Source organism: Syzygium oleosum, unplaced genomic scaffold (assembly GCF_021117445.2).
Source record: "Syzygium oleosum isolate NSW1041296 unplaced genomic scaffold, Sole_v2.1 Sole_v2.05, whole genome shotgun sequence".
Taxonomy (NCBI): Eukaryota; Viridiplantae; Streptophyta; class Magnoliopsida; order Myrtales; family Myrtaceae; genus Syzygium; species Syzygium oleosum.
In genome coordinates, this window is record NW_026607489.1 from 2,940,701 (window position 1) to 3,078,230 (window position 137,530).

The 137,530-nt window shown below is 41.2% G+C and overlaps 8 protein-coding genes across 8 annotated transcripts; 2 read left to right on the forward strand and 6 right to left on the reverse strand.

The window, feature by feature from the left end:
- Positions 1–44,440: 44,440 nt before the first annotated feature.
- On the reverse strand, positions 44,441–53,938 carry LOC115680893 (phosphatidate phosphatase PAH2-like). Its single transcript, XM_030604734.2, has 13 exons — positions 52,393–53,938; positions 51,967–52,139; positions 51,138–51,632; positions 50,950–51,023; positions 49,976–50,060; positions 49,568–49,654; positions 49,343–49,415; positions 48,359–48,402; positions 47,702–47,830; positions 47,519–47,626; positions 45,178–45,335; positions 44,945–45,098; positions 44,441–44,808 (listed from the first exon to the last, which is right to left on the reverse strand). Exons 1-11 carry the CDS (start codon positions 53,252–53,254, stop codon positions 45,279–45,281), a joined length of 2,187 nt encoding a protein of 728 aa, XP_030460594.1. The 5' UTR covers positions 53,255–53,938; the 3' UTR covers positions 44,441–44,808; positions 44,945–45,098; positions 45,178–45,278.
- Positions 53,939–58,471: 4,533 nt separating this feature from the next.
- On the reverse strand, positions 58,472–59,895 carry LOC115680797 (cytosolic sulfotransferase 15-like). The gene has a single exon (XM_030604633.2). It carries the CDS (start codon positions 59,803–59,805, stop codon positions 58,795–58,797), a length of 1,011 nt encoding a protein of 336 aa, XP_030460493.1. The 5' UTR covers positions 59,806–59,895; the 3' UTR covers positions 58,472–58,794.
- Positions 59,896–63,308: 3,413 nt separating this feature from the next.
- LOC115680867 (alpha-amylase-like) lies at positions 63,309–65,569 on the reverse strand. Its single transcript, XM_030604711.2, has 4 exons — positions 65,322–65,569; positions 65,066–65,198; positions 63,951–64,756; positions 63,309–63,693 (listed from the first exon to the last, which is right to left on the reverse strand). Exons 1-4 carry the CDS (start codon positions 65,409–65,411, stop codon positions 63,442–63,444), a joined length of 1,281 nt encoding a protein of 426 aa, XP_030460571.1. The 5' UTR covers positions 65,412–65,569; the 3' UTR covers positions 63,309–63,441.
- A 3,811-nt stretch (positions 65,570–69,380) lies between these two features.
- Positions 69,381–71,714, reverse strand: LOC115680866 (alpha-amylase-like). The gene is made up of 4 exons (XM_030604710.2): positions 71,431–71,714; positions 71,175–71,307; positions 70,060–70,865; positions 69,381–69,804 (listed from the first exon to the last, which is right to left on the reverse strand). The coding sequence occupies exons 1-4, from the start codon at positions 71,518–71,520 to the stop codon at positions 69,553–69,555; spliced, it is 1,281 nt and encodes a 426-aa protein (XP_030460570.1). The 5' UTR covers positions 71,521–71,714; the 3' UTR covers positions 69,381–69,552.
- Positions 71,715–72,988: 1,274 nt separating this feature from the next.
- LOC115680869 (sterol carrier protein 2) lies at positions 72,989–74,838 on the reverse strand. Its single transcript, XM_030604712.2, has 4 exons — positions 74,577–74,838; positions 74,368–74,428; positions 73,402–73,504; positions 72,989–73,304 (listed from the first exon to the last, which is right to left on the reverse strand). The coding sequence occupies exons 1-4, from the start codon at positions 74,712–74,714 to the stop codon at positions 73,223–73,225; spliced, it is 384 nt and encodes a 127-aa protein (XP_030460572.1). The 5' UTR covers positions 74,715–74,838; the 3' UTR covers positions 72,989–73,222.
- Positions 74,839–79,058: 4,220 nt separating this feature from the next.
- Positions 79,059–81,883, reverse strand: LOC115680863 (pentatricopeptide repeat-containing protein At2g37230). The gene has a single exon (XM_030604708.2). The coding sequence runs from the start codon at positions 81,874–81,876 to the stop codon at positions 79,420–79,422; it is 2,457 nt and encodes an 818-aa protein (XP_030460568.2). The 5' UTR covers positions 81,877–81,883; the 3' UTR covers positions 79,059–79,419.
- Positions 81,884–91,617: 9,734 nt separating this feature from the next.
- On the forward strand, positions 91,618–94,642 carry LOC115680864 (probable LRR receptor-like serine/threonine-protein kinase At3g47570). Its single transcript, XM_030604709.2, has 2 exons — positions 91,618–94,123; positions 94,224–94,642. The coding sequence occupies exons 1-2, from the start codon at positions 91,618–91,620 to the stop codon at positions 94,640–94,642; spliced, it is 2,925 nt and encodes a 974-aa protein (XP_030460569.2).
- A 24,333-nt stretch (positions 94,643–118,975) lies between these two features.
- LOC115680862 (probable LRR receptor-like serine/threonine-protein kinase At3g47570) lies at positions 118,976–122,186 on the forward strand. Its single transcript, XM_030604707.2, has 2 exons — positions 118,976–121,667; positions 121,768–122,186. Exons 1-2 carry the CDS (start codon positions 118,976–118,978, stop codon positions 122,184–122,186), a joined length of 3,111 nt encoding a protein of 1,036 aa, XP_030460567.2.
- Positions 122,187–137,530: the final 15,344 nt, after the last annotated feature.

Here is a 137,530-nt window from a genome sequence, read left to right on the forward strand (position 1 = left end):
CTTTTGACTGAGCCGAGGTTAAAAGGACCTGACACCAATGGGAGATTGCGACGGTCAGATATCCTTTTAACTTCACTTTGCTAAAGCCGTCTAGATAGAAATCGAACTTCACGTTTCATGTGGATGTTTTTGTGATTGTCATGGTTCCTGGCCGGTCCATGATTAGTCTAGGTTATTTGTGGGTTTAACACCATGGTCATTTTGGAAGAAATAGTCACTAAAACTTTTTCAAAATATTTACTTCTAATTCATGCACTTAATTTTATAAGCACATTATAAATCATTATTTTCTCAAGGGATTTCCCATTGTTTTTGAAAATGTGAAAAGTGGTGAATAAATAAAAAAAATTACGTGCCACATTGACACTACCAACGCCTCGGCGTGGTGGTATGGAGAATGAATCGGTCCGGGAACGACCGGGGTTCGAACCTTGAAGACAGCAACCAAGTTGCCGTTATAAAAAAATAATATAAAAATTTTTTGCGTCTTTTATTTTTGCAAGAAGAGGAAAGTACTTGACCAAACGGAGTATGAAAACACAGGGTTAGACTAAGTCATGGACTGATCCTTTATAAGGTCTTATACTCATTCATTGCCACTTCTCGACTGGTAGTTACGAAGTATACCAATTCGCCAAGCAAAAATGGCTGAAGAGGATATGACAACCTATGTGGCGGACATAGAGAACGAGATGAAGCAAGTTTTCACCTTTCTTCGACAACTCTTGAAACAAGTGGAACATCTGTCAGTCCGCTTGGACCAACTCACCATGACTCTGCTTCTTCATCCAAGACCAGGGGTGATGATTCAAATGGAGCCATCCAGTGTTAACGCGAAAGATAAAGCCGTCATATCTGGCAATATTCTCAAATCTCCTGACCCTAAGGAATTGAGCACCCTACGCTCAAAGTTCATGCAACGTGAACAATGCAGACCCGGTATAACCATTCGGGCGTCGCCATCACAAAAGTGAAGCAACAGGAGATAGTTCACTCCACTCCCTGGATCCCCGTCTTAGGTGCTGGCAATCCTCTGAAGCCTTAATGCCTGTGCCCAATGTCCAGGCACCCGAGCTTGGGTCCATAAATGTTGTGCATGGGTCCCCGATGCTCAAGCTTTAATCCCCAGCACTCAAGCCTGGGCTCACAAATGCCGAGCGCAGCCCGAGTGCGCGGGTCCTCAGCACTCTGGCTATGCTCAAGCTCGAGTCCTTAGTTAATGAAACATTTGTTCTTATGAAAATATTTTTTTACTAAATCGAATTTTTAATTATATTATATTTTTATTTTTGATATTTTTTTTAAATCCAATTTTTAATTATTTTTAATCTTTTCTTTTCTTTCCTTTTCTTTTTCCTTCTTCCTCGCCTGCTACAGTGACGGTCGGCAACCGGCCACAGGCGAGGGACGAGCCTTGCCCAAGGCTAGCGAGCTCGAGGCCTCACTAGAGGTCGGCAAGGTTGAGCTCGTCACGACGAGCTTGAGCCTCACCAGATCGGCGAGCTTGAGGCCTCGCCAAAGGTTAGCAAGTCGTGGCGAGCTTTCGAGAAGCTCGACCTTGCCTGAGGCTAGCGAGGCTCGTCCTTGGCCTATGGCCAATCACCAGCCAAAGCAGAAGGAAAAGAAAAAAGAAAAGAAAAAATAAAATAATTAAAAAGTGATTTTTTTTAAAAAAAGAAAAAGAAAAATAATTTTTTTTTGAAAGGAGTTCATGAAGGAAAATCAATTTCATATCAAATGGCGGAAAATATTTTCCAATTTATTTTCAGGTTTCATCCAAATACCGGAAAATATTATTATTTTCCTGGAAAATGATTTCCTGGATAATTTTTCCAGAAATGTCGCATTTTCCACAAAATAAACGTAGCCTGAGTGAGGAATCCTTAGTATGAATAAGGTTAAGCATTGGCGAGTTATTGCAACTAAATGATGAAATAATAAGGATCATGGAAAGATTATAATAGTATGGGGCCATCATCGGACCTGTTGATGAGGTGCTATCAATCTTAATTGCGTGTTGTTATCCTGAACTTATATTTAAATAATCATGTTTAGCAAGAATGTTTGAATGGATGTATGATACAACATCGATACGTTGCAAGACATATGAATGATACACAAAATGCTTTTCCACGGAGCACACAATGAATATCTATCGTTAAAGAATCTCCAAAATAACAAGCATATCCATCTCATAGCCATCCCAAGAGCCAAAAGATGCTGGCCTTGCTAGAAGGGGTGGCTGTGAAGGGATTCCAACACTATCAGAGGCCCTCTCGAACCATCAACTTTTAACTAAAAGTTAAAGCAAAACTCTTTAAGATTGCGTAGTTGGTTGGGTGTCGGGGAATTTTCAGCTCAAGAACTAGAGGTCACCTGTCTAAAACCCACCAATTTCATGCCAAATGCTCTGTGTTAAAACCACATGTATCAAAAGCCTATAATTAATCAGCGTTTGGGGCTTGTAAGGTGTTTCATGGGCCTATAAATAGTTGGATCTCTGCGTTTGCACCCATGTATTCTCAAGAAAAGAAAAGGCTAAAGCAAGAAGTTAGGCAAATAGCTATAGTTAATTAACAGAGGTACATCAGGTGTATTATATATAAGCCTAGTCTCCTTTTTGTGCACCACCACAAGCCATTACTTCACAACCATACTCACATAATAATAATGGGTCGTCCGGCATTTATGCCATGGATGAAGAAGATGAGCGTATTGGCGGGCACTGTCACGGAGCTGAAAGATTTCTTCCGGAGCTTGGACGCCAATGGTGATGGCTGGCTCAACCACGCCGAGCTCAAGAATGCCTTCGAGAAGCTCAGCTCGACGGCTCCCGCATTGCGGGCACTTCAAGCGCTACTTCACACGGATGAGAACGGAGACGGGTGCATCAGTGAGCACAAACTCGATAAGCTTCTTGAATTTGCCGTGAAACATGGTTATGTGCTTATCTTATCCAAGAAGCAGAGCTAACTCTTTTTAGTTGGCCTCATTTCGCACGGACATGTATTGGTTATACGTGTTGTCAGTGATGATCCTTTGCGTTTCAAGACTTCTGCAGCTTTCTTATGTGTTGTGGAGTAAGCAAATCTTTATCGATCACATTAAGCTTTCCATCATGAGAAGCTGCACAAAATGAACCCTAGTACGTAAACTGACGATTTGATGCACTCTAAGCTTAACATGATTTCAAGACATGGAAGGAATCCACTCATAATTCATTAACTACCAAAAAATAAAAAGAAAATGAAAGTTAGACATTGAAATCGAAGTTTCGTGAGTTCATCACAAAATGCCCCAGAATACACACAGTGACCACAAGTGAGATTTATTCCTTAGTCATGAAATCCAGCGACGTTGTGCGATTAAATCAAATCGGATCAAGTTACTTCGACCTGTTCAGGGATACTTCTGTTGCCTCACTTCCAAAAGAAATATTTTAATACTGTCACAAGTGTACCACTTTGGGACAAAGAGCCAAAAGTCATTTCCATCGAGATAAAAGTATTATTCTGATAGAGACATAAGATTGGAGATAATAACTGATTCGTTGTTAAGGGGCCAAAAGAAAAAAATAGTGACGAAAAATATTCCCAAATGTATTCGAGTCTATCTTTGAATATTGTTTTCTTGGACCAAGTGACTGACATCTACCCTTTGTGCGTCCAAATATCGTCTTCGTCGCTTAACCATGAAGGCAAGACAATGTTCTTGTTTTCTTATGGATGGAATCAATTGCTGACAGTATTAAAATATTTCTTTTGGAAGTGAGGCAACAGAAGTATCCCTGAACAGGTCGAAGGAACTTGATCTGATTCGATTTAATCGCACAACGTGGCTGGATTTCATGACTAAGGAATAAATCTTACTTATGGTCACTGTCCGTATTCTGGGGCATTTTGTAATGGACTCACGAAACTTTGATTTCAATGTCTAACTTTCATTTTCTTTTTATTTTTTTGTCGTTAATGAATCATGAGTGGATTCCTTCCATGTCTTGAAATCATGTTAAGCTGTGTAGAACTTTAGAGTGCATCAAATCGTCAGTTTAGGCATTAGGGTTTAATTTTGCACAGCTTCCTAATGATGGAAAGCTTAATATGATCTATCACGATTTGCTTACTCCACAACACTCATGAAAGCTGCAGAAGTCTTGAAACGCAAAGGATCATCACTGGCAACACGTATAACCAATACATGTCCATGCGAATTGAGGCCAACTAAAAAGAGCTAGCTCTGCTTCTTGCATAAGATAAGCACATAACCGTGTTTTACAGCGAATTCAAGAAGCTTGTCGAGTTCGTGCTCGCTGATGCACCCGTCTCTGTTCTCATCCGCGTGAAGTAGTGCTTGAAGTGCCCACAATGCGGGAGCCGTCGAGCCGAGCTTCTCGAAGGCATTCTTGAGCTCAGTGCGGCTGAGCCGGCCATCACCATTGGCGTCTAAGCTCCGGAAGAAATCTTTCAGCTCCGTGAGGCAACAGAGCCAAAAGTCAAAGAGCCAAAAGTTATTTCCATCAAGGGTTTTACACTCCATTTCCAAGTCCATTGCAACCATGGGAAGATGTGAGTAAGGACTTTATTGTCGCTCTTCCAAGAACTCAAAGGGTAAAGATGCCATCATGGTGGTCGTTGATCGGTTTTAAAAAATGGCTCATTTCGTTCCATGTCACAAGACGGATGATGCATCTCATGTTGCTGAACTATATTTCAAAGAGATCATTTACCTTCATGGAGTACCGAAGACCATTGTGTCGAATCGCAATTCTAAGTTCTTGAGCTATTTCTGAAAGACATTATGGAGAATGCTTTGTACGCAACTCTTATTCAGCACCACTTGTTATCTTCAAACCGATGGCCAAACGGAGATAACCAATCATACCCTCACTACTCTTCTTCGAGGGATGGTTAGTAAAACTTTGAAAGATTGTGATTTGAAACTTGCACATGCTGAGTTTGCTTATAATCGATCATAGAGTTACACCACTGGTCAATCACCTTTTGAAGTTGTCTATGGAATTAATCCTCTCACATAGATCGATTAGATTCCAATTCCATCCAACTCGCAAGTAAACTTTGATGGCAAAGAAAGTGCTGAATCGATGAAGAAGGTCCATGAGTAGATTCGATCCAAAATCGAGAAGGCTAATGAGTCATACAAGAAGAAAGCTAATCAGCATTGGAAAAAGGCTCGTTTTCAACCTGGTGATCTTGTGGGGTTGCATTTGAGAAAAGAAAGATTTTCACCTCGACGAAAGAACAAACTCATGCCTAGAGCTGATAATCCATTTAAAGTTCTTGAGAGAATCGGTGACAGCGCATACAAGATTAATCTTCCTCGAGAGTTTGGTGTTTTGGCAACTTTCAATGTGGGAGACCTTTCTCCTTGTTTGGAAGATGAAGATTTATTAGATTTAAGGACAAATCTCAAACAACCCAGGGAGAATAATGCGGGAGCATTCGATTCTATGGAACATTCTGATTCAGTTACGCTGATGAGCCTAGTATGATCGACGATCATTCAAGCCAAAACTGAGGGATAAGAACAGCGCAAATGCCATAACTTTCGTACGGCGTACAAGTGACTGCCATAATTTTTTTTTCGCTCACTTAAATGCTACATTGGAGCAAAATCAATCATTTGAGTGCCATTTCCGGCAAATCATCCTACGTGGATTTTTTAATTAATTTTCCATCAGACATAAATTTTTTTAATGTTTTTTTGTTTATTTTTTTGAATTTTTTTGAAATTTTCTTTTTTATTTTTCCTTTGTTTTTCAAGGCTAGGAAGGGTCGCTGGTAGGGGTGTGCAAAAAACCCAGGACCGCCCAAGACTGCCCGGGACCGGACCGGAACCGGTGGTTCCCAAGGGGACCGGTCCGGTTCCCAGTTCCAATTTTTTGGAACCGGTGGGTATCGGTCCGGTTCCCGGTTCCCGGTGTGGAACCGCCCACCCGGACCGGACTGGTAATATAATAATAATATATTTATTTTTTAAAATTTTAATTAAAAAAATCTGACAAAAAAAAAATTTTTAAAAAAAAGAAAAACGTAACTAGACACTCATAATTCTCTGCTCTCTTATCTCTGGACACTCATTTGATGGGTACCCACTTGATTTATGGATGATGTGATTAATAGAACCGATCATAATATATGAATTGTATGGAAAGTTATGTTCTTTTCTTTTTGTTCCGTTGATCCGATATTGGTCCACATATTTTTTTTTATTTGTTCAGAAAAACTTGGTGGGACTGGTTCCATGGACCCGCCCGGGAACCGGACCGCCGGTCCGGTCCGGTTCCCGGGCGGGTCCATGGAACCGACGGGCGGTCCTCGGTCCCAAAATTGAGGACCAACACTGTGCGGGTTGGTCCTAGGGTTAAGGGGTGGACCGGCCCAACCCGGACCATGCTCACCCCTAGTCGCTGGTGACCCTCGCCGGAGGCCTCGCCCTTAGCCAAACTGGGCAAGGGTTGCCTCGCCATCGGCCGGTACGGCCGCGAAGGCCCTTGGTGAGACCATCACGGCCTTGCAGGCCGTGAAGGCTCTCGCTAGATCTAGTGAGACTGCCTCACCCGTGGCCGCGAAAGCCCTTGGTGAGGCCATTGTGGCCTCACCGGTCGTGGGTGAGGCGGCGAAGGCTCTCGCTAGATCCGGCGAGGCTGCCTCGCTCGTAGCCGCAAAGGCTCGTCGGCCGCGGGTGAGGCGACGAAGACTCTCGCTAGATATGGTGAGGCCGCCTTGCCCGCGGCCACCCAAATCTGGCGATGGCCTTGCCCAGGGCCTTCGCGGCCAAGGGCAAGGCGACCCTTGCCCAAACTAGGTGAGGCCTTCGCAGCCGGCAAGGGTAGCCGGTGACCCTCGCCGGCATTGAAAAAGAAATTTGCAAAAAAAGAAAATTTAAAATTTAAAATAAAAAAATTCAAAAAAAATTAAAAAATTATCCACATCAGCTCCGGCGAAGCCATGTAGGACGACCGACATCCACGTCAGATTTTCCGACGAGGCAAATTGCCAATGGCACTCAAGTGATCAATTTTTCAAATTTGTGACACTCAAGTGAGCGAAAAAAAAGTAGTGAGCGCCATACAAAAGTTATGGCGCTCAAGTGAGCGCCGTACAAAAGTTATGTCACTCTTATTGTTCTTATCCTCCAAAACTGACTTTAGTTATAATTTGCTTCAAATGGACAAAGAATAAAGTTGTCAATGAGGAGACTATCGACAAAGTTATCAATAAAAGGAGTTGTCGATTCTTGACTTAGCCGATTCAGTATCGTTTCGCTAAGATTATTACTGATTTCAATATGGATTGATAGCATATCGATGGGAGGTTGTTCCGACCAATTTCTTATGATAAATGATGATTTCCTAAGGTGATTATCCTTTGGTCAAAGATGGAGTACGAATTTTGGGAGAAGAACCGCAAGGCTGAAGAATCAAGATTTCAAGTCTCCATGTCTTTATTGCACTTCTAGTTTCTAAGTGTCATCAATGCATTTCTGAATTCCTAGGTTTTTATGAGTGCAAGTCTCAAGAGCCAAAATACTAAGTTCATAGGACTTTAATTGCTTTCTAGTTTCTAAGTCTATTAATGTTTATCTATTTCCAAAGTCTTAGTCTCTCTTTAAATAGATGATTGTTTTCCATTGTAATGAAGAAGACTTTGATTAATGATAATACATGAGATTTTCCTCTGTCTGAGTGATTATCTTTGGAGAGTAGCTAACTCCTATATCGGTTTTTTTATCCCTGGAAATTGGATTACTCCTCAGTGGTTAGCCAAGAAGCACTGTATGCTCAACTGGTGGTTTTCTTTAGGCCCTGGTGGTGAGCTTCTTCTATCATGAAGTCCTTTAACCTTGGCAGATGGGTTGTCCTTTAAGCCTTTGTGGTGAACTTCGCCGATCCCGATCTTCATCCTCGGTTGGTGGCACGTCCTTTATACCTTGGTTGTGATTGAATCTATCCTTCGATTCTATTTTACCCATCAACATACATCCCACAAATACACACCCATCCATACATATAACCCAAAAAACCCCATTTTTGGAATCACTCGCCCACGCACACATCATCAGGCGACCCTCGCTAGCTCAGGCGAGGACTGCCCTCGCTAGACCCGGGTGTCCTTCATCTAAGGCCGGCAGTTGTCGGCCATCGACGAGATTGACAAGGCCCGGTGGTGGCAAGCGGAGGGAAAAAGGGAAAATGAAAGAAGAAAAAGAAAAGAAGAGAAAAGGAAAAAATAAAAAAAGAAAAGAAAAGAAAAGAAAAGAAAAGAAGGAAAATAGAAAAAAGAAAAAAAAAGAAAAATCAAAAAAATATTAAAATATTATTAAAAATTATTCACGTTACTGTCAGCCGGCGTCCACATTGGATGCCCTGTGTCCACATCAATAATTTTTTTAATTGGCAAAAGTGTAATATGTTTATAACTTTTTGGACAATTTTCCCCATATGAATTATACACAAAATGCTTTTCCTTGGAGCACACAACTGATAGCTATCGTTGAAGAATCTCTAAAATAACAAGCATATCCATCTTATAGCCATCCCAAGAGCCAAAAAGATGCTAGCCTAGCTAGAAGGGGTGGCTGCTAAGGGATTCCAACACTATCTGAGGCCCTTTTGAATAGGGTTGAGCATGATTCCATGGTAAAAACTTGGAACCTGAGAACTATTCAGGTTTTAAGGTATGTATGGTAGGTTCCAGGTTCCAAAAATTGAGAAACCTGTTTCGACGGGTAAGTTTCAAATTCTAGGTAGGTGGAACCTGGAACCTGAAACCTTAAACAAGTTTTTTGTGTTCTTCGCATGATCCTGCGGTGTTCCATGGCGTTAAATGATGAGTGTATAATCTGAAACTACTAATTTGAGCTTCATTTTATGATTTGTTAATGTTTCATATTTTTCGTATGTCTAAATATAAGTTGTAGTCAGTAGATCGTAGTAGCAAGTGGTAGTCATCAAAGGTAGTGATTCACTGTAATTATTTAATTAATAATACATGTAGAATCTGGATAGACCATGGAACCGATTATGGAACTTGTGACATGATAGGTTTCAGGTTATAAGATATGTAGGGTAAGTTCCAGGTTCCAAAAAATGAAGAACCTATTCCCATGAGTAGCTTTTAAGTTTTAGGTGGAACATGTATGAAACTTGGAACTGTTCACCCCTATTCTTAAACCATCAACTTTTAACTAAAAGTTAAGCAAAACTCTTTAAGATTGTTGTAGTGGGCTGGGCATCGAGGGATTTCCAGCTCAAGAACTAGAGGTCACATGTTTAAATCTTACCAACTACGTGTCAAATGCTGTGTTAAAACCACATGTACAGGTCAAAAACTTGGACTTGATCAACTTGTGGGGCTTGTAAGGTGTTTCATGAACTTACAAATAGCTGGATCTCTGCATTTGCACCCTGTATTGTCAAGTATAAAGGCTAAAGCAAGAAGTTAGGCAAATAGCTATAGTTTTTAACACATACATCAGGGGTATTATATATAAGCTTAGTCTCTTTTGTGTGCACCACCACAAGCCAATACTTCGCAACCACGCTCACATAATAATGAGTCGTCCGGCATTTATGCCATGGATGAAGAAGATGAGCATATTGGCGGGCACTGTCACGGAGCTGAAAGATTTCTTCCGGAGCTTAGACGCCAATGGCGATGGCTGGCTCAACCACGCCGAGCTCAAGAATGCCTTCGAGAAGCTCGGCTCGACGGCCCCCGCATTGCGGGCACTTCAAGCGCTACTTCTTGCGGATGAGAATGGAGACGGGTGCGTTAGTGAACACGAACTCGACAAGCTTCTTGAATTCGCCGTGAAACATGGTTATGTGCTTATCTTATCCAAGAAGCAGAGCTAACTCTTTTTAGTTGGCCTCAACTCGCATGGACATGTATTGGTTATACGTGCTGTCAGTGATGATCGTTTGCGTTTCAAGACTTCTGCAGCTTTCTTATGTGTTGTGGAGTAAGCAGATCATTAATGATCATATTAAGCTTTCGATCATGAGAAGCTGCGCAAAATGAACCCTAATGCGTAAACTAACGATTTGATGCCCTCTCAAGTTCTATACAGCTTAACATGATTTCAAGACATGGAAGGAATCCGGTCATAATTCATTAACTACAAGAAAATAAAAAGAAAATGAAAGTTATATGATTGAGACATTGAAATCAAAGTTTCGTGACTCCATTACAAAATGCCCCAGAAGACAGTGACCACAAGTGAGATTTATTCCTTAGTCATGAAATCCAGCCACGTGCGATTAAATCGAATCAGATCAAGTTACTTCGACCTGTTCAGGAATACTTCTGTTGCCTCACTTCCAAAAGAAATATTTTAATACTGTCAGCAATTGATCCCATCCATAAAAATAAGAACAAGAACATTGTCCTGCCTTCATGGTTAAGCGACGAAGACGATATTTGGACGCATAAAGGGTAGATGTCAGTGACTTGGTCCAAGAAAACGATACTCAAAGATAGACTCGAATACATTTGGGAATATTTTTTGTCTCTATTTTTTTCTTTTGGCCCCTTAGCATCGAATAAGTTATTATCTCCAATCTTATGTCTCCATCGGAATAATACTTTTATCTTGATGGAACCCTTCTCAAGAAGCCCATAAAAAAAGGGTTAATAGCACGAAAAATCACAAACCGGTACATTTGTGACAAATTTACCCCAAATCAATTTTTTGATCACAAAAAATCCCAAACTAGTACACATGTGACAAATTTACCCCAAACTAATTTTTAAACCACAAAAAACCCAAAACTGGTACACTTGTGACAAATTTACCCTCCGTTAAATTGGATTAATACCACGAAAAATCACAAATTAGTGAACCTGTGACAAACGGAGGGATAAAACCCCAAACTGATACACCAGTCAATTGTCACATGTAATTCAACTTAGCAATTTGATGGTAAAATTTAATGGAAACTAATAGAGGGTAAATTTATCACGGGTATACAAGTTTGGGGTTTTTCGTTGTATGAACCCTAAAAAAAAAACATCATTGCCGTGGCACATACCATGATAAGTTTAAAAGAGATTTGTAAGTGGTTTCCTCTTCTTATTAGTTAAAGTTTTTAGGTCGGACATTCTAATATTATGACCTAGATTATTTCGTGTGTGTATCTGTCCATAAGTCAAATTCCACCTATAGTTTTCAATATGGCTTGCACGTGAAATGGATGTTAAAATATTTCAAATTGCTTGTCAATTGAGTTATATGTTTTTTTATATATACGCGGGACGACACATCCCAACTTGTCCAGAAATCTTTACTGCCAAAAGATTGAACTCCTTAGGACTTTCCCCTTGAAAATTGCCCATTTTCTTCTTTACAATAATTAAAATTCATAAGCTGTATTAACTAGATTTGGAGACAAATACAGTTAAGTTAATCAGCAAACGTACCGTGAGTACGGGCACCACTCTTTTGTCCATATAACAGGCCATTTAGCATAAGAACTATAACATCTGCAATTCTGGCCCCTTAATCAATTGTGGGAAACGACCAGGGAATCAGTGTACTGATAGTGGGGATCGGCCATGGACCGATCCAAGAATCAGTCATGAACCAATCGGCCAGGTCAGAAAGGGCAGAAAGGGCGATCGAGGACCAACCATGGTCCGATCAAAGGATCAGCCATGAGTCGGCCAAAGGATCGGCAGTGAATCGATCCACTAATCACGCAAGTTGACTAGAGCTATTCGGTTGTGGATTGGCTACTCGACAGTGAGCGTCGGTCATGGGACGATCACGCACCGTCACGGATCAATCGACGGACGGTCACAGATCGATTCCGCACAGTCATACACCGGCCGCGGGTGATTCCGCTCGATCATGCATCGGTTGCAGGAGACCATGGATCGATTCCGTGCGTTGATTGCGGATTGATCGATTCCACGCGATTACAAGATAACCGAGGGTTGATTACGGATTAGCTATGCTCGACCATGGTTCGGTCACGAACTAGGCCTTGGATCGTTTGCGAGAGATCATAGACTGGCCACAGATCCAATTTTGTGCCCGGTCAGTTCCGGCCACGGATCCAACCCTGCGCCTGTCCAGTTCCGACCACTGAACCCAGCCATGCCGATTAGGCTCGGCTACATCCAACTATGGCCGGTTGCGAATTAGCCACAAACCTCGGTCCGAATAGGGTAGCCGATCGTGGATGAACACGAGAAACTCTCGCCCGATGATGTAGGCACTTACATCAACTTTTCTCTCATGCTCACATAATATTCTTTGGATATTAGTCATTAAATGAAGATGGTCACTCACCAACTTATGTGACAAAAAACTTGGATGACAAGGAATTAGGTGGCAAGTTACCTTAGGCAATCAATGTGGGTATTTAATAAAAAAGATGAATCACCCTTTTAGGTGGCCAAGAAGAGATTTGGTAATCATTTTAATGAGATTTGGCTTGGAGAACAAGTTAAGCTAAGTAATTATTATATAGTGACTCATTAGCCAAGTGGACCAACAGGAAAAACACACTAAAGATCCTTAATTATTTCCTAGGACCTTAGGGCGCCACATAACCAAGATAGCTGTGACATTCCGGATTTTGGCCTATTTTTGGGATTTATAAAACGTGTAACCAAGACTTGTTTTGGATTTCACCCTAAACAAGTCTAAAAATACCCAAAGTACTAGGTAAGGTTTAGGAAGTCACTTACCTAAGTTTGGCCCGGGAAAAATCGGCTCGGGCCCAAAATGGCCCGGGTGAACAGTACCGGACTGGGCGCGGGCGTGGGCCAACAGCGCGGTGGCCGGCCAATGCGGGCACAATGGCCGATCGGCGTGCCTGGTGCGCGGGCGCGATGACCGTGCGGCGTGCCAAGGGGCGCACGGGCGAACGGACGGGCGACGCGCTTGGTCGAACGGGCACGGCGCCGGGCGAGCTCGGCCACGGCGCTCGGCCATGGGCACGAGCACGGGCACGGGCACGGGCGCGGGAACGGGCACGGCGACGGGCGCGCGGCTTGGTCGCGTGGGCGGGACGAGCCGGCTACGGCTGGGGCTGGCTGGTCGGGGTTGGTGGTTTGGCCGGGGCGATCGGCGGCGACGGCGACGAGGCGAGCGAGGGGAGAAAGAGAGTGAGCCGGGGGGTGAGGTGAGGGTGAGGAGAGAGAGGGATCGGGGCGAGGGGAGAGATGGCGGGCCGGCGGTGAGTTGGCCGGCGAGGCGCGATGGAGGAGCCGGCCGGCGAGCGGCAACAGCGGGGGCGAGGCTGGGCGGCGTGGCGGCGACTCGCAGCAGCGGCGGTGGACGGCACGGGACGGTCGAGCTCAGATCGGCGAGCTCCCGGGTGCACGAACAAACGAGCGGCAAAGGTGACATGCCGAGCTCCCGCGGCGGCGAGAGCCGGCTGTCAAATAGAAGGAGCAAGAGGCGGCGAGCCACAGGCGTACCCGGGCCGAGACAGGCGAGTACTGGCGAGCCGAGCTCGCGCGCTTGGGAAGGAAGGAGGACCGGCGTCGGGGCGGGGCTATCGGGCGACACGGCGGCGCGAAGAAGACGGCGGCGGCGCTCGGCGGTCAGGCGGGCTCGGGCGGCGATCGGCTGGGCAAGCAGGAGGGGGGCGAAGCAGAACCAGACGCCGGCAAAGAACAAGGAAAAGAAAGAAGAAGGAAGGAGAAGAAGGAAGAGAGAAGGGAGGAGAGAGAAGAAGTGTGTCAGGGGGGGTTGGTCTGCATGGGGAAGACGTGCGCACAGAGGAGGAAAGAGAGAGGGAAAGAAGGAGAGAGAGAGAGAACAGACGTGATGATGGAGGGGGGTGAACGTGCGCGGAGGGGACGTGCTCAGCGCGGCAGAGGGAGGAGGGAGAGAGAGAAAGAGAGAGAGAGAGAGAGAGAGAGAGAGAGAGAGAGAGAGAGAGAGAGAGAGAGAGACGTGCGCAGGAGGGGACGTTGCACGGGGGTGGGTGGCGCGGCGCAGAGGAGAAAGGAGAGAGAGAGAAAGAAAAAGCTAATATTTATCCTCGAGCGCGAACCAACGGACACGGTTCAAACTAAATATTATTCTAACTGTCGCGATTCAAACCCGGAAAAAGATCTAACTGTCCCCGAAAAATCCCAAACAATAATATAAGACAACGGGCCAAAATAAAATAACTCGAAACACACTACGAGGGAGGTCTACCAGTCCAAATTCGCACCCGGTCCAAAATTTCACTTTTCCACTATTCCTGGCAATCTCGAGGCTGGCCACAATAATATCGACACTATCCAGTTAAATTCTTCCCGAAACTCCCGAAAATCGACTGCCAAGTTTGGGGTCTAAATAACGGCCAAATTCGATCGAGTGCGATTCTAGCGAAATCTCTAATTTTAAAAACAATAACCCAGGAGTGATCAGTTCCGGGCGAGATTTTATTATGGATAAAATTTTTATTCGTCCAAGTGCGTCTCCATGGGGAGCGCTAGTGTTGTTCGTGAGGAAAAAGGACGGGTCCTTGAGGTTGTGCATTGACTACAGACAATTGAACCAGGTGACCATTAAGAATAAGTATCCGTTGCCAAGGATTGATGACCTATTTGATCAGTTGCAAGGGGCGTCGGTGTTTTCAAAAATCGATCTGAGGACTGGCTATCACCAATTAAGGATCAAGAAGGAGGACGTGCCGAAGTCGGCATTTAGGACGAGGTACGGACACTATGAGTTTACGGTAATGCCGTTTGGACTGACGAACGCCCCTGCAGCCTTTATGGATTTAATGAATCGGGTATTCAAGGAATTTTTAGATCAGTTTGTGATCGTGTTCATAGATGATATTCTGGTGTATTCAAAGAGTTCCGCCGAGCACGAGGTACATTTGGAAAAGGTTCTACGGACCTTAAGGGAATACGCACTCTACGCTAAGTTCAGTAAGTGCGAATTCTGGCTTCACCAAGTGGCGTTCTTAGGACATGTGATATCCGGAGAAGGAATTACGGTGGACCCGACAAAGATTGAAGCCGTCACGAATTGGCCGAGACCGACAACAGTAATCGAGGTTCGGAGCTTCCTCGGACTAGCAGGTTATTATAGATGCTTCGTGGAGAAGTTTTCGGCATTAGCGACGCCGTTGACGCGGTTACTAAAGAAGGAGATGAGGTTTGAATGGACAGATAAGTGCGAAAGGAGCTTCCAAGAATTAAAACAAAGATTGACGACCGCGCCAGTGTTAACGATCCCGTCAGGCCCGGGAGGATATGAGATTTACAGTGATGCGTCGTTAAGAGGATTGGGATGCGTGCTAATGCAACACGGGAAAGTAGTGGCATACGCATCGCGACAGTTGAGGCCACACGAGCAGAACTATCCGACGCATGACTTGGAATTGGCCGCGATTATTTTCGCTCTTAAGATTTGGAGACACTACCTGTGTGGGGAGAAATTTCAGATTTATACGGACCATCAAAGTTTAAGGTACTTGCTCTCCCAAAAGGAATTAAATATGAGACAGCGCCGTTGGATGGAACTCCTTAAGGATTACGACTGCGAGATTATGTATCACCCTGGAAAAGCTAATAAGGTAGCGGATGCACTGAGTCGGAAATCGAGCATCGCGCATATGATGGTCAAGGAGTGGACTCTGTTGGAGGGAGTTCGGGATTCAGAATTTAAGTTTGAAGTGAGTCATGTCTCGAGTCTACTTGCACTGCTGAGGATTGAACCAGAAATACAGACTAAGATTAAGGCTTTACAATCGACGGACCCGGAGACTCAGAAGATTTTGAGTATGGATGCCACAAAAAGGAAATCAGATTTTCAGGTATCCGAGGATGGAATTCTAAAGTTCCGTGGACGGTTATGTGTACCCAGTGATACAGAACTGAAGGAAGAGATTTTGTCTGAAGCACACCGTAGCAATTACAGTATTCACCCGGGTAGTACGAAAATGTATCAGAACTTGCGACAGCATTATTGGTGGAACGGCATGAAAGTGGACGTAGCCAAGCACGTGGCCAAGTGTTTAACATGTCAGCAAGTGAAGGCACAACATTGTAAGCCGGGTGGAATGTTGCAGCCATTGGAAATTCCCGAGTGGAAATGGGAACACATCACGATGGACTTTGTAATGGGATTACCGAGAAATCAAAGGGGTCATGATTCGATTTGGGTGGTAGTCGACCGATTGACAAAGTCAGCGCATTTTCTACCTGTACGAAAGGACTTCGCCTTGGAAAGGTATGCCGAGATTTACGTGCGACAAATAGTTCGTCTGCACGGAGTGCCAGTGACAATCACTTCAGACCGGGATCCTAAATTTACTGCCGCCTTTTGGAAAAGCTTTCATGCGGCATTAGGAACGAGATTCTGATTTAGCACGGCCTATCATCCCGGACGGATGGCCGGTCGAAAGGACAATTCAGACCTTGGAAGACATGCTACGAGCATGTGTTTTGGATTTTAAGGGTGGTTGGGAGGAACAGCTACATTTGGTGGAATTCGCCTACAACAATAGCTACCAACAAAGTATCAGAATGGCACCATTCGAGGCACTTTATGGCAGGGCTTGCAGAACACCGGTTTGTTGGGATGAAGTTGGTGAGAGGAGCATCACAGGTCCTGAGTTGGTTCAGCAATCAGTCGAAACAGTCAAGGTAATTCGGGATAGGCTTAAGACCGCTCAGAGCCGCCAAAAGAATTATGCGGACCGGAGACGTAGGCCTTTGGAATTTCAAGTGGGGGACCACGTTTTCCTCAAGGTATCGCCTATGAGAGGATTATCTCGGTTTGGTAAGAAAGGGAAGTTGAGCCCGAGGTACGTGGGCCCATTCGAGATCTTAGAGAGAATTGGTACCTTGGCTTATCGTCTCGCGCTACCACCAAATTTGTCTCAAGTGCACAACGTATTCCACGTGTCAATGTTAAGAAAGTATGAACCGGACCCGACCCACGTGCTGAACTACGAAGAGATAGACATGGACGACAGAGTGTCGTATGTGGAAAAGCCAGTTCGGATCGAGGACAGAATAGAAAGAGTGCTGCGGAACAAGAAAATTCCGATGGTCAAGGTGATTTGGGAGCACCATGGAACTGAAGGTGCGACGTGGGAAAGTGAAGAGTTGATGCGACACCAATACCCCCACTTGTTTGTGTAGTTGAGTTGGATTGTAAATTTCGAGGACGAAATTTTTGTAAGGGGGGAAGAGTTGTGACATTCCGGATTTTGGCCCATTTTTGGGATTTATAAAACGTGTAATTCGTCAGTACGCTTATAATAAAATCTCGCCCGGAACTGATCACTCCTGGGTTATTGTTTTTAAAATTAGAGATTTCGCTAGAATCGCACTCGATCGAATTTGGCCGTTATTTAGACCCCAAACTTGGCAGTCGATTTTCGGGAGTTTCGGGAAGAATTTAACTGGATAGTGTCGATATTATTGTGGCCAGCCTCGAGATTGCCAGGAATAGTGGAAAAGTGAAATTTTGGACCGGGTGCGAATTTGGACTGGTAGACCTCCCTCGTAGTGTGTTTCGAGTTATTTTATTTTGGCCCGTTGTCTTATATTATTGTTTGGGATTTTTCGGGGACAGTTAGATCTTTTTCCGGGTTTGAATCGCGACAGTTAGAATAATATTTGGTTTGAACCGTGTCCGTTGGTTCGCGCTCGAGGATAAATATTAGCTTTTTCTTTCTCTCTCTCTCCTTTCTCCTCTGCGCCGCGCCACCCCCCCCCCGTGCAACGTCCCCTCCTGCGCACGTCTCTCTCTCTCTCTCTCTCTTTCTCTCTCTCCCTCCTCCTCCTCTGCGCCGCGCCGAGCACGTCCCCTCCGCGCACGTTCACCCCCTCCATCATCACGTCCTGTTCTCTCTCTCTCTCCTTCTTTCCCTCTCTCTTTCCTCCTCTCGTGCGCACGTCTTCCCCATGCGAGACCAACCCCCCGACACACTTCTTCTCTCTCCTCCCTTCTCTCTTCCTTCTTCTCCTTCCTTCTTCTTTCTTTTCCTTGTTCTTCGCCGGCGTGCAGTTCCGCTTCGCCCGCTCCTCGCTCGCCCGCCCGACCGCCGCCCGAGCCCGCTCGACCGCCGAGCGCGCCGCCGTCTTCTTCGCGCCGCCGTGTCGCCCGATAGCCCCGCCCCGACGCCGCCTCCCTTCCTTCCCAAGCGCGCGAGCTCGGCTCGCCGCCATCGCTACTGTCTCGGCCCGGCCGCCGGCCCGGCCGCCTTGCTCCGCTTGCTATCCAGCTCGCCGCGGAGCTCGGCCCGTCGCCTTCGCCGCTCGTTTGTTCGTGCACACGGGAGCTCGCCGATCGAGCTCGGCGGTCCCGTGCCGTCCACCGCGGCTAGCTGCGAGTCGCCGCCACGTCGCCCGGCCCGTCCCCAGCCGTTCTTTGCTCGCCGGCCGGCTCCTCCATCGCCCGGCTCGCCGGCCGGCACTGCCGGTCTCGCCATCTCTCCCCCTCAACCCCGATCCCTCTCTCCCTCACCCTCACCCTCACCCCCCCGCCCCGGCTCACTCTCTTTCTCCCCTGTTCGGCTCGTCGCCGTCGCCGCTGGATCGCCGCCCGGCCGGCCCGGCCCGGCCCCCGATCGGCCCGGCCAGTCAGCCGTAGCCGGCTCGTCGCCCATGCGACCAAGCCGCGCGCCCATCGCCAATGCCCGTTCCCGCGCCCGTGCCCGTGCCCGTGCCCATGGCCGAGCCGCCGTGGCCGAGCTCGCCGGCCGTGCCCGTCCGACCGGGCGCGTCGCCCGTCCGACTAGGCGCGTCGCCCGTCCGTTCGCCCGTGCGCCCCTTGGCACGCCGCACGGTCATCGCGCCGCGCACCAGGCACGCCGATCGGCCATTGTGCCCGCATTGGCCGGCCACCGCGCCTGTTGGCCCACGCCCGCGCCTTGATCCGTCTTGTTCACTGGGCCATTTTGGGCCCGAGCCGATTTTTCCCGGGCCAAACTTAGGTAAGTGACTTCCTAAACCTTACCTAGTACTTTGGGTATTTTTAGACTTGTTTAGGGTGAAATTTAGTACCGGCTTAGGAATTTAATTAGGTGTGGGCTAATTAGACTGATTGTGCTTAATTGGTGAATTATTGTGGCGATAATTGTGCGGCTGATTTAGTGATTGACTGAGATAAATATGCCTGACTGAATTGTCGTGGCGCTTGTGGGTGAATTGGATTAGTTGAATGTGCCGACATGAATGTCGGGTCGGTGGACCGATGTGGGGAGTGTGAATTAAATTGGTTGTTAGAGTGTGTCAGATTGACATTGGTGTGAGCTTGGTAATTTGATTGTGAAATGTACGACGTGTTAGATGACAGATTGTGTGGTGGTGCATGTGCATGAGAGAAATGTCCTGAGGCGTGGTTACGCGGGACCGAGCCCGAGCTTGATCGGGGCCAACCCGAGGCGTGGTTACGCGGGTGTGGCTAGAAAGGCAAGTAATGACTGAGGCGTGGTTACGCGGGTCGAGAGAAATGTCCTGAGGCGTGGTTACGCGGGACTGAGCCCGGCTTGATCTGAGGGCTGCCAACCTGAGGCGTGGTTACGCGGGTGTGGCTAGAAAGGCAAGTAATGACCTGAGGCGTGGTTACGCGGGTCGAGAGAAATGTCCTGAGGCGTGGTTACGCGGGACTGAGCCCGGCTTGATCTGAGGGCTGGCCTGAGGCGTGTTGACGCAGGCCGTGTGAAAGGACCTGGGAGGTCGTGAGAAAGTTGCTCGGCCACGCATGCGAATTGAGTGTGATTGAATTGACTGGTTGAATTAGTTGGAGTGATTGAGTGAAAGCGTGGTTGGTGTTTGAGCGATTTGTGATGTGTTATTTAATTACTATTATTGCCTTATCACGTGACGACTAACGTGTAGAGTTGGCATGGACTTGATGGCGAGGTAAGTACAATGATGCGAATTTTATATGTTATGGGGTAGATTGCATGTCTGACTTGTCTGGGTACGCATTGGCCTACGTGGGGTTTAGGGGGTTGCTTATTGAGACTCGTTCTCACGGTTATTATATAACCATTTCAGATCCGCGACCGTAATCGATTCGGAGACGCCGCCAGAGCACCACAGGGATTGAAGAATAGATCATTTACCCTGTCTTTTGAGTACCTTTTGTAGAGGAGATAAGTTTGTCATCCACCGCCCCCTTTTGAAAACTGTGGTTCTAAATTGGTAGCCCGAGTTATCGTTTTGTATAGTAACTACTTTATGATGGTATGCAATTATTGTTTCGTACTATCCCTTTGTCATTGTTTATTGTCTGGGTTAATTAGTTTCGCTTCCGCTTGCTTTTATTGTTGGGTGTTTCGTTTGGGTCGGCGACGCGTCCTGGGACGTCGCGTTCAATGATCGACCATCGAGGGATGACCGCGCGCTCGTAGGGTGCGGGGCGTGACAATAGCCAAGCCAGTCTAAGAAAGCTCATTATACCACTTGTTAGGGCATTTAATGAGGGAAATGCTTATAAATAAGGTATCACCCCCTTCATTCTCACCACTCTTGGCTCACTTCTTCTTCTCCTTTCCTCTTGCGCCCTCTCTCCTTCTCGACTTTGCTTGCCGTTCGCCTTCACCGTTTGGCCACCACTCAGCTGTTTGTTGCCATTCCGTCAAATTATAAGTGAAATTACTAACCCTTAGTTCGGACGATATGCTGCGTTGTTGAATTTGGACGTGTGCTCACCCCGTACTTTGTCGTGTGTATGATGAGGAATGCTTTTGCATGGTTTGCTCATGTCTTGCATTCATGAGGATGAACACGCCCCGGGTCACGAGCAAGTCTCGCTCGGTTATGGGAATCGGCATTGGGGCGTGATGGTTTAGGCCTCACTTGGCATTGGATCGATATTGAGGCGTGTCAATTCAAGCCTCGTTCGACTTCGGACCGACGTCAATGCGTGTCGGCTCAAGCCACAAGTCACATGTCATGCTCGGTTCATCAGTTTAGCTATGATATTATAGACCTTGACACACATACACACCTGTATGAGCACGCCTTTGGGCTTTGTTTGCATTGGCTAAGAAACAAAGACAAGAATCCGGCTTGCGTGAATGCTTGTTGTGTGGTCACATAAAGAAAATAGCTATCGCCAATGGATTTTGGTGACGTTGCCCGGTGGATTCCAGATGCCCAGCTTGAAGCTAGAAGCCCCTGGGAATATGGGATACCCAGTGGATTTCGAATGCTCAACCTGAGGCTGGAAGCCCCTGAAAGTATGAGAAGAACTGTGTGAAATGGTTAATGAACCTTTGATACTTGTTGATGTGTGTTGTTAAATTTATTGATATGCCCAAGGTAAATCATGCCTTAACGGTAAGCCGGAATTGATCACATGCATATAGTCAAGGTACAACAATAGTATTGCTATTGATCTACTATCGATGTTGTGGTGCGAGTGATGTTCGCATGCTTGGTTCGACGACGAGACGTCTTCCTAACTCAGGATTAGTGATTTTATTGAGTCTTCGACTCACTATGTTGTCTTTTCAGAATTGTAGGTATGGACGTCTCACCTCCTCTTCGTCATGGTGTAATGACTTTGGAGTTGCAGCCTTGCTAGAGAAGATAGGAATCCCTCGACCTACGTTTTTGGATAGGAGGATAATGTAAACAAGAAGTGCTCGTAGAAAAAGGGGCTTGTAAATGTACTGAGGTAATATGAAAATAGTGTGTTCAGTATGGTGTTTTCTTGGCTGCTTGTTTGTTGTGTTGTTTGGGTGTTTGTTGTTGTACACGCTTCTGCCTGATCTTAACAAAAAGATAAAAAGAATTGGGTCGGTGACACGCTTGGGACGTCACACCAATAACTCCTGAAGTGAGGACGTTACATTTTTGATATCAAAGCGGGGTTATTACCTGGAGCGATAAGGTGCGGCGGAAGTCATGGGATAGCTAGTTAGGAAAACAGCATGTGCTTGTTTGATTGAATTCTTGTGTAACTGTAGCTTTTGACTACTAACCTTTGATTGTGATGTAGAAAAGCTACTTGTAGAATTCCTGTAGTTGTCAAGCCAGCCTATAGGACAGCATGGATACTCAGGGCCAGTCGACTTCAAAAGGGAAGTCGAAATAGGACCCTCAACTGGACGGAATTCTACAAGCTCTCATGATCATTAGGAGTCTAATGGAGCAGCAGGCTCAGCGACAAATGGCCTCTGCTTCTGGAAATGCCTCTGCGACAGGAAACGGAAATAGAAATGGCAAACATCCCATGCAGGGACTGGTTGAGCAGTTTCTGAAGTTGCAACCCCCAAGATTTGTCGAGATGGGAGATCCCGAAGAAGTTGAATCGTGGATCGAAGAGTTACAAAAGTCATTTGCACTTCTAAGGTGCTCTGATGAAGATAAGGTGACATTGGCAGTGTAGTAGCTATAGGGTAACGCCAGTAACTGGTGGAAGACGACGAAGGGAATAGTATTTCCTAATGATATTGCTGTAACCCGAAATGCCTTTGTCGAGGCATTCAACGGAAAGTATTTTTCCGAATGTGTTTGAGACAAGAAGATGGCGGAATTTCTGCAATTCCAACAAAAGAACATGACAGTTGATTAGTACGAGGCAAAATTTGCCAAACTGTTGAGGTACGCCCCCAAATTGATTGAAGATCCGGTGGATAGGGCGAAGAGGTTTCGAGATGGACCGAAGCCCGACATCTGGAACCAACTAGTGCCGCTGTACCTCAAGAACTACAACGAACTGTACAAACGAGCCCATCTAGTAGAGAAAGACTCATTGGACCAAGCCACCATAGCAACTTACTAAGGAGGGACTTATCATCAGCCCCTCCACTCAGCCAGCATCATGGCCAGAGGCCAATACACGGAGAAAAACGCTCCTTTACTCCCAACAAGAAGAATAATAATTAGAGGCCAACCTTCGCTCGGGATGACATATGCCGCATTTACAGAAGACGACACGGCAACGTTTCGTGCCGGATTCAAATAGGAGCTTGTTTTGGCTGTGGTCGGCAAGGCCAACTACCGAAGAATTGTTCGCAACGACGACTAGTAATGTCGCTACAGCATCCGCAAATGACGCCACAAAGTGGAGTACCGCAGCACGATGATTTCAGGCGCCCACTGCCTCTAGGAAGAGTATACGCAGTTACTTAGGTGAAAGCAGAAAACTCCAAGATTGTTATTACAAAGACTTAATAAATTGGGTATTTGAACTATACTTGTACCATTTTGTCATAGTATTTGTGGACGACATTTTGATGTACTCAAAAGGTTCAATTGAGCATGAGAATTATTTAAGGATGGTGATGCAAACACTCCAAGCACAAGCACCGTATGCCAAATTCAGCAAGTGGGAATTTTGGTTAGACCACGTGGTATTTTTAGGCCACGTAGTGATCGGCGAAGAATAATAATCCGAGTGGCGCAGCGGAAGTGCGGTGGATCCAGCCAAAGTGGAAGTAGTGATAAATTGGTGAAGGCCAACAACAGTGACAGATGGTCAGGCAGAGAAGACCATCCAGACGTTAGAAGACATGCTACAAGCTTGTGTCGTTGACTTTAGAGGACGATGGGACGAGCACCTGCATCCCGTCGAATTCGCCTACAATAACAAGTTACCAACAGAATATTGGCATGACTCCATTCGAGGCATTATATGGTCGAGCTTGTAGAACTCCAGTCTTTAGAACGAGATTGGGGAAAGGAAGATCACTGGTCCAGAGCTAATCTAGCTTACGGCTGATATCGTGTAGATAATTAGAAATAGGCTTAGGATTGCCCAAAGCAGACAGAAAAGTTATGCGTATAGACGACGGAAGCCTTTAGAATTCCAAGTAGACGACCATGTCTTTCGTAAGGTATTAACCATGAAGGGTGTATCACGCTTTGGAGAAAAAAGAAAGCTAAGACCTAGGTATGTGGACCATTTGAGATCCTGGAACGGATCAGGAGTTTGGCCTATCGATTGGCATTGCCACTGAAATTTGCTCAGATACATGATGTGTTCCATGTATTGATGTTGAAAAAATATGAGTCAGATTCGGTACACGTGCTAGACTTCAAAGAGATCGAAGTAGACGACAAAGTGGGGATCATGGATAGAAAGGAATAAATGTTGAGAAACAAGGCCATTTCCTTAGTAAAGATTCTATGGCAACATCATGGAACAAAATAAGCGACATGGGAAAGTGAAGATGTGATGAAGCGCAAGTACCCGCATCTATTCTAATGACCAGGTCTGTTCTAAAATTTCGGGGACGGAATTTTTAAAGGGGGGAGAATTGTAACATCCACGGTTCTAGCCCCTGTATCGATCGTGAGAAACGGCTAAGGAATCAGTGTGTCGATAGTGGGCATCGGCCATGGACCCATCCAAGGATCGGTCATGAACCGATCAGTCCAATCGGAAAGGGCGATTGAGGACCAATCATGGTCCGATCAAAGTATCGGCCATGAGTCGACCAAGGGATCGGCAGTGAATCGATCCACGGATCACGCAAGTCGACCAGAGCTATCCGGCCGTGGATTGGCCACTCGAACATGGGGGTCAATCATGGGATGATCACGCACTGTCACGGATCGATCGACGAATGATCATGGATTGATTTTGCGCTATTATGCACCAGCCGCGGGTGATTCCGCTTGGTCATGCATCTGTTGCGGGTGACCATGGACTGATTCCGTGAACTACGGATCGATAGATTCCATGCGATTACATGATAACCGAGGGTCGACCACAAATCGGCTGTGCTCGACCATGGCTTGGTCATGAACCAGGCCTTGGATCGTTTGCGATAGATCACAGACCGGCCACAAATCCAAATGTGCGCCTGGTTGGTTTCGGCCATGGATCCAACCCTGCGCTTGGTTAGTCCCCACCCTGGACTCAGCCCTGCGCCTGCCCAGTTCCGACCACTGGACCCGGCCATGCCAGTCAGGCTCGGCCACGTCTGACTATGCCGGGTTTCGAATTAGCCTTGAACCTAGGTCCGAATGGGGTAGCCGATCGTGGATGAACACGAGAAACTCTCGCCCGATGATGTAGGCGCTTACATCAACTTCTTTCTTATGCTCACATAATGTTCCTTGGATGTTAGTCATTAAATGAAGATGGTGACTCACCAACTTAGGTGGCAAGTTACCTTAGGCAATCAATGTGGGCATTTAATAAAGAAGATGAATCACCCTCTTAGGTGGCCATGAAAAGATTTGGTAATCATTGCCATGAGATTTGGCTTGGAGAACAAGTTAGGCTAAGTCATCATTATATAGCGACTCATTAGCCATGTGGACCAATAGGAAAAACACAGCAATGATCCTTAAGCATTTCCTAAGACCTTAAGGCGCCATATAACCAAGATAGCCAAGCCACTCCAAGAAAGCTCATTGGCCCACTTGTTACGGCATTTAATGAGGGAAAGGCCTATAAATAAGGTACCACCCCCTTCATGCTCACCACCTTTGGCTCACTTCTTCTTCTCCTTTTCTCTTGTGCCCTCTTTCCTTCTCGACTTTGCTTGCCATTCGCCTTCATTGTTCAGCCACTACTCGGCCGTTTGCCGCCACTCCGCCAAATTGTAAGTGAAATTATTAACCCTTAGCTAGGGCGATATGCCGTGCTGTTGAATTTGGACGTGTGCTCACTCATACTTTTGTCCTGTGTATGATGATGAATGCTTTTGTATGGTTTGCTCATGTCTTGCATTCATGAGGATGAACACGCCTCGGGTCATGAACGAGTCTCGCTCGATTATGGGAATCAGCATTGAGGCGTAATGGTTCAGGCCTCGCTTGGCATTGGATCGGTATTGAGGCGTGGGTTCAAGCCTCGCTTGACTTTGGACCGACGTTCATGCGTGTCGGCTCAAGCCACAAGTCATGTGTTATGCTCGGTTCATTAGTTTAGCTGTGATATTATAGGCCATGATACACATACACACCTGTATGAGCATGCCTTCGGGCTGTGTTTGCATTGGCTAAGAAACAAAGATAAGAATCCGGCTTGCGTGAATGTTTGTTGTGTGGTCATATAAAGGAAATAACCATCACCAATGGATTTTGGGGACGTTGCTTGGTAGACTCCGAATGCCATAAAACCCCTAAGAGTATGGGATGCCCGGTGGATTCCGGATGCCCAGCTTGAAGCTGATAAACCCCTAGAGTATGGGATGCCCAGTGGATTCTGGATGCCCAGCTTGAGGCTGGAAGCGCCTAAAAGTATAGGAAGAACCGTATGAGACGATTAATGAACCTTTGATGCATGTTGATGTGTGTTGTTGTTAAGTTTATTGATAAACTGACAGTAAATTGTGCCTTGATGGTAAGTCAGAATTGATCACATGCATATAGTCAAGGTACAGCAATAGTATTGCTATTGATTTGCCATCAGTGCTGTGGTGCGAGTGATGTTCACATGCTAGGTTCATCGATGAGACATCCTCTTGACTCAAGATTAGTGATTTTACTTACTGAGTATTCAACTCACTTCGTTGTCTTTTTAGACTTGTAGGTATGGACGTCTCACCTTCTCTTCGTCGGTGTACCGATTTTGGAGTTGCAGCATTGCTAGAGAAGATAGGAATCCCCCGGCCTACGTTTTTGGATAGGAGGATAATGTAAACAAGAAGTGTCCATAGAAAAGGGGCTTGTAAATGTACTGAGATAATATGGAAGTAGTGTGTTATGTATGGTGTTTTCCGGACTGCTTGTTTGTTGTGTTATCTGGGTGTTTGTTGTTGTACACGCTTCCGCATGATCGTAACAAAAAGATAAAAAGAACTGGGTCGGTGACGCGCTTGAGCCATCGCACCAATAACCCCTGGAGTGAGGATGTTACAAGAACAATATTCGAAACCTTCTCCATCTAGATATTAACCCACAACTCCTCCTTCTTATATGAGGATTATGAGTGTTTTCTGTTTTATTTTTTTTTTCAATCATTGATCCAATTCATGGCTCCTTTCGTTTCGCGGAATACAAGTTTTTGGAAAATGTATTCCAAATTTTTCGGTGTTCGGTTCACGGAAAATAAACTAGTCAAGGAAAACATTTTCACTCAATGAAAAAAACACCTTCAAAGTGGGAAAAATAATTTCTTCTCTTCCCTTCTCTTTCCTCTCTGCACTCCTTCACATTCCTTTTCTTTTTAATTATCTTTTCTTTTTTCTTTTAATTTTAGATTTTTATAATTTTTCTTTTTCTTTTTTTTATAATTTTTTATTTTTTATTTTCTGTTTTTCTTTACCGGTCGCCGGCCACAACGATGGCCGGCCACCAACCACAAATGAGGGATGAGCTCGCCAGATTCGGCGAGGCTCAAGTTCGCTAGATTTGGCTTGCCTCACCGAATTTGACGAGGCGAGGCTCGTGGGCGAGCTTTGCCCTAGCCTGTGTCCGGTTGCTGGCTGTTGCCATGGCCAACGATCGACAGAGGAAGAAAGAAGAGAAAAAAAAGAAAAGAAATATAAAAAAAATTAAAAATTATAATATTTTTAAAATAAAATAAAAAAATTATTAAAAGAGTGCAATGAGGAAAATCAAATCAGATTTTCCATACTGAACAATGAAAAGTATTTTCTAATTCATTTTTAAATCTCAGCCAAACACCGGAAAATATTGTCATTTTCCTAGAAAATGACTTTTTGAAAACGTCACATTATTTGCTAAACGAACAAAGCTCATATATTTTAATTTTTTCAAATGATGATTTGATGGGGCCTAACTTGACTTCTCGCAGCTGAGCCTATTAAAGTCCAACATGAGCTAGATTGTTTGTTCCTGAAACATGAGCCTAGTAATGTCTGGAATGACCTTTTACCTTATACTTTTTTGCTTAATGCAAATCTTGATTTATGCATCTTGACTTTTTCAAAAGTTAAGAATAATTGGAAAAGAGAATTGGAAAATTTCTGTATATTTATCTATACATATTACTGATGATACATGAGCCTATTTATAGGCTGTTCTAGATAACTATTTAAAGCAATAAAATATTACAATATAAAATACAATCAATTAGAATCAATTTAGGAGGATAATAATATTTCTATAAGATAACAAATCAATCTAGGAGGATAACAATATCTCTGGAAGATAACAATATCTCTAACATTCAAAACGTCATAAACTTTCCCGACATTCAAATTTTGACACATATAAACGACATGTGATTTTTTCATAATCTTTTCAAAATTCAAATGTTATTTTGAATTTTGGTGAGAAAGCAAAAAAATACTTCCTATTTTTTTAATTTTAAACAAACATACTCTCAGGATATGTTTGGTCATCTGGATTTATAGCCAGGATATGACCGGATAGGATAGGATATGAAATCCAAGGGATTTGCTATATCCTATCTACTATTTGGTGAATCGCGGAAATAAAGCTGCATATTTTCACATCTTACCATGTCCATTATTTGCTATGAACATCATATCATTGTAAATGAACCTAAAAATTGCACAAACGGAGATGATAAAAATCTCTCACTACACTCTTACCTACTTCATTTTTATTTGCTTATTTTTTTATAATTTTTCCCTTTGTTTTTTTAATTATTTTTTCCCCTTCCATCATTCACTAATAAAATTTTATTAAATAGTAAAATTTACTAATATACCTAAAATATGTAATATATATATATATATATATATATTAGAATTGAGTTATATATATGAAATTTATATCACAAGATATAAAGACATTTTGAATATATAAATAAAAATAAGAATAGATAAAAATGAAATTACTATTATTTTTTTGTTATTTTGAAATTTTTATATTAAAATTCAAATAATATTTATATTTTATTAATTTAACAAGTTTTTTATTTGAGAAAATTAATTTTTATGTTATGGATATTAGAAATCCTATCTACCTTTATCCCACCTCTCCCATGGGATAATTTTATCCGGGTTCTATCCCTTCTATATCTGACTTTATCCTATCTTGAGTAGACACCGAATTTAGGATAGGATAAAATTTATCTTATTCTGAATTTTATCCCGACTACCAAACGTAGCCTCAAAGAATAAGCTTGGATTGAGCTCTGAAATAAATATATGATCATAAAGGAGTAATAATTGAGATAAATGACATGAATATTTCAAATCCCCTTAATCAAAAGAGTTTGATTCTAGATCAAGTAAGTTTGAGAACTTGATTGTAAAAAAAGTTGGAGAAGTGAGATGACGAAGAGTGGTTGTCGTGCCATGGAGGTGCGGTGAAGGTGAAGGTGGAGATGCGATGTCGATGATGGCGACGCAGGCTAAGGTAGGTGGAGGGGGGAGAGAGAAGAGGGTTGAGGGGAAAGAAATGGATATTTGCTAGGGTTCTTTCATGTTGGTTTTGAATCGTGGCGTGGCGCGAATGTAAAGATCAATAAAATGAGAACTGGGGATGGAGTCGGTATATGGGTACACTACACCTTCCTTCAATGGTCCCAAATGATATGCTTCGCCATGTCATATAGCTGAAATTTTTTAATAAAGATTACAAGTTCTTTCATCAAGACTTGCACGGATTAATTTAATGCTTACCCCTGTTTATCAAACCCAGTGTCATACTCGATTGCTTTCCATGAACAAATATCTATTAGAGTTTGTACAGGCATCTTTCTTGTTTTTGGGTGTTCAACAGCATTGTTATTCCCTATGTTTGAAGCTCTGATTGAACGAGGGCATTCACATTTTGACTTACCAACTTTACGGATTCACTTTTGACTGGGACATGTGATTCTTTTCCCATCAATCCATGAAATTTAGGTAAACCGAATTAAAATTTTAATTTCGACTTATATCTTATATAGAAACTATACGAAATAATATATAATTAGTAGAGTTCATAAGATTTTTTCTTGTAGAACAAGTTATGTATTTATCGTAACACGCAAGCACTTAATCATACAACGATTGATTTGTTTCTCCACGCAAGCACCATTTTCTAAGCACAAAGAATTAGTTAGGAACCTTCCAATAGATAAAGAGGAAACACCATATGTGATACACGAACGCATGTATATAGCATTCAGACTTAAAGCAATGGGCCACTTGAAAAATCAAGCAAGTATCAAGACTTGAAAGATCAAGCAAGAACCTAGACTTTTTGAAGAAATTCTGGTTCGTATTGAACAAGTTGCACTTGCAATGAATAATCTAACAAGCAAAGATGCTGAAAAGAGGACCTTTTACGCAGTGAAAAACTAATAAGGTTGTTTAACTTTAGCAGTTTCATGTCCAATTTGGTTAGCTGAAATTGATAATTAGATCACAAAGGTGGAGAAAATTCTTCTTTTGCTTTGAGTCGGACACATAACATGAAAGATCAGACATTTTGTTGCTCCTTTTTAAAGTTTAAGCCCATTGATTATCTAAGTCTAGGTAGGTACTAACCCGAGGGAGATGCCAATTATTATGAGGACTTGTTCTTCATGTGTATATTTCTACATAGACACACCGAAAGTACTCCAGATGCATGAAATTTAGGCCATATAAAAGAACTAGCCTTAGCAAGCACCTTGGACCAACCTTACCGAAAGGGAGGGAAGGATTATATCTTCGATGATGGCGCCAACGAGAATTTGTCCAGGCTTGATGGGTAACTTTCAACACCCTCCAAAGAACAAAAGGAACACTAATTTGAAAACTAAAAGAAGGCGAATGATTATATTGTTGTAGGTCCTCAAAGGTTGTGTACATTCATATTTCTTAATTTTTTTACATTTCACCTTATTGTCCTAAATTGCGTTTTTTATTATTATTTATATTAAATTATGTTTTGATTTTGAGCCCGTATACAAGACCCAACCGAATTGGATGAGGCGTAAAAAGTCCTAGCTGGACGTTGATTATTATATCAATCGGTGTACCTTTTGTTTTCTATAAAATTTGGATTTGCTAGTGCAGTGAAATATTTACATATATATTGAATATTCTAACCAATGGAGAATTTATTATTAGCCCACAAAAGGATTCAGCTCTCGGCTGTATAGTGGACGTCTTTTGTCCTTTGATTGGCCGGTCAACAAAGGCGTTAATCCTTTGACTTCTTGAAGCCGCATGAAAGGGAAAATAAAAGGTAGGGTTAATGTATTTTATTATCTTTGGGTCCATTTATTGGAGAGTAGACGGATCATGGTGTTAGTAATGAGATGGAGCTTCAGGTGGAGACCTCGAGGTAACATAGGTAGACATTGCGAATGAGGCCGCAATTCCTGAAGTTGATGATACTGAACAACCAGCACGGCCGTTTACTTACCAAAAAAAAAAAAAAACCAGCACGGCCGCAGCACAATATAGCCGCGGGCAAACAAAGAAGGCAAATCAAACCACTAGTACGTTATGATTATACAGATAGTGCTTATGTATTGACTGTAAGTGACGAGGCGGAGATAGATGAGCCTCGTCTTACTCTGAGGCGATAGCTAATTTTGAATCGTCGCAGTGACTAGGGGTTGTGAGTGAAGAGATGGTATCACCAATGAAATCAGACATGAGAGGTGGTCAAAGTATCCGAGAGTCAAAAAATTGTCGGAAGCAAATGGGTCTACAAACGAAAAGAGGGCATTTACAATGTTGAGGCAGCGAGATATAAGACAAGACTTGTTGCGAAGGGGTAAATACAACGGGAGGGCATTTACTACAATGAGATGTTCTCTCCTATGGTAAGACATACTTTTATTCATGTATTACTTGCTTTAGTTGCGACACAAGATCTCGAGCTTGAATAGCTAGATATGAAAACAACGTTTCTTCCTGGTGAGTTGGAATAGCAGATTTACATAAGCAGCCTATGGGATTTGTTATTCCGAGTAAGGAACATCATGTTTATTTATTAAAAAAAATTTATATGGGCTAAAATAGACTCCTAGACAGTGATATAAGCGTTTTGATGCTTTCATGGCTAGTCATGACTATTCGAAAAGTCAGATGGATAGTTGTGTTTACTTTAGGAGATTGGAGGATGGGTTTTTGATTTATTTGTTATTATCTGTTGCCGAAAAGACAATTGAGTGTTGAGTTTAAGATGAAAGATTTACGCGCTACAAATAAAATATCGGGTATGGAGATTTTGCGTGATTGGACTGCAGGAGTTATATGTTTATCTCAAAAGAAATATATTGAGAAGATAGTGACATGTTTTAATATGTAGTCAGCAAAATATGAGTACACCTTTAGCGAAGCACTTTAAACTTTATGATAAGTTATCATTGTAGACTGAGAAGAAGGAGAAGCATATGTCATGTGTTCTTTACTCTAATGTAGTGGGTAGTATTATGTGTTCTATGATATGCGCTAGGCTTGATATTTCACAAGCTGTGAGCGTAGCTATTCGTTATATGAAGCATCTTGGTAAAGCTTATTGAGAAGCTATGAAGTGGATTCTCAAATATTTGAATGGGACAACAGACGTTGGTATAATATATCAAAGAGACGATAATGGCTATGAGACCACAAGGTTCGTGGATTTGGACCATGCCGGTAACTTGGATGAGTGCAGATTTTTAAGGGTATGTATTTGAGTTAGCAGGTGTTGCAGTGAGTTGGAAGAAGTCCTTATAGGACCACGTTACTTTATCTTCGACTGAAGCAAAGTACATGGCACTAATCTTTAGATGTCTCATCATTTGTAACATGTGGTAATCCTCTTTTTCCTTCGTTTTCTTTTTTGGGCTTTTCCGCTTTGGTTTGGTCTGTGGTTTTTCAAGGGTCTGCAATTCTCTTATGTGTAGTGGAGAAATTTCAGCAAAGTAGTCGAGTCCTGACTGTATCAAAAGCTTCCCCTCATAAGAAGCTGCTCAACCCTCATGTATAATTCTAGACCAAAAAAAAAAGACCCTCATGTATAATTCCCTTTTTTACGAAGAAACTAATCTCGTGCCCATCTTTCTTTGTTTTTCTTTTGGTTTGGCTCTATTTCATGAAACTGCTTTTTAACTCTCACTAGACTATGATATGTGGAGGTGTTCTCTTTCGTGAATTTCTTTTTGAATTTTTGGTTTGATGATGATGTGGAAAGTGTGTGATTCGGTTGATGTTCCCTAATTACTATCTGTTGTAACATAATACGAAAACTAGAGGTGTCAAAATGGTAATGAACCCATTTTTTAACTCACAATTATAAAAGTGGGTCACATATGGGCTGTTTAAACTTTTAAGGGCCATGTCAAAATGGTTTTAAAGACTTAAAGTTGAATAAGATTGGGTTGTAATGGATTTCTGCATTACCCATATTCGACCCATTCAAATCAAAGAAGGTTAGCCTTCCACTTTCAGACCAATACTTCTTCTTCGTCGCCTCCACAGTTAACACCAAGGTAGCCGAACCTGCCGTCGCATCTCCTCCACCATCATGTCTCGCCCACGATTGACACCTAAATTTTGACGACCTATTCAGTTATTTATTGCATAGAAAATTAGGATGACTATCGTGACCTCACCTCAGGGTGCACCACCAAGGGTTTAGCTAATGGATTACTAAGCCTAAACTTAGTTTGAGCTCTCCCAAGCCCATACTAATTTGCAACTTAGGTTTAAGTTCTTTAACATGCAAATGATTTTTAATTAGGAGTCGCCACTAATCTACTTTTTGGTGGGTCGATTAAAAATCCAAGTAAAATATCAGGAGAACTACTTTACTTTTATAAACCATAAATTATGGATTCGAGACTTGATTATGCTAGAGTACTCTAACGTCCTTTCAGTATCTTTCTCTTTTATTTTCTAAAAAATATCTTTGCAAGCAACTTGAATCAATTTTAATATATCCACTAACATGTGAGGTAATCATGCGAGTACACAACCACTAATTAATACTCAATAATCAAAGGGATAAATAAATTGCAATGAAAAGGAGAAATTACTTATCTCAAAGCAACGAAAGCATCTACAATGTTAACTAGAAAAATACATACTCAATATAAATACGGTTTTTAATTAGCACGCAATTCCACTCAAATCTTTTTTAGGGCTTTCTCTTATTTAAATGAAAACCAATGCTAAAATGTAATGCACGTAATGCAGTTACTCTAAATGCCATGACATACAAATTATATCTATTCTAATGTGGCATGCAATTTAATTAAATGACCTAACACGTAATTTCTAATGACGTCCATGCGTGTTATGGATTAGGAAATAATCCTAATTTGCGTCATCCTAAAATTCTTCATAATATGCATTAGATAACGAACCATTCTAAATTAGGTAACACAAAATGTAATTCAAATCGGGATGAGAACAATTACCTAATTTGACGATTATGTTTCCAAATTCGAATTGATGGAGATTGTGCGGAGGCCCGCGCTGGCACCGGCTGGCTTGGGAATCACGATGATGCTCGGCCTCTAGTTGTTATTTGATGGCTGGCCGTCTTGCTGGCTGCTCAAGGATGGTGCTTAGGCCAGTAAGTCTCGGTATTGCCAACGAGGGCTGCTCGCAACGGTGGGGTTCTCAGTGTGACGGTCGGATGGGCTACGGGCAAAGTTATGTCGCCGGAAAACCTGCAAAACGGAGAGCGACACCCTTCTGCTTGGTAGAGGATCAGCGACAGCAGGAAGAGCAGCTCATCATCGCGGTTCAATGAGCAGACGTCGTGGCTTGGGGCTGGATCAGCAGGTCAGGGTATGGCAGGTGTTGTGGTGCAGCGACGATGCAGGACAGTGGGTTGCGTCGTGGGTGTAGAGACCTCTCGATACAGCGGCAGCGGGAACTACGGATTGTCAAGGCTATCTCTTGCAATGAGATCTCGCCGGAAAAAAAAAACCTGCAAAAAGTATCGAGGGCTGTGGAAATTCGTTTAGGGAGTTAGCCAGTGTTGCAGGTGTCGCCAAACATTGGCGGAGCTGCTATGGATGTTTGATCTGCTGAACTCCAACGGACGATCGAGACTGTGGCGGTGGCTCGTGGGGTGTTGAGCCAACGACAGCAAACACCATTGAAGTGTTGGGCCGCGGGACTTCGTTGACAGGGGCCGTCTCAGCGACAAGCAAGGCCTTTTCTCTCTTTGCGCGTGTGGTCTTCGTGGGTGTGCGATGAGCGTCCAGAATCTCTTTCTTCAAGATTTGTAACTTATCCAAGGCTTTGACTTTGCAGAGCGTGCACTTTGTGAATGGATCCTGGAAAAGAGAGAAAAAAAAACTATAGTGGGATGTAAATACCTTGATGTTGAATCGACCTCCCCTCCAATTTTTTCCTCCTCAAGAACATGTATTACCCTCAAATCCTTACCTCCCACTGATTCATCCATTGACATTATCTTGTGTTCTTTGGCAATCTAAAAAAGGGGAGGAAATCAAGGAATCACACATAGAGATGTTGGAGCACTTCCTCGACCGAGCAAGCATCATCTTCATTCACACTGCTCCAAGATATTCTCTTGCTTTTATGCTCAAGATTAACGCATATAAAAGGAGGATCGTGAAAAGAGAAGGGAGACACAGAAAAAGCAAAAAACGAAAGAGCACTGTATTACCCACCAGTTCTCTCACACCATTGCCTCATTATACTAGGCGTTCCTGTGACCTCACGACACTGTTGCCTACTGGACATGTTGCTGCATTCAGCGATTCACTAATTTGCTCTGTGAAGACATCACTGTTCCTCTTAAGTGGCTGCCCTCACGCGGTCGTCGTCTTACCCATACCCACACGCCATTTATCCCCTGCAGCAGGCTGCGCTTCACCGGGCCCTCACCACCAATGAGCGCAGACGATTCAACCCTCCTCAATTCCTCGACGACTTTCCGACGGTATCCACAAAGCCCAGCCATTCCAGGCGGTCCTTTTCCAGTGTGCCCAGCAAATTCCTGCTGTGTATCCTCAAGCTCCCATCCTTCTCCGCAGCTTAGACGCCCCAGCCTCATCGTCATCCCTGCCCGGCCACCCGTTGCTCTGGCGGCCGTGCATAGACTCCTAATAATCATTCTATTGGAAAGGCAGCTGTGATCTGCTTTTATTTAGGCCGTTTACTTAGGAAGTTTTGTGTGCACATCTTTTATTACTTTTTATTGTGTGATCCTTGTATTTTTAGTAGTTTAGCCTAATTAGGAGTTTGTTTGATAGTTGTATCTTCTTGTATATATGTTACGTTTCTGTGGCAATGAAGAACAGAATTCTCATTCCAAAATTCCTCAGTTCTTTTACATGGTATCAGAGCCATGGCTGATGGAAAAAAAGATGAGGAGAGTTCTGGAGCGGACAAGAAAACCTTTAGTCCTTACACACTGAATTCGAATGACAACCCGGGTAACCTGATTACCCAAGTTCAGTTGAAGGGCGAGAATTATGAAGAATGGGCGCGAGCTATGCGGACTGCACTACGAGCCAAGAAGAAATATGGTTTTATTGATGGATCTGTCAAGCAACCAGCAGATGATTCACTGGAACTTGAAGATTGGTGGACGGTTAATTCCATGTTGGTTTCTTGGGTGTTTAATACCATTGAACCGACACTTCGCTCGACTATCTCTCACATGGAGAATGTGAAAGATCTGTGGGAGGATATCAAGTAGAGATTTTCGATTGGGAATGGTACACGGATGCAGCAACTAAGATCGGATTTGGCCAATTGTAGGCAGGATGGTCAACCCATTGTGTCCTATTTCGGTAAACTCAAAACCTTGTGGGATGAAATAAATAACTATGATCAGATACCAGTGTGTGTTTGTACAGGTTGCAGATGCGATCTTACCATTGTATTGGAAAGAAAGCGTGAAGAAGAGAGAGTTCATCAGTTTTTGATGGGCTTAGATGAAGAAGGATATGGAACAGTGCGCGCTAATATTTTGAGCACTGAACCTTTGCCTAATCTGAATCGTGTCTATGCTATGGTTGTTCAGCAAGAGCGAGTGCGAACTATGACACGAACCAAGGATGAAAGAGGCAATCCCATGAGTTTTGCAATCCGGGCAGGTGGTCAAAATTCAAGGGGGGATAAAGATAAAATCCCGTTTTGTTCTAATTGCAACCGAGAGGGACATGATGCTGAAAGTTGTTTCCAGCTGATAGGATATCCAGAATGGTGGGGTAATAGACCACGTGGAACCTTTGCTGGACAAGGTAGTGGTCAAAAGCGTGGTAATAGAGGTGGACGAAACAAGGGAGGAGGTGCTCGTGCCAACGTCTCACAGGCAACTGGAGTTGATGGTGGGCGAGGAGTTGTGATGGATTCAGATCGAAAGGGTCTTAGTGGATTGAATGATGAGCAGTGGGCGACTTTGCTAGGAATGTTAAGTTCTCATCAGAATGGTGCCCATGAGAGGTTGATAGGTAAGCAGAGTATTTTTCCTTGGATTATTGACACAGGAGCTTCCCACCATATGACAGGAACGTTGGCATTTTTGAGAGAATTGCGTGACATTATGCCATGCTCAGTCGAATTACTTGATGGAGAAAAGACCATGGCAGTGAAAGAAGGAACTGTGTTGCTTGGAGGAGACTTGAAATTGCGACGAGTTCTTTTTGTGCCCAATTTGAAATGCAATCTGATTTCTGTATCACAACTTCTTAATGATTCAAATTTGGTTATCCAACTCACTAACAAAATATGTGCTATACAGGACCTAAATTCGAGGAACCTGATTAGAGCGGGTGAGCAACGCGAGGGGCTTTACTTTCTCAAGGGAGTGACTTCGGTACATGCTTGCAAGGTGGATGATATGGAATCCTTTGAACTTTGGCATAAAAGAATGGGTCATCCTTCTTCTAAGGTGGTGGCGTTAATTCCAGAAGCTGGCAAAATGGTTAGGAAAACCAATAAAACTTGTGAGGTTTGTTTTAGAGCAAAACAAACAAGAGAGATCTTCTTTTCTAGTGACAATAAAGCTAAAGATTGTTTTGAATTGATGCATTGTGATTTGTGGGGACCTTATAGAGTCCCAGCTTCATGTGGAGCAATTTATTTCTTGACAATTGTTGATGATTACTCTCGTGCTGTGTGGATATATTTGCTGAATGGAAAAAATGAAGTGGCCTGTGTTCTTAGGAAATTTGTTGCGATGGTTAAATGCCAATTTGAGAAAAATGTGAAAATCGTTAGAAGTGATAACGGAAGTGAATTTTTGTGTTTGAAAGAATATTTTGATGAACATGGGATGTTGCATCAAACTTCTTGTGTTGGAACACCTCAACAAAATGGCCGAGTGGAAAGAAAGCATCGCCATATCCTTAATATTGCAAGAGCTTTGCGTTTCCAAGCAAATTTACCCATAGAATTTTGGGGAGAATGTGTACTCGCATCTGGGTATTTGATTAACAGGACTCCATCTATATTATTGAATGGTAAAACCCCATATGAGATTATCTTTGGCCAACCTCCTTCTTACAAATATATTCGGATTTTTGGTTGTTTGTGCTATGCGCATAATCAGAATCGGGATAAAGATAAATTTGCTAGTAGAAGTCGTCGGTGTATTTTTGTTGGTTATCCGTTGGGAAAGAAAGGGTGGAGATTGTATGATTTAGAAGCTGATGAATACTTTGTATCAAGAGATGTAGTGTTTGCTGAAACGGAATTTCCATATGCTGATGAGAAAACAGTAAGTGATAAACTCATTAAAAATAGAGTTATGGAGTTGGGTGATGAAGTTGATGATTTAAAAAGTGACTTGAGGGAGGAATTGATCCACACAAACAATGAGGACGTGGAAAGAAGTGAAGTCGTCGCCGAAAGTGTAGATAGAGAAAATGAAGTGAATCATGAAATGGAGGAATTGATCCACACAAACAATGAGGACGTGGAAAGAAGTGAAGTCGTCGAAGAGTAGCTAGGAAGGGGACAAAGGGTCAAGCAACCTTCTGTTCGTTTGAAAGATTATGTGACAAACGCCATCAGAATAAGCCCCTCGACATGCTCATCTACCCAATCTGATTCCTCAGGTATGCCTTATTCTATAGCACGTTATGTGAGTTATGAAAAATTTTCTGCGCAACACCGGTGTTTCTTGGCAGCAATTACTGCAGGACATGAACCAAACTCTTATGCGGAAGCGATTAAAGATGAACGGTGGAGAGAGGCCACGAGTAAAGAAATACAGGCTTTAAAAGATAATGGCACATGGACAGTCGAAAATTTGCCGCCTGGAAAGAAAGCAATTGAGAGCAAGTGGGTGTATAAAATTAAGTATAATTCTGATGGAAGTGTTGAACGATACAAGGCGCGATTGGTGATACTGGGAAATAATCAAGTTGAAGGCATAGATTATCAGGAGACTTTTACTCCTACGTCAAAAATGTGCACTGTACGCACCTTTCTTGCCGTTGCGGCTGCAAAGAATTGGGAACTTCATCAGATGGACGTTCAAAATGCTTTCTTACATGGCGATTTAGAGGAAGAGGTTTACATGAAGATGCCACCTGGCTTTACCTCTCAATCATCAGGGAAGGTATGCAAACTCCGGAAATCTCTATACGGTTTGCGGCAAGCACCTAGATGTTGGTTTGCGAAATTGGCTGCATCTTTGAAAGTTATGGATTTCAACAATCATATTCAGATTACTCCTTGTTCACTTTTCGAGTTGGGACTGTTCAATTGAATGTGCTTATTTATGTTGATGATCTCATTATCTCCGGTAATGATATTTCCGCTGTGCAAAAGTTCAAGAACTATTTGAGTCGTTGTTTTCATATGAAAGACTTGGGGAAGCTGAAATTTTTCTTGGGGATTGAAGTGGCGAGAAACTCGGATGGTATTTTCTTGTGTCAACGTAAGTATGCGTTGGATGTGATTTCTGAGGTCGGATTACTGGGTTCCAAGCCAGCTAAAACTCCTCTTGAACAAAATCACAAGCTAGCCCTTACTGAGAGCGATGATGTAGACAACCCTGCTCAGTATAGGCGCCTAGTGGGTCGGCTTATTTATCTAACAATAACTCGACCTGAATTATCTTACTGTGTGCATATTCTTGCACAGTTCATGCAGCGGCCAAAGAAAGCTCATTGGGAGGCAGCTGTGAGAGTTCTGCGTTATCTGAAAGGAAATCCAGGTCAGGTATTATGTTGCGTGCCAATTGTGACCTGAAATTGTCTGCTTACTGCGATTCTGACTGGGCTAGTTGTCCTTTGACGAGACGATCTTTGACTGGTTACTTTGTTCTTTTGGGAGAATCTCCTATCTCGTGGAAGACTAAGAAGCAACAGACAGTGTCTTGCTCATCCGCTGAAGCGGAATACAGGTCTATGACTACTACAGTTTGTGAACTTAAGTGGTTGAAAGGATTATTGGATTCTCTTGGTGTGGCACATTCTCAACCTATGCACTTGTATTGCGACAATCAGGCAGCTTTACATATAGCCGCCAATCCTGTCTATCATGAATGTACCAAGCATATTGAAGTGGACTGTCATTTTATTCGTAATGAGATACTTAATGGTAACATTCAAACAGATTACGTACGTAGTTCAATGCAGCCAGCTGATATCTTCAAGAAGGCGTTGGGAAAGGATCAATTTAACTTTATTCTTCGTAAGTTGGGCATTCGAGATCCCCATGCTCCAACTTGAGGGGGGGTATTGGAAAGGCAGCTGTGATCTGCTTTTATTTAGGCCGTTTACTTAGGAAGTTTTGTGTGCACATCTTTTATTACTTTTTATTGTGTGATCCTTGTACTTTTAGTAGTTTAGCCTAATTAGGAGTTTGTTTGATAGCTGTATCTTCTTGTATATATGTTACGTTTCTGTGGCAATGAAGAACAGAATTCTCATTCCAAAATTCCTCAGTTCTTTTACATTCCCCATGAGTTCTTCTTTGACGCCACTCCTACTGGTCACCTCAGTCCCATCTATTGTAATTATGCGTTAATGGATCATGTATGTGAGCAAAACGAGACATGTCTCTTCAATTCACATGTTGTATCTATTAAGTTTATGAATATCTTCAGTTCAAAAATATCTTCGGTACATGTATTTGTTAAGTTCATGTGTCTTTTCAGTTTCTATGTGTTTAGTTCATGTCCATTCAAACTCTATAAATGGAATTGAGCTATTCTTGATAGTTGAGAGTCATTCTGAATGAAAATTCTTCTTTAGAAAGTCATCCTTTAAGTGTGTCGATTTTGAGAGGTGTTCAACGAAGTCCTGTTTGTATAATGCTAATAAAAATAGGTTCGATGTGCTATATCTTAGGAAGCATAGTTGCCTTAAGGAGATTCGGTTAGTCATACCTTACCTCTTGTATAATTTTGTTACAATTTTTATAGCAATTTTGCTAGTCTATACTTGGGATGTATTGGTGTACTCTTCACTTGTTGAAAAGATTCATTTAATATATTTACTCATTGGCTTGGTCATAGTTAATTTGTTATTACTATGTCAGAGTTATTATTTCTGTTTAAACTTTCTGATCACAACAAATAGTAACGTTTTGCGTGTTTTTCCAACAATCTTAGGGCAATTAGGCTGATTGCTTGTTGAGGTTATCAGAAAATCAAGACAGCTGATAACAAACTAGTATCCATTAATGTCCAGGATGTTTCTGGAGACGTTCCTTTGGTTGATTCGACCGCTGTTGTTGGAGTGGTTCATACCTCGAGGCCTGGTTATGTGGCAACAAATGCTGCAGACCTTTGGGCCAAGACCATCTATGGTGGTATGGGTACTAGTTGCATGACTGATGTACCTGGGACTATTTTTCATAATAGTATAGGCCAAATGGCATATGGTTCCATTTCTGGAAGGATGGTTCAACAGAACTCTAAAGGAGATTTGGATGTCGAGTTCACTCACACGAGCTTGTAACCCTAGTGGAGGCAACAAGGTGATGGGACATGGGCTCAGATCCAATGGTTTGAGCAAGTCATGGCTCTTTACTGGCACGCCCATTCCAAGCCGGAAGTCTCAAGGGCGAAGGCTTGGAGCTCGTGTGCACTAGAACGAAAGGCTCGAACTTTGTGTGCACTAGAGTAGAGGTCTCGAGGGTGAAGGCTTGGACTTTGTGTGCACTAAAGCAGAAGGCTCTTGGGTGAAGGCTTGGACTTCGTGTGTACTAGAGCGGAGAGCTCAAAGGCGAAAAACTCTCGCAATCAGCAGTGGAAGGACAACGGGTCAGTGCTGCTCAGGCCTGCCCTACTAAATCAAGAAGGTTACCATCCTACAAATTTTGAAAATGTGTGCGTGCCTAGCCAAGGTGGCGATACCTCCTCCTAAACAAACTCGATTGGGATCTAAAACGGTGGATTACATATTCATCGCTTATGCTCAAAATAGCAGCGCATACAGATTTTTGGTTCACAAATATGAAAATGTGGAAATCTATGCCAATGGAAGATTTCAAGGTCAAATGACAAGAACACAAAGTGTGTAGACTTGTCAAATCATTGTATGGACTTAAACAAGCTCCTAAATAATGGCATGAGAAGTTTGACCGTGTGATGATCCAAAATGGGTATAGAATCAATGAGTGTGACAACTTACTAAAGGATGTGGAGTTTTGAACTTAATAAGTTAAATTGAGCCCGCATGATTAATTTGATCTTAAATTAAAGAGGTTTTGAGCTTGGTAATAAGCCCATAGAGCTAATGTGGCCGAGAATCGACCTCATTAATCAAATTAAAACCAGCTATTCTCTATAAATACATTGTCACAATTGAAGGGAGGGGTGCCAGACAATTGAGATACTCAGCCACAAGAGACGAAAAAGAGAAGAGAGACTACAGAGAAAGGGTAGAGAGTAGGGGTAAGCATCGGTCCAGGGTTGACCCTAGACCAGCCCAACCCGGTCGATCATCCAGTTCCTAGGGGGTTTGGGTTGGTCCTTGGTCCTGGGATCCCTGGACCCCGCACTGTATGGGTTGGTCCTCAGTCTTGGGAGTTTAAGGTTGGTCCAACCCGGACCAAACCTATATATATTTATATATAATACATATTATACATTTTATGCTTTTATCTACTCTAAACCCTATCATCTCCTCCTTTGTTCTCTTCTTTCTTATGCAGTTCAGTTGGCCGTGTAAATAGAAAGTCCCAGCTCTACTTCAACAAAAAAAAATAGAAACCCTCTTCGCTCATCTTTGCCTCGCTCACCCACCTTGCTTGGCTTGCCTATGTTCGCTCGCCTCACCGCTTGCCTCTCTTTGCTTGCCTCACTTGCCTTGCCGCTCACCTCTGTTCACTCGCCTCTCCGCTCACCTTGCTCACCTTATGAGTGCAGCTCAGTTGGACAAATATACTTTGTTAAGTATTAATTATGTTTGTTGTTTATTTTTTTAGGTGTTCCGAAGTTGAAGCGATCATTTAAGAATGAACAAGATATGAAGTTATATAACTCATGGTTTATATTGCGTATTTTGAACTTCTTATGGTTTAATCGTATGACACGTGTCCGTGGCCATGTCTCACGGTGTGCCAATTGCCTATGGTCTCGAGGAAACAAGGACATATGTATGAATTATCAGTCAAAACTTCTATATGACGTTCTTGATATATATACTTAGCGTATGGAATTCACTATAGATAAAATTCTTGTGATTCTCATGAATCCGGCCCCAATTCAGACCAAAAACTGAGTTAATGCCCAGTGGATCAAATGACAACTGACGTATCAATAGATTACGGTTTTGATGCCAACTACCTTCCATCGGAAAAGTTTTGACCCATTCATTAGTTTATCATGAAGAAGATAACTTCATCGCCTTTATGCTATATTCAAGCCCATCACCACAAACACGTTTCACTTTCGAAGAGATTTTTATTCTTCTGCTTATGGTGGCTGAATGTGACTAGCATACGAGTATAAAAAGCCTGCACAACTCTTTCACCCTGTAGCATTTTGTTATTCCTCTAACTAACATACAAAGATCTAAAACACTTTGCTGCATCGACAATGGCGATCAAAACTCGAGGCATCGCGGACGGTAATTTAAATTGTGTGATGTGCATGAAGGAGTTCAAGAAGTGGTTGAAAAGATTTGACGCCAACAATGACGGGAGAATGAGCAAGGAGGAGCTCCGGGACGCCATCCGGGTCACCAGCGGATGGTTCTCTGGGTGGAAGAGCAGCAACGTGGTGCGTACAGCGGACGCCGCGATGGTTTCGTTGACAAGAATGAGATCAACAACATTGTGGACTTTGCAGAGAAACATCTCAGCGTGAAAATTGTAGCCTTTTAAGTCCTCTGCTTGAAGGCTGACGTAATAATATCTAAAATGGTTGAGCTCTCTTGTTTGATATAGAAGCTTGTATGCTCAAGTCTAGTTGTTTGAGCATACGCCAATTGCACTTATGTTTGTATCGAAATATCCCTTATGAGTAACCACTACGGTTACAAAAAATTTGCAATCAAGCAAAGAGAAGGCTAACTATGGTCTTAACCGTCGAACCACCCCATCCCATTCAGATTTCCAAATTTTAGCGGAACTGATTAAGTTTGAGTCATCTGATCAAGCACCAGAAGCTAGCCAAATGAATGACAACGTTGAACAAAACTAGCCATTAGAAATTCTTGGCTCGTTCGGTTAGCGTTCAACCCCAATAAAGTTCGATATGCACCTTGGATTGTTTAAATCAAGAGAAATACGATATCAATGCTTTTGCACACAGAAGAAATTGTCTTACACAGAACTTACCACTTTTAGGTGCTCATATTTGAAGATCTCAACAACGATAGGGCCAAACGTGAATGTTGAACTAGTGAGGCTTAACTACTGACATAAGTACATCCTAAGCGTGCATGAATGGAATGCTGAGTCTCAAAAGGGAACTTACCCCTTGGACACGATTAGATCAGATAGGTCATTGAAAAGTCCACGACAGTGAATAGAGGATATCGAAATGAACCTCAGTCAGGCGAAAGCAGCTATCAATCAAAATGACAAACCCGTGAATGGCTGCATGTAACACAGACGTGCAGCTCTTTTCCAGCAACTTTTGACGTGTGTATCCTGCAGTTCTGAAAATACAAACTGAAACGTGACTATTGCTAATATACCAATCCAAATTCAGAATTAAAACCCACTCCATATTTCTTTTTCGTTTTTTTTTTTACGTCTTAAGTCTGTGTCTAGAGAGGGGCGTGAAAAACTTACATGATTATTCACATGAGCGAAGCTGAAAGCTCTGAGACGGAAGTATACTATAGAGGTAACTGCCAGATAGGGTGCCACATAAACTGATCTTCGCTGTGATTCATCTTATAACTGCCATTTCGGGTTGATTCTTGATTTTCCATTTCTTATTATACTGAAATTGCTGAACATTTCAGACTGTATAAGAATCAGTATCATTCCATATATCACAGGGTTAAACTTCAGTAAACAACCTGAACTTCCACCGTAGTTCCTGAGATAAAAATTGCTGGAGTTCAACAATGAGATGGCTAACATCAGATGGATCTGCCTCTAAAATGCATGGAACACCACTTCATATGTCAATAGCAGGAGAAGGCAGCTTCCAAAAGTTCCATGAGTTATAGTCTTCCTGGAACCAAAACAGAATGGAAATATGTGAGTCGCACCACAGGAAATGACAGATTATGTCGAATGGTTAACTACCTTCGCAGACTTGAGCCTATATAATCTGTGGTGTATGGTCCAGTCAACTTTTGGTGTCAAATGGTCATTCTTCCTAAAAAATTCATTAATGCTGTTGAGAGTAAATGCTCTGTTCTATTGTGGAAAGGGAAGGCTGCTAATTTACATGGTGCAAAGGTAGCTCGGTCTGTTCTATGTACTCCTAAATGTGAGGGGGATTGGGGCTTCGAAATGCAGTCTTAACATGCTTTGGAGCTTGCCGCTTAGAATCAGGTTCCCTATGGATTGCTTGGATCCATAGTCATCTCCTGAATAAAGGAAGTATATAGAAAGCAGAGGCTCAATCTAATTGTAGCAATGCCAGGAGAAAGATACAAAAACCAAGAGTATCCTTAAATCTCATGTGGAATATATTGTGGGAGATGGGAAATCTATCTCTTTGTGGTTTGATAGATGGTATCCATTTGGAGCTCTAATGGATAAAATAACTACTAGAACTATCTATGATTCTTCCCTCCAAAAGTCAGCTAAATTTGCAGATGTTATACATGCAAGAGAGTGGTGTTGACTAGCCGCGAGAAGGGAAAGACTTTTGATATTCAAGCTGCTATATGTGGAAAGTTGTTCCCAAATCCTGATGCTTCAGATAAAGTTCTTTTCCTGGGATCTAAAGATGGGAAATTCACTAATCTTGAGGCTTGGAATCTAATTTGTCAACATGGACTTAAAGTAAACTGGCACAGTTTGTTTGGTTTAAATAAAGCATAACTAAGCATGGCTTTACAGTATGGCTGACTCTGTTGAATAGACATCAAACATTTGATAGGTTGAAGAAGTGTGATATTGAATGTGTCCAGTGCCAAAAAAAAGAAAAAGAAAAAGCAGAGTCCAGGCAACGTTTGTTTTCCAGTGTTCAATTTCTAGTCAACTTCGGAAGCAAGTTTTGAAACTGTTGAATAAGATAGGCCTGCAGCTGATTGGAATGTGGAGTACCCTTGGGATTTGAAGGAAATAAAAGGCAGATTTCTGAAGGTGAAACTTCTCAAATTGGAAGGGAAGGCTTCAATCTACGATTTTGTATGGAGAGGAATCGAGTTTTGCATGAGCAGTTAATCCCCGTTTTGATCAAGTCATGGTGGATTTCACTTTCGCAGTTTAAATTGCTCTTGAATCTCTAGTGCATGATGGCAAGAAGCAGGAGCAGCTGTCTACTGAAGTAGCGGATATCTGTAGAAATTTGAGAGTTGTTATGCATTGAGCTCTGTAGGATTCATCTCTGTCGTTAGGAGCTAGTGTAGATTTTCAAATTTCACTTTTGTTGGTCTCAGTAGTTGGACTGATAATTTTACTCTGTTTCTCTAGGCCTTGTAACTGGTTGAGTAGGTCAAAGTTGTCTTTGTCGGCCTGGGATTGTAAGGGATGTTGTTTGCCCTCTCTTTGGTATATATAAAATTTATTGAATTACCGAAAAGAAAAAGAAATTGACTTAAGAAAGGAGAAAGTTGGGCAAAGGAAAATATATTTACTTAAAATATACAGATCATAGGCTCAGTTCACTTTAATAATCAATACCAAAGTAAAAGTAAAAAGAAAACTTCATTGCAATAATTTGTTTTTTTGGGCCAAAGATAGGAAATTCTTGGTTCACAAAAAACTTTTGGAGGCTAAACTGTTTGACTTCTCCGTCTTTAAAGATTCCTCGTGGAATATAGCCTTGTATTAGTTCACCAAAGGCATGTCCATGTTTGCAAACATGGATCTCTTACTAAAATTCAACTCCAGTTGACTAACCAGACAAAAGTCGATCTCATTTTCTTTCAGTCAGAGTTCAGTGTTCAATTGAAACAAAAAGTGCAAATGGGTTCTGGGTGGAAATCAAAGGGCAATCAAATTAATATTCTATATCTAGATATGTTATGCCCAAAATCTTTTCCCTCATGCACATAATTTTGCATATTGTATACATATATAAGTCAAACAGAAAAAAAAAAAAAGTGGATAACTATCTCCAGTGAAGCTGTGTGTACGTAGTGCTCGAAAGGGTAAGCTAACTGAAGCTCTTCTCCTTTCAGTTGCTGGTTTATAGAGTCCGAAACTATAAGTAAAGCAAATAGAGTTACAGAAGCAAACCTGCTCACATGAGGACCGTGAGGTCATCGGTGGAAACATGCCATTAACAAGAGCATGAATAGATGTATATGACTTTGTGTTAATATGACGGTTCACGGCAACCTCACCCTGCAAATCAGATTCATCAAAGAAAATAATGCTATACTGCCATGAGATTTCACTTTAGCTTAGTCATTGACTCACCTTGGGGTTGATTATGAAAATTTTTCCTTTTGGTATTCCAACTTTGAGGTAACTGATTTCATCAGTGTCTCTGTTTCCAAAACCAGCATAGAAAGGATTGCAATCTGAGGGAAATAATGACTTGATATCCTAGAAAGTATTGGAGGAAAAGCAATGAAGCACAGAGTCAGAATAGACTAATAGAAAATCAGCTGTTTTCTCAATCAAACAAATGATCTGCATTTTTATAGTTACTGGTTTATGGGAAGTCACAGACAAATGTTCTGATAAGTAAATGTCAAACGAAGAATGAAGAAAGATTCCTCATAGTACTCGTTTCATATGCTGAAGGAAGAATGAAGAAAGACTCTTCTCCACTCGTGATGTAAATGAGAAAGACCTCAAAAAGAAATTCAGAATGAACAACTACTATGTACATTGTTTTTACACCATAAAAAGTTTACAAGAAGAACCATAATCACAACATAAGACATGCTTGTACGTGTTCACACGCACACGCACACACCAACTTGCGAAGAGAGGAAGCATGATAATGTGTCGAACTTCTGAACGGGCTAATGACAGCAAACAAATTTCAAATGCATAGAACAGAGTATTGCAACAAGCATTATGCACAGATAAATTGTATACTTCAACATGAAACTGGGAGGAACTAACCTCTAAGCATGCTATCTTAAATTCATGAGGACATCTCCTCACAACTGGAAAAAACAGGGAAATCACGTGAATTAGGAAACACGAAGCAGATAGAAGATATGATAATGTTAGATGAGCATCATTCAAATCAGTTATGCTGGTGATCTCGACAGAAGGAGATACAGGGAATGAGTTCATAGTTAATGGTTGCACAGCTGGAAGGCCAAGTTGCAGGACTGTCTTTGCTTGGATTGTGAAGAAACAATTGTGCAGGTGATAGCTAGAATGCTATTCATCTAAGAATCAGATGTTCCCTAAGAGAGATCAAAGCAAACTGACATCAGATGATATTATGTTCGTGGAATTATTTCTCAAAGAGATAAGCGAAGAAGAAAATTGGTACTGCAAATAATCCAACTGACGTGGCAATGAATCCTCTTCCTCTAATCTCAAGCATGTCTTGGACTTGATTGGCTTGTGTAGTGTTGTGTAATACCCTTATGGTGTGTGGAGAAGGTTGAGTGAGTTCTGTTGTTTTTGGGAATTTGATGAAGTTCAAGTTGAAGGGGAGATTTTTTTTTAATGACTTGTATAATTGGTGGACCTCCGCCTAAATTGTGACCCAGTTTGACATTTATCTTAGTTAGGTTATTTGAATACTCTATCTTGGGCTTTGTGAGACGTCTCTCTTTAACTGTTTCTGTTATATGAAGCATGAGCAAAAGGCTGAATTTTCAAAGCCAAGTTTTTGTAAGAGTTCTTTAACTTCATGTAATTCAATTTGCAATGAATTTTCATCCTCCTTTGGCAGTGGATGCCTTCCAGTGGCCGAAAGACAAAAATTTGTCCGTCGTTTCTCTACTTGCCACACATCTTCACTTGTGTTGCCTCTTTTTGTTCACTGGTTTTGCATGTCACGCAAGATTTTCCGTACTCCATAAGGTAACCTCAAGAGAGCACACCTATTTCAACAACTAAGCATAATTATGCATAGGAGCAAGATACCTTCTCGAAATAAAGAAGGAAAAATCCCATCAGGAGATATAACAACAGGTCCATCTGGTAAGGCATTGCCATCCTGAAATAGAAAGAACTCAAATTTAAGGAAGATATAACTGGCGAGAGAAGAAGAGGCACCACAGGGGTCAGGTGGCAGGGAAACTTAGTGACAAATATGTTCGACAGATCAACCTTAGGTGGGAAATTAGGAACAAAATTACATTGAAATACCTGTTTGAGGTTGAATAGAAATTGCCTAGTCAGATAAGCCTGAGAAATGGAACGCGCACTGAGGAAAAGCAATTGATATCCATTTTCCTGAAAGGAAGAACAAGGTAGGTCCGTGAAAGGTAAAATCAGATGACTTGTCCTATCATTGCTATCAATTTATGCGAAATATAGGTCTAATCTTTCGGTATGTAGGCCTGCTTGGTGTCATAATCAGTAGTACACATCATCAAGCCTATGCCTTGAAATGAACTTTTCAAGACAGTAGCATCGTATCAAAATTCTGGACTAAGGTGCCGCCAGACATTCTAAGAACTATATTGACTTCCAAAATTCTAAGATAGAAGCAACTTCATAGCTTCCTTGAAAGTAAAACCTAATTCACAAGAAAGGGTAAAAAGTGCAGCAAACCTTAATAGCCGAAAAGAGACGTGCAACACCTATATGTGACCAATCTACCCCAACCAAAGGCATGAACTGCCCTAAAACATCAGACCTGTTAAAATTGAAACTACGACCAGTGAGATAAGATCAATCTTGAAAAATGTCTACTTCAAGACAAAATCAAAATAAATAAAAACTTTGAGATCACTGTTGGTATGAAAAGATATGATCATGTTGCGAAAGCCGAGGTGTCAGCCTCAAGTCAAGACCCAAAACTCAATCTGCTGAAATTGGTTATGAACAAGAAAAGCTATGACATATATATTTAAGCTCCAGCATATTCAACTTTTAGCCAAGGGAACTAAATCATTATAAGAGGGCAATCCATGCTCCAACACATGTTAATCGGGCGAAAGCGCACTCATTTACTTTGATCACAGTTTGGAAATATAATTATAGTGACACTCATCAAAGATGTTCTATTGATCAAGTGTTATGGCGCCGGTAAGTCAAAGATCGTCTGTTTGACAGGTAAAAGAGGCTAGTTGGCAAACTAATGAGACTGACTTATCTGATGACACCAGAAAAACAATATGTTACAGGTTCCTGTTGGTCCAGGAGAAACTGTAAAGGGCATGAGCATTACTACCCAAATGGTATAAGGTGGACGTAAGACAAGGGGCTAATTGTGAGAGTGTGTTGGCTTGCATCTAGTTAAGTTCAAGTCCCAGACCAAACTAACAACAAAACGTAACAGTTTAATTCATGTCGTTTGGGGCGTGATCATGGAATTTATGCAAAAGGTCTTATCGCTCGTCCAAAATTAGACATTCGAATTGTCTTCTAAAACTAAGAAATAGCACCAGAATAAACAGTCTAAATGTCTGTATAGCCTACAATCATGAAATTAAGTCGAGTGAGTGAGCAGATGAACCAAAGAAATGTGAAATAGTAAACAGCCCACATAGTCCTTTTATATTATAAGGTTATAGTGGCCTTACTTGGTAATGGTGCCATCAACATCGGAAATAATAATACGATCATTCCATTTCCATAAATAGATTTTGCAATCAACCTGTTCAATTGTCCAATGTTAGTTGTAATGGAGAAAGATTGCTTTCTTCCTAGAGAAGGAATTGAAAGAATTCTCTAGGCCTAGTGTTCAAAAGTGTCAAGGCACAAAAGTAACCTGCTGCTTCCCTAGCATTGCTGTGGAGAAGGTGAAGGTAATCGTGTTACTCCCTTCCCTCAAATGCAACGATGCCACCTGTTCAGATGTTGGGGTCTTTGCCCTGAACATCTTTTTTCTATACTTCGGCTTGGGTAAAGTATGATCTCTATCTATACCATTAAAAATCCTTGAAGCATGCTCAGCATCCAGTCCGCTCAAAAGAAATTCTCCAGTTGAATTATCTTCTGGTGGAAAACTGGGGGTTTTTGTCAGAAGAAAACCACAATATGACCCGTTGGTATTGTCCACAGTCTCCGAACTGAGTTGGAACTTGCTTGTTTCATTAGTAGAACTATTTTGACCTGCTTGGCTAATTCTGCCGCTGATAATGGAGAAGCTACAGATGTTTGGTGATCCTGATTGCTTGACAGAACCATATGTAATGCTATTGTCAACTGGATCAAATGTTTCCTGTATTGTGACAGTATCTCCATGGCGCATCCCCATAAATTCCTGCATGGAGGAATTAGGCGCAGCTAGATCATTCTTCTAGTTGTTTTCTTGAACTACCCAATCATGCAATATACAGTGGATTAATTTGAAATTGAACTCGAAATTGCACTTATGCACAAGTATCTTGAAAATGATCAACCAAAATCTTCTAAACTATAGAATGAAGCTGACAGAAGTTGAAAGAAAAGCATCATTAGTCTAGTAAAACCACAAAATTGTTTTCCCTGGTGCTGGCAGCATTATCCTGACATTCATTGACATTATGGAGGATACCATATCCAAGTATCATTTATGGACTAAACTCCCTTAATAAAAGACTTCAGAAGAAAGTTACCTCAACAATGCTATTGTTATTTATCAGTACTGCTTCCGGATGGACATCCCAGGTTTCTCTGCTATCATGGTGCAATATTTCTTTGGATGGCTCACTAGAGGCACATAAGTTCTCCAAAGTCTCAACAGTGAAGGAATGAACTCCATAGGTTTGCTCCTTGGATATATGACTGCCTGGTTGATTAACATACTTTCATTAAGACATCTTGATGCAAACTCTACTAGTCACTTACTTTGAGTTTAAGCTTTACTTGAAATACTAAGTACATAAGATGGAAAAAGAAAAAGGGAAAAAGGTTCGACAGTTACAGCCATGCTTGCAGGCTTGCAGCATTATCGTCGAACACCCAATATCCTTTGATTTTTTTAATCTGTTTTTAATAGTACATCACAGCGTTCATCCAAAGTACTCAGTCTTACATCTTACCTCCAGTGGATGTAGCAATGCCCTCTGCGGTGCCATTCAAATATGAAAGCTTTCCATTAGCACATTGGACAATGAAGTCCGTTTTTTCAACAGGCTGCACACTCATGTTGCAAGAAGTAGCTTCCTCATGCGATGGGCCATCCGTTAAACTGCTTTTCGGTTTACTATGGACAGGGGACTCCTTGCAGATTGGCTCCTCATCCACATTAACAATATTACTGTCAAAAGTATCAGGAGTAAATGCAGGAGAATATGTTTTCCTGAACTTGAAAGAGGCAAAATTTGTCGACCAATTCAACTCAAGAAGTTGAGCTGCAATCTCTGCGCGCTCTAATGAGCCTCTCCTTATGACACCAACACCGACCTCTTGTTTACTGGGACCATCAGTCGTCATCGATCTGCATCCTGAAACAAGCCCAGAAGCTCGCAATCGGCGAGAACTACTTCTGGCCATAGTGCTCTCATTTCCTGCATCACTCAAAATAGACCCATTAGAATCAAAACTGCGACTTCCCGACCTCACCCGTGAATGCCCTCTCCTCTCTCCACCCAAAGGAAATTTCTCATATGATTCCCCTTCTTCTTCGTCTGCTTCCTTGAGGAAGTAGGCTTCTCCTTTATGGTTCAGATACATGTGGAAGTCCGCCTCAACCCCATTGACGCATATTTTGACAATCTTCTCTTTTGTCTTCAAAACCCCTTGGAATTTCCCAAGGCGGACGTACCAAGGAGAGGTTTTGAAAGTACCATCAGGCTGTTCGACTACGATTATGTCCACTGCTCCACTGAACGGATGGAAGGGGCCAGAAACAATGTACACCCCTTTCGATAGGTACCTGCCTATACTCCCCACAGCTCGCATCTCCCAAGCTCTTATATCTTGCTATTCAATAGGCCATATGAACTTTGAATCTCGATACCAGCTAACCAACTATGTAAGGATCGCATAGCTGACGCGAGGCTTCATTTCCTTCAGGACAATGGCCTTGTGAGCATATGCAAATCTCCGACTACAGCTAACAAAACCTTCATCACCCGTTCAGAACAGGACCGGCAAAATCCGCATAAGTAAGTTTCTAATCTCAGTCAAACCGCGAAACCTTCCACACGAAATCAAACAGATAATACACCTTTATTTCGATAAACCAGACAAATCATGGAGGAGCCGACCAGACGCTAGACTCATCAACGAGCTCAAGAAGACATCATGTTCTGAGGAACAATAAAATTGGAGACCTATGATGACGACGCTTCCTCTCTAAAACCATTCAAAAGCAATTTGCTACACCCCAAGAACTCGTGCATCCGATGTTGCACGTAAAACAAGACGAACCAAGATGATGAGAGAGGCGTCTAATGAATTTGCGGGTCGATCCGTGGAGAGAGATGAAGAAATCTTGCCCGGAAAAGAGGGGGGCAACCCGGGCGTTCTTCATCAATCTACATCATTGGGGAGGCGCACCAAAACACATACACACGCAGTGAGAGAATATTCCCGCGGGACCGTTCGCCTCTCAACGGTTTTCTTGCGACACGCGAGCTCAGAAGTCTTAGAAAATGGCGGGGTTTTAGGGGTCAAACATGTGTACGAGACACACGTATCCTAAAATGGTCTTTAGTGTTCGGCCCAAAACTTACGAAATTTTTGTCAATCAAGTCCTTGAACTTTTAATTTATGCAATCTGACTCCAAATCTTGTTAATTGAAGCGAAGATATCTATCCGAGCTCACGAGAGTTTGACGTGAATTTTTTTTTTTTTTGGTCCACTATGGACTATAAGCTAATTTGTGAAACTAAAAATCTTGAAGATGAAGATTGTGACCCAACATCGAGCAGTAAGATTTATCAATATGAATACTGCACTTGCACTTGAGCTTTTAACGTTAAGACTTTTGTCGGTTCCAAAATACACCCGCCTTAAAATTTACTAAATTTGCAGCTAGAGGAACGTGATTAAAAAATATTATCCAAGTTTAGGAATTTAATTGGAGAAATTTAGAGACTTGATTAGAAAAATTGCATATCTTTAGATATAGAAAAGTAAAATTTCATCACAAGGTAAAAGTTTCAGTCCATCTATTGGGAAAAAAAATAAAAATAAAAAAATAAAAAAGAAGATAAAGGACAGCACCAAAGAATTTTTAGAAAACAATTGCATAAGGTCTCTTTCCTACAATAGAACAATAATGTGTTTTGTCATTGCCTAAGGTCTTATCATTTCCATCTTGGTTTCTTTCATCATCCCCATAGATGCATTAAATGATGGGAAAATGACACGCACATTCCCTAAATTTTGGCACAGTGTGCAATTTGATCCCTCAACTTTTAATTTGTTTAATATAGTCTATAAACTTTAACTTAATATTTAATTTGATCCCCATAGATGCATTGAATGATCTTGAGAGGAAATATAAATGCTATCAAATTGTATCTCTGAATTTCCTACTGTAACCTCATCTGCTCACGGCGACAGAGAAAAGGACAACATTTCCTTTCTTAGAGTACCAAAAGGTTAACATTGATAAAGATACTCTTAATTCTATTTTCAGCTCTTCAGATTATCGAGATTTACAATTTAGTAGTTAAATTGAAAGATTGTTCAATCGGTCATAAACATATTGTACAAATGTCACTATTGTCCTAAACTTTTTTATTTTACCAATTTAGTGCTAAATCTTTGCATGAAAATTACAATGTAGTCATTTCGGTCAAGTTTCGCCTGAAATAGTGGCCAGAAGGGCTACATTAGAATGTCGAGCAAAAAGTTTAGGACTAAATTGACAAAATGGAAAAGTTTATAACTAAATTGGCATTCATACAATATGTTTAGAACTAATTGGACAATTCTCGTACTTAAATTTCAGCAGCTACTTTTCAATTTTACCTAACAAAACCCGAGTGTACCTATTGCATCGATGGTAGAAATCGTATACCCAACCGAACCGAAGAAATTTGACATATATTGATTTGTCCATTTGCTGGTTCCGTTTCATGCAAGGAAAGTTTGGAGTACAATGATTCGGTTCGGCATCTGTCGATCCAAAATGTAACCCAAAATTGAAAGACTTACTACTTTCCCTTTCAATTCGTTTTAACTAACTCGATTAAAGAAAACATAAGGGAATCGTTAATCTGGCGTGCATTGATATAAAGAATTGATTAGCATGTACATTGCAGTTATGCCGTCGCATTTACAAATATAGACCATTAGGGCCAGCCAAGCATTAATAGTTTCTGTTTAATGTAATCTCAAAAAGAGGGGGCTAGCGACTTGGGAATTTAATCTTTTATATTAAATACGACCCGTTATTGGAAGATCTAAAATAATCTCTAGAGGTTGCCGATTGTATAGTTGATTTCGATGAATCTCCATTGATGGAAGACAACAAAGTAGTTGAAGCTGAAGACCCTTTAATCGAACTCGACATCAGCAACGAAGAGCAATATCGACCGATTTATGTTAGTGGATTATTGGATGAAGATATCTTAGTTCAATAATAAAGCATAAGAGGTCTTAGTTCAATAATAAAGCATAAGAGGTTGTTTCGCATGGGATTATCGTGAAATGCCAAGTTTATGAAGGGATATGGTGGAACATAAACTTCCAATAAGAAAGGGATTTGAACCGCATGAGCAAGCTCTAGGCGTTTTGCTCCATAGGTGATTTCAAAGGTGAAGGAAGAAATTGAGCATCTGCTCAAGGGAGGATTTATAAAAACTGGTCGTTATGTTTTGAATGGCTATCTCATATAAGTAACGTGAAAAAAGAAAATGAGAAGTTGAGAGTCTGCATTTACTTTAGGAACTTTAACACAGCAACTCCAAAAACGAGTATCATATGCCAATAGCCGATATGATGGTCGATTCAGCATCAAGCAATGAGATGTTATCCTTGATGGATGGCCATTTAGGGTACAATCAAATTTTCATAGCCGAGGAAGATGTGCCTAAGACAACTCTAAGGTGCCCAAGAGCAATTGGTACGTCTGAATGGATAACGAAGTCATTTAGATTGAAGAATGCTGGAGCTACATTTCAAAGGGCAATAAACTTCATCTTCCATGACATAATTGGCAAGTTTATGGAAGCCTACATCAATGACATGTTCGTTAAATATGATAAGATAAGTTTCTATCTTGAACAAGCATTTATTATGATGAAATAATATCAATTGACAACGGATCCCCTTAAATGAGTTTTTGGAGTAAAAGCTGATAATTTTCTTGTGTTTTTAGTTAATCAAAGAGGAATTGCAATCGATAGAAATAACACCGAAGCCATTCTAGAATTACCCAGACCGACGAGTAAAAAACAGTTACAAATTGTGATAGAAAATATCAATTTTTTACGTCAGGTTATTGTTAACTTGTCAGGAAAAATGATGGGAGGGGGATTGCGGAGGGCGTGGAGGAGAGTGCGGGTCCTGGCGAAGATGGACGCCTGAGACGCCATTGATGGGAGCTCGAAGGAGGAGGAGGAGGAGGAAGACGACCACGACGACGGGACAACATTAAGGAAGACATTCGGGTACTAATTCCTTGCTTCGGCTCTTATCAAGAATCACTACCGTTAATCAACCACGAGTTTTTATCTTTCGAACGTAGATTAATAAATGCCCCCCCTGTTTTCCTCGTTTGGATTTTTCTCAGATTTCTTTTTGCTGCTTGAGGCGGTGTTGTGGGTGGCTTGATTTGGTATTAAGTTTGAGTTTTTGCATCGTCTGCTTCTTCGAAGCTTGTTCTGATGATGTGGGGTTTTTGAATTTGTATGGGAATTTTGAGCTTCATTGGAGGTACGGTTCTCTGATGGCCTGGAATACCCAGAAAACACATGAAGTGCCGACCTGTGTAAATATTACCGGTTTTGAAGCTTTGAGCTCGAGCGGTCGCCATAGTCGACAACTACGACGAAACGCCTGGAGGTCCAGGCAACAATGGGCAGCGACGGACGAGCTCCGGAAGAGCTTCGGCCGAGTGAGAAGGTAATGATCAGTAACTTTGAAGACGATGAACAGTGCAATTTTTCTTGGGGAAGACGATGAACAGTGATTTTGGACGAAATTGTAACGGAACGTAGATGTGTCACAAAGTGTATAATTTGTGATTTTTTATGTCACAAAAAAAATTTTGGGTTACATGTGTCACAATGGGCATAGTTTGGGGTTTTTAGTGTCACAAAAAAAAGTTTGAAGTAAATGTGTCATAAATGGTATAGTTTGGGATTTTTGGTGGTATTAATCCATATTTCTAAAAGGAGTTGTTTATTTAGCATGTTGGTAGAAAAAAAAATAGAAGCTGGTAATTCAATAGAAAAGTTGATAAATTACACAATCGTGAGCAACTCAAATGACAACTAGTAAAACGAAACTTGTTGGTAGTCTAATAATAGAAATGCTGGTAAGTCACACAAATAAAGATTGGTAAATTCGTATAAGAGTTGGTAAATTAGAAAGTTGATAAATGATGAAAAAAATTGATGAATCTAGAAAATATCAAATGAGCGGTGGCAAGTAACTCGATTAGTATGTCACGTATACAAAGATGAGTAAATTAATATAAGAGTTGATAAATATAAGGGGTAGATAAGAAAAACAAATAAAAGTTGGTAGGAGATAACAAGCTTGTAAATTATCAAAAAAAGTTTGCAATTCAATAAAAGTGTTGGTAAATTATCAAGAAATTACAAGAAAATTAGGTGATCGATATTTCCAACAGTTTTTTCACACAAACATTTTCAAATATTTACCAGCATGGAAAAAAAATCCAATTCTTTTTAAATAGATCAGTAGAACCGTCCTTACTCATATAATGCGATTTTTGTTTGTCAAATATTCGTAGTTTTTCGTTGGTCGATGTTGTGATTTTGGGACACAAGACATAGAGATCAGCAATTTCAATATTAAGATTGCATATCAGAAAAGTTTTAATTGAACAAAAGAATGCGATTGATCAGCATCCCCTACTTGTCTGGTCTTTAGCCCAGAGAAAGTCAGGATTTCTTTAGTGCAATTGAGAATGATTCTTTTTCTTTCTCTACACTAACCAAATAATGAGGAGAAGCACGACATGAGAAGCTGACTGCGAAAACCATTCGATTTAGCTTTCATTTATTTCTACTTATATACATAGAGAAAGAAGGGGTCGAAAGCAATCAACATGTTCAACATGTGTTGAACTGCAACCCAAAAGGGCTCATCTTCTCTTGCATGATGCTATTGAGGCGATCCACCATAGGAGGAGTGAGATGGTTAACCCAATCACCCAGCTCGCCTTTCCTAATAAACTTCTCTTCTCAATCTTGAGTTTTCTACACTACACCAAAAAGGAGGATTGCATATCATTCCATTATTAATTTCGTCTATTTCTAATGACACACATCGAGAAAGTGAAATTAATTAACACTCAACGTGTTTTGAACTCCAATCCAAAGGGGCTCATCTTCTCTTGCATGATGCTATTGAGGCGATCCACCATGGAAGGAGTGAGATGGTTAACCCAATCACCCACCTCGCCTTTCCTGAAAAAGCTTCTATTCTCAATCTTCCTATTCTTAGCTGATAGTATGCCGGATTTGTTGACCTTCAGGTCCTTGAGGGTCTTTAAGCTACACATTTTGGCTATCTCTTCAATCATACCTCCCTCCTCTTCCTCCTCAGTGAAGGGAAGACCCACAAACTCGGCCACCTTCTTCAGCTGCTCTTCAACATCTTCCTTCAAGTCCTCATACTTGAGGAACAACACCTTGTGTGGCCTCTCCAAGCTCTCCTTCCAATAGCCCATAATTTGATCCCAAAAGGGCCCGAACGCTATTTTCCCTTGGCAATAGATCTCGAAATGTTCTTCCAAGGACCACTTTGGCTGGTCATTCAACTGCGCAATCTCGAGGTTGAAGTGCCAAGACGAAACCACAGCGTCTAATGGGTTTCGGCAGATGTAAATGATTCGGCAGTCCGACTGCTTGATGCACTCCGGCAACGATGGGTAATGGATGTGCGTTTGGAATAGCCTCGGCTCTGCCAGGCTGTCAAGGTTGGGCCTCGGGTTGCTTTTGTACACTTGGAACTCGAAGCCAGGGACGAGGACATGGGGGTTCGAAGTGAGCAAGGGTGTGTTGGAGATGCCGAAGCGGGAACGGTTAACGATGGAGAACACTAAGGCCTTTAGCCAGGTGGTCCCTGATTTGGGCTGAGAGGCCAGGACAATGTCCTTGTGTTTGGCTTGGAAGTGCCGCTGAAACGCGATCACGTTGGGAAGCACTTGGGTTGGGCACCAGAAGTTTTGGTAGAGGGAATGGAAAGGATGAACCACGCCTTTCCTTTGGGGCAGTGAAGCAATTAGTTCGTCAATGGCCTCCTGGTCATGTTCTTCACTGCCTACTATGGCGGACTGCGAAGAAAATTGCTGGTGTGCCATTGATGTTTGAGTAAGAATCGAAACAAGCAGATGATTGCGACGCACTAATCTTTTTGCAGCTAGTGGGTGTTAGTTTTCCATTTCTTGGTCACTGCTTTATATAGGCGAAGAGTGACCATAGACCCCAAACTATTCCGGGCTTAATTATTGCACGATATGAGGTGTCCGGCTCAATTATTGCAATTATTGTACAATATGAGGTGTCCGGCTCAATTATTGCACGATATGATGTGAAACACGTTTGTCGGCTTAGGTGACGTCAAAGAGCACCACAGAACAGAAATTTGTTCTGCGAATTGTAAATTTGAATAAAACGTGGGCACGTTCAACAGGTGGGTCCTTATCAATAAGCGACCATACCCATACATTAGAGCAAAGTGAGCTACTGATATTTGAGTGCCCATCAAGTGATAGCCACAAGGCGTCCAAATGATATTTTTAGTCCCATATATTCGGATTGTTTGCCTTAATTAGCAAATTAGTAAGCCAGATGGGAAAACTCCACTGTTGCCTATTCTTTTGGGAGCGCTTGAATAGATTCAAGACCTGTATGATGGACACATTTGCTCAAATTTTAAGATTCATTTGATTTCCTGCTGAAGGTTAGGAGAATGCCTAAGTTTGTGCTCATTAAATTGAACTTCCACTTATTGGTTGATACTTTAGTTAGTCATACCAATCCTTCCGAATCACAGTAATGCAATTTAGTGACTTAGTCTCTCTTTCTGTCATACAAATTTCAAAATTTATATTCCATGCTTGATGAATCATCATGTTAGAAAAATAACTTGACGTGGATTACCAAAACCTGGATTGTCTTTTGCTCTTGCCGTTGCTTGATCAATTAATCAATTAATATCTAGAGTAGGCTTGATTGGTTTTGCCGCTACCGGTTCTTGTTATTGTTTGCTGGATCTTTTTGTTAAAAACAATAGTAAAAGTGTTTCGTATCTCTATGGATGATATTCAAATTGTTTTACCTGTGCCACTGAATGAACGAGAAAAGAGATTGTGTTCTCAAATGCTTATATCAAAAGTAAAACTGTAGTAGTTTACTCTACCGGATATAGGCTACCATCATAATCAATAAAGACCCTTTCTGATTTTTTTTTCATTTTCTGTGTCCTGGATGTATGCATGGAATGTCTAAGGGAAAAGTTTCAAATAGGGGACAGATAAGTTGGATCGCAATGATTTTTTTTTTTTTACTGTTTTATGGGTGCTTTCAGGTCACAAATTACCTAATACTGGAGTTTCTAGGCTATCATGCACCAAAATAACTCATTCCTTGTGACGTAGATGTTGGAGTAAACTGATCTTTTAGGGTTCAGTGCAGAGATAAAGACGCAAGATGCTTTCCTTATATCTAGTCCTCATCTCATTTTCTTTAATTTCTTTTGGTCAAAATAAGGATGTAAATCAAGAAAAATAGCAAATGGAATCTAAAAATTCCATAAAAATAGTCATTAGTCTTATTTTAAAACCAATTTCATTAATACAGTGTCAATTTTAGAAAATTTCAATTGGGAATGTATTTTTCCCAAAATTGGGTAAAAACTAGCCCAAATTGAATAAAAAATTCAATTAATTCACTTCTAGTCTTTTTTCGATCATAGTGTCTTCACAACAAATGATTCCAGGACCTTGAATTACATAATGGTCGGTCCAATTTCACAATTTATCAAATAAATCAAAAAGCCCCAAAATTCAATTGAAAATTAGGAATTTTAAACCCAAATTGGGGATCATAACCAATTCAAAATTGTCGAACCGTAAGACCATCATTTCTAGGGTTAATCAGTCATGGGTAATCCAATTTTGGCATCAATTTTGCTCAATCAGGTCATTTAAGTACTGGATTGAATAGAACCCTAGTGACCCGGATTTTAAAATTTGGGAATTTTTGGTTTAATTGTGACAAAAATTAAGGCAAATCTCATGTTTTGATGCAAAATGTGCCAATGAGTCCAATTTTGGGGTTAAATATGACAAATTGGGTCAAAATCGGGCTTAATTTACAAATTTAGACCAACCCGGCTCTACCGGGTCGACCGGGTCAACCCGACCCGACCCGGGTCAGTCTCTTTCCTTACCCGACTTGCCTAGAACGTGATAAAAACCCAAAAAAAATCTTGTGCCCGCCTCTTGATCGACTTAATCCAATCAAATAAGCACGTGTTAATCTCCGATTCCAGCTGGAGAATCTCCAGCTGACGTCGGAAATTCGATCTAACCGATTTAGAGTTGGTGATAACCAACTTTGGGCGGGAAATCGAGCTACAAAAGAGAGGAAAAAATCATTATCGGAGGAGACCAAACAATCGACGAAATTCCAGAGAGAAGAGAGAGAGAGTTAGAGAGAGAAAGAGAGATTTTTAGAGAGGGAGTGAGTCGAGACTCCCAAGACCGAGTGATCGGCGTTTTTCCGGCTGGAAAAGCGCCGGCAAATTGGCCTATACGGTGAGCTTCCTCACCTGAGACGATCGGTGAGAGGTTGATCGCCATCTCCTGAAAGTCATGCTCGACCGGCATATCCAGTGCCTTTCCGGCGAAGCTGAGATCACCAGTTGGAAGTCCGAGTGTTGAAGAACAGCTCCACGAACACCGATTAATCTAGGAACTTCGATACTTAGATAAAAAAAATTTAAGAAAAATTTGTTTGGGGAGAAAAGTAGCAATTTGCCGTTGATCGAGTTAAGGAATACTTAACAAAACATACTGTTTTGAAGCCACTAAATCAAGTAAGTCATTGAAACTTTATATGTTGACTATCAATATCACAGTCGAGAGCATGCTGGCACAGGTTGAAGATAAAGTGACTACTATAGTAGAGTACGGAAGCCAAAAGTCTAACTGGCATTTTATTTGAACCTTTGAAGGGTGATCACTTGGGCCTTTCCGATATTTAAAAGAATTATATTGACACTAAAAAATAACCAAGTTCCCTTAATTGACATAACGTTAATATGAAGCTCAATGTTGAATTGTTAATAACGAAATCAATAAACACAATTGTTGAGAAGCGACATGATGCTGATACAAATTCGGTATCAATGAGATGCCGATGGTCAAGAGACATCATGATTATTGAGGACCATAATAGCTATCAATATACAATGGTGCTTAGTTAACGATAGAACCTGGACATGTCATGCTGTATCATGACAAGCATTTAAGAATAAACTTCATATCATGATTATTGGGTGTTATTCTTGTAAACTTTTAAGAATAAAAAAGTCTTTAAATATGAGTGTTAAACGTGTTAAAACATGTCTAACTATGTCACGTTATAACAAATGACCCGTTAACCTAAGTTGGTCGATTTGTGTCTAAATAGATTAAGTGGGTCAACCAGTTTAAGATATGATTTTAATCGTGTCATAAATGGGTCGACACGAACCCATTTATGCCAAATTTAAACATGTTTAATTGCATAAGGTGTCATGCCGTATCATGCAAACGAGTGGTGTCGAGAATTGCTAACCTTATATAAATAACATGGATTGTGGAAAGAAATACTTTCACTTATTTCCATACGGTGAGCATAAGACCGCTTGTAAATTTTTTATTTCGCTCTAGCGATGTAGCCTCTAATTGCTCTTTCAGTTGCTACTTTTCATGAGTTTTGCCTGGGCATCACTTCTTCTCCCACACACAATAATCTTGTCCAGATGTAGCAATCTGATAATTGGGAGGAACAAGGTCTCCTACTTCAAACTTCGGCCCTATCTTCACAATCACTCCACCGTCGATTTTGGCCACATATAAATTAGAATCGGCAGCCAAGATCTTCACGCTGCTCTTCTCGTTAATCCCGTTTCGCGCCCTTATCGCCGTCAGCTTGCCGATCTCCTCCTTCAGGCCCCAGTCAAAGAAGTGATCATAGAACTGCACAAGTAGAAATATCATTTCTTAAGGTCAGATTGAAACAAAGAAATCAGCAAATTCATATGGTGCCATTGGACAAGAAGCATGTGTCTTGTTAATGAATGGGATAAGTTCAGATAGATGAACTTCTCTGAGGTTATAACAGAGCAAAACACAATGTACATGGCAACATTCAGACATAAACATAGTACATTAGTTATCACAGACACAGGACAAAAGTGAGGTGAGTCGATGAAACGAGAGCAAGAGGACATTACAATGGATGGGACTCCGGGATGGGTGAGGATGTAAGCATATCCCTGCATGACCTTTTCGGACGGAAATGGCCAGCTTTTTTGCGTGGATCCGGTGTTGTGATTGTCGATGAAAGTCACAGCGCTTCCTGCCTGCAGGCCGATCAATCCCGGCGGCATCCCATTTGAATCCTGCAACCGCCAGAGCTCCCCTTCAACGGCCGCCTGGAGGATCCCCTTCGTGGTGAAGTCGAACGCCATGACGGCCCCACCCGCAGCATTGACCCAATCTGCCAGCGCACGGCGGTGCGCATCCTGGTCCGGGTTGACCTTCCCGTCCTGTCCATAAGAGAGAGGATCCGACTTCTCTCCCACCGCGAAATTCGGCGAAGTCTGATTCATGTAGATTTTGGTGATATTCGGGGCGTAACCATTTACGAAATTGAATTGCCACCCGTCAAATCCTATATCGCTCTTCAACCAATTCATCCAGTCGGACAGCTCCTTTTGCACCCTCGGATTAAGGTGGTCTATGTCGGGCGCAGGGGGGTAGTCCTCCCCTGTATCAAGATTCCCTGTGCCATCAGAGTACTCAGTATCATCGCGACAAATAAAAGACGGCCCCCAGTCAAGACGATCATCGGGTGTTCCGCCTTCGAAGATGCACCATATTCCTCGGCTGTCTTTTTTTTCCGCCGTCCTGTGGTTTATTACTATGTCGGCGAGGCATTTGATTTCCTTTTGATGGAAAGCATCAATAAGCTTCTTCAACTCGTCCTGATTCCCGTATCTCGAAGCATTGAGATCATAGAGCCGTCCCGGCAAGTACCCTAGTGAAAAGGGGGATGACATTCATCAAAATATGAGAGTCCGACTAACTTCTACCTTGGAACAAAATGTTCATATAGAGGATTTCTTTTGAGGGTCTATTTCTTCTCAGAAACCACACGGTTGAATTTGATCCAAGATTGTCGAATGTATCAAATATCAATTCATCCTGGCCAAGCAGTCCAGAACTATTAATTATGATGATTCAGCATGTAATCACTATCATATTCATCGATCATCAGCACACTGCAAGCAAGCGCAACTGTAAAAGGAAATTGAGCGTTATTAAGAGTTGGGGCATGGCGACATACCTTCTTCAGAGGCGGATTGAGACGGCGGAGGAAGCCACACATGCGTAATTCCGGCATTGGCCAAATCCGGTACCGAGTTTTTGAGCGAATTGTACCATCCCCCTTCCTTTTTCCAAGATACCCAGTTGAACCCCTTTGTTCAGAAATACAATAAGACATATAATTCAGCAAGCAAAGCATATAAATTGAATCTCTATTGCTTTCTCTGTTACTTTGTAGCAGCGCGAGGAACAAGACGTTGATTTCTCTATGTTACCTGAAATAACAAAGCAGGGAATGCTGAGCCGGCGAGGCGAGAGACAGAGAGCACGAAGAACCAGAAGAGATAGCGAGAACTCATCATCATATGCTCCCTCTCTTTTTCTTTTCTCTGATCTTATGGTGGGAATCAGTCGGCTATGCCATGGGCATCTTAGATCGGACATGTCAAGGCGTGTGCAGAAGAGGATGACCGTTGACAAATCAAAGGGAACAGGACAACTTAGTGGAACGGGCGTGGAAGTGAAGCAGGAGGGTGGCTCTAACGCGGATTAAAAGTCCAACATTCGTTAGCCAACGGCGACCGAGATGGGGTTGGCTAAGAGTGGCTGGCGGCCAAGAAAACAGGAAGTGAATACAATACAACGTAAATGGCAAGTCGCGCAACCCGCGTCCCACTTCAGAAGTTGGAATTGACTTGAGAGTCGTGCCAAGAGAAAAAGAACAGAGAGCGAAGCTTCGCTTGGTCAAGATTTGTCCTCTCTTGCTTTCGTTTTTGCCCGTCTTTCTCAGAGGTCAAGGTTTCACATTATCCCTCCACAGTTCGCTTTCAAGCGAGACCCTGTGATTAGAGAACTGGATTAGGCAACAGGGTTAGCCAGAAATTAGATGGTAACTGCAACCCCAAATAGAAAGAGAGAAATTTATAGGGAATTATGGGTTCAATGGTCCTAACGTAGTTCTCTTAGCAGATTTCGTGACTAATACTGTTTCAATAGAGAACCTCGACTGGCTACAAAGAGCATATCGTTGCGTGGCGTGTCCATCGTTCCAGGCCTACATGATGCGGCACTCCTGAATGACCCAGCAATGTTCTCCCAGTTGGCAAGATTCAAGATTCAAAGTAGGGCACATTACACTACCGCAACCCGTCTGAGAGCTGTACGAAACAGAACATAACAAACCCAAAAAAGACACAGACGAAGACTAAAAGGAGAGCCACTTGTCCAAAGGAAAACTACTACCAAGCAACAGTTCTCTAAGCGATTAAGCGTCCTCCTCACATCCTCGCAAGCTTTACATATGTGGAGGCAACACAACAAGAGATGCCCTAACATCTCATTGACAAATAATCAGACCTGAAAACGAAATTTCTGTCACCCAGGCAATCTATTCACATAATTGAGAAGCATGTCAATCCACAAAAGTAGGAGAAATGGTGTGATTAAAAGAAGGTTAAATCTTGATGGTGCAGCTGAAACAGGCATGGAAAGAGCAGCGGCGAACGATTTCAGCAAATCCATCAAAAATATGCAGTCAACCAAAACATTGTGAGTGAAATCGAGATCGTGGGAAATCGATTATGTACTTCTACTGAAAGGAAGGGAATAAATCAACATAAAACTGTGCTGTAAAAAAGAGAGCAAAGTAACGGAAGCATTGACAGAGCTTCATATGCAAAAGAACTTGGAGAAGAAAAGCCCCTAGTCAAGTTCCATATCTCATTACTAATGTTGCTCCGTTACTCAATCGGTCATAAGCTTATTGTACGGATATCAATAAGCTTTTCGATTTTACAAATTTAGTACTAAACCTTTTGCGTAAAATTTCAATGTAGTCATTTCAGTCAAGTTTCGCCGGAAATAACAGTCAGAAGGACTACATTAGAATTTCGAGAAAAAATTTAGGACTAAATTCACAAAATAAAAAAGTTTATGATTAAATTGGCATCCATACGATATGTTTATAACTGATTGGACAATTCTCCTACTTAAATTTCCCTGGCTACTTTTCAATTTTACCAAACAAAACCCGAGTGTACCTATCGCATCGATGGTAGAAATCGTATACTGAACCAAACCGAAGAAATTTAACATATATTGATTTCTCCATTTGCTGGTTCTGTCTCATGCAAGGAAAGTTTGGATTGGAATGATTCGGTTCGGCGTCTGTCGATCTAAAATGTAACCAAAAATTGGAAAACTTACTACTTTCCACTTTCAATTCGTTTAAACTAACTCGATACAAAATAAAATAAAAAAAACATAAGGTATCGTTAATCTGGCGTGCTTTGACAGAAAGAATTGATTAGCATGTACATATATAGACCGTTAGGGCCAGCCGAGCATTACTAGTTTCTGTTGAATGGAATCTCAAAAAGAGTGGGCTAGCGACTTGGGAATTTGATCTTTTATGTCAAGTACGACACGTTATTGGAAGATTTAAAACAATCCCTAGAGGTTGCCGATCGTATAGTTGATTTCGATGAATCTGCATTGATGGAAGACAACAAAATAGTTGAAGCTGAGGACCCTTTAATCGAAGTCGACATGAGCAACGAAGAGCAACATCGACTGATTTATGTTAGTGGATTATTGGATGAAGATATCAAATCTAGGTTAGTTTAATAATAAAGCATAAGAGGTTGTTTTGCATGGCATTATCATGAAATGTCGAGTTTATGAAGGGATATGGTGGAACATAAACTCCCAATTAAAAAGGGATTTGAACGGAATAAGCAAGCTCTAAGGCGTTTTGCTCCAGAGATGATTCAAAGGTGAAGGAAGAAATTGAGCGTATGCTCCGGGAGGATTTATAGAAACTGCTCGTTACGTTGAATGGCTACCTAATAAAGTTAATGTGAAAAAGAAGGATGAGAAGTTGAGAGCTGCATTGACTTTAGGAACTTTAATGCAGCAACTCCAAGAACGAGTATCAAATGCCAATAGTTGATATGTTGGTCGATTCAGCATCAGGCAATGAAATGCTATCCTTGATGGATGGCCATTCAGGGTACAATAAAATTTTCATAGCCGAGGAAGATGTGCCTAAGAAAGCTTTTAGATGCCCAAAAGCAACTGGTACATTTGAATGGATAATGATGTCGTTTGGATTGAAGAATGTTGGAGTTAAGTATCAAAGGGCAATAAACTTCATCTTCCATGACATGATCGGCAAGTTTATGGAAGATATCGATGATATCATCGTTAAATCTAATAAGATAAGTTTCTATCTTGAACAAGCATTTATTAGGATGAAACAATATCAATTGAAAATGGAACCCCTTAAATGAGTTTTTGGAGTAAAAGCTGGTAATTTTCTTGGGTTATGGTTAATCAAAGAAGAATTGCAATTGATAGAAATATCGCCAAAGCCATTCTAGAATTACCAGGACCGACAAGTAAAAAACAGTTACAAATGGTGATAGGAAATATCAACTTTTTAATGTCAGGTTATGTCCAACTTGTTGGGAAAAATGGAAACATTTTCTTCTCTACTTCGATTAAAAAAATTAAGAAAAATTTGTTTGGGGAGAAAAATAGCAATTTGCCTTTGATCGAGTTAAGGAATACTTAATAAGATATACTGTTTTGATGTCACATAAATCAGATAAGTCATTGAAACTTCAAATGTTGACGACCAAAATCACAATTGGGAGCATGCTGGCACAGGTTGAAGATAAAGTGACTACTAGAGTAGAGTATGAAAGCCAAAAGTCTAACTGGCATTTTATTTGAACCTTTGAAGGGTGATCACTTGGGCTTTTCCGATATTTAAAAGAATTATGTCGACACTAAAAAATAACCAAGTTCCCTTAATCGACATAATATTAATATGAAGCTCAATGTTGAACTGTTGATAACGAAATCAATAAACACGATTGTTGAAAAGCGACATGATGCCGATACAAATTCGGTATCAATGAGCTATTGATGGTCAAGAGACATGATGATTATTGAGGACCATAATAGTTATCGATATACGATGACGGTTAGTTAACGATAAATCCTGGACATGTCATGCCGTATCATGACAAGCATTTAAGAACAAACTTCTTATCATAATTATTGGATGTTATTCATATAAACTTTTAAGAATAAAAAAAGTCTTTAAATGTGAGTGTTAAACGTGTTAAAACATGTCTAACTATGTCATGTTATAACAAATGACCCGTTAACCTAAGTTGGTTGATTCGTGTCTAAACAGATTAAGTAGGTCAACCAATCTAAGATATGATTTTAAAAGTGTTATAAATGGGTCAATACGAACCCATTCATGCCAAATTTAAACATGTTTAATTGCGTATGGTGTCATGTCGTATCATACAAATGAGTCGTGTCGAGAATTTTTGCTAACCTTATATAAATAACATGGGTTGCGGAAAGAAATACTTTCATTTATTTCCGTACGGTGCGCATAAGACCGCTTGTAAATTTTTTATTTAACTCTGGCGATGTGGCCTATAATTGCTCTTTCAGTTGCTACTTTTCGTGAGTTTTGCCTGAGCATCACTTCTTCTCCCACACACAATAATCTTGCCCAGATGTAGCAATCTGATAATTGGGAGGAACAAGGTCTCCTACTTCAAACTTCGGCCCTATCTTCATAATCACTCCATCGTCGATTTTGGCCACATATAAATCAGAATCGGCAGCCAAGATCTTCACGCTGCTCTTCTCGTTAATCCCGTTCCGCGCCCTTATCGCCGTCAACTTGCCAATCTCCTCCTTCAGGCCCAAGTCAAAGAAGTGATCATAGAACTGCACAAGTAGAAATATCATTTCTTAAGGTAGGATTGAAAAAAAGAAATCAGCAAATTCATATGGTGCCATAGTACAAGCAGCATGTGTCTTGTTAATGAATGGCATAAGTTCAGATAGATGAACTTCTCTGAGGTTATAATAGAGCAAAACACAATGTAAATGGCAAAATTCAGACAGAAACATAGTACATTAGTTATCAGACACAGGACAAAAGTGAGATGAGTCGATGAAACGAGAGCAAGGGGACATTACAATGGATGGGACTCCGGGATGGGTGAGGATGTAGGCATATCCCTGCATGACCTTTTCAGGCGGAAACAGCCAGAGTTTTTGCGTGGATCCGGTGTCGTGATTGTCGACAAAAGTCACGGCGCTTCCTGGCTGCAGGCCGATCAATCCCGGCGGCATCCCATTTGAATCCTTTAACCGCCAGAGCTCCCCTTCAACGGCCGCCTGAAGGATCCCCTTTGTGGTGAAGTCAAATGCCGTGACAGCCCCGCCTGCAGCATTGACCCAATCTGCCAGCGCACGGCGGTGCGCATCCTGGTCCGGGGTGAGCTTCCCGTCCTGTCCATAAGAGAGTGAGTCCCACTTCTCTCCCACCGCAAAATTCGGCGAAGTTTGAATCATGTAGATTTTGGTGATGTTCGGGGCGTAACCCTTTACGAAATCGAATCGCCACCCGTCAAATCCTATATCGCTCTTCAACCAATTCATCCAGTCAGACAGTTCCTTTTGCACCCTCGGATTGAGGTGGTCTATGTCAGGCGCAGGCTTGAAGTCCTCCCCTGTATCAAGATTCCCTGTGCCATCAGAGTACTCAGTATCATCGCGACAAATAAAAGACGGCCCCCAGTCAAGACGATCATCGGGTGTTCCGCCTTCGAAGATGCACCATATTCCTCGGCTGTCTTGTTTTTCCGCCGTCCTGTGGTTTATTACTATGTCGGCGAGGCATTTGATTTCCTTTTGATGGAAAGCATCAATAAGCTTCTTCAACTCGTCCTGATTCCCGTAGCTGGAAGCATTGAGATCATAGAGCCGTCCCGGCAAGTACCCTAGTGAAAAGGGGGATGACATTCATCAAAATATGAGAGTCCGACTAGCTTCTACCTTGGAACAAAATGTTCATATAGAGGATTTCTTTTGAGGGTCTATTTCTTCTCAGAAACCACACGGTTGAATTTGATCCAAGATTGTCGAATGTATCAAATATCAATTCATCCTGGCCAAGCAGTCCAGAACTAATAATTATGATGATTCAGCATGTAATCACTATCATATTCATCGATCATCACTACACAGCAAGCAAGTGCAACTGTAAAAGGAAATTGAGCGTTATTAAGAGTTAGGGCATGGCGATATACCTTGTGGAGCGGCGGATTGAGACGGCGGAGGAAGCCACACATGCGTAATTCCGGCATTGGCCAAATCCGGTACCGAGTTTTTGAGCGAATTGTACCATCCCCCTTCCTTTTTCGAAGATTCCCAGTTGAACCCCTTTGTTCAGAAATACAGTCAGACATATAATTCAACAAGCAAAGCATATAAATCGAATCACTATTGCTTTCTCTGTTACTTTGTAGCGGCGCGAGGAACAAGACGTTGATTTCTCTATCTCACCTGAAATAACAAGGCTGGGGATGCTGAGCCGGCGAGGCGAGAGACAGAGAGAACGAAGAACCAGAAGAGATAGCGAGAACTCATCATCATATGCTCCCTTTCTTTTTCTGTTCTCTGATCTTATGGAGGGAATCAGTCGGCTATGCCATGGACATCTTAGACTGGACATGTCAAGGCGTGTGAAGAGGAAGACTGTAGACAAATCGAAAGGAACCGGACAACTTAGGGAAACGGGCGTGGAAGTGAAGCAGGAGGGGGGCTCTAACGCGGATTAAAAGTCCAACATTATATTCCACTTGGCCAACAGCAACCAAGATGGGGTTGGCTAAGAATGTCTGCCGGCCAAGAAAACAGGAAGTGAATACAATACAACGTAAATGGCACGTCGCGCAACCCGCGTCCCACTTCAGAAGTTCGAATTGACTTGAGAATCGTGCCAAGAAAGAAAGAACAGAGAGCGAAGCTTCGTTTGGTCAAAGATTTGTCCTTTCTTGCTTTCGTTTTTGCCCATCTTTCTCAGAGGTCGGTCAAGGTTTCACACTATCCCTCAACATTTCGCTTTCAAGCGAGACCCTGCGATTAGAGAACTGGATTAGGCAACAGGGTTAGCCAGAAATTAGATGGTAACAGCATCCCCAAATAGAAAGAGAGAAATTTATAGGGTATTATGGGTTCAGTGGCCACAAAGAGCATGTCGTTGCGTGGCGTGTCCATTGTTCTAGGCGTACGTGATGCGGCACTCCTGAATGACCCAGCAATGTTCTCCCAGTTGGCAAGATTTAAGATTCAAAGTCGGGCACATTACACTACCGCAACCCGTCTGAGAGCTGTGGGAAACAGAACATACCATACCCAGAAAAAGCACATGCACTAAAATTTTGATTTAATTGGCATTTACAGGACGAAGACTTAAAGGAGAGTCACTTGTCCGAAGGAAAACTTCTACAAAGCAACAATTCTCTAAGCAATTACGCATGTCCTCCTCACATCCTTGCAAGCTCGACATATGTGGAGGCAATACATCAAGAGATGCCCTATCATCTCAGTGACAAATAATCAGGCCTGAAAACGAGATGCCCGTCATCCGGGTAATTTATTCACATAATTGAGAAGCCTGTCAATCCATAAAAGTCAGAGAAATGGTGATTAAAAGAAGGCTAAATCTTGATGGTACAGCTGAAAAAGGCATGAAAAGAGCAGCGGCTCACGATTACAGCAAATCCATAAAAAATACGCAGTCGGCCAAAACAATGTTACTCAGTACACGTATCGAGAAAGTCACACGGAAGCAGATGTGTATTTGCTCCATACTTCTTCGGAAGCCAAGCAAATGCAAGAGGAAGTCTGAAAATGCCTTAGTCCCATCACCTTAAAACATCCCATAACCACACAAAAGTGGCTCGAGAACAACACGCAAGAAGTTGGTAAAAGCCCTACATAGTACATTAGCAATTTGAGCGAAATCGAGATAGTGGAAAATAGATTATGTACTTCTACTCAAAGGAAGAGAATAAATCAACATAAGACTGTGCTGTATAAAAAAAAAAGAGAGCAAAACAACAGAAGCATTAACAGAGCTTCAAATGCAAAAGAACTTGGAGAAGAAAAGTCCCTCATCAAGTTCCATATCTCAGTACTAATGTCGCTCCATTACCATGACAGACATGTGAAGGACTAGTTCATACAACTTCCACTTTTGTGATGCTGGAATAATCTTCTAATTCTTTTCCCCCTTTACCCACCGAAACGAGAGGGGACACACCACCTAGGAATGAAGACCCTTTTGAACTGCTCACATCTTTGATGGCTTCGGGAATATGTCAGGGGTAAATTTCTGCGCTGCACTCAGGCTTCCCTTGATCTTCATTGCTCCCCTGCATCAATCAACAGCCCACAAAATACACGACTGAGCACGAAAAACCAAAGAGGAAACAACAGAAGCCGCCCAGATCCAAAGACTCGATACAGTACCTCATAAAAGCAATTTGAGGATTCATTTTTCCTGTGGCAACCTTGATAAAATCATCATCTTTGAAGGAAAAAGTAGCATCAGGTTTTCCACCTTCATATGGTCCTGTAGTTCAATACCAAGAACATGAGTAAATTGAGACATGAATCCTAAGTGCAAAAAACCAATTCCCACACAAATAAACGGCAAAACATTCATTCTATGAGTCATGCAAGATACAGAAAGAAAATTTTTTTCTAATTTGTTTACCAAAAAAGGAGGCAACCGTTCATTGACTGTTCTAACAAACCCAATGTGGATCTGTGAAATGGAAAAATAAATCCAGCGAAAATGCCATATTTTTCCATGTCATGACTTAATAAAGATACAGAACACATAATTATGCTCTTATTATATACATAAGTACATTTTAAACACTGTAATATAGCCATTTGCAACTTCACTATGGAATGTTTACAGAAGTTCCTTAATGAAAGCACGGACAATTACCATAATCAGTGAAACAGACGGATCACAACGTTGGATGTCCATTCAAAGTTGGCGACATCACATTGTTTAAAAGGACTTCTCATGGTGCGTGAGTTTGGGTTTCTCTCTGCCACCCCCAACTTCCTTAGATATTAGAGACACCATATTGGCAAATTATATCAAGGGAGTGTCTTTTCTCGCAGGATCAATCAATAAGCAAACTTAACTCTACATAGACCAGGTCAAGGTCTACTAGATTAGAGGCGGTATACCTCAGCCACGCAAGCAATCCTGGTAGTAAAAAGCCATGAAGTTGAAAACTCTTAACTCTATTGCATTGCACACTCTATCAAAAGCTAGACCCACAAAGTCCAAAGTCAACGGCAGCAAACAACGATCTCAGGAATGCTAAAGCACGCTTCTCTTTTTCGTAGAGAAAATCTTCCACGGAGCTTGGCAATCAAACCAACCTCAAGAAAAAACTCAGGAGGAACGCTAACCTTTAGTGACCTCTCCTTTCTTCAGATCCACGATGTAGACCACCTCGTCGAACCCAATTTTCTGCGAGACCCCAAAAAAAAACCGAGCAACCCCAGAATCAGAAACCGGAATTCGAGAGCAAAAGGGTACGAAACGCGCACAATCCGCCCGGAAAAAGAGCACGAAAACGAGCAAGAGCGAGACCCAGAGAGAGAGAGAGAAAAGTGACCTTAGGGGCGATGTTGATCTGATAGACGAGGCCGATCTTCTTGACGATCGCTTCGCCGGCGTCGGTGGAGAGGTGCTGCTTCATCTGCTCCATCAGGGCGTCCGACTTGAGCTGGGCCGCGCTCGAATCGCTCGCCATGGCCGCCGCCGCCGCCGCCGCTTTCTTCTGGGTCGTCTGGTTCGGCTGCACAGCTTCGGGGGAGATGGTGGGTGTGATGGGAGAGTGAATTCTGGGCAATTAAGATGGGATTGTACCATTTTATTTTTTTTCCTTTCTTATTGAAGAATTTTCCACAGAGAGAGAGAGAGAGAGAGAAGAGTAGTAGTTGGAGAGGGGACGACACGGAGCAGGCGAGGGGACGAGATGAGATGGAGGCAGGGGAACGCCGACAACACGCTTCCCAACTACGTTGTCTTCTCTCTCCCGCGCGGCCTCTCCTTACGTCCCTTTCTTTCACGAAAAGCTCATTTTCTTATACATGATGATCCTTTGTATATTTTAATATATATATATGAATGGCAAAAAATATTTAAGTTAATACTACGGAAAATTTCAAATCGGTATATATGTGATAAATTTATCCCAAAAACCATAAACTGATATATCTGTGATCCATTAATTTCCGTCAAATTTTACTGTCAAATTGATGAGCTGGATGGTGCATGATAGTTGAAGTGTATACCATTTTGGGATTTTTCGGGTGTACCGGTTTGTGATTTTTCATTCCATTAATCCAATTTAACGAAAACTAATGAATGATAAATTTGTCACGAGTGTACTAATTTTGAGGTTTTTTGTGATCACAAAATTAGTTTGGGAGTAAATTTTGTTACAAATGTACTAATTTGAAATTTTTTGTGGTCAAAAAAATTAGTTTTGGGTAAATTTTTCATTTGTGGTATTAACTCAAAATATTTTCATTGTTCACAAAAAAATTTAGGAATAAATTATTATCAATAATGAAAATATTTTTTATTGGATAATATTCCAAGCAATATAGCCAATCAATTTAAAGAAAATATTATCCAAATCGTTCATTTTTCGCGAAATAAACGGACTATAAGCAACATGTGATATCTTACATGGCCGGCGCCAAACTGACTTTAAACGAGGTTAAATGCTAGACTCGCGTTTCCCATCAACTTTTGAATGCATCTTTACATGAGAAAACTTCTTGATTGCTGCTAAAATCTCGATTAAAATGCGATGATAAGATTTCGGGCTTCCTTATTCATAGATGATGCAGGAAATTTAATTTTTATTTTCTTTTCTCGTTATTTTTAAGTTTTAAATTATTATTTTTTTAATGCCGCATAAAATATCATGTCAGCATTTAACGGTATCTTGACAGTCACATCAGCATTTTTTATCCACAATTTCGCCGAAAGAAGCAACTTGAACAAAAATTTATATATATACGGACAATGCAGGAATCCAATTGAATGAAGAGGAATTCTTTATTGAACAATTTGAAGAAGACAAGAGATGCAAGAAAGCCAAACTTCATGAGAAGAACAAAAAGACCATGTTGCTTCCTGAAGTTGAAAACAAATCCGCCTTGAACGTAACTTTAACAAAACAGTCGCATTACTTAGAAATATAATTCCCACTCGGTAAATAAAAACGTGAGAACTGAGAAAGGACCATCAAGTGATAGATCATCTTCACTCGAGCGACCTTCCGGACTAACATGAACCGGGAAAAGGAATGAAGAAAGACATGTATACAAACTCCGGGACAAGGTCTCGAAAGCTCGGCAATAGAAAAGCCACGGTCCGCTCAATGAATACGAACGGTTCTTCACCGAATATTTTACGCAACGACTCGATCGAAAATGCACTGCATGTGAAGTACGACTGAGATCTTTTATTTTGCATCATCCTGTCCTGTACCTGGTAGTGTGGATGTAATGCTTCACTGTGGGGGACGGCATTACAAGTTAGTACTAACTGTCGAAGACACCAACACAGAGGAGAACCACACAGGCTCTAAAAAGGTTGCATCAAATTGCTTCAAACATGAAGCTCTCAGCAATGGAGTCCCCAGATACGAAATACTAATACTACTCTCGCCCAAAATATGAAATCCCGTCAAGAACACAAAGGGTTATGCAGCAATTGTAACTAAGAAACATCTCATGGCTTGTGTTGCTATAACCTGTGCGCTCCATCTACAACTCGCTTGTGTACATAAAAGATCTCAAAGTCGACCCTGCATATCCAGACCCATCTGCGGAATGGGTCATGGGCAAATTTATACTGAGAAGACATTTGAGACTTTTAAGCTACCAAAATAGATGACCATCGCAACTAACAAAGCATAACCTTGGTTTCATAAAAGAATGATGCAAGCACAAAGCTATTTTTCTTTCGTCTTAGAATCAGAAAAAAACTTCTAAGTCGACCCAACATCACATCAGAACATCTGCAAACAAGACATAAAGCCGCTTGTAATAGTTGTGAATCCTGATTAGTGCTTCACAAAGTATGAAACTGAACACAGCTCTAATTCATGTAGACCAGTTCCAGAGAAGCCACTCCCCTGCAGAGCCAGATATCATTCTGCTGAACCATCATTTAAACGAACTCAAGTCCAATGCTCCACACAAGAAGAGGCTTTGGTTGGAGAATCTATACACGATACATGGATACCGATAGCTGGTAAAGATGGAATGTTACAGTTGAGAAGTTAGAGCAATACGATGAACAGAATCACTTCAGCCAAGAACATTCGTTCTGTTGAGGAATTCATAGCATTAGAATCCCCACAAGAAAAGGAGAGACAAGAAAAGATCATACGCGCAACCATCAATAATTTTCTGTTTCCATCAAAGTGCCATTTGAGACCCTTAAGGATGACCGAGTATACAGTACACCATGTAAGGTCTATAACGCGTTTTATGCTGATATCGAATCAGTAACTAATGACAGTTCTTGTTTACTGCAAGCAAATGACAATAAATGTACACATTCTGAGGCAAGAATAGTTCATTTGTCTAGTAATGGTACACGGTTTTCCTCAACAACAGGTGTCAGCAAGAATGATTGTCGCTTTTACTAGGAGTAAAGTTATAGAGGGACGATCAGTCATATAAATTTAAATAAGCATCGCATGAGTGACCAAAACCATGCTAAAGCGAAAAGTGAACAACAAAAACAACAACTAATCCCTTAGGAGTTAGGACCCAATCAAGATGATTCCAAACTACTCTTACCAGGCTCTAATATTTATGTCAGCCTGTCAAAAAGGACTTAGAGCTCCGAGGTAACTCAGATATGTGCAAACTAAATAAAATAGCGATCAGAAGGAAAAGAGTCAGTGGAACAGAGTGATAAGATTGTTCTGTAAAGGAAGGCCTAGCAGTATTATGGATGAGGCATAAGTAGATGAACATTTTTGCTCATGTATACCGCAAATCAAGCATTCCCACTGAGCTGCAAGGTAAGTTTTCAAGCTCAGCGATCAACAGATGATGCTGTTTGATGAGAAGACGAAAGCAAGTGGGACATAAGACACCAAAAACTCATGCTGCATCAGCTTTCTATGCCATTTTTACAATTGGTGCCAGGCCATCAAAATAAGTCACGGTTGGGTTGCCCTAGTGGCCACCATTCCTTCTGGTAATGGGGAGGTGGGGCGGTTTCCCATCTCTGGGATATGGGGGTTTATCGGGTCATCTTCCCAGAGTGGGCCTTTTCTGGGCCCATGAACGAGCTCCTAGCTCATTCAGGACCCAAAAAAAAAGTTCAAGGTTATATTATCATACGGAAAAAATTCTTTCTACATGACAGCCAAAATGTGAAGGCTTATACAAGCTACTGCAGGTTCTAAGTCTCAAGAGAAGCAGAACATACAGTGGTCTTACACTGCTTGAGCATGAGAAAAACACTGCATCAAGAGTTGAAAATTCACATTAACATGAGGACCGCCATCCAAATGAAAGTAAATTGGAAAGAGAGTTATCACTCAAAAGCATTACGAAACAGGAAGACCATCTTACAGGATCCACAATCTGCATCCATTATCTAAAACCAATTTGCTGACTAAAGAACAGAAATATGAGGCAATCTGCTTCAGATCATAAATGAATTGCGGCAATTTTCTAAAGTGCACCAACTAAGTGGGTTCATCCCTACTTTCTGTTTCCCCTCCTGCATTCTCTTTTTCTTAATATTTCAATGGCCTGATCAGAAAGGCACCAGCTCAAACACTATCGGTTTCAAATCAATAATGAAGATACAGATACAACCAACAAAACACTCCTAGCTCAACTAATCTAAACTACTTGAACTTGAGAAATTAGTGCACTGAAGCATCACTAGAGGATCAACTAGTTACTAGAATCACTAATCTTCTTAAAAAATTAATGCTACAGTTCAACTGATATTTTGAGAGAGACACGGTTAAACCCTGATTGAATGAAAATGAAATAAATAAGCACACTTATGTTAGTTTGATTTGCTAACAACAAAAAGTAGTAACTGCATGTGCAAAAGGGATAAATTCAATGTATAGCCGCAACTTGAAGCTTACACCAAGACAGTTTACTAACCCGTCCAATGATCCAAATCTATTAAGCCCAAAAGCTTCGCCTAATCAGAAAAAAATGGCTCCAAAAATATATTATTCAAAAAACTCACAAAGAAGCAGCAATAAAAGTAAAAAACAAGGTCAGTGCTAAGTTGCATTTTTAAAGATCAGAATTGAACTCCGACGAACTCAACAGTGAGAGTCTAGCATTCAGGATGGGCAGCTTAAAACTTCCACTGAACGGGAGCATTCGCATGAATGGTCCTCACCAAGAAAATAAAATTGACTGGACCAAAATGCACGGCAATGGAAATCAAATTGCAACCTTTGCTTGTTTTTTCCCTTTCTTGTAAATGCCAGTTTTATCACCTCCTTTAATCATTCTAGACAGAACATCTGCTTGCTTTGTGTACCCCTCCTGATTAAGGCTCTTGATCAGATCACCGCAGCTCCCCCAATCTGAAACCCCTCCTTTCTCCATGATTTTGCATAAAATCGAATAGGCATTGAGAGTCTTCCCTGACCCTAGAAGAGCATCCAGAACCTTATCATAACTCGAGAAGTTGATGGTACAATCTCTCTCCAAACCAAAATCTAGCAGTTTAAGAGCAGCAATTGTCTTCCCTTTCTCTGAAAGCACAGAGAGAAGATTATCGAAGTCAGGTGAACAGCCGCTCTGCATTAGCAAGTCGATCCTCCCAACAGCTTCCTCAACATGACCTCTCATTAGGAGAGCTTCCAGAATCTTAGCGACCAAATCCATATTCTCGTGCACCCCCTTCTCTACCATACTCTTCACTACCCTGCTCGCGGTTTGAACTCTACCATCCTCAAACAGACTCTGCATCACTGACCTATAAACAGACGAATCTGGAACGTACCCACTTTCCATCATATTATCAAGAGCCGTTTTTGCATCAGCCGGTTCACCTTTCCTTAGGTAGCTCTCGATGAGCAACTTATAAGAATCCGCATCTCTTGGAAACCCTCTTCTATCCATTATCTTCAAGATTTCAAAAGCAGCATCAGGATTCCCTTCTTTTGAATGACCGCAAATTATGCTGTTGAAGGCCACTGAATCTTGGACACCCTTTTTCATCAGCTGTCGGAAAAAGATTTCAGCTTTTCCCGTTTGCCCGTGATTGCAAAGATATTGAATCATCGGGTTATATGCTTCAGGTCCCATCTCCAAAGTATTCTGTGGCCTCAATATGATTTCCTTCTCAATAAGTTTATCAAGCAACTTAATTGCTCTATCATATGCATTATTTTTGCAAAAGTTCTCGATTAGGATACCATAATGGCCTGCTTCTGTTGGAATGCTCAACCTAATCATGGCCTTGAGTACATCGACAGCTGCATCCATATCACCTGACTTGCACTGGCAAGTCAATAATCTCAAGAATATTGCATTGTCTCTGGGGGCCAAGTATCTATCCACCATTTCTTTCAAAATGGACCGAGCTTCAGCCATTTTCTCTGCTTCACAAAGCCCTGGTAAAAGAGTCGAATAGGTGACGTCATTTGGCTTGATGCCATATGACTTCATCTCGTCAAGCAATCTCAACCCTTCATCGACACGCCCAACTGAAACATACCCTTTAATCATGGTTGTATAGCTTATAACAGTAGGCGCTATATCTTTTCCCTTCATCTCCACAAACAGCTTCTCTGCCTCTTCCATCTTTTTGAACCTATAATAACCGTTAATCATTGTATTATATGTCACCGCATCAGGTGAAATACCCCTGCTCCTCATATCCTCAAAGAACCGTAGTGCAGTAGGCAGTCTCATAGACAAAAAGAACCCCCAGATCATGATATTGTAAGTATGACGAGTCGGCTCAATCCCTTCATTCAACATTGCGTTAAAGAGCCGTTTCGCCATCATATATCGACCGCGCCTGAGAATCACTTTAAACACAGCATCATAGCTGTCGACACTCCTACTGACACCCAATTCCTTCATCTTCATAAACATCTTCACAGCCTCCTGAACAATGCCCGCCTTACCGTAACTCTCTATCATCACGACGAACAAGTCCTCATCCCACTCAACACCCTTCTTGGGCATATCCAAGAGAATGCACCTGGCATGATTGAGCTTGGAAGCCCTGCCCAAGATCTCGATTATCTTCAAGTGGGTCTCGCGGTCATGCCGGAACAGCCCGGCCCGCTCGACCCACCGGAAGAACTGGAGCGCGTGCTCCGAGTTGCGTGCCCCGTGCAAGACATTGTAAACGAGCGAATGGTCGAACTCGGGGACCAGAACCCGGATCGAGTTCTGGAGGCGGGTCGTCCAGGCTCTGTTAGCCATCATCCTACATATAATGTCCTCTAACTTTTCTGGGTTCCGAGACTTACCTCGCGGGGTCCTCTGCCTCGGCCTTTCCCGAGCTCCCACAGCGTCGGAGGCTTCGGATTGGGTTCTGGGTTCAGGCTGCGAGCGCGGGGCAGCGTTCTCCGAAGGTGTATGATCGGCCCCCGGGGGGGTCGGTTGCTCCGTCGAGCTGCAGAAACGGAGCAGCCGAGAGTTCAGAGAGGCTCCGGGGACGCGCGGGGCGAGTGCTGGTTTCCATCGGTGAGGCTTGGATAGAGAAGCGCAGGCCATGGAGTGAAGAGCTCGTGGACCGATCAATGTAGGTACCTCGAAATGAGGAGACGATGGGGATGTCTCTGGTTTGAACAAGAAGGGGTCGAGCTTCGTGGGAGGGATGCAAGTAGGGTTTAAGGAGAGCCTTGTTTGGCTACGACCAGACCATAAAATCATATATTCATGTTCAAGTTCTTTTCCTTTCGGGAGAATCTCCGAGAACCAATTAATTGGCGTCCCTTTGTGAAAGTTTCCCCAGGTTAAAAAAATATATATTTTTCAAGAAATTATTTTCAAGAATACGGTTAATTTTTCTTTATTTGGCAATCTATGATCCAAGACGTTTTTTGATGTTTGAATTTCATTAGAAAATAATTTCAATCTGTCTCGGGGAAAAAATAAAATCGGATTTTTTAATATTTTTATTTTTTAAAAAAATTTCGAATTTTTAAAATTTCTTTTTACTCTTTTCTTTTTCTTTTTCCTTTTCTTTCACTTTCTTTTTCCACCTTCCTCTGCCGCGACCGGTTGGTGACAGCCATAGGCGAGCCTCAAGCTCGCTAGCCTCGGGCGAGCTTGAGCCTTGCCATATCCAGCGAGGTCGAGATGTGACGTTGAGGGCTAGGTCGTAAGGCGTCAAGGTCGAGGCGAGGTCAAGGCGCAAGCTCGAGCTCGAGCTCGTCAGCCAACGCCTGTAGCCCGTCGATGGCCTCAGCCGAGCCGCAAGTTCTCCGAGATTGGCCAAGCCTCAAGCTCGCTAGCCTATCGAGGCTGGCAAGCTCACCGGCCTGCATCTTGGCCGGTCACTGGGCTGTCGACCTTTGTCGAGGCACGTGGTCGACAGAGGAAGGAAAAGAAAGAAAAGAAAAAAGGAAAAAATAGAAGGAAAGAAGAAAAAAGAAAAGAAGAGGAAAGGAAAGAAATAGAAAAGAAAACAAAATTTTAAAATAATAAAAAATTCGATTTTTTAAAAATAAAAAATAATTAACAATTCGTTTTTTTTAAGAAATATTTTTATAAGAATAAATGTTCCATTAACCAAGGACCCAAGCTTGAGCGTTGAGAACCCGCGTACGGTCTCTGTGGACCTGGGCTTAAGGGTTGGAACCAGAGCTAGAGCATTAGGAAGCAAGCATAGCCTTTATCAATCCGAGTTCTAGCGCCGGAGCATCGAGTACGAGCACCAGGGGTTCAACCCAGGCGAGGTGTGCTAGGGGCCTAGGCCCAAGCACCGTGGTCCTAGGCTTGGCTATCAGAGGCCTGGTCCTGAATGCTGGGACCCAGGAACTAACATTGGAGTTTCTGTACCCAAGCACAGAGTTTCGGGTCCAAGCGCCGATACCTAATCATATTTTGGAAAACATTTTCCGATTCTTTTAAAGAGGAAATTATTTTTCTGAATTTAAGTTTCGATAGGAAAACATTTTTTGTTGACTTATTTTTCTAAACCAATCAAACACCGAAAAATGAAGAAAGTATTTTTCGGCAAGACAAACGACTTTAAACTTCAACCTATTTCGAAATGTCCTCTAACCTCATCATTTTGATTCGATTATCCCTGAAGTGACTTCCCTTTTTCTTTTTTTTAAGGTTAATACCACGAAAAACCCTAAACTGGTACACTTATGACACATTTACCCCAAACTATTTTTTTGACCATAAAAAACCCCAAACTGGTACACCTGTGACAATTTTACCCCAAACATACCACAAAAAACCCTAAACTGGTACACATGTGACAATTTTACCCCGAACAAATTTTTAATATTATTTTTTATGAATTTTTTTGAATTTTTTCTTTTCTTTTCTTTTCTTTTTTTTTTTCCTTCACCTTCAACCTCTGGCCGGTCGCCGGTCCGGCGACCGGCCAAAGGCGGAAGCCGGCGAGGGCCGCCCTCGCTAGTATCGGGCGAGCGCCGCCCTCGCCGAATCCGGCGAGGGCTACCCTCGCCGGTATCGGGCAAGGGCTGCCCTCGCCGGCGTCGGGTGGCCCTTGCCCGACGCCGGATCTGGCGAGGGTGACCCTCGCCTGCGTCGGGCGAGGGCTATCCTCGCCTGCGTCGGGCGACCCTCGCCTGCGTCGAGCGAGGGCTATCCTCGCCTGCGTCGGGCGACGGCTATCCTCACCTGCCCAGGGCAAGGGCGACCCTCACTCGACTCAGGCGAGGGCGGCCCTCGCCCGACGCAGGCGAGGGTCGCCCTCGCCAGATCCGGCGTTAGGTGAGGGCCACCCGACGCCGGCGAGGGCGGCCTTCGCCGGATCTGGCAAGGGCCACCCTCGCCTAAGTCAGGCGAGGGTCGCCCTTGCCCTGGGCGGGCGAGGACGACCCTCGCCCGACGCCGGCGAGGGCCACCCTCGCCGGCTTTCGCTTCTGGCCGGTCGCCGGACCGGCGACCGGCCAGGGTTTGAAGATGAAAAAAAAAAGAAACGAAAAGAATAAAAAATAAATAAAAATTCGAAAAAAATAAAAAAATAATATTAAAATTTTAATTCATGGTAAAATTGTCACATATGTACCAGTTTGGGGTTTTTTGTGGTAAGTTCAGGGTAAAATTGTCACAGGTGTACCAGTTTGGGGTTTTTGGTGGTCAAAAAAATAGTTCAGGATAAAATTATCACAGGTGTACCAGTTTGGGGTTTTTTATGATTAAAAAAATAGTTTGGGGTAAATGTGTCACAAGTGTACCAGTTTAGAATTTTTCGTGGTATTAACCCTTTTTTTTACGCAATTTTGTCTAGACTTGACAATATTTTAAAATACTCACCGAACTGGGTTTGATCATTTTGACAGTATAATCTCCTAAACTTAATCACTTTGACCCAACAAGTCCTGCGCTCATTACCGATTAAATATAACAACTGGTTCATAAAGATGCGCTCACCGCGTGTACATTTTGTAACTTCCACGGGGACACTTTGGTCTAAGAACAGCCATAACCCTTAATCCGTTGAATTGAAAGAAGACAAAAAAACAAAAACCTCAATCAACCTTATCCCGTACTCCTTCGCACACAAGAAAGCACCTAGCTAAGTTCGCTTTAGTCCACAAATCGACATTCTCTTTGTAGCTCTCCTCTCGCATCTGCACTGATCTCCCATCTTCAAATTTTTTTTTTATATCTATACTCGAGAAATCGTGACTTTTTCTTTATGATCTGCAAAGTTGGTAATAATTGGGGTTTTCTTTTTTTACATTTTTTTATGGGATTATTGGGTCAAAGCGATCAAGTTTAGAAATATTTTAAACCCGTGTCGAGATTAGGAGGAACCGTGAAATATTGACACCTCTTCATGGGGATTTTTAGAATTTTCTCTTTCTTTATTTGCTTTTTTCAAAGAAGTTTGGGGTTACGCTCGGGTTGATAAGTTCCATATGAATTTCAATTCAAGCTCTTTTTCCCGAAAAGACTAAGGGTGAGAGAAAGCGACGAACTACCTACCCCCAAGTTTTACATGAGGAACTCACACCTACCATAAAATGTTCAACCTGCGGGTTCACATTAAATGACGTCTCCTTGGGTCGATGCTCGTCTTTGGTACTGAGAAAATTTTCCATGTAGGAATTCTAGTGATACAAAGTTCGATTTATACAATTGATTAATGTTAGAGCGTTTTTTTTTTTTTACTTTTGTTAGATAATTGAACAATATTTATTTATTGAAGCACAAACAGTGTCATGTTACTTAATCAATTAATAATATTGTAAATTAATTTCTGTATGTCATATATTGCGTCATCAGACGAATACAGCGTGGACTACTAGTTATCAATATCTCCAATCATATTTGTATTGGGGTTCATATTCAAAACTATCGAAACAAGTGGAGAAAGTGGATTAACATTCATACGAGTCCCATGCGCGATTGCTTTCGATGTCTTTTTGCTCCTCCAAATAGATAGAGAGAGCAAAACTTGTTAGTGAATAGAATAATAGCGCTGTTCAAAAAATTGGATATGATACACTTATAAGTATCAATAGAATAGAAAAACTGTGCATAACCAATTTAGGGATAGAGGCATCGAAGATCTCTGAATTATTGAATAATGTTTACTCAGGTCCCTTAACTTTTTCTTTTATGCAATTAAGTCCCTAAACTATATGATTTTTTTTGTTCGAGTCAGTCCTTCCGCCGAAAACATAAATGGAGATGCTGATGCCGCCGTTAAATGCTGACTTGTCATCTTATGTGACATCTTATTGTGGCAATTAAAATGTACAAATTGTTTTCGAAATTTTAGGATAAATAAAACCTGAAATGATGAAATTAGAAAATTTAAAAGAAACATCAAATGGAGGGAGAAGGAGGGGCTGTTGCCATTCAGGCAACGCGGCCATCGACGGCCACCACCATGAGATAGTTAGACTGTATACTGCCACATATAGATATTTGTGTAATATGTCCTTGAATTTTTTTTTCTTTTGTATCTGTCTTCATTATTATCAAGTTCCATATTATTCCTGGTCACACACGGTTTACCAAGTTCTCTCCTCCTAGATGAGGCAACCCAATTTGTCATCAGGTGTGCATTACAAGGGAAAATCAACAATCATGACGGGAATTAACATTTGATATCGCCACGAAGTACTTTCTCAAGCATTTAACAATTTTGATTGGTACTAAATCATTGAGAAAAAAGCTCCAAAAGTCTATGAACTAATACCAAATGTTTAATCAGATCCTTCAAATTTTTCCCATTGTGCAATGGAGTCTCCAAACTATTTATTTTGTTCTGTCTGAATTGGTACTTCCACGATGGGGAAGGAGAATTGAGCTCGTTCGGTTCTTCTTCCTTCCCTGTGCAGACTGTAGCTAAGAAGAACACACATGATTTGATTCTTCAAAAGATATCCCATACTGAGATAACTCAGGCCCAGAATGTGAATCATTCAATGTCTGAGTCACTCTCATCTCCAGAAGATGACTCTACCATAATTTGAGGTTGTAGGAGAATTGGTGGCTAAAGGATCACCATCTTCCCCTGCTGAACAATTTCTGGAGTAAAATTCTTGATGGTCCTTCCCCAATCAACAACTCTCAAGCTGAAGAGCATGCAAGATGGCATCCCATCTACACAGATATCGAAATGTGGCAGTATACAGTGCAAGGCTCTGTTTGGGAATTGCTTTGCTAAAGGGCTTTGACCTCCAAAATCCCTAAGGTAAATGCAAACACCGTGTGACAATTTTTTTTGTAGAGTCGAGAAGATGCAATTGCATTTTCAAAAACCTCTAAAGGCCTTTAGCCCAAGTAGGTCCAGAGGTACTTTGAGTTTTAAGCATTTTCGAAATACAAATATAATTTTTTTCTTTCAACTTTGCCCTCGCTCAACTTCATAATTCCGAAAATATCCTCACCTTATGTGATGTCACTGGCGAGGGTTTAGGCCACCGGCAAGGCCAGATTTGGCTGCCGGCAAGCCAAGCACCGGCTAGCCTAGCCTGAGGTTGCCCGACCTGTGACGAGGCCTGGGTCGCGCGACTTCAGGCGAGTTTGGTCGGCGGCCAATTTGGCTCGCCGGCAATTGAGTTCCGCCGGCAAATGGTTCAAGAATTTAAAAAAAGAAGAAGCAAAAGTCCTTTACAAAATTTAATAAGTTGCTTCTTAATGTGTTTTTAAAATACACTTTACCAAATACTATTTGTATTTTGAAAAACTCATTTCACCTAAATTCCTTTGCATTTTGCTAAAGGCTACGCACCCTAACTATCTCATGATGAAAATGTCACGTTACATAAAATTAAAGGCTTACGGATTATGCAATCCGTTAGGAAGAGAAAGAAAGAGCGAGTCTCAAATAAGATTTTGGCTTAATATTATAGACATAATGTTGCAAAGGCGGAATAATATCTTTTATAGATTCTTATGCACTTTTTTTGCCTTATTTTTCGGGACAACAGATGTATGTTTTTTGTATGTGAACAAAATTATTGGGGTTTTTGAAAGTAGAAACTAATCATTTAATATAACATATGGTCAAGCTTATTTGTGGTGGTCACTTAAATGAATATTCAGTATTGTAATTTCTCTCAGTACATTTTCTTGCATGTTAGCTTCTTTTCTTTTTAAGTAGGCGAAAACTCTTAGAGCAGAACATAGTTAGATGTAACCAACCGATAAAAAAAAACATAAATAGATTTATAATAATGGTTACAGGCATAGATACTATTAGGCTGCGTTTGATTGTCTGGATTTGGATTGGGATAGGATAGGATAAAGGGGGATTTAAAATCCTCTACATATCCCTGGGTTGTAAAAAAATCCTATCATATATTTAGTGCAACCTAAGATGGGATTTAGAATATTTGAAAACAATCTTTGAAAATCTTCAAGAATCCGCAACTAAAGATAAGATTGAAAATCTTTAAAAATCTTTGAAAATCCTTGCCCCTCCTACTGAACTTGAGACTTAAACCCTCTCCACCACATCTCTAGGAAGTCAACCTTGGGAGCATGATGTCTCTCAACCAACACAAGTTCACGAAATTTTGTACGGCCTCGTGAAGAGCGAGAGGCACTTCCCGTGGGTCGTACGGCCGGACTCCACTGCCAAAGAAAGCTGCTAAGAGGTGACATCAGAGAAGGTGTGCGTTGAGGGATGGGCTCACAAGAGGAGGTTTCGCACCACGGTGCAGATGGAACTCTACGCTTGAGAGCGTGGTCGCCAAGAAGCTGATGATGTGCAGGCCATTTGTCGTCGACCAGCAGGTGAACAGCTAGCTCGTGAGTCATGCGTGAAAGGTCGGCTCGACGTGAAGGACGTATGTGATTAAGGTGGAAAGGATGATTTATGCAAACCCGGCACAACAATCGTCTTTAGACCCCTTTTCACCCTTACTCGTCAGAACACGATGACCGGCATGGTTGGAGGTAACGGCTATCGTGCCGTGGTCGGAAGTGACGATAATCGGTAATTTTGGTGATGGTCCTCGTGTGACCGATGCCAGCGAAGCAATATGCAAAGTGTTACGTTATCACTTTGTTAAAAGATAAAATATGAATTTTTAGTTATTTTTAAATTTTATATCCAATCCAGTCTTATCCTACCTCCTAGGCCGGATTTCATATCAGACATTTTATCCGGATGCATCCGGGTTTATCCAATCCGGAGAACGTCACCAAACACCGAATAGGATAATTTGTTATCCTATCTAGACTCAAATCCGAACTACTAAACGCAACATTAAAGTTTTAGTTAGTTTGGAAAATGTTGAATAAATTAGGGAATAAAGTGGATAATCGCAGTTGTCATCTGATATCATACTTATTTTTATTTTGAAGAATAAGTGTTATTAGGTTGAGCACACATACGGGCATTCTTGGAGAGTTACTATGTTGAAAGAAGATTTAGGCTCCGTTTGTTTCGCGGAAAATATTTTTTTGCATTTTCCGGCATTTGAATAGCTTAGAAAATGAGTCAATAGAAAATGTTTTCATACTAAACCTTAAATTCAGGAAAATGATTTCCTCTTTAAAGAATCAGAAATTATTTTCTAGAATTTAACTAGGTATTATCGGGTGTACCAAAAACTCTACCCTTGGACATGGAAAACCTAGCGCTCGTTCCTGGGACCTTAGCAAGGTGCTAGGCTCGGAATCCCAACGCCTCGGCCCGAGTCCATCTAGGCCATGCCCGAGACCCCGACCGCCGCGCTTGGGTCCGTAGAGGCCAGGCTCGGAACACTGATGCCTGTGCTTTGGTCCATCGAGGCAGGGCCTCGAACCCTGGATGCTCGAGACTAAGTCCTTAGTGCTTAGACCAGGGTCCAATGGGGTTTGGGCCATAGACCTCGGCGTTCGCATTTGGGTCCATCAAGGCCGGGCCCTAGACCCCGACCTCCACGTCCAAGTCCCCATCGCCCAGACCCGGGTCCATTGAGGATGTGCTTGGGACCCCAGCGACCGTGCCTAGGTCCATCGTGGTTGGGCCTAGGGCCCCGGCGCCTGTGCTTAGGTCCATGGAGGCCGAGTTTAGGACCTTGATGCTGATGCTTGTGCCCGAGATGCCGGACCCCCGGTTCATCAAAGCCAGGCCTGGCGAGTGTAGACCCATGCTCAGGCGCAGATAACTAGCCCCTGTCTCTGTAGACCCGAGCAGGGGTGCTAAGGAGCTAGGCACGGCCACCGAATTCTTGGGCTTAGTTTCCATGGACCCAAGACCAGTGCTCGTGCTCGAGAGTCGGGGATCCGAGCATGAGAATCCGGTGTCTGTGCCGGGTTCCTTGGCTACCCATGCACAAGTCACTAGCGTCCGAATAATGTATGTCTATTTAGAAAGATCAAATGAGATTTTTCTTACTAAACGACAAAAAATATTTTCCAGTTCATTTTCAGGTCTCAGCCAAACACCGGAAAATATTGTCATTTTCCTAGAAAATATTTTCCAGAAATGTCACATAATCCGCAAAACAAACGGAGGCTTAGTATAAATCGTTTTTGCCAGAGCAACACTTTGAGTTCACCACTTAGTATAATCACTTACCGAATTTTTATACGAAGGTTATTAATCACGTGGAGAAATTATTAACTATAAATAGGTCAGAAGTCAATTTTCCTCTTAGAAAGTTACTATTCACGATTTGAAATATAACTTCTTGTTACTGATACAAACATACATGCCTCACAATGTTGGCTCAACCTGATGACCAGGTTCATCAATCAACTGTGAGATGATTCTAACTGATTAAGCTGTTGTTAGTCAAGTGATAGTCGTTAATGACGATGACCCGCTTATCAATCGCGCTTCATCATCAGTCTTATTTTCCAAAGTGGAAGACTTCAGGACTTTGTGGGCATTGGTTGACTTCAAGTCAATAGATGGAAAGCCGTCTAGATGTGTCCATCATCCATCCCCGAAATCACGCTAGATCATCAGTCTTCCGGAATGACCCGCCAATCAATCACGCTTGATAATCAGTTTCATTTTCCAAAGTGGGGGACTTCTGGACTTTGTGGGAATTGGTTGACTTCAAGTGAACAGCTGGAAAGCCATCTAGATGCGTCCATCATCCATCCCCGATTACGGACTTGTATAGGCACAATTCAAAGGACCTGTGGTGTGTATGCCAACATCTGGACCACTTTTGTAGTTGCTCGACTTCCTCGAGATATACGTTTTGCATTCTGTTGCTTACATGGAAAAAAAGTTGCAATTTTTTGCAATGAGCGCTACGAATCCTTCTGCGGAGTCGACGAGTCAATGATCGATGGCTGATATCTTCTCATTACACGAATGATTACTCTTATTTTGGTCAAGGTATCATTCTCAGCACATGTCGCTCCTTTTCATATCCGCTTGTCCACTGGACCTATATAAAACGAGCCCAAGGCGTCGCCCGTTCATGCCCCTTTCCCTTGTCTTTTTGCCCCTTTTCAATTCGTACGTGACTTTATCGTTACCAGTTATTCGAAGTACTATATACAAGAATACAACATTTTAAACTTGTGATGCTTACGAGATAGGACTTGAATTACGCAACATCCTGCTACGAACTAACGTTATGTTTGGTTCAGAGGCATGCGTGTTCCATGGAATCAAAGAGTGCGGTTCACGCAATGAGCATTAGGAGCCACATTCCGTAGAGTCAACAAGTCCGTGATTGATGGTTGACAGGTCTCCTTCACTTAGCTGCCCCCTCAAAAAGGGCCACCTCCTTATAATTTATAAATCTCTTCATGTCCAGTTGAGTTAGCACGTACCAATTTCTCTTGTTTCTTCTCAGTTTTCAAGTTATGGAACCTCGAAGCATTAGCTTTCCAGAGTTTCAATCATGCCATTTCCTAGTTGGTATCATTCTAGCGTTGTGCTTTACCCAAGTCTCCTCTACCACAAACGAAACCGACAAACTCTCTCTACTCGCATTTAAGGCTGGAATAACTGAGGATCCTCTCAGCGTGCTCAGCTCATGGAATGATAGCATGGGGTTCTGCCAGTGGTATGGTGTCACATGCGGTCGCAAGCACCAAAGGATCACGGCACTGGACTTGCGATCGCAGAAACTCTATGGGTCGATCTCTCCTCATATTGGGAACCTCAGCTTCTTGAGAGAATTTCGGCTCGGAAACAACAGTTTCGATCGTGAAATCCCTCCGCAAATCAGCCGGTTGAGCCACCTACGAATCCTACAACTGGAGTACAATTCATTGGTGGGTGAGATTCCTGAAAACATAACAGCTTGCTCTGACCTTGTCAGCCTCATTCTTAGACACAACCAACTAATCGGAAAAATTCCTACACAAGTCGGTTCATTATCGAATCTACGGATTTTTTCTTTAGATAGAAATAATCTATCTGGAAGTGTGCCTTCCTCCATTGGGAACTTATCTTCACTAGAGTGGCTTTCTCTTATGGAAAATTACTTGGGTGGGAGCATTCCTATAGCCCTAGGCCACCTGCTAAACTTACAATACTTTTCTGTGGGAGAAAACATACTGTCCGGTCCATTTCCAACTGGACTTCTGAATCTCTCTTCTTTAACTACCTTCGATGTAGGATTCAACCAAATTCGAGGGAGTCTTCCTTCATACATGGGCTTTACACTTCCAAATCTTCAGTTTTTTACCATTGCCGGGAACCTATTTGAGGGACAGGTTCCTCCGTCAATATCAAATTGCTCAAAGCTAGAGGTACTTGAACTTGCAACGAACAAACTTTCAGGTCAAGTGCCTTCTTTGGAAAATCTGCACGAGCTTCAATGGTTCACCATTTTCGAAAATCAGCTCGGGCTTGAAAAACCCGATGACTTGAACTTCGTTTGCTCACTGACAAACGCCACAACGTTAGATGTATTGTCTATCTTTAGGAACAGTTTCAGCGGAATGCTGCCCAAATGCATAGGTAACTTATCCACCACCCTCACAATATTTGATGTGAGTTGGAACATACTATATGGAGAAATTCCTAGACAGATTGAAAACCTTGAGAACCTTGAAGCATTGCTTATGGACAGAAATAAGCTTTTAGGTTTTCTCCCATCGAATTTGGGAAACCTACGAAATTTATCCTTGCTGGAGTTAGGTGATAACTTCTTGGGAGGGAGAATCCCGTCTTCTCTAGGAAATCTAACCAAGTTGACTGCACTATATTTGAGTGGAAACAACTTTCAAGATCAAATCCCTTCAGCACTATCTAACTGCCACTTTTTGAACAAACTTGATCTGTCTAGTAACAATCTCAGTGGTACCATACCCCCACAAATTATGGGTATTTCATCACTTACAAGGCTTTTGGACTTGTCTCATAACCGTCTGACAGGAGTTCTACCCATGGAAGTAGGCAGCTTGACATTTTTGACCGCATTGGACATCTCCGAAAATATGTTAGGAGGTGAAATTCCAAATAGTTTAGGTGATTGCGTTGCATTGGTATCATTGAGAATGGGCGGCAATTCCTTCCACGGGTCCATTCCTCAATCGATGAGATCGTTAAGAGGCATTGAAGAACTGGATCTTTCACACAATAATTTTTCTGGGGAGATTCCACAGTTCTTCGAGGTATTTCGTTCTTTGAAAGTCCTGAATTTGTCTTACAATAACTTTCAAGGCATGCTGCCGCGTGAAGGAGTCTTTGAGAATGCTACCTCTACTTCTATTATTGGAAATGCTAAGCTTTGCGGTGGATTGCCAGAATTTCAGCTTCCTAAATGCATCTCCAGTAGCTCCAAGAGTAGAAAAGTCCATCATGGATGGAGATTGTCGGCTGTTGTTATTTGTGGCCTTCTTGGAATTGCTCTTGTTCTTGCTATGCTATATCTCTGTTGGTGGAAGAAACAAGTACAAGAACCGGTTTCAAGTTCTGTTGATGTTTTATGTCCAAGAGTATCTTATGGAACACTCCTAAAAGCAACCAATGGTTTTTCTTCGACCAATCTGGTTGGTGTTGGAAGTTTTGGTTCTGTTTACAAGGGGGTACTTGAGGACAATGGGACTGCCGTTGCAGTGAAAGTGCTTCATTTGGTGGGTCGCGGTGCTTTGAAGAGCTTCATAGTTGAGTGTGAGGTACTAAAGAACATTAGACATCGAAATCTTTTGAAGATATTGACAGTTTGCTCGGGTGTTGATTATCAAGGAAATGATTTTAGGGCCATAGTATATGACTTCATGGACAATGGAAGCCTGGAACAGTGGTTACACCCAAAAGCAACGCCATCTCATGGAAACGAGCCTTCGAAAAAACTAAATTTCATTCAAAGGATAAATATTGCTATTGATGTTGCTTCTGCATTCGGTTATCTTCACCACCAGTGCCACATTCCCATCAGTCATTGTGATCTAAAGCCAAGCAATGTCCTCTTAGATGCTCAGATGGTCGCGCATGTGGGAGACTTTGGTTTAGCGAAGTTCCTCCTTGGATCGTCCCTTGATACTGTAGCTCATCAGATGAGCTCTGTAGGTCTAAGAGGGACAATTGGTTATGCTCCACCAGGTAATCTCTCTACTTTCTACTATAATGATATGAGCTCCACGTTCTTTCTGATGATCGGCACTCCCAATTTCATTTGCACTATGATCTAAATGCATGGCAGAATATGTAATGGGATGCGAGGTCTCGAGAGAAGGCGACGTCTACAGTTACGGCATCCTCTTACTAGAGATGTTCACAGGATTGAGTCCCACCGACGACAGATTCGGAGATAATTTGACTCTCCATAGTTTCGTCGCAACGACTTTGCCTGAACAAGCATTGGAAATTACGGATCACACTCTGCTTCTGGAAAGGGAGAGTAGTTTCGACCACAATAGTCATCAGCATTGGCGTCCCGAAGGCGATGACATATTTCAAGAGTGTTTGGTTATGTTATATAATATTGGAGTCACTTGTTCCAATGAAGTGCCTGGAAGTCGGATGAGCATAAGCGGCGTTGCAAATCAGCTGCAAAAGATTAGGCGAAAACTCTTTGCATTGGGTTTACATGAAGAGGATGAGCTACCGAGGGTGATATGATAATTTCTTAATCTCTCGTCTTAAATATTTAGCTTTGCTGATGGTAGTGCAAACATACATGTAAAATGTGTAGCGGAATGCAGAGTCAATCATGTGTCTTCATTAGAAGGTGACAGTTGATTGTCATTCCTCATTCTGTATATGTATTAAGCTAGCATATGCCCCGCGTTGCAGAAACCGTTTCATAATATCTGTTAAAATTTGTTTAGAGTTTCAGAACATGGACGAAATCGATGTGCGGAGAAGTCTGGCTGTATATAGAAAGTCAGAATTGGATTTTGTGACCGCCTTCTTCAAATCCGAATCCTTTTGCATGTTGGAGTCGAAAGTGTTGTTGGATTTTGAGCGTGAGAAGAGGACATCGATTATGATATTTGGGTGTGACTTTGACCAAGGGTTTTGCATGATTCAAATATAAAAATTATCGTACGTAACTATGACTAAAATAGTAATTACAAATGACACTTTTGATTAATTATATAATTAGAGATAACTCTAATTAGATAATTTTTTTTATGTATTTCTAACTTGTTCTAAAGTGTCCATTGATAAGTTATCCAATCATCACAAAAAGTTAATAGCAGATATTTAATAAATAAATGAATATTATAAAATGATAGAAAAAAAGAATACTAGCAAAATCAACAAACAAAAAAAGTTACCGGTGAATGTCAACAATGTCGGGAAAGCTCATTTTGCGATGCTAGGTGGTAATAACCCTAAAATCATGACGCCACTAGTTTTTTGCTATCGTGAGAATCGCGAATGCAAAAATTTTAGGCAATGATGCTTTTGGTTAGGAATTGGATTTCGACAATATCGTTGAATTCAATTCATAGATTTTATAACATGCAATGAAAACCTTTTGAATGAAAAATTTAGGTATCAACAGACATTATGCGGTAACTAACAACTTTTTCGTCATAGTTTCAACAAAAGAATACAATGCAACCTCGTATTGATCGACACATGCATGGATATTTAAACATGTTAATATATGTATCAACATTGGAATACATTTTCTGACCAAAAAAAACATATTGGAATACATTCTTGTATAAGATTTCTAGTTTGAATAGGGTAAACTTTTTGAATTATATTATATGTTCAATAAATGTTTTGTGTTTGAATAAGACCTAAATTTGACATGACACAATCATGAGAAAAATTCTACAAACTTTCACTTATCATGAACAAGAATCTTGTTCTGTCCTAAATTTGATGATGAAAACATCGTGATCGGATCAGATTTACAACATTTACCCTTACTATCGCAAATGCATTTGCCAGCAGCATCGACTGGGTATGGTACATTCCCAACTTCCCAGAGGAAAAAAAGGAACGGCTTCACATGTCTGCAGATGGTTGACTTGTAGTTACTGTGTCTATTAAGAAGGATTTGAAGCCCGAAATCCGTTACTGTTTCATGCACATGAAGGGATTTCTAGGGAAAGAAGTACAGTCCTATATCAGCTTTCCAAACATTATTACAGTATGGGACCTAATCTTGTGTGGGAAGTTTCATCCGATGCAGGGAGATTATAAGTTAATTGCAACTTTTCAGTGGGGAGGAAGTCATACTCATGTATTCAGCATGAAGGAGTCCCGACACCAATCAATGATGAGCAATAGCAAAAGTGGTACAAAGATGTTTTGCTAGGAACACTGCGAGAGTGAGGCCTACATTGACCAGCTAACAGCTCCTTTTAACATCCAAAAGAATCTAAAGAGAAGAATCACAGTTACATTTATAAACAGACTATGAGAGACCCGCAAGGCAAACAACTCTCTGAAGGTCAGTTTATTAATTTCACCAGAATTTATAACGCAACGACGTCCCTCCAATGTCCTATGTGCCGAGACCTGGAACCATGCTTTTAAGCCCTCTGCTCATAAGCATCTTCCTGAACGGGGATCCCCGGTCCATATATCAAACAGCTGCGTTCATTGAATGAACCAGCAAATTTAGAGACTACTCCGCTGAAAAACATGGAGGCGACCTGCCAAAAGGGAAGCCATTGTCAAATCAAAGTGTTGGCGGATGATTTTCAGTTCAACGGAGACATTAAGTAACCAGCCAAATTAAGGTCCCATTAACAGTCGATTGCACCCATCATTTGTAGATGCATTCTTCAGTCATGAGTATAACATTAGAGGACATATAGCGTCGAGAATACATTAAAAAGGCTCCTTAAGACATTACAAAGTCATGATCTCAAAATGAACATATTATAATCTATTTCAATGGGAAGACATACAAACAAATTGAAGTTGGACACCATTAAGTGTCCAAATTCATGTATTTGTACATACGCAGCTGCTCAAGCACCATGCTTTCAATACCTACCTGATGCTGATTGTGAGATTTTGTGGGACCACTGCCAACTGTTCTAAAAGTTTAAACTGTTAGATGAAGGTGTGGTTTAATAATTAATTACTCTAACACGATGAACTAAAGTTTGATTAGACAATGGAATTCAACATACAAGAAGAGCAGGTTCCATCAATTTTATTGTAGTGATGGGGCAGAGGAATGACCAAATGAGAAATAAAAAGAAACAGGAGGTAGGTTGACCAGGCATAATCATCCAGGCAGAGACACAAGGAAACATGATTCAACTCTACATGAGAAACATAACTTTTTACTAAAAATTTGAAACCAATGTCAAGCTCTGCATCAAATGATCCATGAGGATGACTCTTTAGTATCTCCAAGCGCTGATACCAGGGGACCAAATCTTGATACAAATCAACAGCTGCAACAACATCAAATAACTGCACTGGAGAATACCTGTTAAGCACAGGAAACACCAAAATTTGCTGTTTTTGTTAAAAACGAACGTATCGCATTAGAGCAATGACGACAAGGAGAGAACTTATTAGTGCGAAAATGAATAACACCCACAGATTCACACATTGACCATTCACGATATCAGAGATAAACACTAATGGAATTTCAAATAGTAAAGCATGCAAACGACACTGAAAGAAAAGGATAAATTACTAAGTTATGAGGTCTGGCTTAACATCATCCTGTAGAATTCAAAGGTCCGTGGTTGCATCAGACGGTCTGTGAATAGAAGGGGCTTTCACACCAGCAATGCATCCCAAACATCGCGTCTGATAGCAATTCTGAAGCTGTTGATAGCTCGAAGCAGGCTTAATCAAATGCAGGTTCCCATTTTTGCACGTCACGATCGATCCCACCAACTTACAGGTCGACAAGAATGGAGGCATAACGGGTCCTCAGAGCATTCGGAAGCTCAAAAATTTGCAAGAAACGCGAAGTGGGTGGTGGAATCCGGGGTTCGATTGGAGGGAGATCGCCGTCACGCGAATTTCGGAAGATTCGAAGGGCGGGAAATGCAGGGGCCGATCGAACACAACGCGCGAAGAGAGAGATTGAGGAGATGGGTCATCGAAGACGGAACTCGAAGCAGTTTCTTGAGGGGTTTCTTGGAGTGATAGGAAGGAAACAAGTCTCTCACGTAACGCCCATCCTGAGGGGTTTCAGTACCATGCCCCTGCATGCATGGTCACTCCTGGAAGACTGAACATATCGAAGGAAAAGAAAGAAACAGAGAGAGAGAGAGAGAGAGAGAGAGAGAGAGAGAGAGAGAGAGAGAGAGAGAGACGACACGCGTGTTGAAATTTGGCGTTGGGTATTGGAAAGAGAAATTAAAAACGAGATCACAGACGACTCTGGTCAAAATGTGGCCTCTCCTTGAACCTGGGAAAAGTGAAGAATTTCACTCAAAGCTCTGGAGACAAACAAAGTAAAGAGTTCATGGATTGGGACTGGGCCATTTACGGGGTGCAAATAAAACCGAAAGCCCGGTCCAAACTGTTTACATCTGATACATTTCATTTCAAGGTAGAAAAATATTTGATTTCTCAATTGAACTTACTAATCAATTAAACGATCGAAATAATAAAAAGATACAGTGATAATTTGCAAAAATAGCCTTAAACATGCCGAAAAGTGGATTTAAGCCGAAAATGGCCTCAAGCTCTAGATGAGTTTTTCAGATTGTACTTATGAGACCCGTAACTCCACCTGAATCAAAAGCTATGCTTCATAAAAGTAAGAGTGTGAAAATTTCTCAGCTTTTTCTTTTTTCATTTTTCTTGATAAAATGTATGCTCCTAAGTAACTTTATGCTTCGTCAAGGTCAGCTCGGGCAATGAAAGATTTACTCGACAGCCTAAATTGAGAAAAGTTTCTACACATGTTTTGCGAGGAATTTTGCCAAGGTTTTCGTCTGACATGCGGATGGATATGATGGCTAAGATATTCAAGTGCACCATTTACATGTGGGAGCTTATAAATAGGAGAAAAATCGGACAGAAGATGGCATGTCGACCAGTGTGAGAAACAAGAGAAATTGAAACTTGTACTTGAGGTGTTTAAGTCTATCTCTTTTGTAAGTTAGGTAATAGTCTTTTGAGTGATGATCCTAGGTATCAGTGAGAGTGGCAAACCCATTTGCAAACATGCGAGAAGTGGTTGTACATAGAGAAAAAATTAATTGTACCGGAGAGTAAGACAAGGTGTCTAAATGACCCTTAATTGGTAAAAACTCAAAGGTGTGGTTTATATTTTTTGGAGTGCGGCCTCTGTGTTGTGCGTGTAAGATGTGAGAATTATTTTGAGCGGGCTCATTAGTGATAAGTTTGTACAATGGGATAGCTATAGAAGGAGTCTTGGTTCGGCTTGGCGAACTCTGCACTTGCAGCAAGACGGTGCTTGCACTCCTAACTACGCTAGCAGGTTTCGGTCTACATGGGTCGTCAGAACTGGAAATGAAAACATAGACACCTCAAGCCAAACCTCCGTAACATCAAGATTCCTTTTCTCTTACCCAACTCTTTATTTATCACACTTTACATTGTTAGGTCCACATAACACGCAGAAGCAGAACATTTTATTTAAGTTCTGCTGGCACCTAAATTTTGGCGTATGTTGACAAATTAAAATAGGAAAAATAAAGTAAATGAAACGGAGGGGGAAGAAGGGGTAGCTGCCATTCAGGCAGGCCACACCGCGTTGCCGCCCAGGCACCATGAGATAGTTAGATTGTATACCGTCACATTTAGATATTTGTGAAATATGACCCTGAATTTCGCCTTCATTTAATCTTCATTGTTATTAAGTTCTATATTATTCCTAATGACACATGGTTTGCTGAGTTCTCTCCTCCTTGATGCGGTTGCTCAATTTGTCATCCTGTACATTTCGCTGGAAAATCAACAATCACGAGGGGCTGAACACTTGAAATCTCTATGAAGTACTTTCTAATGCATTTAACAATCTAAATCATTGATATAAAGGCAGCAGAGGTCTCCAAACTATTATAAAATATTTAATCAGGTCTGTCAACTTCTTTTTTAAGGCAATTGGGTTTCTAAATTGTAAGTGTTTTTTTTTTTGTTAGAGTTTGGTCTTCCCCTTGAAATATAAAAAGAGATGCTCACGCGGTTATTAAGAAATGTTGACTTGTCACCTTATGTAACATCTTATGTGGCAATTAGAATATAAAAATTGTTTTGAAATTTTAGAAAATGAAAAAAACTGATAAAAATGAAAATATGAATAAAAATAAAACCATGCGAGAGGTCGTAATTTTCTGTTGAGACACTTTTAACAGGTTGTGCATTTAATAGGTTGGAATTTTCACCATTGAAAAAAATTTAGATCGCTAACAAAGCACTCTAGTTTTATTGTTTTGTGAAAGGCTTTAAATGTTCGATAATAAATATAGTCCAGTTTCCCAACATAACAAGAGGAGGAAAAATATGTAAAAAGTTACCACATAATCGAATATCCGATCAAAATAAATAATCGAATATCCCACTTTTACGAATTCGATTGATTGAACTTAAGACAAGATCTGAATCTCCAAATCATTTATTGAATCATAAAAACAGAAACATGCGTTCAAAGAAAAAGAAGGCAAATTCAGTATTCACCATATAAGGAATCAGGATTTGGACATATAAATTTAGTTAGCCTCTATAGCAAAAATTGGACAGAACATTTAATGAGAATTTCATCTAGCTCATTAATAGCATAGTGATGGTTTTCTTGTCATCAATTATTCGTCTCTTGCTAGGAACATTTCACTGAACAAGCTTTCGTGAAAACCCAGACGATGATTTCAAGTGCGTTTGGTTCAATATTTTGAAAACTTATTGGAGAAAATTTGAAGCGTTCGACAACCATTCTCAAGGGGTATTGGGGTGAAAACTGGCCTTGGGAAGACTAAAAGCTCACGGCAATCCACCTGCCTTAGACTTTCAGCATTTTCGGAATGCTATATCTAGGGATTTTAATGACTTTTTTCCTTCCAATCTTGCCCTCACTACCTTTCTTATATTCCCCTTTTACCCTCGTTAAGGATAGATTGTTGGTGGTCGTTAGATCGCGTGACCCTAGGCGACCCCTTGCCTAGGTCTCGCGACCCTTGCTGTGGGTGGCTCGAGGTCGTGCAACCTTGGCTGACGGCCGCTGGCACCAAATCTGGCTTGCCGGTAGCCTAAAACCATTAAAAAATAGAAAAATTGATAACAAAAAAATATAACTAAAAATATATAATTAAATAATAGAAAATTTGTAGCCAAAGCCCTCTACAATGTAAGCGTTGCACAATGCCGTCAAATACTATGACCGTGTTTGGTTTAGTATTTCCAAGGGGCTTTGGGGCCTCAAAATTCCTTTATGCAAATACAAATGGCGTTTGGCAAATTTTTTAGAGGACTTTTGGATTTCCAAAAGCCTCCCGAGGTAGATCCGGAAGTCCTTTGGAAAGTAGTATTCTTGGAATGCAATAGCAACAATATATATAAGTGCAGGAGAGTCATCTCTAAATATCCTTTGAATCTTTGAATTCTTTGATTAGTGAAGTAACTTGTGTGCAAGAGTGATCTTGGAGCTCTATCCTCTCAGGTGATCGTGTGAGGTCCTCGAGTCCTTAGTTGAGCAAAGCGGTGACAAACTTGATGCTCTTGTGTAAGAATGGAACACGAGAGGAAATGGGACAGGTAGCATGAGCAAGGAAACGAATGGCACAATTGAAAACGTAGTCGTGTGAAAGATAGCGTCGCCCCTATGATTCTTAATTTACCCTTAGGGATAATACATTCACTATAAAAGTTTGTAACATGAGAATGCTAACACATACTGATTGACTAATAACGATTTAAGTTGCCTCAAGCTGTCATCACTGATAATATCAATACGCAGCAATTGTCCTCATCAAGGGTAATATACCCGCGACACTCCGTAAATAACAATTAGTAATTTTTTTAGAAAATGTCTTTTAAATTATTTATTTCTCATCAAATAAATGGAGACTAAAATTATTGATTAGGACGCGTGGTCAAAGATGCATTGCATCGCGTCCCAATCCTAACTGTGACTCGCTCGCGGCCCATCTTTGCCAGCCCACCGCCTCTCGGTATAAACGTGTCAAACAGATGATGATGATCACGACGCCATCCGATCCTAATTTCCGAACCTGACTGCTTCGGATGACCGTTGTCGGTCCCGAAGTCGCTGTGTCTCCTTCCCATATAAATACCCGTCTCTCTTTTGCCTTCTCACTCCTATTCTCGCTCTTCCTCTTCCGCTCTCTCGTCCTTCCTTTTGTTGTTGCTGTTGTTGTTGTTGATGATGATGATGGGAGAATTGTATACTGGGTCCGATTTCTTGAAGCATCTGGGCTTTTGCAGAAACTGAGTTTCTTCTGCGGCGGTGATTTCTGAAGGTTTCGCGCGGTCTCTTCGCGACTTTGCCGTGGTTTCATGGGAGTCAATTGGTTCACGCTCCACCTTTGATCGGTTCATTGATTCATCCACCGTTCCGATCTTCTGCGTGTTTACTCTGTTCTAGACCAGCTTACTCTGGATTTTTGTTGTTCTCGGTGAATTTGGCAGTGGCTTGTTTTGATCTTTGAAGGAGGATGAATACGATGACGCGGCAGGTCGGTTTGTTGCATCGATATATGCGATTTTGGGCTTTTTGGAGGACCGACAATCCGTTTTGCAGTCCTTGGTTAACATGATCGATGGACTGACATTCGATAACCTTTTGGGCCTCTTGCTGGTCTTGATTGAAATTTGTTCTCCAGCTTTACGAAATCTTTGGGGAGTGACGACATCATACAGACCAGTTCTCTAATTCTTTTACAGATTGGAGTTTCACCGGACTTGAGAAGTGGTGATCTATTGCGGTTTTCTTCGGGGCTGAGTTGACGGTTGTTTGAGAACGGATAAGCTGCCGTTTCTTGATTGAATATCTGTTCTCCAGTTCTATTAATTTTTGGTTAAGGTGAAACGATCGGTGCTTAGTTCTCTGTTCCTCGCAGGTCAGGGTTTGGTCGATGCGATACTTTACCCCGTGAAGGCCGATGTGGAGCGTCTATGATCTGTGATGGTTCTTTCTACGCAAGGGGTACACGTTGGAAGATGAAACAATCCAATCCAGAATCTGTTTTGGATTATTAGTATTGAAAATCTAGAACCGGTGTCTCCTTCCTCCAGATAAACGTCCATCCCTCATGTCCACATCCTTCAATGTCGTCCTGCGTCTCTGGCTGTGCGTGTGTTCCTAGCTATTGCTTTACTTTCCCTGCAAAATCGACTTCAGAGGAGACATCAATGCCAAATCGCGTTCTTGGTCCTCCTTTCGTTTGTGCTTCTTGATTGATTGTTGATTAGCCGAAGGTTTGGGATCCCTCTGTTGTGGACTTTGCCATGGTTATGGGCATTATTAGAGTTTATGCTCCTTTGATCGTTTATTGATTCATCAATTGTTGGATTTAATTGTTATACTAGCTGATTTTTTATTTCGCAATTCAGTTTGATTGGCAGTGGCTTCTTTCCTCTTGGAGCCATCTCTTCATCTGAGGATGCTGTCTAAGGACATGACAAATAAGATGAAACTGGTCAGTGGGTTACATGAAATAAGACATTTTTTGGAGGACTAATGGCCTATGTTGCAGTTCTTGTTTGGTTGAGTTGATTAGACTGAAACCTTCAGGGCACTTACTGGTTTTGATTGCAATTTGTTCTTCAGTTTATCATCTTTTGCGTGTGGGGAGAAGATTATTGTCCAATCCAAATCTTTTACAGGTTGAAGTTTTGCCGGATTTATGAGGTGATGACCTATTGCTTTTTTTCTTTTTTGTGGGGCTGAGTTATTTGAAATTTGGATAAGCTACCGCTTCTTGGATTCTAGATAGTTAGGCTACGCATGGCAACTTGCCAAATAGTATTTGATTCTGTTCTTTTGTTCCTAGAATCAGTTTGGGAATAGAAATCCGTTTGTTTAATTTTTTGATTCTGGGCACAAATTCTTGCAAATTTGTGCCCAGAATCAGTTTTGGAGCAGAATCAAGAATAAAAAAAAAGTAGCTTCTTGATTCTGGAAACAAAAATGAGAATCAGTTTTTTTTTCTTCTTCTTTTTCTTGATTTTTAATATAACTTCTAATGTCTGGCGCGAGGGCCACCCTCGCCGTATTTGGCGAAATTAAAATATTTTAATAAAAAAATATTATTAATAAAAAATTTTTACCGGCCATGGCGAAAAAATAAAAAAAATATTATTAAGAAAAAAAAATTTTACCGGCCATGGCCAGCGACCAGGCCATGGCAAAAAAAATAAAAAATATATTTTCAATAAAAATATTTTTTATTAAAATATTATTAATAAAAAATATTATTAATAAAAAAATATTTTACCGGCTATAGCCAGCAACCAAGCCATGGCAAAAAAATTTTAAAAAAATAATTTCAAATATTTTACCGGCCATGGCCAGCGACCAGGCCATGGCGAAAAAAAAAGAAAAAAATATTTTCAATAAAAAAAAATTTTAGAAATTTTTTTTTTAAAATTATTAATAAAAAAATTATTTATAAGAAAATATTTTACCGGCCATTGCCAAAAAAAATAAAAAAATTATTTTAAATAAAAGTATTATTAATTAAAAAATATTTTACCGGCCATGCCCAAGAAGGAGGAGAAGAAAAAAAGAAAATATTGCAACGGATTAATGTTAGAGAGATCAGTTGCTTGTTATCCTATTCAATATCATCCTTGTCTTACCTTTGTCTTTCTATTTCACCAGATTTCAGTTTGCAAATCAAATAAACAAAGTATAGAGAACAGATGGTCTGGCCAAAAAAGAAAGGATTATTTCAAAGTTAACATAGATAGAAACATGTAAATCAATCGTCAATACTAACAGAGGAGAGCACCATACTTGTCGGCAGAGTGGTGACTGAAACTTGAAATCCACCAAAAAGTAAATGTTGCAAGATTCTGGAATTGGTCTTGAATTGAATTGCCAAATAGTTATCAGATGGTCAGAGAGGAAGCTCTGCAACACTGTAGTCTGTAAGTGGCAGAAGAATAACATCACAGGGATGGGAGTTCAGAGAGAGAGAGAGAGAGAGAGAGAGTATTTAATACTTGATCGCCTACCGGTGGCTATTAAAAATTGAAGTTGGACACTATTAAGTGTCAAAATTTATGTATTTGTATATAGGTACATACGCAGCTGCTCAAAGCACCACGCTTTCAACACCTACTTGATGCTGACGATGAACTAAAGTTTGATTAGATAATAGAATTCAGAGTACAAGAAGAGCGGACTCCACCAATTTTATTGTAGTAATGGGGCAGAGGAATGACCGAATGAAAAATAAAAAGAAACAGGAGGTAGGTTGACCAAGTAAGTCCGGGCGTTAGTTTACCTTTATGTACTAAGGTATTTTCGACTCCACATGAGATATATAACTTTCTACTAAGAATTTGGAACCAATTTCAAGCTTGGCATCTGATGGATTTTATGTGGGCCGCCCATGTTGGGAAAGTCCGGTCCATGATCTATCATTTCGGCCCATCATCCATTGAGCGATTACTTGCGGATAAGGCGGTTACGGATAAAGTAGTAACTGCTAAGGGCAGTTTGAATTGAACTGGGAGATTTTTAGAAGATACGTGATTGAGTATCTGTTATCTTCTCTGAAGAACGTAGTTCAAAAAAAGTCTCCCAAAGTGAAAACAAAAGTTTCGCTCCGCAGAGGAATCCGCCAAGAACTCTTAAGCCTGCAAATGGTGCATTTAATCTGTGGCAAAGAGGTATGTTCGTTTACGTAATATGCTTCGTTCGATCGGTGATTCAAGTATAGAATGGGCACGTTTTACGCAATTTTTGTATTATGTTTAGGAATTTGTTTCTAACATTGGTATTAGAGCTTGTGTTCTTGTTTCCTGATCGTTTAATATGCTTATTACACGGATTGATGGCCGGAATTCGTGAAACGGCGCCGACGAATGCTCGGGTACGAAAACCGACACCGACCATGCTGTTCGGGATTGTTTCTCGAAATTCAGTGCGATAAATTTTATTTTTGAAGGCATAGGGTCGTAGTGCTCGTCGATACGAGCAAAATGACGGGTGGCACACCGCCGGGGGAAGCCGGACGCGCCTCCACGCGCCGCCGCAAGTGGCGGCTACGCCGGTACGTGCGTCGCACGTGTGCAGCGGTTACCGCCGCGCACGTGCGCCGCACACGCCATGCGTGCGCGTGTGGGCGTGGGCTGACGTCACACTGACGTCAGCCACGCCGGTTATTTTTTTTTATGTTTTCTTTTTGGGCCAAAAGGCCCGGCCCAGCCCAGCAGGCCGACTCAACCCGGGTGTTCCGATCCGACCCGTTGTCCGACCCGTTGACCATTTGACCCGATCCGTTGACTGGTCATCCGTTGACCTGCGTTGACCATCGTTGACCGTTGACCGGCATTGACCAGGGTTGACCAAAAAAATTTTTTTTTGGGGGTTTCTGTCTGGTTGAATATTATCGTGGGAGCTCTAACTGGAGCGTTCTTGGCAACGATATGTGCATACTGGAATGTCTATTGTGATGTTCAATGGATTATGTGTTAATCCTTTAATTGTTCTGCATTTGTTGCAGGAACAAAGGCGCGCCATTGACACACATCGATAGTCGTGAGGATGGATGAACAAATGAATACACTCGCGAAGTTGAAAGCTGATTTAGCTGCCTATCGGTGGGATGGATGCCACATGGAAATGCACATCATGAAGGTTAACAAGATGATGCGGGCTATAATCTCGAATGGATACCATATGTTGGATTCAGAAAAGATTGATGCCCTAAGAACCACTCTTCCTTATGAGTGGAAAATGCTGATTGATGATTTGTGGAAGGGTCCGGAGATAATATTTTATGAAGATGGTGGATGGGATGACGGGGGTGATCCATGGATTCCAGAATACAAAAAGTTTGCTTTGGATTTTCTTAAGGAATTCATAAGGATTGGAGCGAAAAAGACGTCAACCCTTGGGGTGAATTCATCCTGGCGCAGAATGAATGCGCCATGGGAAAAACCCAAGGGATTTCCGACAGTCTTTTCATGGTTGCCCGATACGACCATCGATCTTTCAAAGGGTTTTGACAATGAGGAATTTCTTAAGTCTTTTCCCAGTTCTTAAGAAAGTTAGGAATCGTTGGCTTTATTTAATCTTAGTTTGGTTTTAGATATCCTAGGTGGATATTACTGTTCATGTTGATGTTGATGTTTTCTTTCCTATGCTGGATTGGTTCCTTATGTAAATATTTTTTTTAATAAAGAGATGTTGATGGATATTTTCTGTTATGAATAGTTTATGGTACTATTCTATTATAATATTTGTCTTATTAAAATCATGTGGTTGAGTGGGAGTTCTAAAAGTTTTAGTAACTTTAAAGAACGTAATTTTACCTTAATGATTATATTAACGATAATTTCACATTAGGATTTTTAGATGATGATTGAAAACATAGTGAACTTTCGAATCTAAAAACTATGTGAAATTACTCATTAATATAATCAGTTTGTGTAAAACTGATGCATAAATGAGTGGCATTAATAATTCGTGCTATATATCTGAAATGTTCAGATACCATGACTTCAGCAACTAAGAACATAGTGGCTGAATTGAACAAAGAAAAAAATTGAACGGCGAAAATTATGAAATATGGAACATGAAAATCCAATATGTGCTAGAAGAACAAGAAGCACTAGAAGCTCTTAATCAACTTATGGAAGAACCTGAGGATGGGAACACTGCACATCATAAAGAGAGATAGAAATGCATTTGCTGTTTGGAAGAGGAAGAACTCACTTGCTCGCATCACGTTGCTGAGTAGCATGGAGAATGATATCATGCGAGAGTTCAAGCGTTTTGAGAATGCCAAGGAAATGTGGAAAGCATTAGCAGCGAGATTTGGTCATATGTCGGTGACCAAGTTGAGACAGCTCACTATAAGATTTGACTCGTATAAGAAGCCTCATGGTCAGTCCATGAAACAACACCTGAGAAAGATGTCGAACATGATCGTTGAGCTGAAGGATGCTGGACACATTCTGACTGATGAACAGCAAGTGCAAGCAGTGATCCGTTCCTTGCCTCAAAGCTAGGAGCACATGAAGGTGCACCTGACCCATAATGAAAACATCAAAACCTTTGAAGATGCCATGTGCCATCTTGAGTTAGAAGAGGATCGCCTCCTGGCGGCGAAACCAGAAACCGATATCTATTATGCTGGTTCTAGCTCACATGGGGCTTCGAGCTCCAAGCGCAAGCGCGTCGAAAGGTTTATGAAGTGGAAAGGCAAGGGAACAAGTTCTTCGGGTAAGAAACCAAAATTTAATCAACAAGACAAAGGAAAGCGTTCTTTTGTTAAGAAGATGTCGAGGGTGAAATGCTACAACTGTAGCAAGAAGGGCCACTTCGTTCGCGATTGCGGCGAGCCAAAGAAGGTAAACTCCCCTTGCATTCTTGAGAACTTTGCCTATGTGTCAAGTTCTGTATTTTTAACTGAGTCTAATCCTTTGTGGACTATAGATTCGGGAGCAACAGACCATGTAGTAAAGGACAGAGATGCCTTCGTGGAGTTCCGACGGGTTCCGACTGGAACGAAATGGATCTATGTAGGGATCAACTCCAAAGCTGAAGTTAAAGTAATTGGCACCTGCCAGTTGATGATGCGTGGTGGACGTACATTGTTCCTACATAACGTATTATATGTTCCGGAGATTCGTCGGAATTTAGTGTCTGTGTTAGTATTGGTTAAACTTGGTTTTAATTTAAACTTCCATAATAGTGGTGTTGATTTGTATTTGAATACGAATTACTATGGTTGTGGATACTTTCCCAATGGTTTTATTGTACTAGATGTTGACTGTGATGATGTTAACGTTTGTTATTCCCTATTTACATCTTCCAACTCTTATGAAAATGATGTGAATGTGTGGCATGCTAGACTTGGTCATATTGGCCAACAACGAATGCAAAAATTAGCCAAAGAGGGCTTATTAGGCAATATTGAAAAAGTTGGTTTGCCTATTTGCGAGCATTGCCTGGCGGGAAAAACAACAAGGAAACCATTTGGAAATGGTACAAGAGCTGAGTTTCCTTTGCAACTAATCCATTCTGACATCTGTGATCCAATGAATGCAAGAGCAAGGCATGGGGCTGTGTATTTCATCACATTCATAGATGATTGTACTCGATTTGGATATGTCGATTTGATTTCTCATAAATCTGAGGCATTACGTTGCTTCAAGAAATTTATGAACTTAGTAAAAAATCAATTAGATAAGAAAATAAAAATATTGAGATCCGATCGAGGTCAAGAATATCTATCTGATGAGTTCAGAAATTTGTGTGATGAAAAGGGAATAGAAAGATAGTTGTTTATTCCCTATACTCCTCAACAAAATGGTGTTGCGGAAAGGAGAAACAGAACCCTACTAGAAATGGTTAGGTCCATGATGACGTAGACTAACTTACCTATCACTTTTGGGGTGACGCTTTATTAACTGCTGCCTACATACTTAACCGTGTGCCTTCTAAATCAGTTATTTCCACTCCGTATGAGTTATGGACAAGTAGAAAACCCGATTTGAGTTTTCTGAAACCTTGGAGCTGTGCCGCTTATACACATGAATCTTCTCATAAGTATGGGAAATTAGGTCCTAGAGGTAAGAAGAGTATCTTCATAAGGTATTCGGAAACCTCAAAAGGATATGTATTTATAGGTGAGCAAGAAAGTGGGAGTATAACTGAATTTGAATCACGAGATGTCACATTCTTAGAGAATGAGTTTCCTAAGAAGGGCGAAATAGGTGAGAACTACTCACTATTTGAAACCTTGGATCCTGATAGTGAAATCGATAAAGTTCCTCCAAGTGGAAGCAATGTGAGAAGTGAGGAATTGAATTCGACTCAATCTCAATTGCAACCTTTTGATGAGACGATTCTGTCATTATCTGATCCAAGTGGGAGCATAATGGAGAATGATATACCACGTGTACAATCTCCCATACGGCGAACAAGTCGTAAAAGTATTCCCCGACGACGTTTTGACATTGAAGGGGAAACTTTCATGATCGCTCCACAAGATGAAGATGAGCCAACGAATATAAATGAGGCTCTAAATTGCCCTAACAAAGAAAAATGAATGATTGCAATGAAAGAAGAAATGGAGTCAATGAAATCAAACCATGTTTGGGAACTGGTTGATCTTCCAGAAGGACGCAAAGCTATTGGGAATAAATGGGTTCTCAAAATAAAACGCAAATCCGATGGCTCAATAGAAAGATATAAGGCTCGTCTAGTGGCGAAAGGGTATAATCAACAGGAAGGAATTAATTATGAAGAAACTTTCTCTCCTGTAGTAAGATTTACCTCAATTCGCCTTATTCTGGCAATAGTGACATGCATGGATCTTGAATTACATCAAATGGATGTAAAGACTGCTTTTCTAAATGGAGAATTAGAAGAAGAAATTTACATGGAACAGCCAGTTGGCTTCGTTGTGAAAGGCCAAGAACAAAAAGTATGTCGACTTCTTAGATCGATATATGGCCTTAAGCAGTCTTCAAGACAATGGTATATACGTTTTCATAATGCCATAGTGGCGTATGATTTTATAATGATTGATGAAGATCATTGCGTATATATCAAAAGATCCAAAGATCAATTTGTGATCTTATCATTATATGTTGATGATATACTGATTGCCGGAAGCAATAAGGAGTTGGTTAATACTGTAAAGAATTGGTTATCGTCCAATTTTGAAATGAAAGATATGGGTGAGACTGCATATATTCTTGGAGTTAAGATTTCAAGAGATCGTTCCAAGAGATTATTGTCTCTTTCGCAAGAGACTTATATAAACAAAGTTCTTGAACGATTTCATATGCAAGATTGCAAACCCATTAACACTCCTATTGCAAAAGGTGAAGGATTAAGCCAAAGACTGTGTCCTAAGACTCCACAAGAAAAGGAACAAATGAAACGTGTTCCTTATGCTAGTGCTATTGGGAGTTTAATGTACTCTATGATGTGTACAAGACCTGACATATGTTTTGCAGTTGGAATGGTAAGTAGATACCAATCCAATCCAGGTCAAGCACATTGGAAAGCCGTCAAAAGAATCATGAGGTATCTAAAGGGTACTGCTGATTATTCTCTGAGTTATCAAGGAAAGGATCTGCGACTTGAAGGCTACTCAGATACTGACTGGGGAGGAGATTTAGATGAAAGGAAATCTACCTCTGGATTTGCATTCTTACTGTATAATGGTGCCATATCTTGGAGCAGTAAGAAACAAACATGTATAGCATTATCCACAATGGAAGCCGAGTTCGTGGCATTGTCAGCAGCAGTACAAGAAGGGGTTTGGCTTAAGAGATTTTTGGATCATTTAGGTATTATTGAGCATGCTGCAAGCTCCTTGCTAGTCAATTGTGATAGCCAAGCAGCGATAGCATACACCAAGGATCCGAAATATCATGGCAAGACTAAACATATAGATACCAAGTATAATTTTGTTAAAGATATGGTAGCACGGAAAGATGTGAACTTGCAGTACATATCTACGCATAGTATGATAGCAGATCCTATGACAAAGCCAATTCCTAGAGATGTTTTCATTGGTCATGTAAAACCTCTAGGACTGCGTAGATGCTGATGTACTGAATATTGTAATTTCCCTGAATGTTCACATTTAAATGAAATTGTTATATCTCATTATTAATGCCTATGAATTTATTTAATATTTATGCATCTTAATACTTAGTGTATTATGTCAAGAAAGTATGTCGGACAGATAAGATTAACCCACTCACACGAGTAATCGCCTCTATTTACTGTGTGATAAATAGAGATGAGATAATTTTAAGCTTATTACATAGGTGATAATCGAGAGCTCAAGCTTAAAATATAAATGTCGCCTTAACTAAGTGCTAAGATGGGGACATAACATTTACTATGTCCGAAAGTAAAATAACCCACATATTTTACTTTATCTGTCTTTGATGCCAGATGTGAGTTCTAATAGATTCTTTAGAAGAGTAGATACGTGAACTCAAGTTTAGACATTGAGTATGTCTGAACTATCATTTGTACGGTATTGAATGTAAAGACATACGCTCCACGGGAAAGGAGTTAATACCGTAATACGTATTTCATACTACGTATGCATGAGACGACCGATAAGAGTGGCAAAAGTTTTTGATCTCAACTTTATGCCGTGTGAGACTCTTGAGGATATGAGTTCCTCATTCAGTGCCCTCACGACTCTAACTTTTTCTCAAAGTTTCTATTCAGTGTTCGCTATCTTAGGGTGTTGCCAATGATCATGAATGATTCGATTTAATGGGGCATTTCTAGAAAAGCGAGCTGGACTGAAATAGAGAGGTTTAAGGAAAGAGGAAGATCAATTTATTTATGATGTCACATTCTATTTTTGTATTCACAGGTCGACCAATTATGATTTTAAGTAAATCATAGTTGTGAATACAATACACGAGATATTAAAAGAGATCAAAAGAGATACAAATGTGACAGATTGATCTAGGGTGCTGCATACTATATCTACTCGAAAACGTTATGCCCAATTTGAGCTGCTATGTATTCCTAACAGATGCATAGCAACGAGCTCTCGAAGTATGCTGGTCGCACGGATTATTTGCTGGTATGAACTTTGCAGAGAAGAGAGAGTTATGACTAGCCCACCATGTGCGAGTGGGAGATGATGGATTTTATGTGGGCCGCCCATGTTGGGAAAGTCCGGTCCATGATCTATCATTTCGGCCCATCATCCATTGAGCGATTACTTGAGGATAAGGCGGTTACGGATAAAGTAGTAACTACTAAGGGCAGTTTGAATTGAACTGGGAGATTTTTAGAAGATACGTGATTGAGTATCTGTTATCTTCTCTGAAGAACGTAGTTCAAAAAAAGTCTCCCAAAGTGAAAACAAAAGTTTCGCTCCGCAGAGGAATCCGCCAAGAACTCTTAAGCCTACAAGTGGTGCATTTAATCTGTGGCAAAGAGGTATGTTCGTTTACGTAATATGCTTCGTTCGATCGGTGATTCAAGTATAGAATGGGCACGTTTTCCGCGATTTTAGAATGTGTTTTTTCGAGAATGTGTTTCTCAACAGCATCAAATGATCCATTAGGATTACTGTTTAGTAACTCCGAGCGTTGACATCAGGGGACAAAATCTTGAAGTTTTTGGACATTCTCAAATGGACATTCTTATGATAGCTCTCCTCCCGCATCTGCAGTGATCCTCCATCTTCAAGTTTTCAATCTATGCTTGAGAAACCTTAACCCTTTCTTTTTTATGTGTAAAGTTGGGGACAAATTTAGGGGTTTTTAACACTTTTTATGTGCACGTGAGTGGCATGAGAGAAATGCTTTTTTTTCAACTAAAACGACTGTGGAAAAGGAGCTAAACTCGCACAAGACAAGCAAGTGTTCATTGCTTGGCCATTGTTTTCATCGGCTATAAGCTCAGGGGGTTATTGAGCCAAAATGATTAAGTCCATGAGGTATTTTGGAACGAAGTCAAGTTTGGGGGAACTTTGAGAAATAGAACTTTAGGGTGTTATTGGGTCAAAATGATCGAGTTCACAGGTATCGTGAAACAAAAGCAAGTTAGGGTGAAACGTTGAAAAACAGGCACCATGTCAAGGTGATTTTTGGAATACTCCCTCTCTTATTTACCTTTTTGTAATGAAGTTTTGGATGCGCCGAACCAATCATGGTCCATTCCTTATTCAATTCAAGCTTTTGTGAAAAGAAAGAGGGTGAGAGGGAGCGATCAGGTAGCTTTCTCTCCTACCCTTGGAACTTCGCACCTATCGCGGAACATTTAGCTTGCTAGTTCAAATCAAATGACGTGCCGTTGTGTTAATGCTCTATTGGTATTGAGAAAAATTTCCATGCAGGAATTCCAATGATGCGAAGTTCTATTTATACGATTAATTTATGTAATAGGGTTTTCTAAACTTTTGTTGGATGATTCAACATAACTTCTTTATTCAAGCGTGGACTTGGGGTCAATGTTCAAATTCATCCAAACAAGCGGAGGAAGTTGGTTACATTTACACTAGCCCTCACGCAAGCGATACACATGTAAGGGATTGCGTTCTGCGTCTCTTTACTCCTCCAAAGAGATAAACAAAAAGAAAATTATTACGGTGAATAGAAATATTAGTGCGATGAAAAATTTTGGACATGAGATACTTATAAGTATCAATAGAACAGCATAACATGCATGAAGGATTTAGTTCCAATTTATATCATTAAATGCATTAGAAAGTACTTTATAGAGCTATCAAATGTTCATTGCCGTCGTAATTATTGATTTTCAACCGCAACATACTTGATGACAGATTGGGCAGCTGTATTAAGGAGGAGAGAACTCAGGAAACCGTGTGTAATTAGAAACAATATAGAACTTAATAACAAATTCAAGGATATATTAAAAAACTATGCAAATGTGGAAGTATACAGTCTAACTATCTCATGATGCGAATCTCACGTTACTAAAATTAAAGGCTTACGGATTAAGCAGTCCGTGAGGATATCGATTATAATTTGAATGGCCATGAGGAATTCCTATGGAACCATAGATGAACTCAGTACAAAAGTTGGGGAATTGCAATAAAAGAAGAAGAACAAAAGAAAGCAATCCCAGAAAATCAAACTAACCTGCGTGACAATGTGGTGAGAGAAAACGGAAGATGTGGAAGAGGGGAAGATGGCATGATGCAAATGAAGTCCAGTGGGTGCTGGGAAGTTGTCAAAAGAAGCAGTGACACTCTTAGGACTCATTTTGGAGATAAGGCCACCCAATGGAGGCAAATGTGTAATTTAAGGAGAGTCCAAACAAAATTTTCTTCTCCAATTGAAGGATAGTGTACGAGAAGAAAAGAAAAAGTGAGTGGAATAAAGATTTTGGGTTAACATTATAGAAATTGATGTCACAAAAGCGGAATAATGTTTTATGAGATTTTATTTGGCTTAATATTATAGAGACAATGTGAAATAACCTGAATAATGTCTTTTTACAGATCCTATCCCTTTTATGCAGTTTTTTTACCTTATTTTTCGGGACGACAGACACGTGTTTTGTATGTGAAAAAAAATTAGTGGGAATTTCAAAATAGAAGCAAATCATTTAATACAACATGTAGTTCAAACTGATTTGTGTAGGATCTAATATAGTGATGGTCACTTAATGAAAATTCAATATAGTAATTCTTGTAAGTAGATTTTCTTGCGTGTAGGTATTATGTCTAATAGATGAAAATTCTTATAGCTAAACGGAGATGAGGTCCCGGTTGGAAGAATAACAGATGGAACAAGAGCTGAGGTCCCGGTTGGAACCGAATGGAGTCGATAGCTCGACAGATCAGCTCCCCTATTTTTCGGGAAGTAGGGCTCGGCTTTATTCCTCTGGGGAAGAAATAGTCTGACGTCAGAAAATAAAGAAGGAAAATAAAGCTTCACCTAAGCTTGAAGAATCCAAAAGGGCCATAAAAGACACTAGAGTTCTTTTCACCCATCGAAGAAGCAGCATAACCCAAGCCCCTATACAAAACAGCCAAAAGAGGCGCCCAAGTGCAAGATGTCTGCCTTCGGCAAGCCGAGAAGTTAAACTGGTTAGGTCATTTGCTTTTTGGAGTGAGGGTGAAAGAATACGAACTTAGACAGCCAATATAAAAGAAAGCCAACATGTTCATCATCAGCTGGTTAACCTGTCCTATTCTCATATTTACCCAGAAAGGGACTATAAGACAGGTCGGTATCCTTACCCAAAGAAGGACAGTCAGTTGAACGGAGCAAGGATCCTCACCCCAAGGACTGAGACCGGTAATTGCATATAAATAAAGAAGGGTCACTGTTAAAGGTCCCGAACAGAGGAAAAAAAAAGTTAGTTGAGGATGACCAGAAGCTAGTAAGACGACCGAGAAGTTTAGGGTTAAGTTTCCAATCGAAGGTACGAAACTCGAGGCTCTGTCAATCTTAGCAGCTTGCCAAACATGGTTCTTATGAGGCTTAAGTCTTACGTATCATTCAAAAAAGGCAAGATCAAAGTAAGAAAAAGACATAAGCCGTTGAGATACTGGGGTCCAAATATAATAAACTATATGTTCCTTTTGGAATGGAAGAAATTCAGTTGCATGTCGAGGGAAACAACCTCAAAGAAACTTCGGAACGCTATGTTTGAAGAAACAGGGACCGATGACAATCACTTCTGGTGCCTCCTCGAGACAGTCTAACAACGACAAAATGGAGTTGTCTTTATTCTCTGGAAGCCGAAGTTGGTCCAGCCGAGACAAAAAAGCCAAAGGATCATAAGAAGGAGACATGGTAAGACCCGAAGGAAGGTGAAAAAGCTCCAAGGAGAGAAAGGTTGAAGAAAATGAAGCAGCAGAATAAAAATTCGATCTTGAAATTATCTCTGACAACAATCATAAAAGCAAAAGGAGATTACAAGAGCGGAGCAGATCACACCACCCGTCGGCTCGAAGAGAGAAGAACGAAGTCGGGGATTGGCCAAAGATTTCAAAAGTCGAAACCGACGGCCAAGGATATCTGCGGTATGTATTTAAAAGAATAGAAATGGGACATATGTTAACATCCATAAACAATCTTCACGGGTCGCGGCAAATTGATAAAGCCCAGAAGTGCCATTAAGAAATCAGCCCATGGGTTAAAAGAAGCCTGTGGATAAGGACGGCAGCGGTTACCGATGGTTCAGTGCGAGCGTTGTTTCAGAAAAACAAGATAAACGAACGGTAGACAAATTACCGAAGAGACCGTGAAGGCCAAAATTCAACCACCTTATGGATAACAAAATGTTGTTGCTAGGAAAACATCCCGAATGTTTCGGGAATAGTTTGAATTTGAAATAATAATCACCCTGATGATTATTTCCCTGATCTGGCTATAAATAGCAGACACAAGTAATTGTTGTCGGGATTCACACTCAATCAATGAAATAACATATCTTCAATTTCGCCACTTATCTTTCTTATTTGCATTCACTTTTACCCTTTTATATAATTTTATTGTTTACTTTGTCCTTAGTTTTTGTTTAGTTATAACCGAATTCTTCCTTTTTGAACCGACACATAACCGAATATACACAAAAAGCCGAAGAGCTAACTTTGATAAAAGGTATTTCGTCAATGACTGTTTTCGGTGAGACAGGAGCATAATGGAATGACTCGGCAAAAGTACGAACCAATCTTGATGTATCTCTCGAAGAGTTCAAAATTCAGACGACTTTTTTGTACCGCGGCTTCTTCAACGGTGAACTTTGAGAGGGCCCGACAGCTTTTTAGTCGGTGCCTTCCTATGTCACTTTCAATGGGGCTTTAGATGGAGACTTTGAGAGGGCCCCACAGTTTTTTTAGTTGCACCGCAGCGTCTAGTGAATTTTTTCAATGGGGCTTTATGGGGGCACTTTGAGTAAATTATTGGGTTTATTTCTTGGACATTACTCGGTGCCTTCCTTTGTCACTTTCCTTTGCTTGCAGTTTAGTGCACGACTACATGTTTTTTAGTCTTCGGATCAGGTGTCTTGGTCTTTGATTAACATACTTTTCGATGGGGAATTCGCTTTTGATCTCCTCATCACTTGTATCGGTCGGTCTTGGCATTTTCCTTGGTGGTTTGGTGGACGCAGAGGGACTCGTACGAGGACGAAATACATAAGGATAGTAATAAATAGGTCGAAAGTAAATTTTTCTCTTGGAAAGTTACTATTCACATTGAAATAGAACTAGTTATTACTGACACATACATACATACATGCCTTACAATGTTGTCTCTAACTGATGATCAGGTTTATCAATCAACTAAGAGATGATTCTAACTGATTAAGCTGTTGTTAGTCAAGTGATAGTCGTCAATGACCATGACCCGCTAATCAATCGCGCTTGATCTTCAAGTCTTCCAGTTTCTTTTCCAAAGTGGGGGGCCTTAGGACTTTGTGGGCATTAGTTGACTTCAAGTCAACAGCTGGAAAGCCATCTAGATGCGTCCATCATCCATCCCTGAAACCACGCTTGATCATCAGTATTCCAGTTTCTTTTCCAAAGTGCAGGACTTTAAGACTTTGAGGGCCTTGGTTGACTTCAAGTCAACAGCTGGAAAGCCATCTAGATGCGTCCATCATCCGACCCTGAATACACGCACTTGTATAGGCACAAGCCAAAGGACCTGTTCGCTTCATTCCGATGGGCACATTGTTTCGGAGCAGCTTCTTTCCACCTTCTGGTGAACTATTTGTTGATCAGATGAGAGTAACAGCTGTGCAGTGTCTGTTGTTCACAATTGAGGACCTGTCGTCAATGTGCTTACATGGAAAAAAAAAAAAAGACGCTGCAAATCCTTCTGCGGAGTCGACGGGTCAATGATCTATGCTTGATACCTTCTCATTCTATGAATGATTACTCTTGTTTTGGTTAAGGAATCATTCTCAGCGCATGTCACTCCTTTTCATATCCGCTTGTCCACTGCTGGACTTGTATAAAACGAACCCATGGCATCACCCGTCCATACCCTTTCCCCTTGTTTTTTGCCCCTTTTCAATTCGTACGTGACTTCATCGTAACCAGTTATCGAAGAACTAGATACAAGAATACAACATTTTAAACTTGTAATGCTTATGAGATAGGACACGAATTACGCAACGTCCTGCTACGAACTAACGTCATGTTTGGTTCAGAGGCATGCGTGTTCCACGGAATCAACGAGTGCCGTTCACGCAAAGAGCATTAGTAGCCTCATTCTATGGAGTCAACGAGTCCGTGGTTGATGGTCGACAGGTCTCCTTCACTAGCTGTCGAATCAAAAAGGGCCACCTCCTTATAATTTATAGATCTCTTCACGTCCAGTTGAGTTAGCACGTACCAATATCTCTTGTTTCTTCTCAATTTTCAACTTATGGAACCTCGAAGCTTTAGCTTTGCAGAGTTTCGATCATGCCATTTCGTCGTTGGTATCGTGCTCGCATTGGGCATTACCCAAGTCTCCTCTACCACAAACGAAACCGACAAGCTATCGCTGCTCGCATTTAAGGGCGGAATAACTGAGGATCCTCTCAGTGTGCTCAGCTCGTGGAATAATAGCATGGGGTTCTGCCAGTGGCATGGTGTCACGTGCGGTCGCAGGCACCAAAGGGTCATGGTACTCGACTTGCGTTCACACAAACTCTCTGGCTCGATCTCTCCTTATATTGGGAACCTTAGCTTCTTGAGAGAATTGTGGCTCGGAGACAACAATTTCGATCATGTAATCCCTCCGCAAATCAGCCGGTTGAGCCGCCTACGAATCTTACGGCTGGGGATGAATTCATTGGTTGGTAAGATTCCCGAAAACATATCAGCTTGCTCTAATCTTGTCACCCTCATTCTTACGTACAACCATCTATCTGGAAAAATTCCTGCACAAGTTGGTTCATTATCGAATCTACGGATTTTTTATTTGGATAGAAATAATCTAACTGGAAGCATGCCTTGCTCCATTGGGAACTTATCTTCACTAGAGTGGCTTTCTATTAAGGAAAATTACTTGGGTGGGAGCATTCCTCCAGTCTTAGGCCGCCTGTCGAAATTGCATCACTTTTATGTATATGATAACAAACTGTCCGGCCCAATTCCAACCGGAGTTCTAAATCTCTCTTCTTTAATTGTCTTCGATGTGAAATTCAACCAAATTCGAGGGAGTCTTCCTGCAGACATAGGCTTTACACTTCCGAATCTTCAGTGTTTTAGCATTAGCGTAAACCTATTTGAGGGACAGGTTCCTCCGTCAGTATCAAATTGCACAAAGCTAGAGACGCTTCAACTTGCAATGAACAAATTTTCAGGTAGGGTGCCTTCTTTGGAAAATTTGCACGAGCTTCGAATGTTCACCAATTTCGAAAATCAGCTCGGGCATGGAAAACCCGAAGACTTGAATTTTGTTTGCTCACTGACAAACGCCACGAAGTTAGAGATATTGTCTATTTTTGGCAACAGTTTCGGCGGAGTGCTACCTAAATGCATAGGTAACTTATCCATCACCCTCACCCTATTTGATGTGAGTGACAATCTACTATTTGGAGACATTCCTAGACAGATTGAAAATTTTGTCAACCTCGAAGTATTGATTATGTCCAAAAACAAGTTTTCAGGTGTTCTACCCTCGAATTTGGGGAATCTACAAAAATTGCGGATACTAAGGTTAAGTGGTAACTACTTGGGAGGGACAATCCCATCTTCTCTAGGAAATCTAACCAAGTTGATTCAACTATTTTTGGATGGAAACAACTTTCAAGATCAAATCCCTTCAGAACTGTCCAACTGCCACTTTTTGAACCAGCTCTCTCTTTCTAGTAACAATCTCAGTGGTACCATACCCCCACAAATTATGAGTAATTTATCACAAATCATCTTTTTTAACTTGTCTTATAACCGTCTGACGGGAGTTCTACCCATGGAAGTAGGCAACTTGAGATTTTTGACCGCATTGGACATCTCTGGAAATATGTTAGGAGGTGAAATTCCAAATAGTTTAGGTGATTGCGTGGCATTGCTATCATTGAGGATGGGGGCCAATTACTTCCATGGGTCCATTCCTCAGTCGATGAGATCGTTAAGAGGCATTGAAGAACTTGATCTTTCACACAACACTTTTTCCGAGGAAATTCCACAGTTCTTGGAGGTATTTCATTCTTTGAAAGTTCTGAATTTGTCTTACAATAATTTTCAAGGCATGCTGCCGCGTGAAGGAGTCTTTAAGAATGCTACCTCTACTTCTGTTATTGGGAATGCTAAGCTTTGCGGTGGGTTGCCAGAATTTCAGCTTCCTAAATGCAATTCCAGTAGCTCCAAGAGTAGGAAAGTCCATCTTGTATTGAGATTGTCGGCTGTTGTTATTTGTGGCCTTCTTGGAATTGCTCTTGTTCTTGCTATGCTATATCTCTGTTGGTGGAAGAAGCAAGTACAAGAACCGGTTTCAAGTTCTATTGATGAGTTATGTCCGAACGTATCTTATGGAACACTCCTAAAAGCAACCGATGGTTTTTCTTCAGCCAATTTGGTTGGTGTTGGAAGCTTTGGTTCTGTTTACAAGGGGGTACTTGAGGATAATGGGACTGTCGTTGCAGTTAAGGTGCTTCATTTGGTGGGCCTAGGTGCTCTGAAGAGCTTCATTGTTGAGTGCCAAGTTTTAAAGAACATCCGACATCGAAATCTTTTGAAAATACTAACAGTTTGTTCGAGTGTTGATTATCAAGGAAACGATTTTAAGGCCATGGTATATGACTTCATGGACAATGGAAGCCTGGAACAGTGGTTACACCCAAAAGCAATGCGATCTCATGGAAATGAGCCTTTGAAAAAAGTGAATTTCATTCAGAGGATAAATATTGCTACTGATGTTGCTTTTGCACTAGATTATCTTCATCACCAGTGCCATATCCCCATCATTCATTGTGATCTAAAGCCAAGCAATGTCCTCTTAGATGCTCAAATGGTCGCACATGTGGGCGACTTTGGATTGGCAAAGTTCCTCCTTGGATCATCCCATGATACTGTAGCTAACCAAATGAGCTCCGTGGGTCTACGAGGGACAATTGGTTATGCTTCACCAGGTAATCTCTCTACTTTCTATTCTAATGGTATGAGCTCCACATTCATTTTTATGATAGGCACTCCTAATTTCATTTGCATTATCATCTAAATGTATGGCAGAATATGCAATGGGATGCGAGGTCTCGAGAGAAGGTGACATCTACAGTTACGGCATCCTCTTACTAGAGATGTTCACAGGATTAAGTCCCACTGACGACAAATTTGGAGATAATTTCACTCTCCATAGTTTTGTCACGGCAGCTTTGCCTGAACAAGCGTTGGAAATTACGGATCAAATTCTGCTTCTAGAAAGGGAGAGTCGTTTCGACCCCAACAGTCCTCAGCATTGGCTTTCCGAAAGCGATAACATATTTCAAGAGTGTTTGGTTATGGTATATAATATTGGAGTAGCTTGTTCTGATGAAGTGCCTGGAAGACGGATGAGCATCAGTGGTGTTGCAAGTCAATTGCAAAACATTAGGCGAAAACTCTTTGCATTGGGTTTACATGAACAAGATGAACATCCGCGGGTGATATGATAATTTCTTGACCTCTAGCGTCTTAAATATTTAGCTTTGCTTATGCTAGTGCAAACACACATGTAAAATCTGTAGCAAAATAGAGAATCAATCATGTGTCTCCATTAGAAGCTAATAGTCGATTGTCATTACTCATTCTCTCTCTCTATATATATATTAAGCTAGCATATGTCCCTTATTGCACAGACCTTTTTGTAATATCTGTTAAGACGAAACTTGACCTGAATCGAAGTGTGGGAAAGTCTGGCTGCATAAAGAAAGTTCGAATTGGATTTTGTGACCGCCTTCTTCAAAACCGAATCCTTTTTGCATGTTGGAGTCGAAGGTACTGTTGGTATTTTGAGCGTGAGAAGAGGACTTAAATTATGATATTTGGGTATGACTTTGACCAAGGGTTTTGCATGATTCATGTAAGAATTAACATTTCGTACGTAGCTATGACGTAAAATAATAATTACAAATGACTCTTTTGATTAAATATATAATTAGAGATAACTCTAATGAGATAATTTTTTTGATGCATTTCTAACTTGTACTAAAGTGTTCATTAATAAGTTATCCAATCATAACAAAATGTTAGCAGATATGTTATAAATAAATGAATATTGTAAAATGATAGAAAAAAAGAATACTAGCAAAATCAACAAACAAAAAAAGTTACCGGTGACGGTCAACGACGCGGCGGAAGCTCATTTCGCGATGCAAGGGTGGTAATAACCCTAAAATCATGATGCTGCTAGCTTTTTACTGCCATGAGAATTGCGAATACAAAAATATGACGCAATAATGCTTTTGGTTAGGAATTGGATTCCGACGATCAATTTGTAGATTTTATAACGTGTAACGGAAACCTTTTGAATGAAAAATTTAGGTACCAACAGACATTATGTTGTAACTAACAATTTTTTCATCATAGTTTTGACACAAAAAAAATACAGTGCAACCTCGTGTTCGATCGACACATGCATGGAAATTTAAACATTGGAATACATTATTGTATAAAACTTCTACCTTGAATAGGGTATTGCTTTTGAATTGTATTATACGTTCAATAATGTTTTGTGTTTAAATAAGAACTTTTTTTGACATGACACAATCATGATAAAAATTCTAAAAAATTTTACTTGTCACGAACATGAATCTTGTTCCGTTGTAATTTGATGATGAAAACATCGTGATCAGATCGGATTTACGACATTTACCCTTACTATCGCAAGTGCATTTGCCAGCTGCATTGACTGGGGGTATGGTACATTCCCAATTTCCCAGAGGGAGGAAAAGGAACGGCTTTGCATGTCTGCAGATGGTTGACTTGTAGTTACTGTGTCTATTAAGAAGGATTTGAAGTGCGAAATCCATTACCGTTTCATGCACATGAAGGGATTTCTAAGGAAAGAAGTACGGTCCTTTATCAGCTTTCCAGACATTATTACAATATGGGACCTAATCTTTGTGTAGGAAATTTCATCCGATGCAGGGAGATTACAAGTCAATTGCACCTTGCCAGCGGGGAGGAAGTCATACTCATGTCTTCAGCATGAAGGAGTCCCGACAACAATCAATGAAGAGCAATGGCAAAAATGGTACAAAGATGTTTTGCAAGGGACACTGCGAGAGTGAGGCCTACATTGACCAGCTAACAGCTCCTTAACTACTGTCCAAAAGAATCTAAAGAGAAGAATCACAGTTACACTTATAATCAGACCATGAGAGACCCGCAAGGCAAACAACCAACTCTATGAAGGTCAGTTTATTGATTTCACCAGACTTTATAATGCAACAACGTCCCTCCAATGCCGTATGTGCCGAGACCAGGAACCTCTTCTCATAAGCATCTTCCTGAACGGGGATCCCCGGTCCATATATCAAACAGCAGCGTTCACTGAATGAACCAGCAAGTCTAGAGACTACTTCCCTGAAAAACATGGAGGCGGCCTGCCAAAAGGGAAGCCATTGTCAATTCAAAGTGTTGGCAGATGATTTTCAGTCCAACGGAGACATTAAGTAACCAGCCAAATTAAGGTCCAATTAACAGTCGATTGCACCCATCATTTGTAGATGCATTCTTCAGTCATGAGTATAACATCAGAAGACATACATGGTCGATAATAGATTTAACACCTACATCATGAACAACCGTACATGCGGAGATGAGGTCTGAGACGCACTCAAACTTATAACAATAAAAACAAAACTCCTAATGAGTCCTGTAAATGCAAAATGAGGATGATACAGACATAGGATCTGATGACCATATCAACTGATGGACAATACAAATCAGTTGCAACATAGTCACTTGTATAAGCTCAAGAGATCATACTACGGCACCCTCACAGTGAACGACTCGAGAGGCCCTCCCAAGGGGCCAGAAGTTCCCCTAGCAACAAAACAAACGTGAATTTAATTATCTAATATGTAGCCTTCCTTTCACAAATATTAACAATCTGTGTGTGAATCAATCACCCCTAGTGGACCAAAAGAAATAATGAAAAATCGTAAGAGAAGAAACAAAAGTAGGATTCATTAGGCAAAAAAGCCTCAACCAAAAGAAAGGAGTTGCACATGTATGATTCACCAAAAAGTTTGCAAATCAAATAAATAAAATATAGAGAACAGAAGGTCTGGCAAAAAAAGGATTATTTCAAAGTTCACATGGATAGAAACATGTAAATCAATCGTCAACACTAACAGAGGAGAGCCCCATACTTGTTGGTAGAGTGGTGATTGAAACTTGAAATCCACCAAAAAGTAAATGTTGCAAGATCCTGGAACTGGCTATGAATTGAATTGCCAAATATTTATCAGATGGTCAAAGAGGGTGCTCTGCAACACTGCAGTCTAGAAGCGGCAGAAAAATAACATCGGAAGGATCGAAGTTCAAATAGAGAGAGAGAGAGAGAGAGTATTTAATACATGATCGCCTACACCAGTTGCTCATATAATATGACTGCATAACCAGTACTCAATAACCAGAAGACATCAAATCACCTCAGATAAAAAGGCTCCTTAAGACATTAAAAAGTCATGAACATAGTATAAACTATATCATTGGATTGCCAGCCGGCATCGTCCTCGGCTTCACATTCGGTTTTGGGGCGATAGTGAGTGCTTGATCAATTATATTGGACTACTAGCATGCGATGGAACAAAATCAGCTTTCATGTCATCTGAGATATTACAAAGCAAGACATCTAAGAACGACTTGTAGGGTGCCTGGAAACAATTATCACATTTTTGCAGGGCAGCCATTGTCCGGTTTCCGACTTATGAAGTTTCTGTTTCTTGATTTTAATTCGAAAAAAAGAGAATGTTCGGGCTCGGTCCGTGGCTAATAACATGACAGCTCCTCAAGGATAGCAAGAAGAGAGTCGAATGAAATTATACACTAACTTCAATTCATTTGACTTTGATTCTTTCCCGCATAACCCGCATTCATCTCCACGTTTGCAGGCGATTTGGTCAGGAATGATCGGAGGCACCTGTCTGCAAACTATCATCCTAGTAATTGCCACTTCCATAACCAACTGGAACAGAGAAGTAAGTTCCCTTCCCTTTCGACATAAACATTAGACATCGTCAGTTCATCATCCATCGGTTGCCTTCGTTCTCTTCTGTTTGTACCGCGAGTTTCTTCTACAAGCTTTATAAAATCCACAATTATTGCGTTAGAAATCAATGCTCCATCGGATTTCAGGCTGAGGAAGCAGCGAGTCGCATGAGGAAATGGGGAGGATAAGCTGTGGAGCATTGATATATCAGAGCCATCACGTTGAAATCAGAAGCTCCTGATGCCAATGCCTTAAAAGCTGCTTTGCAGTGACCAAAGTGCCATGTTATTTTAATTTTGCTAATACAATTTTAGAGTCGTTTCTCTCGAAAAAAGACTGATCAAGTCGGCTCTGCTCTGGCAACTGAAGTGCATCTTCTGTATTCAAGTGTGCTCAATGATTCATTTAGTTGTTTTGCGGTGATTTGAATATCCATTACAATGTTTACGCCGAGGGGCTTGAGCGAGATGGTTCGAAGATCGACATAGTTTCGCGCCAAAGACTTTCTAAATGCTGGTCTAACCTTATTAGTTCTTTTAAATGTTCTCTGTGCACTGTTGTCTCACTGGAAGAAAAGGCCATTTCTTTTATAATCTTGCTGAAGTTTTGAAGACATCATGCTGTTCTTCATAGTCTCTGAAAAGATATAAACTCACGTTCCCCTAAAAATGAAATAATCTGCAGAAACTATGCTTTAGCGCAAAGAAGAACCACAGAAATCATAAGGGATCAATCACCAATTCTTCGACGTGTTGACTTTTGCGATCGTGCGACCATTTCTCGTATGATTCAAGACATGGCCAGACAATATCACTGTACTTTACTCATGTTTCAACTGCTCTTCATTTCCCATCATCTCATCTGATGACCCCGATTAATCATCAAATGATTGAGTTTTCCACATTTTCTCTTACTAATGTCAAGGGAACAAAGATAGACTACTAAAGCTAGCACACAAAATTGCGCGAAAAAAAATAAGACATGTTCAAGCATCTTACTCCTCAAAATTGTTTGGTAATATCGGAAACGTTATTGGAATGTCCATGGTTTAGATTCACGTCACGACCTGAGTGAGCTGGTTGCTGTGAGCTTGGCACTAGCTGACGTAGAGCTATGCGCGTGTAATGCACACAAGCTGGATGCGAAATGCACGCGGGATGTGCATGCACGGACAAGTGCACTACATGGGCTAAACATGAATGAGTAAAGACCAAGTAAAGTCTAGGTACATTCTCTTGAACTATGTGGCCAGTTCATGTATTACGATTAACCAAAGTACGTTCAAAGGAGGAGGGTGAACCTTATCAAATACAATATGATGTGTTAGGAAGCATCCAGCATGTATGTATCTAGTTCTACCCGTTCATGTTCTTGGAACAATAGCAACAATATATATGAGTGCAGGAGAGTCATCTCTAAATATCATTTGAATCCTTGAATTCTTTGATTAGTGGATCAACTTGTGTGCAAGAGTGATCTTGGAGGTCAATTCTCTCGGGTGATCGTGTGAGGTCCTTGAGTCCTTAGTTGAGCAAAGCGGTGACGAAATTGATTTTTCTTGTGTAAGAATGGAACACGAGAGGAAATGGGACAGGAAGCATGAGCAAGAAAGTGAGTGGTACAATTGAAAACATAATCGCGTGAAAAATAACGATTTAACATGAAAATGCTAATGGTTAGCAATTGACTGATAACGATTTAAATTGCCTCAAGCTGTCATCAATGATAATACCAATGCCTAGTAATCGTCCTCATCAATGGTAATATACCCGTAACACTCCGTAAATAATAATTAGTAATTTTTTTTAAATTATTTATTCCCCATCAAATAAATGGAAACTAAAATTATTTAAAGCTGGTCTTTCGAATCAGAACCAGAGCCATTCCACGAGGATGACCAATTATGTTGATTAGGACACGTGGTCAAAGATGCGTCAAACAGATGATGATGATCACGCTGCCGTCCGACCCTAATTTCCGATCCTGGCTCTGCTTCGGATGACCGTTGTCGGTCCCGAAGTCGGTGTCTCCTTCCTATATAAATACCCGTCTCTTCTTCGCCTTCTCAATCTTATTCTCGCTCTTCCTCTTCCTCTTCCTCTTCCGCTCGCTCGCTTGCCCTCTCCCTCTCGGGCGACGGCCTCTGCGAGATGGTCTTTCAGAGGAGATGTTGATACCGATTCGCTCTCTCGTCCTTCCCTTTTGTTGTTGTTGTTGTTGTTTGATGGGAGAATTGTCTACTGGGGTCTGATTTCTTGAAGCATCTGGGCTTTTGCAGAAACTGAGTTTCCTTCTGCCGGCGGAGATTTCTCAAGGTTTCGCACCGGTCTCTTCGCGACTTCGCCGTGGTTTCATGGGAGTCGTTCGGTTCACGCTCCTCCTTTGATCGGTTCAATGATTCATCCACCGTTCGGATCTTTTGCGTTTACTCGTTCTATACCAGCTTACTCTGGATTTTTGTCATTCTCGGTGAATTTGGCAGTAGCTTGTTTTGATCTTCGAAGGAGGATGAATACGATGACGCTGCCGGTCGGTTTGTTGCATCGATATAGGCAATTTTGGGCTTCTTTTTGGAGGACCGACAATCTGTTTTGCAGTCCTTCTGGGTTAACATGATCGATGGACTGAAATTCGATACGATAACCTTTTGGGGCTCTTGCTGGTCTTGATTGAAATTTGTTCTTCAGCTTTATGAAATCTTTGGGGAGTGACGACATCATACAGACCAGTTCTCTAACTCTTTTACAGATTGGAGTTTCGCCGGACTTGAGAAGTGGTGATCTATTGCGGTTTTCTCCGGGGCTGAGTTGACGATTTTTTGAGAACGGATAAGCTGCCGTTTCTTGATTGAATATTTGTTCTCCAGTTCTGTTATTTTCCGGTTAAGGTGAAACGATTGGTGCTTCTGGATTGGATTGTTTCATCTTCCAACGTGTACCCCTTGCGTAGAAAGAACCATCACAGATCATAGACGCTCCACATCGGCCTTCACGGGGTAAAGTATCGCGTCGTTCTATACCGACAATCTGTTTTGCAGTCCTTCTGGGTTAACATGATCGATGGACTGACATTCGATACAATAACCTTTTGGGGCTCTTGCTGGTCTGGATTGAAATTTGTTCTCCAGCTTTATGTTATCTTTGGGGAGTGACGACATCATACAGACCAGACCAGTTCTCTAATTCTTTTACAGATTGGAGTTTCGCCCGACTTGAGAAGCGGGTGATCTATTGTGGTTTTCTCTGGGGCTGAGTTGATGATCGTTTGAAATCGGATAAGCTGCCGTTTCTTGATTGAATATCTGTTCTCCAGTTCTGTTATTTTCCGGTTAAGGTGAAACCATCGGTGCCTGGTTCTCTTTCCCTTGCAGGTCAGGGTTTGGTCGATGCGATACTTTACCACGTGAAGGCCGATGCGGAGTGTCTATGATCACACAATCCAATCTGGACTCTGCTGCTTCGGATTATTAGTATTAAAAATCTAGTGCTTGATTTTCTCTGCAAAATCCTCTTCAGAGGAGACATCAATGTCAAATCGACTTCTTGACCCTTCCCTCGTTTTGGCTTCTTGATCGATTGTTGATTAGCCGGTTGTTTTCACGGTCTGATCTGTGAAAGGATATGTCTGGTTGCAGAAACTCAATCTATTCTGAATGCTGAACACAGTTTTCCGGAAGTTTTGGATCGCCTCTCTTGGACTTTGCCATGGTTAGGGGCATCATTGGAATTTACGCTCCTTTGATCGTTCATTGATTCAGCAATTGATGGGTTTAATTGTTTCACTAGCTGATTTTGGATTTCGCAATTCAGTTCGATTGGCAGTGGCTTCTTTCCTCTTGGAGCGATCTCTTCATCTGAGGATGCTGTCTAAGGACATGATAAATAAGATGAAACTGGTCAGTTGGTCACATAAAATAAGACATTTTTTGGAGGACTAGCTATGTTGCAGTTCTTGTTTGGTTGAGTTGATGAACTAGTCTTCCATCATCTTCAGGAGGGCGATGAGACTGAAACCTTCTAGGCACTCACTGGTTTTGATTGAAATTTTTTCTTCATTCAGTTCATCATCTTGGGGGACTGGGGAGATGATTATTGTCCAGTTCTAATCTTTTACAGTTTGAGGTGGTAACTCATTGCTTTTTTTTTTGTTTGTGGGGCTGAGTTATTTGAAATTTGGATAAGCTACCGCTTCTTGGATTCTAGACAGTAACTAGTTTGAATGAAGTTTGTTCTCCTGTTCTGTTGTTTTCCAGATATTGAGAGTTCTTTTTACTTTCGCAGGTTATAGTTAATGCTGTACTTTTACCTCATCGAGTTTGATGTGGAGTTTCTTTGGCCTGTGATGGTTCTTTCTAGCTGCATAAGCATTATTTCATTGGAATAGCTTTGTTCTTTCCCTTGTTTATGAGCTTGGCAAAGCTTTTGATGTCCCCAGTAGCGGACGAGGTCTTATTCAAAGTTTCAACTTGGTGATGGAAGCTTGTATGAATCCGTTTATGACATAACTATCAATACTATCTTAAGCCTTCTGTAAGATCAAATTCTTTAAATCTTTTTTTTTTCGTCATCTCTTTCGTCATCCTTATATGTCTTCCTGTGCCCTTGCTATGCCTTTCTCTTTCTCCGTTCAGGTTTGATGAACTATAGAAAATGACATTTAGAAAGTCTCTTCTGGTTTATGGTTTTGTGGGTTTTTCCGGATTAATTTTAGTTGCCTATTTAGTTTTCTAGGTTGCCTGTTTTGGAAGATTCAGTGATATTACTGAGCGTTTATGCTTTAGCAGAATAGTGTTAATGCATTGGATTAATGCTAGAGAGATCAGTTGCTTGTTGTCCTATTCAATATCGTCCTTGTACCTTTGGCTTTTTCTCCTTTGTTGTGTGTTGATTCTTGTGCTCTTAGTGAGGCTTATCTGGTTGCACTGCTGTCCTGTGGATTAGCGAGCTAGTCATCATTGGATGCATTCCTCTCTCTCTCTCTCTCTCTGTTTCTATTCCATTCGTTCGCCTCTGAGAGATCGTCTTCGTAGAAGAGTTGTGTTCTTCACCCTTCTTTTGTTTCTACTTCTTAATTGATTGTTGATTGGGCTATTGTTCTGTCGGTATGATTTTTTAAGCACCCGGCTAGTTGCAGAAACCTAATTTCTTCTGTTGCGGAGATTCCAAAAGTTTTGCATGTTCTCTTTTCCATTGTCGTGGTTGGGACTTGTTTGGTTGACGCTCCTCCTCCTTTGATCATTTATTGATTCCTCGGCCAATCACGTTCACTTGTTCTATCACCTTACTCTGGAATTTGTTATTCCGTGAATTGGCTGTGGCTTATTTCCTCTTGATACGTTCTTTTTTTTTGCGGATGTCGTTGAAGGACGAAAAATGCGATAATACTGGTCAGTTGTTGCATAAAATAAGGCTTTTTGGAGGATCGACAATCCGTTGTGCAGTCTTTTTTGGTTCAGATATGAACTACTAGTCTTCAATAACATTTTCAGGTCTGGGCGATGACTGAAATGTGATAATCTTCTTCTGGGCAGATGCTGGTTTAAATTTTGTCCTCCAGTGTTTTTTGTCTTTGGGAGTGGCAACGTGATTACAGTCTGGTTCTGATTCTTCTACATATTGGAGTTTCGCAGACTTGAGAAGTTGTGATCAATTGTGTTATTCTCGGGGATGGGTTGAAGATTGCTGGAAATAGGATAATAAGCTGCCACTCCTTGATTGAAATTTGTTCCCTATTGTCGAGTTGCATGGCGTAGCTCTAATACCAATTGTGGAGTTTCGGAAGCGTGACTATAATAAACTCTCTCTTAATATTATTACAAGAATAAATACATAACACTACTCTCACACTAACACTCAATAAACTCTCGCATTCACAGATACCACTCTCGGGCCACTCACTCTCACGCCACACTGCACACGACAGACCCTATTCTCTACAACTCTCTCACTTCACGACACAGGACCCCTATCACTCTACTCTTTCCTTTTGCTGTCTACACACACACCACATGGAGCACTAGCTCCTATATATAGGCTGCTAAAGTCGGTGGAGTCACGCAAGCATTTATTGCTTGCCAACTTGCTCTGGCAGATTTCCCTCTAGAGAAATCTAGAGGTGGCGCAAGTTGACAAGTTGCTGAACTTGTTACCTGAATTTATTTTAGAAATATCTAAAGATGGAAGCTTCAAGAAAAATCTAGTGGAGGAGAGAGAGAGGAGGCGGTGCTCTCTCCAACACCTATTTTTGTTATTTCCTGTTAAGGTGGAATGGTCTATGCCTAGTTCTTGTTCCCTCACAGATCAGAGTTTGGTCGATGCAATACCTTACCTTGTCAAGGTCGATGTGGAATTCTTTCGATGGAACGGGTATGCATCAACAGATCGCACAATTTAATCCAAACTTTGCTTCGGAAGTACTGAAATTCTAGAGCTGGTGTCTTCTTGTGTCCTCATCTTTCAGTCTTGTCCTCTGTCTCTGGTTGTGCATGCGTCTCTGGTTGCAGAAATCCAATTTCTTTTATATTTGCTGGACAGAGTTTTCAAAAGCTTTTGGACCGCCTCTCTTGGACTCTACCATGTTTATGAGCATTCTTAGGGTTTGCCCTCGTTTGATCGTTTATTGATGCATCAATTGATCGATTTAAATGTTTTATTAGCTGATTCTGGATTTAGCTATTTGATTCAGTTGGCAGTGGCTTCTTTCTTCTTGGAGCGATATCTTCATCTAATTATGCTGTCTAAGGATGATGAATAGAAAGTGGTCAGTTGGTTACATAAAATAAGGCGTTTCTTGGAGGACTGATGGCCTATTTTGCTTCTTGTTTGGCTGAGTGATGAACTAGTCTCTGATCGTCTTCGGGTGGGGCAATGAAACTGACATTTTGAAATCTTCTGGGCACTCCCTGGTATTTCTATCTTTGATTAGCTGGGAGATCCTTATTCTCTAGTTCTAATTCTTTCACGTGTCCATTTTGCCGGATTTAAGAAGTGGTAACCTATTTGCGATTCTTCTATGGGGCTAAGCTGTTTGAAATTGGATAAGCTACCGCCTCTTGGATTCTAGGCAGTTATTAGTTGGAGTGAAATTTATTCTCCTGTTCTGTTATTTCCCGGTTAAGGTGAGATGATCAGTGCCTCATTCTGTTTCCTTTGCATTAGACATCTTTTTTTTATGTGGAGTTTTCTCGATCCATGATGGTTCTTTCTAGCTGCATAAGCATAATTCCATTGGACGAGCTTTTCTTTCTTTGGAACACTTCTGTGGGGGTATGTTGTAGTTTTTGAGAGATCAATAATTGTTGCTGTCTTCCATTGTAGCTGTTTTTGTATGATTCTGGGAAGCTCTTTAGTTATGGCTTGTTTCTCTTCATTCTTATCTGTTTGCTGCAATCACCAATTGGATATGCTGGTAAATTATGGAGATAAGTGCATGCAGGATTGGTCTTGCTCACAATTTCTAGTTCGCTTAGATTTTCGTTTGACACGATGGCTGTTTTTTTTTTTCTTTGGTACTGAACTGTTGCTGGGAACTCTTTTATAAATGAGGTGATGTCATATGCTTTAGGCGTAACGGGTTGTTTAAGTTGGACTGTAGTGAGGTCATGTTTCAATCTCGAGTTTTCTCTCTCAACTTTCCAATAGTGAGTTTTGGAACGACGCATGTCCTATGATACTTGTTTTGGGTGGTTCTTCAAATGTCACGTTTTCATATATATATGAAATGAGCTTTTGCGGCACAAGATAAGTGTTAACGTGTGCTGTCTTGTAAATAGAGTCGGGTCTTCCATCAAAAGTTTGGAAACTAATGCAGATTATGCAACTACTCAGAATAGGTGAAAAATGGTGGTGAGGAAGTCTGTTCTTAGCAATGCAGCGGCCATTGAATTTGCTGAAGTTTAGCTTATCCCATCTCTTGTATTGATGCTGCTCTTCTAAATGGTTGTGTTTTCTTTTGTCGTAGTTAAGGGCGTAAATGATAACTATTTTATTTTAGAAATCAATTTTTGACTAGAAATGGATTTTTAAATTTCTATTTCCTAGACGAGTTTCTAAGCAAACGTACGTATTTGATAACGATACAAAATTTTTGTTTTCAAAATACAAATTTGTTTGATAGCGATAGAGAATTTCTCCCTTCCAGGCGGCTGGCAATCGATGGTGGGAGGTGGGAGGTGGGTGGTCAACGGGCGAGCAGCGGGGCTGGCAGCCGTTGACGGCTGTCGGCGACAGACGGTGACGGGCGACGGTGGCCGGAGGTGGCAAATGAGAATAATTTTTATTTCTCATCCAGAAATAGAAAAATAGAAAAATTTTACTTCTCATTTCTTTTTCAAATCTATTTCTAAAATAAAAAATTATTCCAGAAATAAAAAAATGAAATTGCATTACCAAACGTATTTCTGTTCCAAATCTGTTCTCGATAATAGAAAAACAGAGAAATATAATAATTATCATATGCGCCCTAAGTCACTAGGAACAAGATTTTTTTTTGTCAAAACAAGGTAATAGAGCTCTCATTGTGGTGTGGCCGGAGAAGTGGGAGCAGACCTACTTGGCCGTCACAAGCTCAAGTAGCGAGCAACCATGACTGATGCGAGCTCGAGCTCGAGCGGTGAGGAGAGAGAGATATTACGTAGATGGGCCTAATACTAAAAAAAACCTCCATTTGTCCCAATTTAACCATTTGTCTTATAAAAACTTCAAATTTTAGGTCATGTCTCAATTTTACCATAAACTTTTTTTTGTCCCATAAAAAATTCTCAACTTTAGATCCAGTCCAAATTCTACCCTAAACTTTTTTCGTCTCATAGAAAAATACTTAATTTTAGGTCCAGTATCAATTTTACCTTAAACTTTTTTTTTGTTTCGTAAGAAAATCCCAGCTTTAGGTCCAGTTTCAATTTCACTTTAATTTTTTTGTCTCATAAAATATCACCAACTTTTACTTGAGTCCCAAATTTGCTTTCCATTAACCCTCGGTCAAAATCTCACTTAGTGATTTTGCGCTCATCGATCTTTCGTGCTTAGGAATATTCCATCTCTCGCAATCGAAGAGCTCACGCTTGGGATGCTTAAGCAGCTCGTGCTTGGTCGGTGAGCTTGCGCTTGGGATGATCGAACAGCTCGTGCTTATGAGTTTTTCATATCTTAATTATCAATGAAAAATTTCGAATGGAGGGTTAACGGGGCAGATTTGTGATTCAAGTAAAAGTTTATGGTTTCTTATGAAACTGAAAAAGTTTATGGTAAAATTGAGACAAGACCAAAAGTTTGGGGTTTTTCATTAGATAAAAAAAGTTTAGAATAAAATTGAGACATGATCTAAAGGCGAAGGTTTTCTGTGGGACAAAAAAACAGCTTACGGTAAAATTGAAATTGAACCTAAAGTTTGAGGTTTTTTACAAGACAAAAGGTAAAATTGAAACAAAAGTTAAAGTTGAAGGTTTTTTAGGGTATTTTTTTCCCATAAAAGAAAAATGCCCATTTTTTTTATCACTTTCTAATATTGACAAGTCAAGGATAATGGAATGAGTCGAGGACGATGAGTGGCATTTTTTAAAAATAGACAACAGTATCCAAGTAAAAGAAAGTAGAGGGGCCGATTTGATTTTTCAAATAAAAATACATGGACTAGTAGCAACGTTACCCCTAAATTTTTTTAAATTCAATTAATATTCTTTTTATTTCTAAATTTCGGAAGGAAAGAAAGCGCCGTAAGAAGAACGCTGGAAGTAACTCTAAAATCAGAGCCACGCCGCGACCGATGGGCAGCTCAGGAGGACACACGTGGCCATCCTAAATCACCTGTACGCAGAAAAACCGAAGGTACACAGCGTGCACCTCAAGCACAACGGTCGGGAATTCGGCAGCCCACCGACTTTCCCAATTTGACCCCGCCAACAAACAGATCACGACCGTCCATCCAATCACCGACTCTGACTCCTTCGAATTTTATTTATGATCGACGGTGGATCCGAAGTCGGTGTATCCTTTCCTTATAAGTACCCGTCCTTTCCCCTCTCTCGTCCTCCTCATTCAAGCGTTTTTGGTACTGCTCGCGTTCCCCTCTTCGCTCTCGCCCGCCCACGGCGTCTCCGCGATGGTTGATCACGATCAAGCGTTCTTTCATTGGACCCCCCCTTCTTCTTCTTCTTCTTCTTCTTCTTGCGATTGCGTCTCTCCCTTTGATGGCCTTTGATGGCTTAGTGATTCATCGACCCATCGATCGAACTTTGCGTCGTTGGTTTTTACCAGCTTATTCTGGATTTTTGTTTATTCGGTGAATTCGCAGTGCCTTCTTTCCCCTTGGAGCGGAACTGTTTGTCTGTCTGAGGATGTCAAGGACGATGATGGATACGATGACATTGGTCTGTTTGTTTCGTAAAGCTAAGATGGTTTGGGCTTTTTGGAGGACCGATGACCCCTTTTTGCCGTCTTTCTTTGGGTCGAGATGATGAACTAGTAAGTCTTTGATCACATATTAGACCGGACAACAGACTGAAATTTACTGTTTTCGATTGAAATTTGTTCTTCATTCTTTTTATCTTTGGGAGTTGATTATCGTTTAGTCCTAATTCTCTCACAATTTGGAGTCTTTGCCAGACTTGACAAGTGGTGATCTGCCGCGAGCCGATGATTGTCTGAAATTGGATAAGCTCTATTGTTTCTTGAGGCAGTTGTCGATCTGTGATGGTTCTTTCTTTGCAAGGTGTCTTTTTATTTTATTTTATTGAAGTTCGAAAGCCGGGGGTCTCCTTCCTAGAAATAGTCCCTCCCCCGTGTCCTCATCCTTCAGTCTCATCCTGCTACTATGATTGTGCATGCGTTCCTCTCTCAGTTGACAGCCTCTGTGAAGTACTCTTCAGAGGACACATCGTTCCCGAAACATGCTCTTGATCCTTAAATCGGTCTGATTCTGTTTATGCCATGTTATTTTTCCGAAGGTTACGCCTCGCCTCTTCGGGACTCTGCCATGTTGTTGGCATCGTCAGGGTTTGCTTTACGCCTCGCCTTTTCGGGACTCTGCCATGTTGTGGGCATCGTCAGGGTTTGCTTTGCGCTCCTCTGATCGTTGATTGATTCGTTGTTGATTGATCTTTCCAAGTTTCATAATATTATGAGCTGATTCTGGTATTCACTATTCGGTGAATTTGCAGTAGCTTCTTTCCTCTTGGAGCGATCATTTTGTTTGAGGATGTTGTCTGAGGACAATGAATACAACGAAAATGGTCAGTTGGTTACATAGAATAATACATTTGGGCTTTTTAAGGGACTAATAATCTATCTTGCACTGTTTGGTTAAGCTAATAATCTAGTCCTTGTCGTCAGGACAAGCGATGGACCGAAATTTTGACATGCTACGTTTCTTGTACAGGTTGGAAGTTTTGCTGGATCTGACAGCTGGTGATCTGTTTTATTTTCTGTGGGGCTGAGTTGATAATTGTTTGAATTTGGATGAGCCCCTGCTTCTCGGATTTTAGGCAGTTATTGGTTGGAATGAAACTTGTCCTTCACTTCTGTTATTTTCTTGTTAATCCGAAAGATCAGATCTAGTTCTCTTCCCTTCGCAGATCAGAGTTTGGTCGACACAATACTTATCCTGGCCAAGTTCGATCTGCGATCAGTGATGTTCTTTCTTGCTGCATATGCATCGATTCCTAATTTGTCTTCCACTTCTGTTATCTTCTAGTTAAGGTGGAACGATCAGATGTTCTCTTTCCTTCGCAGGTCAGAGTTTGGTCGAGGCAATACATTACCTCGTCAATTTCGATTTGGAGTGTCTGTGATCAGTGATGGT

Excerpts from the sequence above, each read along its gene's own strand:
- LOC115680864 (XM_030604709.2), top strand. The coding sequence starts at position 91,618 with ATGGGGTTCTGCCAGTGGTATGGTGTCACATGCGGTCGCAAGCACCAA. Across the intron at positions 94,124-94,223 it reads AATTGGTTATGCTCCACCAG|AATATGTAATGGGATGCGAG; the intron begins GTAATCTCTCTA and ends AATGCATGGCAG.
- LOC115680866 (XM_030604710.2), bottom strand. The coding sequence starts at position 71,520 with ATGATGATGAGTTCTCGCTATCTCTTCTGGTTCTTCGTTCTCTCTGTC. Across the intron at positions 71,308-71,430 it reads CCCCAGCCTTGTTATTTCAG|GGGTTCAACTGGGAATCTTC; the intron begins GTGAGATAGAGA and ends TTCTGAACAAAG. Across the intron at positions 70,866-71,174 it reads TCAATCCGCCGCTCCACAAG|GGTACTTGCCGGGACGGCTC; the intron begins GTATATCGCCAT and ends CCTTTTCACTAG.
- LOC115680863 (XM_030604708.2), bottom strand. The coding sequence starts at position 81,876 with ATGATTTTATGGTCTGGTCGTAGCCAAACAAGGCTCTCCTTAAACCCT.
- LOC115680869 (XM_030604712.2), bottom strand. The coding sequence starts at position 74,714 with ATGGCGAGCGATTCGAGCGCGGCCCAGCTCAAGTCGGACGCCCTGATG. Across the intron at positions 74,429-74,576 it reads AGATCAACATCGCCCCTAAG|AAAATTGGGTTCGACGAGGT; the intron begins GTCACTTTTCTC and ends GGGGTCTCGCAG. Across the intron at positions 73,505-74,367 it reads GAAAGGAGAGGTCACTAAAG|GACCATATGAAGGTGGAAAA; the intron begins GTTAGCGTTCCT and ends ATTGAACTACAG.
- LOC115680797 (XM_030604633.2), bottom strand. The coding sequence starts at position 59,805 with ATGGCACACCAGCAATTTTCTTCGCAGTCCGCCATAGTAGGCAGTGAA.
- LOC115680862 (XM_030604707.2), top strand. The coding sequence starts at position 118,976 with ATGGAACCTCGAAGCTTTAGCTTTGCAGAGTTTCGATCATGCCATTTC. Across the intron at positions 121,668-121,767 it reads AATTGGTTATGCTTCACCAG|AATATGCAATGGGATGCGAG; the intron begins GTAATCTCTCTA and ends AATGTATGGCAG.
- LOC115680893 (XM_030604734.2), bottom strand. The coding sequence starts at position 53,254 with ATGCGAGCTGTGGGGAGTATAGGCAGGTACCTATCGAAAGGGGTGTAC. Across the intron at positions 49,655-49,975 it reads GTCTCTTTTCGGCTATTAAG|GAAAATGGATATCAATTGCT; the intron begins GTTTGCTGCACT and ends TCTTCCTTTCAG. Across the intron at positions 49,416-49,567 it reads TTCTATTCAACCTCAAACAG|GATGGCAATGCCTTACCAGA; the intron begins GTATTTCAATGT and ends TTTCTATTTCAG.
- LOC115680867 (XM_030604711.2), bottom strand. The coding sequence starts at position 65,411 with ATGATGATGAGTTCTCGCTATCTCTTCTGGTTCTTCGTGCTCTCTGTC. Across the intron at positions 65,199-65,321 it reads TCCCTGCTTTGTTATTTCAG|GGGTTCAACTGGGTATCTTG; the intron begins GTAACATAGAGA and ends TTCTGAACAAAG. Across the intron at positions 63,694-63,950 it reads ATCCCGGAGTCCCATCCATT|TTCTATGATCACTTCTTTGA; the intron begins GTAATGTCCTCT and ends CTACTTGTGCAG.